The 125,084-nt window shown below is 41.7% G+C and overlaps 3 protein-coding genes across 8 annotated transcripts; all 3 read right to left on the bottom strand.

Annotated features, from left to right (window-relative positions):
- Nucleotides 1-4,795: 4,795 nt before the first annotated feature.
- Nucleotides 4,796-25,693, bottom strand: LOC112264763 (zinc fingers and homeoboxes protein 2). 2 transcript variants are annotated; one of them, XM_024441569.2, is made up of 4 exons: nucleotides 25,552-25,688; nucleotides 18,671-18,806; nucleotides 6,251-9,235; nucleotides 4,796-5,840 (listed from the first exon to the last, which is right to left on the bottom strand). In XM_024441569.2, exons 3-4 carry the CDS (start codon nucleotides 9,061-9,063, stop codon nucleotides 5,837-5,839), a joined length of 2,817 nt encoding a protein of 938 aa, XP_024297337.1. In that variant the 5' UTR covers nucleotides 9,064-9,235; nucleotides 18,671-18,806; nucleotides 25,552-25,688; the 3' UTR covers nucleotides 4,796-5,836. The 2 variants fall into 2 exon arrangements, with proteins under 2 accessions (XP_024297337.1, XP_024297338.1); XM_024441570.2 differs by lacking the exon at nucleotides 18,671-18,806 and having other exon boundaries at nucleotides 25,552-25,693.
- A 6,974-nt stretch (nucleotides 25,694-32,667) lies between these two features.
- On the bottom strand, nucleotides 32,668-116,552 carry LOC112264764 (collagen alpha-1(XIV) chain). Of its 5 annotated transcripts, XM_042295554.1 has the most exons (48): nucleotides 116,231-116,552; nucleotides 115,934-115,983; nucleotides 114,109-114,240; nucleotides 111,521-111,637; nucleotides 102,763-102,903; nucleotides 102,498-102,602; nucleotides 89,324-89,476; nucleotides 88,917-89,036; nucleotides 88,460-88,624; nucleotides 87,991-88,152; nucleotides 87,033-87,320; nucleotides 85,456-85,601; nucleotides 84,451-84,580; nucleotides 81,678-81,817; nucleotides 81,254-81,380; nucleotides 80,733-80,872; nucleotides 79,959-80,091; nucleotides 78,732-78,800; nucleotides 77,377-77,519; nucleotides 75,115-75,244; nucleotides 73,972-74,094; nucleotides 72,752-72,901; nucleotides 70,008-70,124; nucleotides 67,863-68,009; nucleotides 66,787-66,861; nucleotides 63,282-63,421; nucleotides 62,957-63,080; nucleotides 62,092-62,235; nucleotides 61,786-61,950; nucleotides 61,652-61,690; nucleotides 61,118-61,256; nucleotides 60,321-60,463; nucleotides 59,972-60,081; nucleotides 55,905-56,063; nucleotides 54,121-54,198; nucleotides 53,781-53,867; nucleotides 53,461-53,514; nucleotides 52,430-52,525; nucleotides 48,700-48,753; nucleotides 47,842-47,895; nucleotides 47,660-47,713; nucleotides 47,253-47,324; nucleotides 42,471-42,506; nucleotides 40,166-40,232; nucleotides 39,760-39,948; nucleotides 39,392-39,469; nucleotides 37,875-38,030; nucleotides 32,668-34,315 (listed from the first exon to the last, which is right to left on the bottom strand). In XM_042295554.1, exons 3-48 carry the CDS (start codon nucleotides 114,203-114,205, stop codon nucleotides 33,942-33,944), a joined length of 5,730 nt encoding a protein of 1,909 aa, XP_042151488.1. In that variant the 5' UTR covers nucleotides 114,206-114,240; nucleotides 115,934-115,983; nucleotides 116,231-116,552; the 3' UTR covers nucleotides 32,668-33,941. The 5 variants fall into 5 exon arrangements, with proteins under 5 accessions (XP_042151488.1, XP_024297340.1, XP_042151489.1 ...); XM_024441572.2 differs by lacking the exon at nucleotides 115,934-115,983; XM_042295555.1 differs by lacking the exon at nucleotides 115,934-115,983 and having other exon boundaries at nucleotides 32,668-34,267; nucleotides 116,231-116,551.
- Nucleotides 116,553-119,132: 2,580 nt separating this feature from the next.
- On the bottom strand, nucleotides 119,133-123,613 carry LOC112264762 (DEP domain-containing mTOR-interacting protein). The gene is made up of 5 exons (XM_024441568.2): nucleotides 123,326-123,613; nucleotides 122,355-122,486; nucleotides 122,158-122,228; nucleotides 121,926-122,030; nucleotides 119,133-121,741 (listed from the first exon to the last, which is right to left on the bottom strand). Exons 1-5 carry the CDS (start codon nucleotides 123,342-123,344, stop codon nucleotides 121,613-121,615), a joined length of 456 nt encoding a protein of 151 aa, XP_024297336.1. The 5' UTR covers nucleotides 123,345-123,613; the 3' UTR covers nucleotides 119,133-121,612.
- Nucleotides 123,614-125,084: the final 1,471 nt, after the last annotated feature.

The following is a 125,084-nucleotide window of genomic DNA, read 5'->3' as shown; positions in this document are numbered from 1 at the left end:
AGTATCAAGCCATCCAGTTGTTTGGGACACAATGAGGGAGCACCTGCTCAGCTTCCTAATGGTTTGAGTTGACATGGGCGGCAGCGCCTTTCTCTTGACGCCGGAGTTCCTGTGAGCTTGTAATCACTTCCTCCTATTAAGCACCCTGCATTGTTGGCCGACCTTGACTCAGAGGCCCAACAGTGAGGGGCATCTGATTTCTCTTCCACCTGGCACATTATTCCTGTGCCTGAGTCCCTTAAAATGTGACCATCTCTTTATCAAAAGCTGAAACATAGGCCTGCAGGTATTGCAGCAGGTTGTGCAGGGCAGGCCATCTTCTTGTTGATATTGTGGCAAAATACCAAGTGAAGCACAAGCAAAGCCATTTAAATTTCTGGTTGTTCTCAACAATGTTGGCTGCTTCTGTTAAGACCCACACTTCATCTCCATTGTGCATCTTGCCTGTGTTGCTCTGACCACTAATATCCCAGCAGGCAGAGCCTCAGGACCTTTAACCAATATTAGATGTACCCCAGCGGGGCTAAGTGGGAAGTAACAGAACTCCAGCTCTGTTGTCTGATGGTCTCGAGTCAACAGTGGTGGAATTGAACAAGGTGAACAAATCCCTCCAGTGATGCTTGTCATCTCTTTTGCAGGATGGTAAGCTGAAGGGTCATCTTTTTCTCCTGCTTTTGCTGATGACATGCAGAAACAACCCCAATGGCTGATGCTGTATTTGTGCTTTAACACTTTAAACTAAGGCTTTGCCAACTTCATGTTAATTCATGACGCTTGAATTCCGCTTAAGAACTGAGGGATGGACAGTGTCCTCAAGGTGTACAGCCTGCTGCATTGGTACTCAGACAATTTGTGGTGTCAACATTTGAATACTATAAAACAGGAGGCTTGCACTTTGCCTAAATGAATTTACTGGCGTATCGGGTTCTGAATGCCAGGCCAGTGCCCTCTGTGTCCTATTACAGCGGTTACTCTACTCTCTAAGCCCATACTAGACTTTAAAATAAGGTTGGTACAGTAGATGGTGAACTGACATCCTAAAATGAATTGTTAAAATTGGCCTTAGCCATCAGGAAGTGGAGGATTTCCAGGAGGTGAGACACCATTATACTGGATGCCCAAAAAATGTTTTCCTCAGAAGTGGATGGCAAAGGCCAGAAATCACATTACTGCCCGATAGTGGCACAGGATTGAAAGCTGTGCTGAGTTAAACGCATCATTGTAGAGTAAAGGCTGAATAGTTCCCTCTCGTGCCATGACATTGGTGAAGTGGTCCATTTAGAGAAGCAATCTGTGTTTCGTAAATCAAATAAGTAGGCTGCAGATTAGTGCATTAGCACTGAAATAGTGCAAGTTTCCTGCAATAACAGAAAAGTCCCATATGGTCTGAAGTGGTAAAATATGGGTTATGAGTAAAGGCCCAAAAAAAAAAAAATCCTAATTGATATACCCTATACAAGCTTCTTCTATCCAAAAAAAGAGAGTGCACACTTCCAATACGCATGAATTACTTAATCCACACAGTATGTTAAGGTAACATTACATGGTGGAGCTTGTAACATTACACAGTTCAATGATTGTTTGGAAATGACCACATTAAATCTGAATGAAAAATCCAAACAAATGCAATAAAACAATTACACATGATAATTGCATACAAATTAGACTGTTGGCTGTCTCACAAACTGTTGTATGCTATATTGAAAGATGGCCACATTCAAATGGTTCTCCCAATTATAACCACACAAATAAGATGGTTACATAATGGTTTTCAGACCGGACTAATACTGAAAGGCTAAGGTAATTTGATTGGTAGTCCAGCAGAAAGTATTCACAGGATTTGGCTCAAGATCCGAGTTTACCTGAGCTCAGAAAGGTTTCTTCACAATACGTTGCATCCAAGTTACCTCATGACACGCTGCATACATGGGACAAAGAGTAAACACAGCGAGTTACCTTTAAAAAGGCTCTGTTTTATTGGATTACAGCAGACAACTGGTTTTTGAAAAGAGTAAGCAGGATCTTGGTATAAGTGGAGTATTTGTTATACAGTGCCTTCGGAAAGTAATCAGACCCCTTGACTTTACACATTTTGTAAAGTTACAGCCTTAATCTAAATTGGATTAGTCCAATATACCTCCAATCTACACACAATACCCCAGAATGAGAATGTAAAAACAGGTACATTTTTGCTAATTAAAAAACCTGAAATATCATATTTACATAAGTATTCAGACACTTTACTCAGTACTTTGTTGAAAACCTTTGGCAGGGATTACAGCCTCGAGTCTTCTTGGGTATGACACTACAGGCTAGGCACACCTGTATTTGGGGAGTTTCTCTCATTCTTCTCTGCAGATCCTCTCAAGTTCTGCCAGGTTGAATGGAGAGTGTTGCTGCGCAGCTATTTTCAGGTCTCTGCAGAGATGTTCGATCAGGTTCAAGTCCGGGCTCTGGCGGGACCACTCAAGGACATTCAGTGACTTGTCCCGAAGACACTCTTGCATTGTCTTGGCTGTGTGCTTAGGGGCGTTGTCATGTTGGAAGTTGAACCTACACCCTAGTCGGAGGTCCTGAGCATGTTTTCATCAAGGATCTCTCGAATCTTTGCTCTTTTCATCTTTGCCTTGATCCTGACTACTCTCCCAGTATTTGCTACTGAAAAACATCCAAAGCATTATGCTGCCAACACCATGCATCACCGTATGGATGGTGCCAAGTTTCCGACAGACGTGACACTTGGCATTCAGGCCAAAGTGTTGAATCTTGGTTTCATCAGTCCAGAGAATCTTGATTCTCATGGTATGAGAGTCTTTAGGTGCCTTTTGGCAAACTCCAAGCAGGCGGTCATGTGCCTTTTACTGAGGAGTGGCTTCCGTCTGGCCCCTCTACCATATAGGCCTGATTGGTGGAGTGCTGCAGAGATGAGAGAACCTTCCAGAAGGACAACCATCTCCACAGAGGAACTCTGGAGCTCTTTCAGAGTGACCATCGGGTTCTTGGTCACCTCCCTGACCAAGGCACTTCCCCGATTGATCAGTTTGGCCGGGCAGCCAGCTCTAGGAAGAGTCTTGGTGATTCAAAACGTCTTCCATTTAAGAATGATGTAGGCCACTGTGTTCTTGGAGATCTTCAATGCTGAAGAAATGTTTAATACATTTGCAAACATTTCTAAAAACCTGTTTTCACTTTGCCATTATGGGGTACTGTGTGCAGATTACAGGTCGACCAATTAATTGGAATGGCCGATTAATTAGGGCCGATTTCAAGTTTTCATAATCGGAAAGCGGTATTTAATTTTTTAAAAATTTTATTTTATTTTAAACCTTTGAATTATTTTACCTAGGTAAATTGTGTCACTTCTCTTGCAACAGAGTCAGGGTATATGCAGCAGTTTGGGCCGCCTGGCTCGTTTGCGAATTGTGTGAAGACTATTTCTTCCTAACAAAGACAGCCAACTTCGCCAAACGGGGGATGATTTAACAAAAGCACATTTGCAAAAAAAAGCACAATTGTTGCACGACTGTACCTAACCATAAACACCAATGCCTTTCTTAAAATCAATACACAGAAGCATATATTTTTAAACCTGCATATTTAGCAAAAAGAAATCCAGGTTAACAGGCAATATTAACTAGGTGAAATTGTGTCACTTCTCTTGCGTTCATTGCACGCAGAGTCAGGGTATATGCAACAATTTGGACCGCCTGGCTCGTTGCGAACTAATATGCCAGAATTTTACGTAATTATGACATAACATTGAAGGTTGTACAATGTAACAGCAATATTTAGACTTAGGGATGCCACCCGTTAGATAAAATATGGAACGGTTCCGTATTTCACTGAAATAAACGTTTTGTTTTCGAAATGATAGTTTCCTGATTCGACCATATTAATGACCAAAGGTTCGTCTTTCTGTGTGTTATCTTATAATTAAGTCTATGATTTGATAGAGCAGTCTGACTGAGCGGTGGTAGGCAGCAGCAGACTCGTAAGCATTCATTCAAACAGCACTTTCGTGCGTTTTGCCAGCAGCTCTTCGCTGTGCTTCAAGCATTGAGCTGTTTATGACTTCAAGCCTATCAACTCCCGAGATTAGGCTGGTGTAACCGATGTGAAATGGCTAGCTAGTTAGCGGGGTGCGCGCTAATAGTGTTTCAAACGTCACTCGCTCTGAGACTTGGAGTAGTTGTTCCCTTTGCTCTGCAAGGGCCATGGATTTTGTAGAGCGATGGGTAACGATGCTTCGAGGGTGGCTGTTGTCGATGTGTTCCTGGTTCAAGCCCAGGCAGGGGCGAGGAGAGGGACGGAAGCTATACTGTTACACTGGCAATACTAAAGTGCCTATAAGAACATGCAATAGTTAAAGGTATATGAAATACAAATGGTATAGAGAGAAATAGTCCTATAAATACTATATTAACTACAACCTAAAACCTCTTACCTTGGAATATTTAAGTCTCATTTTAAAAAGGAACCACCAGCTTTCATATGTTCTCATGTTCTGAGCAAAGAACTTAAACGTTAGTTGTTTTTTTTTACATGGCACATATTGCACTTTTACTTTCTTCCCCAACACTTTGTTTTTGCATTATTTAAACCAAATTGAACATGTTTCATTATTTATTTGAGGCTAAATTGATTTTTATTGGTGTATTATATTAAGTTAAAATAAGTGTTCATTCAGTATTGTTGCAATTGTCATTAATGTAATACATAAAATAAAATAAATCATCGACCGATTAATCGGTATCGGCTTTTTTGGTCCTCCAATAATCGGTATCGGCGTTGAAAAATCATAATCGGTCGACCTCTAGTGCAGATTACTGAAATGTTTTATTTATTTAATCAATTTTAGAATAAGGCTGTAACGTAACAAAATGTGGAAAAAGTCAAGGGGTCTGAATACTTTCTCGAAGGCACTATGTCCTGACCATGACACTAAAGCGGTACATAAAGAGCTTGTATTGGTTTGTTTCTAATGTCGGAATGGAACTAGCACTACTTCTATTAAGTCAACATGTACGTAGGTATAAAGGCTATTACAGATGTGTATGTTCATTTGCAGGACAACAAATAAATCAAAAGAGAACGATTAGACTATGATGCAGGCAGGCAGCATGATTCTGGATTTGTTTCAATGTGATTATTTCTTTCTGGTTTTGCCACTGACCGTTTCTTTTCTCTAACAATGATCCACAACATCACTTGGTCAAACAAGCATGTTCCTTACCAAAGTGCAGGTTGGCTTAGAGTCCAGGGAGTACAATAGCACTTCAGAACCGTAAATAGTTTGATTTGATATAAGTCCACCTGACAGGAGGGAACTGCAACGGAAGTTCAGCATTGGAAAATGAACTGAAGTATTGCCAACGGTTGTAGTGGTTCATGGTGTTTCATTACAAAATGTAGGACAGACCACTAAGATCCGCTGGAGCGGAAAAAAAGGGGCAAGTTGCTCCCATTATAAAATGTAACAAAATTCCCCCAAAATTGTACAAATCTGTAGCAACACAGAAAAAATATATTTACAAGAACCCTTTTTTTAAAAGTGTAATAACACAGCAAATCCAGCTTTGGCACTCAACGATCACCACCTGGTCAGTGCTTCAGGCACACATTCAGTGCACTGTGCCTTCTACCTCATCCTAAATCACACACAACATTACCACCATGTTTTTGAAAACGTTCTACAAAGTTAACTCAACCTTGAGGAAATGTTGGGCACAAACTGGGATGGAACAAGCAAGAAATAATTTGTTCAGAAAATACAATATTCAATAATTAAACTCTTTCCTTTTCAGCTCCTGTGTGCAACTGACAGTGGCAACGGTTCTCACCTGCAAGGAAGAAAAATGGTCCCGTTATTACATTTTATACAATTGGCATAACACTTTCACAAGAGCCCTGATAATTCCCAAAAGGGATTAAAATGCTATTCTACTGCCAACAGTCAGGGCTCTCAGTGCCTTGGTCCCATTAGTAACTAGGACACGTTGTGAAATGCAGCTACTACAGTAAGAAAAACATGCCCTATTCTAGTGGCAGCAGGTAGCCTAGCGGTTAAGAGGTTGGGCCAGTAACCAAAAGGTTGCTGGTTCAAATCCCCAAGCTGACTAGGTGATAAGTCTGTCAATGTGCCCTTGAGCAAGGCACTTAGCCTTAATTGCTCCTGTTAGTTGCTCTGGATAAATGAGTAAAATGTAAATGTCTACAAAACTAATAAATTAAGTTTGATACACTTTCTTACCCAGTCACCCTTCCAGAAGCATCCTCCATCATCCTGTCTTTGTCCGAGACCAGCTCCTTAGCACCCATGCGTGCATCCATCCCCTTGGTTTCCTCCATCCAGCTCCCGAACCCCTCTCGAGAGCCTCCATTTTGGCCACAATTCTGGCTGATATCAGATGTGTTTTGTCTCAATTTGCTGGCAAACCATTCCTTGATCTCCTGGCTGCTAAGACTGGCATGCTCCGTTAGCCTCCCAATATCCTCCACCTTGGGTGCCTTTACTTCCTGGTAGCGCTGGATTATGCTGAAAGCATTCTCTGTGCTCAGTAGCGCCCCCTCGCCATTTTGCCCACTGCTGTTCAGTTTATGGAAAAACTCCATCCACTCCAAGGTCCCACTCTTCAGTGCTGACCTACTGTCCTTGAACCAGCGGACGATTTCTGTGCGAGCCAGGCTTGTCTGGGCCTCAAGCTGATTGTATTCTTCAGGGGAAGGCCACCGAGTTTGTGCAAAAACATCCTTCAGAAGAGCCAAGGATTTGCTGTCTAGAGGCACTGAGCAAGTGGTGGTGGGGGCAATGATGGCAAAGGGAGAGCTTCTTGGATGGCCAACTTGCTTGTGCACACCATTCAGCGGTCCGTGTTGTTGCTGACGCTTATCAACGTTGAGTCTCTTTGAGCCCATGGAGTTTAGAAGAGCTTGTTCAAGGTTGTCACGCAGCGCCCGGCGCTCTAAAAACCAGCTGTCAATTTCCTCCCGCGACAGTTGGGTTGCAGTCACTAGATTGTCAACGTCATTGTATGTTGGAGAGCTGTTTCTCTGGAAGTTCTCTTCTAGAATCTTCAACTGCTCAGAAGTCTTCCCTTTCATTCTCTCTAAGAGTGGAAATTGAGTCTGAACTGATTGTTGCTGTTCTGGTTTTGATGCTAGCTCGTTGTACAACTGTAGAATGCCGTTCTGTGCATGAGGCCCTTGGTCATGAACCCACTTTGCATCCCCATGAGAGACACCATTGGCTTCCCCAAGAGGGGTGAGCACTTTGTCCTCTGAGAGACGTCCTCTGACATATCTGGCCTTCATCTCTGTTATTTGCGTTTTTGTTTTCTTGCTGTCTTGGTAAAAGCTAGGGAGTTGGAACGGGCCCTTGAGGGGAGTCCACACGGACTGGATTATTGTTGGCCTCCTCACTTGAGGGGCAATGAGAGGGGGTGAGATTGGTAACTTTAAGTCTGAAGCCAATAGAGAGTGGGTGATTGGAAGTTTGTCTTTGGAAACTAATGAAGGAGGAGGCAGCATGTACCTCTTGAATTGAGGGGTGACAATAGGTCTCTTCATCTTAGGGAAGACTGGAGAAGGTGCCATTGGCAGCTTGTTTTTGGGGTTCACAAGTGGAGTGGCCAAGGGCAGTTTTCCTTTAGAAACCATGAGAGGTGCTGCCAAGGACCTTTTCATCTCCGAGGCGATAATAGGAAATGCTACAGATCTCTTTAATTCTGGGGGCACTGGGGGTGGGGCCATGGGAAGTCTCTCTTTTTGTGGAACTGGAGGAGGGGCCATTAGTATCATCTCCTTTGGGTCTTCTGCAGGGGCCGCCATGGGGCGCTTTAATTCTGGGGCGAATGAAGGAGTTGTCAGGGGTCGCTTGAGAGGTTGCACAAAACTGGCTACAGTCACTGCAACAGGAGCACAGGTCATGGTTGATCCATTAGCAATACTTGTCAGTACTAGATTAGACTGCCCAAAGCTAGTCTGAATAAGGGGCTGGGTGGCTTTGGCAGACTGAGAAATTGGGGTAGGCAGAACGGTGAAGGTCTGATGTATGGGTGGGATGGAGCCATTAAACATTTTCTTCCTGGCTTCCTCGACTTCCTCTGGTGACCAGGTGATGCCATGCTTTAGCCGTTGGGTAGTGAACCACACCTTTATTTGCTCCTCTGGGTGCTTGGACGCAGCAGTTAGCCAGGACAGCTCAGCATGGGTTGGGTAAGGGAATTTGTTAAAAGATGTCATTAGGGTTGTGTTATTGTCCAGTGAAGGATTATATTTGGTAGAGTTCAGAGGAACAGCAATTGTTGGTACAGAACAGAAGTTGGGTGGTCTTTGAAGCAATGGCATTACATACGAAAGCCCTTGAATGATTGTTGGTTCAGGGATGATCATTGTGCCGTTTATGTTCACAGCTGTGATTTGATCTTTTGGAATAAAGTTTTCCAACCTCTTTTCCAAATCATTCCCTTGGTAGAGGGACTGTATGTTGTCCATGTGTGGCTTTCCGATATTCTGATATTCCCCGTAATTGGTTTGCTCGCCTTGTCCGTCTACAGTATTGCAGAGAACTGAATTGGTCTTGCCTTCGATTGTCTGCTCCAAGATAGTCTGGTTATTTATTTTTACCCTCTTGAACTTGAAGTTGGTCTCTCCAGGGTGTTGGGTCTCATTGTGGTCTGTAAGAGAGTCAAACTTTTTGGTGCTGAAGTTGCACACGGCACACAGATAGAGGGGGTTGAGTATGACATTGGGGTGACTGGAGTCTACGTGCTCTTTGAAGTCGTTGAGTTTCTGGGTAGAGAAAGGACAGTATTTGCACTCATAACTTCCATGCTGCCTCAGTTGGGGCATAGGATCAGCTTCCGCCACAACTTTTGTTTCAATCTCACTTCCTAGATCTTCTATAGTGTCTTGTACTGTATGGTCTTGATTTTCCACAGACTCTGAAGACCCATTGTTGGTCACATTGGCAGTGGACACTTCCATTTCTTCAGAGTCATCCTGCTCTGTTATGTCACTAACCCGGATCATGCAGGGGGTGGAGGATTTCCTGCGACTGGACATTGCTGGTGACTGATGTGGGATGTTATTTTGGGTCAGGGGGAGGGTAAGTCTCCAGTGTTTGAAGAAGACCCTGCTCCTCTACTGTCCTGGGTCTGCAGTGGTGTCTCCTGCGGACTGTGGACGTCAGCTCCCGTGTGCGGCTTCATGAGAGTTCATCACAGATGGCATTCACCTGGAATAAAAAGGGGAAAATAGGAAATGTTAAAAGGGGCAGTTGAAAAAAAGCTGAGGGATGGGGCTGGAGAAATGTAACCACTCAAACTCAGACAGAGCTATGGATGCAAGGTTTGACCATCCATTTAAACATATTTCGAGGCTATAGTGTTTGTTTACAAACAATGGAGTAAAACAAGCTTATATTTTGGGTTCTCATGGAGTGTGACAGTTAAACTAAGTTCAAGAGGCATTTCTAAATTATGTACCCATTGATTCTTGAAGAATATATCATTAAAGTCCAAAAATGTATGGAGCAACTACAGACTGGCCCTTTAACTGACATCACCTTTTATTTTCACTCTTGTAAAACTATAGCTGTACCACCTAATCTGGAAAAACAGTAGGTCTATAAACTCAACATATAATTCAATATCTACAGAGAGTGGGCCTAAAATGCAGTACTGAGGTGTGACTTTCAGTACAAAGTTTAACTTCAAAGAAGCCAGACTGACATTCACACAAACTCAAAAGTGGAGAAGTTTTTGAGTGCCGAAAGAGTCTCACATTCAGGCATTCTGAAGTGTAACATGTACGCCAATGTGAGCACAAAGCAGAAGATAAACTAGGCCATGGCCTGAGTGAGACCGTTGTGACGGGGGGAGGAAGGGAGAGAAAATCTAAGACACATGATAACCTATTTATCTAATAATGACAGTATTACAAATCTTAGTGTATTAGCCATTTTAAGTCTTTAAACAAAACTATCACTTTTAGCTTTGTTGTTTTAATAATTAAACTTCTAGGCTACATGCAATGGTCCTACCCAAGCTAGCCTACACTTACTACATTATTACAATAATTAGGCCTACAGTACAATTACATTTTATTACCAACAAGCTGAACTAACTGCCTCTAGTTTTTTTTGTTCAGGTTAATAAACAAGTTTAATTATGATGCCGTGTCACTATGCTTTTATCAATTGCACACCTAAGGTCAGTCTGACAAACTTTACATCTAGAATGAAATAATCTGAACTTAAATTCAAGATCCCTAGAACTTTCAACCAGTCTAAAAGTAGCATGACTATTGTCTGTAGGAAAACTACCATATAAACTCCGCAAAAGAAACATCCCTTTTCCAGGACCCTGTCTTTCAAAGATAATTAGAAAAATCCAAATAACTTCAGATCTTCATTGAAAAGGGTTTAAACACTGTTTCCCATGCTTGTTCAATGAACCAAACAATTAATGAACATGCACCTGTGGAATGATCGTTAAGACACTAACAGCTTACAGATGGTAGGCAATTAAGGTCACGGTTATGAAAACTTAGGACACTAAAGAGGACTTTCTACTGACTCTGAAAAACACCAAAAGAAAGATGCCCAGGGTCCCTGCTCATCAGCGTGAACGTGCCTTAGGCATGCTGCAAAGAGGCATGAGGACTGCAGATGTGGCCAGGGCAATAAATTGCAATGTCCATACTGTGAGACACCTAAGACCGCGCTACAGGGAGACAGGATGGACAGCTGATCGTCCTTGCAGTGGCAGACCATGTGTAGCATCCCCTGCACAGGATCGGTACATCCGAACATCACACCTGCGGGACAGTTATAGGATGGCAACAACAACTGCCCAAGTTACACCAGGAATGCACAATCCCTCCATCAGTGCTCAGACTGTCCGCAATAGGCTGAGAGAGGCTGGACTGAGGGCTTGTAGGCCTGTTGTAAGGAAGGTCCTCACCAGACATCACTGGCAACAACGTCGTCTACGGGCACAAACCAACCGTCGCTGGACCAGACAGGACTGGCAAAAAGTGCTCTTCACTGGCGAGTCGCGGTTGTGTCTCACCAGGGGTGATGGTCGCATTCGCGTTTATCGTTGAAGGAATGAGCATTACACCGAGGCCTGTACTCTGGAGCGGGATCGATTTGGAGGTGGAGGGTCCGTCATGGCCTGGGTCGGTGTGTCACAGCATCATCAGACTGAGCTTGTTGTCATTGCAGGCAATCTCAACGCTGTGCGTTACATGGAAGACATCCTCCTCCCTCATGTGGTACCCTTCCTGCAGGCTCATCCTGACATGACCCTCCAGCATGACAATGCCACCAGCCATACTGCTTGTTCTGTGCGGTATTTACTGCAAGACAGGAATGTCAGTGTTCTGCCATGGCCAGCGAAGAGCCTGGATCTCAATCGAATTGAGCACGTCTGGGATCTGTTGGAACGGAGGGTGAGGGCTAGGGCCATTCCCCCAAGAAATGTCCGGGAACTTTCAGGTGCCTTGGTGGAAGACTGGGGTAACATCTCACAGCAAGTACTGGCAAATCTGGTGCAGTCCATGAAGAGGAGATGCACTGTAGTACTTAATGCAGCCAGATACTGTTACTTTTGATTTTGACCCCCCCTTTGTTCAGGGACACATTATTCCATTTCTGTTAGTCACAAGTCTGTGAAACTTGTTCAGTTTATATATCCCAGTTGTTGAATCTTATGTTCATACAAATATTTACACATGTTAATAAGTTGCTGAAAATTAATAAGTTGCTGAGTTTGTATTCAGTAGCACCATGAGACGCATGACAAAAAGCATTGATCAATCATTCATTATCCACACAGGGCCTGAAACAGTAATTAGGCTATATAGTGTTAATGTGCCTCAAGGTGCACGGAACACCAAGACAAGACCATATGACTGCCTTCAAGTTTGCATACAGTATTTACAATTCATGTGACGCAGAAAAAAACACACCATGTTTTTCAAACGGAACTGACAGATCTAGGCCGATATTCAGTAATCAAAAGGAATATTGTTAATTGTAAAAAAGCACAGCAACAGTGTCCTCAGCTCTAGGTCTGTCAATATGCTGGGCAGCAGGGATTATGTTGTCTTGCACCTTAAGAATGCAACATGCCAGGCATCTCGTCACCTCTACCTAAACAACAATCTATGGCATGGCCACAAATTATTTTTTATATTTTTATAAAAATGGAAGATTGTTCGATCACACACTTGCCTCACAAATATTATCCAGCCTCATCAAGGGTACACTCTATTCTACATAAACTTGAATTGTCATGCCCATATTGCCCAGAACTGAATGATGAACTAAAACATGAATAAATAATTATATCAGTCCTCCCTCATAAATGAAATAGATTCAGTGGCTCCTTATTAAAAATGAAAAAAAAAAAATTCTAAAATAATTAGACTGCCTTCATTGCCATGGTGTCACTATGGCAACAGCCAAGGCAGCGAGGTGCCTTTCTGCTACCTCACCACTGCATATTAACGATTTCTTCTCACAGGTGCTAATTAGGCAAGGAGGGCTGTGGTCGAGCAGAGCTGGGGCCAGCCACAGTGAACAGCGTGTGGCAAGGGTCCTCCGCGAACCCCGTCGGGACGATCCATTCTGGCTGATCCGTGACGCTCGCCTGGGTAGGCCTTCTCCATGGAGGCGGCAGGGCTGGGCTGATCAAACATGCATGAGCCATTCTGTCTCGTGTCCTTTGGCAACTCTCAAAGCGCCAGTCAGCCACGGGGGACATAAGCCGGCCTCCAGACTGCCTGGGATATGACTTAAACCTCATCTGTGCATACTGGCCGATTAACACACTTCATAAATGGTGGCAACACTGACTGCCTAAAATCAGGGCAAGAAAATTCCCCCTAAAATCTGGGCAAGACAATTCCCTCTAAAGAAGGCTGACAGTGACATATGCCAGGGATGTTCAGGGATCTATACCGTGGAAAAGACTAGCGCTGAAGATTTCTAAAATGGTGCGTTGAACTCTTCCGGTACCAGTTCAGAGAACAAACGCAATGCATCATCGTGGATGATCAATGTCCTGTACAGCCAGAGCAGACTGTGTAAAACCCCAGAGGCAGCCTCTTCTAAGTCACATACACGCAGCCCTGCCTTGCGGTCAGCTCTCTCAATCACAAGAGAAAACGACAGACAACAAGAAAGTAAGAGGGGAGAGAGAAAAACAAGAAAAAAGACAGACCGAGTCAATCTGAGCATGTCATGTAGGGCTCAAACAAATTTGACAAGTGGATAATGGCATTTGTGATCGACTGTAGGCTAATTAGTAACACAAAAGGAACTTCCTAGTTACTATAAAACTATGATTATCAACACCAGTAAGGATAAAGATTCATAAAAACGATTTAGGCTGCACTTCCTAAAAGACAAGGCATAATTTGTCCTCAAATGAACGCAGGTTCATTCAGAGACATCGATCTTAGTTAGAAGTTGTCCTCAAAGCTCAGAGAGCATCATGCAATCCAAACAAGCAGTTCTAGAAAGGATCATGTTTTATTTTCCCGTGTAGTCATTTCCATATCAAAAGGTGGTGACTGACTGACATGCAATATCAAAGTCCTCAAATAGTGCACTGCACTGAGGAAACGTTGCATGTGTCTGATTTCAAAAGCATGTTAAGTACAAGCTCATCGTCTAAATCTTGCTCTATTTGGTTAAACATTTTAAGAACTGCTTCGCCAGTGAGAGGAGACTAAACCCAAATAACAGAGCAGCTCATTCTCAATGAGACAGAAGAATTTGAATGAGCACAGAATTAATTTAAATCTCATCAGGCCACCCTTTAATACCTTATCAGTTCTGCATGGAGACAGAGGTAATTGCATTAGTCCCCCTTTGGTGTTTCGTAAGTCAGTGTAGCCTATTTGAAGTGGTTAGACAGTTACCTTCTAGGGGAAGAGCTCATGGAGAAGTTATGCACTGTGCTGTTGTCTCTGGCAACATAGGTCGGGTTTAATATCTTCACACAGTGTAGAACTGTACATTATATACAGACTCCCACAAATCCAAAGCACGACGAGTCAAAAACAACAAAAAACGAATTATACAAAACAAATGCAGTCACAAAATGTAGACCACACAAATATAGGCTTTTCCATACTATTATGTAAGGATGTAATAAAAAATAAAAAAAGTATTTCCCCATAGCTATATAAATGTTAGGGGAAAGTCTGTGGGAGCATTAGTGTGTAAGGGCTATTCCAAACAACTCTTACAACGTTTAATCATTACGCTCAGATTGATGCCCCTGAAACTTTGATGGCAGATTTGGGTCCAGGCTACTGGGGTTTAATTCTCCTCAGACGGCCATGGGACTGGCAGGTTGCTATGGAAACTGCCAAACCGGAGATAAGAGTGATTCAATCTCCTCCAAGACCTTTTGATGGCAATTGTTTCGCTCCGTTTGAATTTAGAGATGTGAGGGTCTTGTTCATACTTTTGAAGGACATTCATATAGATTTTGGTTCGGAGTATAATGGTCAAATTTTTGGCCAATGATAATTTGGTGACTAATATTCCTATTCCTTGTCCTTCGTCTTGATTGTTCACGTTTATTCTCCTGCGAACATGTCTCAAACTAATGTCTGACTGTCTCATAGTTCATGAAAACATCTCTAAACTTGGTCTTTGAAATAAACTACAAACTAAACCACGGAGACAAACACAAGATCAGACAAAGGATTAGAAGTATGTTTAGGCAGGATCCCGTCCCGCCCACCTGTGAATAAAAGGGACGAAACCACATGACATCCACAGGGACTGCTGTTCTCCGAGAACAGAGGACTCCATCTTGTCTGCAAACTCCACACATTAAAGACATTTATTTCAAAAACGCCAGCCAAGCAGGGAAATAGTTTGGCTGCACATCCTGTGCTGCTTGTTTAAGCTCCGATCTGGAAAACGTTTTTTTTTTCTCCCCCCATGCTTTCCTCCTTACACCCCTGCAGACAAAGAAACCATTGATCCTTACATTGTGGTAAAGCAGGGTTTGTGGTCACTCTAAACAATGGCAAAAACGCAGGAAATGGTTTTCTGCTGACCACTGAACTGCGGATGAAAGGCTAAAACGTCCAAACGTCCAGCGACTCAAAATAAAACGTTGGAGCTCGCTTATGAAAAGTTATGAAACAATACATTAGCCCATTAAAGTGTGATGCTGTAAACTGTGGTGGTGAAACCATTCATTTGTATATGTGTAAACAGACTGAGAAAAGGGCTACGTAAAGGACAGGAGCACGAGTGTGTGAGAGAGAGAGCTGGAAGGGGTATGTGCCGAATAACTGTGTGGTGGCCAGCTGCTTCTCTACATGTGGGGATGTCCAGCAGGAACTGGATCCAGTAGAGCGGCAGACTCCCATGGCTTCTTTCCCAGAGAGTTTAGAGGCAAAGCAACGTTGACGAATCCGAGGGGGTGTCTGGGGGGGAGAGGGGGAGCCGAGAAGGGGGTCTGATGAAGACAAGGGGGAAGGAGTGGGCTGAGTTTTCGGCTGTTGTTCGACAGCAAATACGTATCTTTTGCCAGACACATGGTCTAAGGAACAAAACGGTATCAGAACTCGTAGTAGTTCAAATGGGGACAACAGAATCTTCAGGCAGGCCTAAATGTTTATCTTTTTAGACAAATTAAAAGAGACTAGTCTGTTTAAAATATAATGTCCACCCAACAGCGTATGCATGTAGGATACATGTGAGATCAAGTCACAAACACTGTCCATGCACAAATGAGACAGGAGACGTAAGTAAATTATGAGAGCAGTTAAAAAATATAGCTAAACATTGGCAAACAAAGTATGGAGAGCGGAATTAAGCCTCCCATGTACCCAGGACAAGCACACAGGTGAGACTCAAGGAGAAGCACAACATAGATCACTTGATGCCACAGAACCAATTGGGGAAAGCATTTGGTATTCACAAGGTGTGCTTGTCATCTTGTTAAAGTGATAAGGAAAAATTCTTCACTGCAGGTATGTTTATATACACTGTGTACAAAACATTAGGAACACCTGCTCTTTCCATGACAGACTGACCAGGTGAAAGCTATGATCCCTTATGGATGTCACTTCAAATAAATCAGTGTAAATGAAGGGGAGGAGACATGTTGAAGAAGGATTTTTAAGTCTTGATACAACTGAGACATGGATTGTGTGTGTGTGTGCGCCATTCAGAGGGTGAATGGGCAAGAGAAAAGATTTGTGCCTTTGAATGGGTTATGGTAGGTGCCAGGCGCACAGGTTTGTGTCAAGAAATACAACGCAGCAGGGTTTTTCAAGCTGAACAATTTCCCGTGTATCAAGAATGATCCACCACCCAAAGGACATCTAGACAACTTGACACAACTGTGGGAAGCATTGGAGTCAACATGGATCAGCATCCCTGTGGAACGCTTGACAGAGTCCATGCCCCGACGAATTGAGTCTGTTCTGAGGGCAAAAGGGGGAGGGTGCAACTCAATATTAAAAGTGGTACAAGTATGAAGAAATATATATTTATTTAACAGTTCCCTACGTGGCTTTTAAAGTTGGTATTCTTCATGTTTGTATGCGTAGCCATCTATTATGGCACTTTGAGTGGGAAGGCATAAAAATGCCCACCCCCTTGATGAATTATTAAATGTGGCCTTGATCAAGGGTACACACAGTAACTCCAGTTGCAGTAGGCAGCAGTGGCTGCTTGTCAGTGAATCGAGAGTCAACTTACCTGGTGACTCAGGACTTGGATTGATTGAAAGGGAAAACGTGCTGGCACGTCAGCTGTTGAAAGACCGGAGATATGGTTCCCAAGTCTAACTATGCACCAAAAATCACTGTTTTCCTGCCAAATATGAATTATTCTATTAGCCCTGGCCGGGTAGGAGACATTACTTGGGTGAACCGCTTTAACGGTGGAGGTCAAGGAGAACTAATATTGCGAAGTGTGAGACGGATCAAAGACTTTCACTGCGGCATGATGACCCATGGTGACGTATCGTTGCACAAATAAACATACCCCAGATGGGTCTCGCTCCAACATTCAAATAAATACTGTAAAGTGTCACTTGTTATGCGGCCCATTAATTACAGTGGAATTTCAAGTGAGCGCCAAACATAATATTCACTTATCTGTACCAAAAACCATTACTTCTATTAGATGGAAAAACAGACTAGATACTATATTTTGTATACTTGTTCTTCTGAAAAAGTCTGACACATCTACAATGAATTGTGTGGTAATTACTATACACAGTATTATATTGGTAACACTGAAGTTCCCTTTGCTGCATGTTGAACCATCTGACTAACCATCACAGGGATTTTTCTGCCATCAAAATCCTTGGGTGGGTTGCCTAGGCGTTTTTTCGGGCCACCAAACAGTGTAAAAATAATAATAATAATTTTCAGGATGGAAAAGCGCCTTCAGTCTAAATGACTAAAACCAGATATAAAGTATGTAAAAAAGATTATGGGACTACATATATTGTAATAATATAATCTTTGAGAACCAACAAATTCACAAAAAAAATCTAGACAGCCAGGTAGAATCAAAAATTCCAAAAACAATGAATTTGGTAGTTTTGATTTGTTATTAAGTTTGAACAAAATTACACAGCATTAGCCAAGGTAAAATGCATAGAATTGAAGGAAATGAGCTTAAAAACTGCTAACATTTTTCTCAGCTCTATGGATAAACGTTTAGAATTTCAGGAAATTGCCTTAAATTCAAGAATGTCTACACCGCCAAGATGGGGGCCTCTAAAATGTACTCAAATTCAGCTGGGCCAACCACGCCCACCACCTTAGCCCCTTTTGATCCAGATATCCAGTGGAATCCAGTCGAACGAGAGGGGGTTATTGGGTCTGTAGGTCGGTTAGGACACTTATGCACCACAAATCCCCCACAGTGTGTTTGTGGTGTGCAAAGAGAATGTCTCTTGAAGCAGACAAGTAAAACAGCTCATATCTAAAACAGAAATAACATACATTTGGAGACTTGTTTATCGAGCTTTTAGGCCTAGTTTTAATTGCAGTAACAGCCTGTTACTTTCTCATTGACAAAAAAAGGAAAACAGTACATAGTTAGCTAGCTAGGCAAATAGATGTTTTGAAGTGTTTAAAAAGTAAATGCAGAGAAATGTTTACCATGGGAACTACCTGTGTTAAAATGCAGATTGATAGTTTTCTATTTGAAATAATAGCCTGCCCTACTCGATGCATGACTGAGAAGATTAAAATCAGCCAACTAATGTTAACTATGCTAGCTAGGAATAGTAGCTCGTATGCAGCTTTGTGCTGTGCATTCTGTTGAGTTTGCTGAATGGAAATTTGACTTCTAATTGTTGCATATATTATGTTCAATATGTTTTAGATGAGCAGCTGTTTGCTTTGTTTGTATTTATAGCTATCTATTGTGATATTTACTGTATGCTGAGTGGGCTTAAAGCTGCGTAGTGTGAACGTGGCTTTGCCCATACCACATCCAAGGATAATATAAATAGAAAATTTGCAAATCTGATGTCAACGAAAGGCAGCGCCGTCTAAAGGGCCTATTTCAACAAGCATAGCAATTACAACAGTAGAGTAGTACTGGTTTCCCCCCTGAGCATCCCGCCCCCACCAGAGTGTTGCCCCGTTGTGAAAGGGCACTCACTGCACTTCCGCAGTAGGGTGGGGCTTCCCTTGGGGGGGCGGGGGGTTTGCCTATCTTGCTCCAGTTCCGCCTCCACTCTCTCCAGCTCCTTTTTGGTCTCCGGTCCAGCGGCACTCTGGGTAGTCTCCTCTGGAATCTGAGACGAGACAAGAATGTCAGTGGCGGGGGGGTAGCTCGGAGGCAGAGCCCTGCCAAGGCCCTGAAAACTGCATCGCTTTGTGTTTGCCGAAAAATTGAAGGTTGTTACCTTGGAAACGTGCCGAAAGAAAGAGCCGGACAGCTTTGGAAGGTTATTTGAATGACAAACACCACCTGGGATGTATCGTTTCATTGCGCTTGACTTATCAGAATTAATCACATTACAACTTGTCAATGAACGCCGTTAGGAATTAAGCTCATCGCCGAAACAGTTAGGCTACTTTAAAAAGTGTGTGCAAGACTGGGGTAAAACCAGGACCAGTTTATAACAATCAGCCCAAAGCGAGATGGAAGCTGTGTAAAATGGAGCTAGGCAGCAAGCTGCTTATTCGAAGATGTAACAAACTAACCCGAAATTACAATACACAGTGCATGTTATAGAAAATATACCGAAAATGTGTTACAGGATATCTATGGCACACAAAAACATAACGTCTTAACACGAACACGCTTAGCCTATGCCGCTCAAATTGCTCATCCATATATTTATATATTCTTATTCTATTCCTTTACTTAGATGTGTGTATTAGGTATTTGTTGTGAAATTGTTAGATATTACTTGTTAGATATTGCTGCACTGTCGGGAACTAGAAGCACAAGCATTTCACTACACTCGCAATAACATCTGCTAAACACATGTATGTGAACAATAAAATTTGATTTGACATTTACAAAATGGAGTCATCCACCTAGGGCTGGGATGATACCAGTATTGCAATATATATAAAAAACACGAAACAGACCAAATTCTTTAGTCCTTTAAAAACCTGTGAATGTAAAATATTGTGCGCTATAGCTTGGAAAATAAATGTGTAACTCTGGATGACAACATAATGATGGTTTCCAACGGTTTTCCTAAAGAAGTTAAATACGCTTCTTGTTTTGTTTCCTTGCCATGATAATAACTAGTCTCGCGATACTGGGATCTTCCCAGCCTATGATCCACCCCACATACAGCACTTATGACAAGAGGGGCTGTGGACCATACAGTACAACCAGAGAGCCACTGAGATGCTCCCCCTCAGGATGAGGTCATTGCTACAGACAGAGCACAACGCAGCTTTCAAGGGAGCTTAAGCCCAAAGAAGTGACATCATCCGTCCACCTGAAACGACTGCTTAGTCACCAACAGCATAGCATCCACATGTGAACCGCAGCAAGTGGTTGCCACATAGAACTACCTCCTACTCACCACTCAATGTATTGATAAACAAGTAGGCCTATTCAAGGTAATGTAGCTGCAATGAAATTCATTTTCTTTTGGAGAATCAAAATGTACCATTATTGAATGAAAACCACTGCGCTCTCTCCACAAGGCTAGGCCTGTGATAACTACCAATAAATATGATGGTCCTGACAGCCCCTCCTGTTTGCCAGAATCGACAACCCTGAAGTGAAGGTTCAGCCAAGGAGTACTTTACGCCTACGCCATGTGTTTACTTTTGAGGACACTGTTGGAGGCAGAGTTGAAGAGGAGAACAGTGTAAGGCTGTGTCCAAGCTTATGTCATTTCTGACCCTCAAATGAAGTCTTAAAGCAATAGAGCTGCTTTTGGAGGCAAATGTAGTTGATTATGGTTCTCTTCTCTTACACTGAATCATAATGTGAAATACAAAATGCTTTAGATAGCCAACTGCTGTTGATAGATGTGGCCTACATTTAAGTGTTCGGAATTTCACCATTTAACTAACATTGAGTCACTGAAATAAAAATATTTAGCATATCTTAATTGGTGCTGGCAATTAATCGACTATGGTATTCAAAGCGAGCAGACAGATCATTTTTGTATAAACAGAGGTAACTATGCAATGAATGATGTTGGGGAAGCTGCAGTAGATGGCTCTACACTACAGCCTCCATGGCTACAGTAGTTAGGTCCCACATGCAGCTCTCTGGGAAGAAACAGACCCACTTGATTCAGTGAGACAACTGAATGCAAATGCATTTACTGGAGCACTAAATATATTAATCTAATGCAGCATGCAGAACATTCTACTAGCCTTAGTCATAAAGTATTTACAGGATAGGTCTACCACACCTTGCTTGTTAGTCTGCAGGGCTGCATATTGCAAAATGGAGTAGGCTATGCGTGTTAACATCCAATTAGGCAAGCCCGGCATAGTGGAGGAGAGCAAAAACAAAGCTGCAGAATTTGAGCACTGGGCTTGTGATTTCCAGCTTTGCACATGCTCAGTTGGGGGGGGGGGGCTCATCAGAGCACATTGTATTTGCACCACATGACTTGCACAAGTAGCTCTCTGGAGCTCACATTAACCAATAGTTGTGCAAGCAGGAAATTCAAATAAGATGCAAATTAATGAATTCCTTGAGCTTGAACCAAAAATCGAGTAGTACCAGATTGAGCAGAAAAATGTTCGCTAAGGGCTAGTCTGAAGACAAAATGGCAATATATGTTTTTCTGATAAGACTATTAGACAATACTTAAATAATTCAAAACCAACAAGTAACTAATTGATCAACATAATATACATTTTAAAACTATTAACTATTATTAACCCCATCTATCATTGGGCTTACATAATTAAGGATACAAAAAATAACTACAAGAACAATAGTATAGGATTACTACTAGCCACTAATCTCACCATATCTGGCCCAGGCTATAGGAGTTTTGAGTCTATTTTTAGTGAGTGCAAACTGAGAAGTCATACAAGGGACAGGGCTTACAGAGATACAACATAGAAGTGTCCTGAGCCTGACATTGTAGTGCAGGGATCCCTAATTTGGCCCGCAAGTGGTTTTACTTAGCCTTCTGATTTCATTGTTGGACATAAAAATAAATGTAAAAACACCAGGAAATTAATTTTAATTTGTAAAATATGTTAAAGTATTTCCACTCATATTAGATGTGATCATAAACAACTGTAAGCAAGGTTTGAAATGATTATGTTTCAGTGAAATATGATATCTGTTTGGGCTTCCTGCGGTCAATTTTCAGTCAACAAATGACTTGTAATTATGCTCCGGCCCGCCGACCATCCACTCAAGGGTAGGGGGAAAAAATAAGAAAAGTGTCCCGCGGCTGAATCTATACTGAACCAAAATATAAACATGCAGCAATGAATGATTTTACTGACTTACAGTTCACATAAAGGAAATCAGTCAACTGAAATAAATTTATTAGGACCTAATCTATGGATTTCACATGACTAGGCAGTGGTGCAGCTATGGGTAGGCCTATGAGGGCATAAGCAATCCACTGGGGAGCCAGGCCCAGCCAATCAGAATGAGTTTTTCCCCACAAAAGGGCTTTGTTACAGAAATACACAGTTTCATCAGCTGTCCGGGTGACTGGTCTCAGACAACCCAACAGGTAAAGAAGCAGGATGTGGAGGTCCTAGGCTGGCGTGGTTACATGTGGTATGCGGTTGTGAGGCTGGTTGGACGTACTGACAAATTTTCAAAAACAACGTTGGTTTATGGTAGAGAAATTAACATTAAATTATCTGGCAACAGCTTTTGTGGACATTCCTGCAGTCAGCATGCCAATTGCACGCTCCCTCAATTTGAGACATCTGTGGATTTGTATGAAAAAACTGCACATTTTAGAGTGGCCTTTTATTGTCCCCCAGCATAAGGTGCACCTGTTTAATGATTGTGCTGTTTATCAGCTTCTTGATATACTACAGTCAGGTGGATGGATTATCTTGGCAAAGGAGAAATGTTCACTAACAGAGATGTAAACACATTTGTGCACAAAACCTTAGAGAAATATGCTTTGTGTGTGCATCGAACATTTCTGGGATTTTTTATTTCAGCTCATGAAACATGGGACCAACACTTTACATGTGTTTATATTTTTGTTCAGTATAGTTGATCAATGTCATAGTGCTTTGTTTACTTGCAAATAAGAAACCATGTAAACCATTTCCAGCTAAACTTTCCCATACCTAATAAGTAAAGTGCAATGAGCTGTGGGCATTGAACTCCATGGTCCATTGTGAACAGAGTGCCCCATGGTGGTGGTGGGGTTATTGTATAGGCAGGCATAAGCTACAGACAACAAACAAAACTGCATTTTATCGATGGTAATTTGAATGCACAGAGATGATGAGATCCTGTGGTTCATTCATCTGCCGCCATCACCTCATGTTTCAGCATGATAATGCACAGACCCATGTTGCAAGGATCTGTACACAATTTCTGGAAGCTGAAAATGTCCTTGTTCTTCCATGGCCTGCATACTCACCAGACATATCACCCATTGAGCATGTTTGGGATGCTCTGGGAAGACGTGTACAACATCGTGTTCCAGTTTCCGCCACTATCCAGCAACTTTGCACAGCCATTGAAGATGAGTGGGACAACATTCCACAGGCCACAATCAACAGCCTGATCAACTCTATGCAAAGGAAACATGTCGCGCTGCATGTGGAAAATTGTGGTCACACCAGATACTGTCGGGTTCTGAGCCACGCCCCTACTTGTTTTTTTGCATCTTTTTTATTTTTTTATTTTTAAAGGTATGTGTGACCAACAGATACATATCTGTAGTCCCAGTCATGTAAAAGCCATAGATTAGGACCTAATGAATGCATTTCAATTGACTGATTTCCTTATAAGAACTGTAACTCAGTAAAATCTTTGAAATTCTTCCATGATGCATTTATAATTTTTATTCAGTAAAATGTATAAAATTAACAAAATCCACTGAGCACATAGGGCACTTTCTCATAGGAAAGCAAACAGGCAGGTGCTTGAGCACTGGTTGAGCCATATCTGTGCACATGCCTGCTCCAGTGGTATTTTTGCATTTTGTATTTGTTTTAAACATGAGCTGGTAAAAATATTTAATTAAAAGAAGAGGACCATGTCTTGCCAGTCACTGGTATAGCAGCGGTTGCAAAAAGCTGTACTGTCAATGTTATGTCAGCACTACTGCCCGTGTCTAAAGGCAGATGCACACTACAAGATTTTGGCCACGATCTAGCTTCCCAGACAAGTTTTTGAGATCGGAGATAAAATACCCATGTCGTTGCCTACTTGGGGCTGTCACCGACGCTCGCTTAATGTGAGTGGGTCAAAGATGCGATCTGAGGGCTACCAAACTCATCTTTGAGAAGTTCCGAACATCAATATATTTTCAAACATGTTTGATTTTATCAGCACAAAGTCTGCAATGCTCTTGTAGAGTGAGATGTTTCGCATCACCCAGAATGTGTAGACTCTCGAGCAGGAGCGATGACTACTACTAGTATGCGTTTGTACTTGCATTTATTAACCAAAGCGTCAAATTGTTACAGCTCTGATGATCACAAGCTATGTTATTCAATTCAAAATGTTGGCTAGATATTTGAACTCTGTATGGCAAGCATGAATGTCTGACAAAGTTCACGAGGCTGCTTTGAGCCACATTAAATCTTATCACATTGTTTTCCCGAGAAAGCATGGTATCGAGAATCCTCATGACCAAGTGAAGAATCTTGTAATGTGTGACCATCTCTGTGCCACATCGTTTAGTGTGTGCACCACTACGTTGGCAACACACACAAAACTACTGGAAAGACAGTCATTTAATGTCTGATGCTGAGCAATAGGAGGATTTAGAAAGTTGTGTAGTGTTTCCCCGGTTGAAGCTGTACGCAGTGATATAGGCTGGTGTGGATAAAATGCCAGGGCCGAATTCTTGTCCCAGTCCGCCACTGCTGGTGCAATTTACCACACTGCTGTCACCAGGCAGCATAGCCCGCGCTGCCAGTGTGCCACCAATCCATACCGCGGAAGGCGTCACCACATTTAACCCATCTGCCTGCCTGGCTGGCTAACTGCTGTAGCCAGGCTGCTAGCAAGCTAGTTTCAACCAGCTACGAGACAAATAAAACCAGAGCTATATAACAGCAGCAAGTAAAATGTACAATAACTAATTAGCGATAAGTAACGTAAGCTAGTTACCTAATCCAAATTGTGCCTCTTGTTACACAATACATATAACTAACGAATGCACGGTGACAATTAAGGAATAAAAAAAATATTCACATAGTTAGGTACTGTACGTTTCGCTTGTGACAATAGGAAGGCTGTCTAATATGTAGGATGATTCACATTACTGTCCTATAGCTAGCTACTATAGTATAAACCCAGAACTTGTCAACAAGCTTGACAAACGGAGGCCGAATCTTAAAATAATGATGGCACTATTTAACGAGTTAGCTAACTATGTAAACATAGACATTATAAAGCTGACCAGTTCAGAAGTAGTGTTGAAGCACGAATCTTTGTTTAGCACGTTTTCAAACTTCAGAAGTGAGCTGCTGGGTCGCTAGCTAGCTAGGTGACAAGGCAAGCTAAATGTCTAGCGCCAATACATTAAAGGTGCCCACTTCAAATGGGCACAAAAAAGTTAAAAACGTCAAAGTAAAAACATTTACTTCATTCTAAATTGTTAAATATTTACCTAAACGAAAAGTTAATGTATGTAATTAAAAGGGTAAACTATACTTTTAAGGTTTTATTGGCATGATTTGATGGCAAGGTGATTCTAATTCAAGTGTGACAGCGCGCGAGTAGTGATGAAAGGGATGTCGCTAGCATAACCACACGAGCCGGGCAAACCAGGCGGCTAGTCTCGCTTGCTACCAAACCGTTCATAACTTCATTTGAGGAATTTATTTGGCCAATATTCTTCACCATTGTTGAAAAACTGTTTAATATAGTATTCTTACCTGCCTAGAGCCTTTTGTTGCTGGGACGATAAGATAGCAGTAAAATTCCCAATTGTAAGTAGTCGGTGGTAACGCGCATATTCCGCTGGTAATTCTAAAGATTCTGGCATAACCTAAAGACAACAGTAAAAAAAAAAAGTAGTCGTTCATGGTCTACGACAAAAACCACATGATGTTTTACGTCAGCATATATTTGCATACGACGCCAAAAATATGTTTCAGTCAAGTGCCATGAAAATGTATTTAAAAGTTAGATATGGCAATATACATTTGGAAATTGAAGACAATTGAACAAAATGTCTGAATTCCTCTGGTGAGTGGATTATATTCGAACGCATGTTCAAACATTGCCCATACTACATATCAAATAACTTCGTGTGTATACCATAACCTACATAAGAAATAAAGTGTCACATCTACGCTGAAATACACAATATAAATTCAAGTAATTTTCACATTTTCTCCATTGATTGGTTATATCCAATAAATCTTCATGAATCATGTTTTACTCAGTGGATTCTATGGGTATAGACTGCCAAAACTGTTAATTCATAATGTAGACTACCATGCATTGAAATAAGTATAATAATAAATATAAGGCAGACGAGACTATTTAGGCATAATATGAATACTATAAACCTAGCATTAACAATATTATGGGACATGAATCACATTAGAGATATGCTATATAAAATATATAGACCTAATATGGAAAATTGATTGTCAGGTATGGTAATCAGTGCAATTTACTTTGATGGGAGAAAGGCATCAGCCTAAAGCTCAGTGTTTTAACAATATCATTTTGCAATTTATATTGTCTGTGAACTTAATGTACATGACCAAATTCAACATAATAATGCAACATCAATGTGTCCACTGTCAAGCTCTAGTGAAAACGTGACTGATAGCGACATCTTCTGTCCATACGGAGAATAGCAAGCAAGATGTATATACATTTATACAGTACACACAGCCAAGTCTAGGGATACCACCGTATCATACAATTTTAACCCTTAAAATGTCTATTTTGATATAAACAAATTGAAGAGGAGTATGTAGCTGACTGTCCTTGATGATTAGGCATTGATACTACAATAGGAATGTGACAAAAACCCCTACAGTCAGTCTTAGGCTACTCCTCTGGATTCAGTGACCTTAAGACCAGGGGTGACATTGAATAAGCAGAGAGGTGGATGGCTACACTTTTGATGAAGCACAGGGAGTTGGCCTCTAACTCTTTCTGTTATGATCTGATGAATTACAGAGGGGGGAAATAGGTGTGATAAATTGGGAGAAGAAGTTCTTTGCACTCCACTGCAGCACGGGTTGGCTCTCCTCATGCATAATTCATGAGGCCAAACTGGATCGCCATGGTGTCTGGGCACATTTACATACAAATGAGCTTTGAATTCATTATTTATACACCCCTCTGCTGCTGTCTTCGGCCGGCGTCTTCTTCCTCAGCTCCACTGATGTAGTGGATGCCAATTATAAATGTCACTACACAATACAGTATCAGTGTTATTGTAAGGCGAAGGAGTATGTTCTCTGCTAGTGTGTTTGAGCACTTAATCAAGTTTGTTGAAGTGATCATTTGCCTTCTTGTTTACAGTAACATTGTCAATTTATTGGTGCGTGGAGCAGGTTGACTGCACTGTGTATTTTCTGCACGGTTGCGTCATCAGTCTTTTGATATTGTGTATATTCACATTCATGCAAGGATCCACATGGTCTGCATAATAAGGCCTCTCTCACCGGGCATACCCGCCAAAGCACATGCACGCACACACACGCTGTTTAATGTTTATTTGGATTTCATGCATTGGACATACACAAAATAGTCAAAATTGGTGAAATTAAATGAAAAAAATAACTTGTTTCAAAAAAAATTAAACCAGAAAAGTGGTGGGTGCCAATGTATTCACCTCCTTTGCTATGAAGCCCCTAAATAAGATCTGGTGCAACCCATTACCTTCAGAAGTCACATAATTGCTAAATAAAGTCCACCTGTGTGCAATCTAAGTGTCACATGATCTGTCACATGATCTCAGTATATATACACCTGTTCTGAAAGGCCCCAGAATCTGCAACACCACTAAGCAAGGTGTCCCACCAAGCAAGTGCCACCATGAAGACCAAGGAGCTCTCCAAACAGGTCAGGGACAAAGTTGTGGAGAAGTACAGATCAGGTTTGGGTTATAAAAAAATATCAGAAACTTTGAACATCCCATGGAGCACCATTGGATCCATTATTCAAAAATGAAAAGAATATGGCACCACAACAAACCTGCCAAGAGGGGGCTGCCCACCAAACCTCACGGACCAGACAAGGAGGGCATTAATCAGAGACACAACAAAGAGACCAAAGATAACCCTGAAGGAGCTGCAAAGCTCCACAGCGGAGATTGGAGTATCTGTCCACTTTAATCCGTACACTCCACAGAGCTGGGCTTTACGGAAGAGTGGCCAGAAAAAAAATCCATTGCTTTTGGTGTTAGCCAAAAGGCATGTGGGAGACTCCCCAAACATATGGGAAAAGGTACTCTGGTCAGATGAGACTAAAATTGATCTTTTTGGCCATCAAGGAAAATGCTATGTCTGGCGCAAACCCAACACTTCTCATAACCCCGAGAACACCATTCCCACAATGAAGCATAGTGGTGGCAGCATCATGCTATGGGGATGTTTTTCATCGGCAGGGACTGGGGAAATTGGTCAGAATTTAAGGAATGATGGATGGAGCTAAATGCAGGGAATATCTTGAGGGAAATCTGTTTCAGTCTTCCAGAGATTTGAGACTGGGACAGAGGTTCACCTTCCAGCAGGACATTGACCCTAAGCATACTGCTAAAGCAACACTCAAGTGGTTTAAGGGGAAACATTTCCAATTGAGAATCAATCCAATTGAGAATCTGTGATATGACTTAAAGATTGCAGAACCCGTCCAACTTGAAGGAGCTGGAGCAGTTTTGACTTGAAGAATGGGCAAAAATCTCAGTGGCTAGATGTGCCAAGCTTATAGAGACATACCCCAAGAGACTTGCAGCTGTAATTGCTGCAAAAGGTGGCTCTACAAAGTATTGACTTTGGGGGTGTAAATAGTTATGCACGCTCAAGTGTTCTGTTTTTTTTTTGTCTTATTACTTGTTTGTGTCACTATAAAAAATATTGTGCATCTTCAAAGTGACACCAGGCCAAAGAAAAAGTTTTGCAATTTTTTTTGTATGTCCATTGTTACATCAAGATTTTCTCTCCTTTTTGGAATATCTGAGAATATATTATTTATCTTGCTGTCTCCATCACAACCTTTCTCAACTAACCTGTACCCCTGCACATTGACTCGGTACCGGTACCCCCGTATATATAGCCTCGTTATTGTTATTTTGTGTTACTTTAGTAAATCTTTTCTTAACTATTATTTTTATTGTAACTCTATTGTTGGTTAATGTAAGTAAAGCATTTCACAGTTAGGTCTACATCTATTGTATTCGGCACGTGACATTATGTCACATATTTTTTATTTCATGTATGCTTTAAAGTCCGACATCTAAACGAAAATGATTGAAATCTCACTTTTTCTTCAGACAATCCACATCTATTTGTATTATCTATGGTAAACAGTAAGGGACTTCAGTAACATCCTTTGTTGGACCCAGTAATACCGTAAACAGGCACAACATCAGATTACCCCAAATCACGTGCCTTTTTATAAATTGTCTAAAGGGAGGCTAATTTAATTGAATGTGATTATGAAAATGTACTCTAATTACCCATGCTCTGATATATTAGAATCCAAATGACTACCCTATTGAAAATATTCGATTGTTTTCCAGGTTCAGTTTGGCCCTTCTAATGTCTTGTTCAAAACTGAAGAATGACTGTGGTAATCACATTCACCAGACCTATAGTCATGTAATCATCTGAGATAATGAAGTCCTTCAAATGTATGTATCCCATATATATATGAATATAATATATGCAGTATGTACGTATAGTACAGACATTTCTTTCCCGATCATGAATTATCTGAAAATCCACACTAGGTGGGGCACTAGGTCCAAACTTTACAATCTCAAGCTTATTTTCAGACCTGCCGATGTAAGTTTCTCACATTCTCAGACAGTTAAAGTAGAAGTAACAATAACATGTACATTTACAAAATGCTTCTGTACAACCGGACAACCCAAGCATTTGAGCAAATACTGTTCACTGGGAAAAACAGGTCTAAAACATGGTGATTGTGGCATCTTTATGTAGCGCCGTGCCTCAATATGTCCTCGGAATGTACCTGTAAATTGCCTGGTTGTTAGCGTTGACAGCTCACACAGTAGAGAGCGAAACATCTGCCACTGTATCCTTCCCCAGGATGAGACTTCTCTTTCTTCACTTGACCTAAATACTTGGTAACCTAGTAGTGATCGTGACATGACTTGTCTGAAATCAGATAAAGAAAATCCTTATAGGGTGTATGTTTTTTGTGTGCTTGGGTTTGTGATAAGAGGGAGAGAGGGAGGGAGGGAGAGAGAGCAGGATACATTTATTTAAAAAACCTTTGACCGTAGTGTATATATACAGTACCAGTCAAAAGTTTGGACACACCTACTCATTCCAGGGTTTTCTTTATTTTTACTATTTTCTACATTGTAGAATAATAGTGAAGAAACCAAAACTATGAAATAACACATATGGAATCATGTAGTAACCAAAAAAGTGTTAAACAAATCAAAATATATGTTATATTTGAGATTCTTCAAAGTAGCCACCCTTTGCCTTGATGACAGCTTTGCACACCCTTGGCCTTCATGGTCAGCTTGTCATTCATTCGCCCCCACTTGGAGCGAAAAGGCAGACTTATGTACAGGGGCACCTGTCTGTCTGGTCTGGTCTGTCTGTCTGTCTGTGTCTGTCACCAGGGCCCACTTAGCAGCGTGACCCCAGGGGATCTAACACCTGGCCTGGAGACTTCCTGGGTGCAGATCATGTAATTATACCTCCCCTCAGGATGCGGCAGAAATAATAGCGAGGCAGACACTACTCTCACTCAGCAATTAGACAGAGGAAGAAAGTTTCTGGCTTCACAACGTTTCGGTGTGTGTCAGTTCCATTTGGTTGTAAGCAGGGCTGTGGCAGTCACTACATTTCTTCAGCCTGTGATTGTCAAGCAAATAACTGTCAGTCTCACGGTAATTGACAGTTAATTAACATAAACACATTTAGCATCTCCTGGCTTCCACAAGCCACTGATGCAGACCTTTGGAACATCTACATTCTAAAAAGTCTAATAAATCCATGTAATATAGCCTACACATTCACAATAAATCCATTATTTATTTTAGACAGGTCTAAAGAAGCATGATATGAAGAAAAAGTAGTCTATTTCAGAAGAACAGAATAGCATACTCTGAGTTGTCCTTATGTCAGGTCCTGATCTGGCTATGCCAAATGGCTGTGGGCTACACTAGTTCATTTAGCAGACAAGATTTGCTTGGAATTCCGTGGCATTATTTTATATTAATGAAGAACACAACTGAACAAAGCTGAATAAAATAGAAATTATATTTTCTCCAAACGATTTGAGGGAGTGCGCACATTCGGCTATTCTGTGTTGAGTGGTTGAGTGGTTAACAAAAAATAATTATTCCTATATGCTTAATTTAGAGTTATTAATGTAACTTACGTTGGGCTATATGTTTTCATTTTTAATACATTGTAAGGCTGCATGATGCGACTCTAATGATGATTTGAAGAAAGTCGCTTGAAAGGAACGAGCTCTGCTTTGTTTTTTGCACAGGCTGTACACACTACATCTGTCACTCAACAAGCAGGCGGTATCCCTTTTGTGTGGCCGTAATGCACCCTCATAAGCGCAAATGTTCCATTAGAACAGCATTCTCAAAAGTGACCGCAAATGCAATTATGCATGTAATTCTGCATTTTTATAGTGAAAATGATCTTCCCCAAACTTGAAACTCACCCGCTGCTTATGTATGCCAATTAGGCTCTACACCCCTTGTAAAGTGGATTAATGAGCTACATTTTAAGAAGTTATTTGGCCACTTTAGTTGTGATACAAACCATATCAAAACATTTAGGCCTATGGTCTAGGCTACATGAGGTGTGCAGACTATGATTAGAAAAAGTTGCCAAAAAAAGCATTTTTTCTTATGCTGGACATAACTCACAAGTGATAATATATAATTCACAAGTGATAGGCTAATATTGTTACCCATCAGACTATTCTTGATTTAAGCTTGTCTTTACCTATACTAAATAGTTTGTGTGTGAAATTTGTTTTGATTTAGAATGGACCATTATCATGTAAACTTTTTTTGAGTGGTTAATTTTCCTGCCAGCCAGTTTGGTTATATTTACAACAGGAGTATAGCCTATGTGCTTAATTTTAGGAAAGTTGAGAAATAAATATACTAGGCCTAGCTGATGGGATCCTCCTCTTTTTAATAGAGGCCATCACTCTGTTTTCTGGCGCAATTGCGTTGCCTATAGAAATGTTGCGCAACATGAGCTCATGGGCTCTCATGAAGTGTTTGATTAGATTTTCAATTACATTTGCATTGATATCAGAGTGATTAGAGGGACAATAGTGTGCTGAGTACCAGGCAGTTAGCATGTTTTGTAGGCTACTAATGACCAGCAGCATCAGAGCTTGGAGAAGCCTAACTACTGTGACAGTCACATGGAATTTGATTGCCTTCATGACTCGTGACCGCAGGTGTTGCAGTAATACGGTCACAGCAAAAGCCCTAGTTGTAAGTCCTATGCGGTTCACGGATTCAAAAATAATTAAGTATTGCACACCGCTTGCTTACAAAGTTTCAGTGTGTGTGAGTGCACCCCTTTTCAAGTCCCGATAGCTGAGAGAACCACAACAAGGATTAAGGATGTCATCTAGAAGACTCTCAGCTATAGCAAGTACACATTGCTTTGGGGTTGCCATCTGTGTGTGTACACATTGCTTTGGGGTTGCCATCTGTGTGGGTCCTTTAGTAATGAAACATCTTATAACTGATCATGTAATTGAAGTTCTGCCATTGGTCCAATTGAAGTGCATTGTATTACTTGTAGGAGAAAACAAACACATCCATATGAACAAAGAAGCAGTGTTGAGAGTACCCACCGCAAATAATGGTTGTACTTCAATTTTATTGTTTGAAAAACCAATACCAAGTAAAAAATAAATTACTTCCTTGATTGAAACGTGTTCTGATGAGAGACACTACAGTGGCCTGTTCCACATAGTTAGTCTCTGGAGCTCTGCAAGGTGAATAGACCACAGGCCTAACAACTCATCACAATACTGTAGGCTGAACGTTCCTGTTCTGGAGACCATATTCCGAGACACTTGCAATAACAATAAACATACATTAAAAAAAGAAATATATTTTTCACATATTTAACTCATAATCTTGTTATATTACATGTTTAGCACCTTCTCAAACACCCTTTAAAGACATACATGTATCGTAAAAATACAAAGAGCAAAATGTTTGTACTGTAACACTGCAATGGGGGTATTAGTTGGGCTATATGGCTGGTAGCTTGAATGACCCTGTCAAGATATGAAAGCATATATTTATGTTGATATGTTGTTTCCCATGGGTGGGTAAAAATAGCATTATAAATTGATATGGAATAATTATATGTGAAACAAACACACATGCAAATATTACATTATGGGACATTTCATCAAAATAAATAATAATAGTCAAGTTTTGAACAGCTGGAGAATAACTGGTCATATTGAGTCTATTTATAATGTTAGTTGGATAGTTATCAATATAGGTAGTTGTATTCACTACAAATATCACCAAGTAGTATATCGTTAATATTATATTATCAAAATGTTCAAATAGTACTTGCTATCCACTCTTGCGTAATATCCTAGCAATAAAAGCTACAATTGAACAAAAATATTACTACTAAACTATACTATATTATACTATAATATACACTAGATTATAATATACTACACTACACTATAGGCCTATGTTCTTCCAGTATTTACTAAGCTCATAAACAAGCACTTGAAGTAAACCGTGACCAGGAAATTGATCATTTGCATGAAATTAGATGAATGAAGCACAGAGGTGGTAGGCTGAAAACGAAAAGAAAATAACAATACAATTGTATCTCTTGAAGTAACCGATTAACACACACAAAAATCTGACCACGCTACAACCAACAGTACAGATACCATATCTACACCACCAACCACAACACTTCCAGAATGAAGAGGAGAAGATGGTCCCTCACACTCTCTCCTCCACCCTTCCTCTCCCTTATGTCCCTTTGACATTGACATCAGGCACTTAATGATAGTCCTTAGAACCCCCTTTGGATATTTATCCCTTTAACTGAACAGTCCCAACTCCTCAGTCGTGTGTCCCCGACCTCCTCAAGGCTCTCCTTAGCCTGCTCTCTCTCATGGGACCAACCATTTTCCTCTCCTCCCGCCCCTCTTCCTCTTTCTTCTTCTCCTCCTCCTCCTCTTCAGCCAGGCTCCTGGAGGAGCGGTGGATCCCGGGGGACCTCAGCACCTCGTCGCCCTGAGTCAGGGCTGGGTCCTCGGGCTCGACTGGTCGGGGCGCTGGGTAGTTGGGCTGATAGTACTCGGAGGGGTAGCCCCCTGCGTCGTACCTATAGGGGTCCTCCTCCCCCGCCTCGTCATAGTTCTGGTAGACGTTGGGGGGCAATTGGACTAAGGGAAGATTGTGGTGGTCAGATGGGTCACCACCGTTGCCACCCTCTTTAGCCACCGCGGCCACCCCCAAAGCGTGCATTTGTTTGTTTGTTTTTGATTGGGTTAGCGGGTCAGGAAGGAGGAAGAGACACACACAAGGAACAGTGTTAGCGACGACATCAAAGCGGCCAGAAGAGCTAAAGAGGGGTATGGATGAGCTACACTGACAGAGAAAGGAGGTCTAAAGTGAATCTCTAATTAAATGTATGTGACAGCTCAACTGAGTAATGCATCAAATGACAATCAGTATTCAACAATTTATAGAATATAAAAACTGTACACATTCGCTGCAGAAGCATAGAGAAGCCTTGGATAAAATACAGTTGAAGTCGGAAGTTTATATACACTTAGGTTGGTGTCATTAACACTCGTTTTTCAACCTCTCCACAAATTTCTTGTTAACAAACTATAGTTTTGGCAAGTCGGTTTACTTTGTGCATGACACAAGTCATTTTTCCAACAATTGTTTACAGACAGATTATTTCACTGTATCACAATTCCAGTAGGTCAGAAGTTTACATACACTAAGTTGAATGTTCCTTTAAACAGCTTGGAAAATTCCAGAAAATTATTTAATGGCTTTAGAAGCTTCTGATAGGCTAATTGACATAATTTGAGTCAATTGGAGGTGTACCTGTGGATGTATTTCAAGGCCTACCTTCAAACTCAGTGCAATTTTCAAAAGCCTGAAGGTACCATGTTCATCTATACAAACAATAGTACGCAAGTATAAACACCATGGGACCACGCAGCTGTCATACCACTCCGGAAGGAGACGCGTTCTGTCTCCTAGAGATGAACGTACATTGGGGCGAAAAGTGCAAATCAATCCCAGAACAATAGCAAAGGATCCTGTGAAGATGCTGGAGGAAACAGGTACAAAAGTATCTATATCCACAGTAAAATGAGTCTTATATAAAATAGATGGCATCATGAGGAAGGAAAATTATGTGGATATATTGAAGCAACATCTCAAGTGTAACGATCGTCGTATGAAGGAGTGGACCAAAACGCAGCGTGATAAGTATTCATGATAAATGTAATACTCAAAACACTCGAACAAAATAACAAAGAAGGAAAACGGAAACAGTCCTGTCAGGTGCAGACACTAAACAGAAAACAACTACTCACAAAACCCAAACGAAAAAGGACAACTTATATACAGTATCATCCCCAATCAGATACAACGATAGACAGCTACCTCTGATTGGGAACCACACCAACATAGAAATAAAGAAACTATAATGCCCACCCTAATCACACCCTGGCCTAACCAAAATAGAGAATAAAAACCTATCTATGCCCAGGGCGTGACATCAAGACATCAGTCAGGAAGTTAAAGCTTGGTCGCAAATGAGTCTTCCAAATGGACAATGACCCCAAGCATACTTCCAAAGTTGTGGCAAAATGGCTTAAGGACAATAAAGTCAAGGTATTGGAGTGGCCATCACAAAGCCCTGACCTCAATCCTATAGAAAATTTGTGGGCAGAACTGAAAAAGCGAGTGCGAGCAAGGAGGCCTACAAACCTGACTCAATTACACCAGCTCTGTCAGGAGGAATGGGCCAAAATTCACCCAACTTATTGTGGGAAGCTTGTCTACCCAAAATGTTTGACCCAAGTTAAACAATTTAAAAGGCAATCCTACCAAATACTAATTGAGTGTATGTAAACTTCTGTCCCACTGGAAGGTGATGAAAAAAATAAAAACTGAAATAAATAATTCTCTATAGTATTATTCGGACATTTCACATTCTTAAAATAAAGTGGTGGTCTTAACTGACCTAAGACAGGGAATTTTTACTAGGATTAAATGTCAGGAATTGTGAAAAACTGAGTTTAAATTTATTTGGCTAAGGTGTATATAAACTTCCAACTTCAACTGTATATATTAGTTTATATGGGGTGAGCTAAAAAAAAAATGCATTTATGGCTAAATTAGTTTTTGTGTCAGGCAGAATGTGTTTCTACAAATAGAGGGACAGCCTTATAGGAAACAAGGCAGCAGTCATTGCTGACAGTGATATAGCGAGGGAGTAGGGCCAAGGGACAAGCCTATCTACCCTAACACCTCCACTACAACCCTTTTGAACGCTGCTCACTACCCATACTGTTGGACTTCGAGTAGGAGAAAGTAGCGAGAGAGAGAGGGATGACAGAAGCAGAGAGAGAGGGAGACACACACACACATACCACAGGTCAGACAGATGAGACAAAATCATAAAGTCACCATGCTGGTATTACTCACACTGTGGAGTGCATGGAGAACACCGCAGGCCTTTTAAGCCATACAGTGTGCTCACCGTAATGCCTTTTCCTCAGAGAAAATGGCCCGATAGAGAAAGACATCATTGATGGGTGTCCATGCACACATGCATTTACAGTTCGGGCGCTATAGATTGTATCCACACTCACAATAACCATGTGTATTAGATGACAAACTATTGTTGAATAAATCATGATCACATGACTGTAAAGATGCAGAATTTTCTTTTTGAAACAATGTAGCCAAACTTGATGCAATAGTGTGGTCTGTTCATGCAAATACTGAAACATGACTTATCGTGATAAGACTTTGAGAGTTGATAGATACTTTGTTGGAATAACTATATCGCACATGTCACAAGCATTCACAGATATCTGTAGGGTCTATAGACGTTTAAACAAGCAGGCTTGTTTAAATTCAATTCCACAAGCTAAGATACTGGGATACTGAGATGGCAACATTTAAAAAACATATTCTCAGGTACCATTATATGAATTCAGCACATTGTAAGTCATTGTTTCCAAGTTGAATTCTGCATCTTGGTTACATTTTGTATTTCAAGGCTTAAATGGCAACAGGAACTAATGGATTCATAAATAAGCCATATGCTCACGGCCATCTTACTGTAAACCATCAGATAATAGAATGGGCTCATTATTTTCCTGAGCTGTCGTAAACAGAGAATAAAGAGCTCCCACTCGTTTATTTTAATGAGTTTTGGTCCTGAGGTTAATCAAGTGGGTCTCAATACATTAGAATTCAAAGTCTATTATGCATAAAGTAAATCAGAAAACAAATGCCAATTGCTTAAATATATCTCAGTATGGGCAACCAAACTAAACTTGGTTAACTAGTAAGTTAGTCATACTATAGTGTAGGCAATTCTGAGAACTTCCTTTTCAAGATAAGTCAGATAGGTCATGTTGTCTTAGCTTCACCTTGAAATACAGTGTGGATAAGGGTGTGATTCGGGTCAACCCCCTGGCGGATTTAACCCAATGAGACCTCTTTGCTCAGGTCTCCCTTTCAAAGAGCTTTAATTGGATTAAATGAGTTGATGATTCATTGACAGAGTATGATACAATAGGTCAGATACACAGACATGGAAACCCATTCTCAGAGAGTGCATTCTCAGGTAAAGGTTATCTACACAACAAGCTGATGGCAACGCCAATGGAGTTCACTATGGCTAAACAATTAGATCTAATGTATTGGACTTTGATATTATAAAAATCTCATGCTGCCTTGTGGTGTTTTGGTGTGTTTACAGTGGTAGGGGAGGATGAGGGTCATAATTACCTCCTACGTTGTAGCCCACGCAAGAGTTCTGGTCACAGTATCCAGGAGGTCCAGCCGACCCCACTGGTCCAGGGATACCCGGCCGCCCAGGAGTTCCAGGGTTCCCCGGCCGACCAGACGGACCCTGGCTACCTGTCCGCCCCTGACCCGTTGGTCCTGGAGGAGAACGGAAAAGGAGTGATGAGAGGGCGGAGAAATGTAATTTAACATTGAGCTAAATTCCGAAGTTAAATCATTATATGAAACGTTATGGCAAACCAATAAAACATGATGGCAATATTATTGTCTTCATTGTGACTAAGAACACTGCATATTGAGGTAGAATTCATGAAGTTAAAGGGATTGTTCACCCAAATTACAAAATTACGCATTGGTTTCCTTACCCTGTAAGCAGTCTATGAAGAAGTTATGACAGCAATCCATGCTTTGGTTTAGTTTCCCTGGCACTGTTTCCACATGCTAACGTTTTAGCAAAATCCCATTATTGTAAAGCTCAACAGTCACTTATAGATGTTTTGAACATAATGTGTGAAAAATGCTACTATTCAATTCATGGGACCAAATCCCATTATTGTAAAGCTCAACAGGCACTTATAGATGTTTTGAACATAATTGTGAAAAATGCTACTATTCAATTCATGGGACCAATGTCCCATGAATTGAATTCAATTTATGCCCAAAAACGATAAAACATTACCATGTGGAAACAGTGCCAAGGAAACTAAATCAAAGCATGAATTGCTGTCATACCTTATCCATAGACTTCTTACAGGGTAAGGAAACGAATACGTCAACTTGTAATTTGGGTGAACTATCTCTTCAAATCTAGTAGTGTGCTTTGAAATAGAAAACTAGCTAGAGTCCATAATTAGGCCACTGATTGGCCAAACATCTCTCCACAAAAGGAAGAGAATCAGCATATTTATCATTACCCAGCAGTCAGTATAAGCTTTTGTGCCTTTTCATTAGACCCAAAATGCTATTATCACTGAGCTGTCTCCATCAGGAAATGCAAAGGCTATGAATGTCCTTTTTCAAATATCCTTGGAGGCACTGATCTCACGCATGCCAGACACCTACATGTTCTCCCAGTAGCGCTACAAGTTCTCTCATGTAGACCAACCTGGCAACCACTCCAGGAGTTCAATCAACACACTGCGTCAGCTAGACTACAATCAATAGTCTAGCTGAAGAGTCAAAAGCTATGCCCCCTAATCATGTTTAATTAAACCAGCATGGGCAGCTTAATGAAAAACAACAAAACAACAAACAAAAGTAAATTAAATCCAACTTGGGCTATCCTCTTCGTGTCATATTCTCCCCTTGAATCAAGAGGGAGACGCTTAATCAAAAAAACAGATCGGATGACTTCCCATTTTCTAATCCACCCCCTTAACAGATGTTGATTTCCTCTGCAGATGTTTGGTGGCAAAGGAAGTCCCTGGAGAAAAATTGAAGTTGGAAATGTGCATTTTTTCGTTTTTGGGGTGTTTTTCACCAGGCATTGTTTTGGTTACCTGGGGGTCCTACGGGGCCTCTGGGACCCTGGACTCCTACACCTGGGCTTCCCTTGTCACCCTTCTCTCCTGACAAACCTGGACAAACAGAGACAGAGGGGACACACACTTTGACAGAATTCAGAGAAGTGGGCATGCTTGTCTCCTTTCCATATTATATCACCTTCAGCACTACACGTGTCATGTCCAATAATGTAGATCTAGCCTAATATGTAATCATCTTTCTGATTCTATTAGTGATGTTTTCTTACATTACCTGCCGGTATCATTTACTGTAATATCTTCTCTCACAAGCTTATGGCACAGGCTACATGACTATATCTTTGCTCGATAGCTTGAGTTAAATCTGAGTCTCCTCTATTCAGTACCTCTGGCTCCTGGTTGTCCATTCTCTCCGTTGGACCCGGGGAACCCTGGTCTGCCCGCGGGCCCCTGCTCTCCCTGTGGTCCTTGGCCGCCCTGCCGCCCGGGCTCTCCTGGGGGTCCAGGAATGGTGCGGACCGAAACGGGTGCACTGGGGATGTGGTTGAGGATGGAGCTGTAGCGAGCCATGTGACCTGTGGGACAGACGTCAGACTGAGGTCAGTGGCGCATGAATGGATGCCAATGGCAAAATACATTTACACCATCACAGACAACACTCCTTTTTTCAAACCGTACACCCCTTCTATAGAATACAATTACACTCAAAGACACAAGACCTGTGCAAACTCACATCAATACACACAAACCCGCACAGGAAGAGGGTCAACTGAAGGATAAAAAAATACTCACTCTGTATCAGCTGCTCACAGACCTGCCGGGCAATTGCTTGGACCGATGCCTGGGATTGCAGGTCACCCTGGAGGCAAAAACACATGGTGACACCAAGACCATGGCTACAGATAACACTGTGTGTTTGATGTGTCCAACCTGTTTCATCGATCCCACAGGTGACATTTCCTCCACCATTACTTAGGTAGAAAGCCTGCCAGTCGTGATTTTGGCATCAACTATTTCGATTGGAAAACATGGCTGTTGTTGACAGGCATAGATGTTGCTTTTTGAGCCTTGTATAAAAACCTTATTACCAATTCGCTGTTCGCTGTTATGGGCGAAACCAATCCATAAAGTACTTAACACTAGAACGATAGCTCTTTAAAAATATAACTGCTGTAAAGTAGAAAATCATTTCTACAGCTGAGTAACACAGCTCTAAAGCTTTAGCTTATAAAGTATGCATGAATAGGTCTTCTACAAAATGTGTTCTGGGTGCAGTACACCGTGTGATATTGCTCTTCAGAAAACTTGTTGTAATGGTAATTGTATACTGTCAGGCTGTCAGAGAACACCTACTGTATACCGCCTAGCTGAGGAGCAGCAATTACTTGAAAGGAGGCCATTATTTATCTTGAACATTGATGTTAAGCATCGAACACATACTTCACAGAATTACACTACATGACCAAAAGTATGTGGACACCTGCTTGTTGTACATCGCATTCCAAAATCTTGGGTATTAATATGGAGTTGGTCCCCCCTTTGCTGCTATAACAGCCTCTACTCTTCTGGGAAGGCTTTCCACTAGATGTTGGAACATTGTTGCGGGGACTTGCTTCCATTCAGCCACAAGAGCATTAGTGAGGTCAGGCACTGATGTTGTGCGTTTTGGCCTGGCTCGCAGTCGGAATTCCATTTCAATCAAATGTATTTATAAAGCCCTTTTTACATCAGACGATGTCACAAAGTGCTATACAGAAACCCAGCCTAAAACACAAACAGCAAGCAATGCAGATGTAGAAGCACGGTGACCAGGAAAAACTCCCTAGAAAGGAAGGAACCTAGGAAGAAACCTAGAGAGGAACTCGGCTCTGAGGAGTGGCCAGTCCTCTTCTAGCTGTGCCGGGTTGAGATTAAAACAGTACATGGCCAAGATGTTCAAACATTCATATATAATAATCACAGTGGTTGTAGAGGTGCAACAGGTCAGAACCTCAGGAGTAAATGTCAGTTCATAGCCGAGCATTCAGTTTCATCCCAAAGGTGTTCGATGGGGTAGAGGTCAGGGCTCTGTGCAAGCCAGACAAGTTCTTCCACACCGATCTCGACAAACCATTTCAATATGGAGCTCACTTTTTGCACAGGGGCATTGTCATGCTGAAACAGGAACTGTTGCCACAAAGTTGGAAGCACAGAATGTTGTCTAGAATGCTGTAGCGTTAAGATTTCCCTTCACTGGAACAAGGCCTAGCCTGAACCATTAAAAACAGTCCCAGACCATTATTCCTCCACCAAACTTTACAGTTGACACTATGCATTCGGGCAGGTACCAGATTTGACTGTTGGACTGCCAGATGGTGAAGCGTGATTCATCACTCCAGAGAACGCATTTCCACTGCTCCAAAGTCCAATGGCCACGGGCTTTACACCACTCCAGTCAACGCTTGGCATTGCACATGGTGACCTTAGGCTTGTGTGTGGCTGCTCGGCCATGGAAACCCATTTCATGAAGCTCCCAATGAACAGTTATTGTGCTGACGTTGCTTCCAGAGGCAGTTTGGAGCACAGTAGTGAGTGTTGCAACCGAGGACAGACGATTTTTAAGCACTATGCGCTTCAGTACTCGGCGGTCCCATTCTGTGAGCCTGTGTGGCCTACCACTTCGTGGCTGAGCTGTTGTTGCTGCTAGACGTTTGCACTTCACAGTTGACTGGGGCAGCTTTAGCAGGGCAGAAATTTGACGAACTGACTTGTTGGAAAGGTGCCACATTGAAAGTCACTGAGTTCTTCAGTGAGGTCATTCTACTGACAATGTTTTCCTAAGGAGATTGCATGGCTGTGTGCTCAATTTTATACACCTATCAGCAATGGGTGTGGCTGAAATAGCTGAATCCACTAATTTGAAGGGGTGTCCACATACATTTGTATATATAGTACACTGTATATTATATAGAACAAGATAAGTATCATAAGATATCTCAATTCAATTGAATTTAATAAATGCTCTACTGGCATGAATGGGTGGTTGCCACTGTTGCCAAAGCAATGTATATGAAGTATTACATCAATTACCAATATGTTTGTTATCTCTATGACTTACTCTTTCTCCCTTCTCTCCTTTGTTTCCGGCGGAACCCTGCAACAGAACAAGAGGCAGAATGACAATGGACAGAAAACAATGAAGTACATTTACTGTACACATTTTTTGAGTTGTCCATTTTCTTTGCCATCTTTTTCTTTTCAAGAACTTGCATCAAGAAGTAGACATTTACTCCAGAGAAGTAAAAGCAATTTGGAAAGGTTAACAGAATTACAACAGACATTGAAAGCAGGTATGACAGGTATGAAAAACTCTTCTTAGGAAAAAGCACTGCACAATGAACAGACGCTACCTTCAGTAAGCTAGAAGCTACCTTAAGCAAGCTAGCGTCATTATTTGAACCCTGCCGTAACCATTTATCTGCAAAGGTCATATAATGACAAATAATAACTATGCAGTACCAGTAATTACATCGTAATTACATAGTAGGCAAGAGTATGTAATTACTGCTAACCTTGTCTGGCTCTCAGCCAGAGAATGTTAGCATTTTGATGTCTGGGGGCACACCAATTAAAAAGGTGTCATCCTACAAATACCTTGATCTTTGGTTGGACGATAAGCTGTCCTACAAAGTTCATGTGAGGATTGTGATTGAGAGGATGTTTAAACTCAAATTGGGTTCTTATTCTTGTAACAAGGCTTTGCTTCCCATTTGAGGCCAGAAAGAAGCTTGTTCAAGCCACTTTTCTTTCTGTAATTGATTATGGTGACATATTGTATATGCATGCAGCCTGTTCTGTGTTAAAGAGACTGGACTCTGTTTATCATGCATCTTCGCGTTATGTTACAAATGCCAAGTCACTCACCCACCAGTGCACCTTATATCAAATGGAGGGCTAGACCTCGCTTTACATACGCAGACAGCTACATTTGTATTTCTTCATCTACAAAGCCCTTCTGGGTAGCCTGCTCTCCTTCCCCATCACCACCAGCAGTTCCCAGATGCGGTCTACTAGATGGTTGCTGCTAAAAGTCCCCAGGGCCATTGCCGAATTAAGCAAAACTGCCATTTCGATTGTGCACCTGAGGCATGGAAGTCTGCAAAATATGCTTCACCTAGATATACTAATGCCCCTTAGTGGGTTTAAAACTCTGGCCCAAAACTCTGTTGAGGAGTGTAAATGTTTCCTCCAGGCCGGGTGAGCACCTAATGACGTGTTGTTGTGCTGTTTGTATTGGTATGTTTAAATGTTGAATTGACTGCTGCTGCTTTCTTGGCCAGGTATCCTCTTGCAAAAGAGACAATGTGTCTCAATGGGTTTCTTCCTGGTTAAATAAAGGTGAAAATATATATATATATATATATATATATTATATATATATATAAATACGTTAGTGCCTTGCAAGCCACCAATGTAGCTTAAAATGCATATTGCATATTGTCATGACATTGTAAGGCAATTTGTTAAAGGTTAACTTAAACCGCCACAAACATATTCTGTTCCATAGTCATGATAGTGTTATTTTAACCTCCGATTTTCTAACGAAAAGAGAGGCCATTGAGTGACACAAAAGTCTGTTTTTCTGGCAACAATGTTGAAATAGACGACAACAATATAGAGTTAACAGCCGAAATAAAGGAAACACCAACATAAACCGTTGGGAAACCACGAGCCGGCAGAATAAACAGGATGCATAGATTGTACAGGCATAGATTCTACATATGTCTGGAATAGGGGTGCGGGTCAGCTGTTTGTTCACCCGCACCCCCCCAAATTGCTAATAACCCATCTGCAAACCGCACATTGGGGCGGCGAGTAACCTAGTAGTTAGAGCGGTTGGGCCAGTAACCGAAAGGTTGCTAGATCGAATCACCGAGCTGACAAGGTAAAAATCTGTCGTTCTGCCCCTGAACAAGGCAGTTATCCCACTGTTCCTAGACCGTCATAGTTAAGAACAAATTCTTATTTACAGACTTGCCTAGTTAAATAAAGGTAAAAAAAAAAAAAAAAAAAAAAGTGTGACCCACTCAACCGTAACCAAATATAGAATATGCGCTAGTCAATGATGACATAATGATTTATTTTTTATTTTTACAGTGGGTGCATTTTTTGTTGTTGTTGCCTGATTTAGATACAGTTGATGTCGGAAGTTTACATACACCTTAGCCAAATACATTTAAACTCAATTCCTGACATTTAATGCTAGTAAAAATTCCCTGTCTTAGGTCAGTTAGAATAAAGTGGTGATCCTAAGAATGCGAAATGTCAGAATAATAGTAGAGAGAATGATTTATTTCAGCTTTTATTTCTTTCATCACATTCCCAGTGGGTTAGAGGTTAACATACACTCAATTAGTATTTGGTAGCATTGGGGTCATTGTCCATTTGGAACACCCATTTGCGACCAAGCTTTAACTTCCTGACTGATGTCTTGAGATGTTGCTTCAATATATTCACATAATTTTCCTTCCTCATGTTGCCATCTATTTTGTGAGGTGCACCAGTCCGTCCTGCAGTAAAGCAACCCCACAACATGATGCTGCCACCCCCGTGCTTCATGTTTGGGATGGTGTTCTTCGGCTTGCAAGCCTCCCCTTTTTCCTCCAAACATAACGATGGTTATTATGGCCAAACAGTTCTATTTTTGTTTCATCAGACCAGAGGACATTTCTCCAAAAAGTAAGATCTTTGTCCCCATGTGCAGTTGCAAACTATAGTCTGGCTTTTTTATGGCAGTTTTGGAGCAGTGGCTTCTTCCTTGCTGAGCGGCCTTTCAGGTTATGTCGATATAGGACTCATTTTTACTGTGGAAATAGATACTTTTGTACCTGTTTCCTCCAGCATCTTCACACGTTCCTTTGCTGTTCTGGGATTGATTGGCACTTTTCGCACCAAAGTAAGTTCATCTCTAGGAAACAGAACGCGTCTCCTTCCTGAGCGGTATGACGGCTGCGTGGTCCCATGGTGTTTATACTTGCGTACTATTTTTTGTACAGATGAACGTGGTACCTTCAGGTGTTTGGAAATTGCTCCCAAGGATGAACCAGACTTGTGGAGGTCTACAATTTTTTTTCTGAGGTCTTGGCTGATTTATTTAGATTTTCCCATGATGTCAAGCAAAGAGGCACCGAGTTTGAAGGTATGCCTTGAAATAAATCTTCAGGTACACCTCCAATTGACTCAAATTATGTCAATTAGCCTATCAGAAGCTTTTAAAGCCATGACATCATTTTCTGGAATTTCCCAAGCTGTTTAAAGGCTTGGGAAATTTCCCAAGCTGTTTCCCTAGAAGACTAATTAAACCCATGCTCAACAGAATAATATAGTAGATTGATAGAATGAATGCTTCAATCTAGTTGACATCGTTAAAGTTTTCTCTGTCATCTTTCGTGGAAATACAATGACGCAAAAATAAAAAACAGGAAAGATTTTCTGTGCCGGCTATTTGACACATGTGCAGTTAAACCCTAAAGCTTAGGCTTGTGCACTAATACCAGATAGTATAAATTAATGAAAGAAAAACCTCAATGTAGCCTGTATAAATTGCTCAATAATTCTACATTTATGGATTTGTTAAGGTATTGTTTCTCTTTATTCAACCTGCCCGCCACCCACCCACCCTTCAGCCACATAATATTTAATGACCCTAAACATGTCCGCCCCGTCGATATAACTGCGGGGACTGCGGGTTATGAGTCAACATGTGCATTACTAGTCTGGAACTCTTTTGGAGATCTGGGGACTGACTCACACATACACACCCACACACCAAATACATGACCCTCAGTTGAGGCTGCTGAGGGGAGAATGGCTCATAATAATGTCTGGAACGGAGCAAATGGCATCAAACACAAGGAAATCCTGTGTGGAAGCACCTGCTATCAATATACTTTGTATCCCTCATTAACTCAAGTGTTTCCTTGATTTTGGCAGTTACCTGAATATACAACGTCACATCAATGTTAAAGTAACATTTAGAAAACATTAACTAGCTTCAATTACAGGTAGAAAATGGTGTGGACAATGTTCTCAAAGACGTTCAGGGACAATGCTCCTGTTGTGTCCTGACACGTCAAGACATCCACTATTTGAATCCCCTACATTTAAAACAATCTCCTGAAGACTCCTTGGCTTCCGGCATCTCTGTCTATCACACCTCTGTCCACCAGACCAGACAGACAACAGGCGTGTCGATCCCAAATAGCAAGCAGGCAAACACAATCCTGTTTGCATTTCAGCATCACACACAGACAGCTTTAGAATGAAGTTGGTGGACTTTGAGTGTCTATTAGTTTAGCAAAGTCATTTTTCAAGCCTGGCGAACATAAAATACAGTACATCTTTGACATACCTTCTCCTTACAACGTTAGATTTTCTAGATGTAGAACTATATGTATATATAGTTCCTTAAATTATTTCTCTGTCTCCGAATATCCCCTTTGAACTGTTATCCTTTCTCCCAGGTCTTTATACATACATAGAAATACGACATATTCCTGACCATGTGACCTGCCCTAGAATAATGCCTGGCGCTTGTTATAGTTTGTAACTTTTATTGGTCAAGTCAGGCAGTCAGGAACAACTCTAGGTCCTAATTATGATATATATACCGTACTGTAGGACTATGGACAATATATTCATATATGACTTTGCTCTCTCCCAAAACCTACCTCCCGAATACTACACACAACGGGCAAAACCGTTTGAAATGACATCATGCTGACGTATGTGGTTGTAATGATGTAATTTCATCATTTCTGCTTGCTGGGTATTTCCTTAGCTAGAGGGTCAGCTCCTTAAGTAGTAACATGCATGGACATAGAGAGGTCAGATGACTCACAGGAGGTCCTTGGTCTCCCAGTGACCCTTGAGGTCCACTTGACCCTGGTGAGCCGGGAGCTCCTGGAGTGCCCTGTGGGTGAAGGAGGAGAAAAACACAAACAAACAAATTGTTACCTCACTGATTAAGCAATCACTCAAAGTTCCAATTTGTAACTTTCGTTTTCCCAGTGGTAACTTGAGGTACGACAAAAACATTTGGCCAAGAAACAAAACAAAAAACTGTTACATTCGCCAAGAAGCACAAACAAGTAACCTACAGGGACAGTACTGTTGACCAGAAAGTATTGTAAGTTGCAGATCACATTGAAACAATTCAAAGCTACAGGATGAATGTATTTTATAATTCAATTCAATCAAGTTCATTCATCAGTCCCTGATGCTCCATCCACACACAATCTGACTTACCATAGTCCCTGGAGGACCTGTTCGCCCCTGGGGTCCATCTTTACCAGGCAGTCCCTGTGGAAAGGGGTTACATGTACAAATACATACCTATGAGACTGTGCGGTTATGCCAGCTCCTATACCATGACTTTATATTCACATAAAATCTATTCCTTTGGATTAAACAGACAAACAAGACCTTACCCTTGTTCCTGTTTGTCCCTCTCGACCTGGTGACCCAGGAGACCCAGGAATGCCCTGCAACCGTAAAGAGAGAGCGCATGTGAAAACAGAAAGGCCTGTTAAGGGTGTCAGCATGAATACATTTGTATTGACGGACTCAGTTGGTTGGACCATTATCCTAACTCATTACACATAATTAATGTTGTGAGGCCTGAGCTGTTTGTAATACACAGTCTCTTGCATGACCTTCACAGCTGTCAAAGCCAAATTCCCTCACTCAGACACAACGGGTACTGAATGCCAATGGCATGACTCAAAGCCTATTACAAACAAAAACACACATCTCCCAACCTCTACAGTTATTGACAGGATCCAACTTAATTGGCTGAGCTCAGAGATTGATTATAATGAAAGTTCATGGCATCTTAGACATGAATCATTACAACAGAGGGGAAATAGCTATTGTTATTCTGTAAAAATGTCTTGTTACTGTCCAGGCAGGCGCTGCCCATAACCACAGATCTAGGATCAGATTGCCCTATCCGCTAATGCTCAGATTTACCATCAATTGGATGGGAAGACAGCTGACCCGTTATTATTGGTTAAGACCAACTTCTACCTTCTCCTTTTGCTACCTGTGCAAATCCGACATAACATAAACCAAAGGGGAGCAGTAGCCCTTCACACAAAACTCTCACCAGACCTAAGAATGACTTGTTCCTATTAACAGCTACATTACAGAGATAGAAATTAAATATGACATTCAAAGATCTCCCTTTGGTGCAATGGTGTCATTTGAATGTCATTTGAAGACTGAATGCCATTTTGTGATGAGGGAAAGTGTGTCTGAAAGGGCAGGAAGTGAATGGTGGTCTTTACCTGTATTCCTGGAGCGCCAGCTGCACCCTTCTCACCTCTCTCTCCTGGACCACCCTGAAGTGTGAAAAAACAACAATAGATATCAACAGCAAATATCAAGCTTATTTGGAGGCTATTTCATAAGTTGGGGTCGTCACTATCTGGTCACCATCTGCGTTCGAATTACAAATGCCATTTGTTTCACAAGCTCTTACAGTAGCTGTACCTTAATAACCCTTAACTTGTTATGGCTGCAGGGGCAGTATTGAGTAGCTTGGATGAAAGGTGCCCAGAGCAAACAGCCTGCTCCTCAGACTCAGTTGCTAATATATGCATATTATTATTAGTATTGGATAGAAAACACTCTGAAGTTTCTAAAACTGTTTGAATGATGTCTGTGAGTATAACAGAACTCATATGGCAGGCAAAAACCTGCGAAGAAATCCAAACAGGAAGTGAGAAATCTGAGGTTGGTATATTTTCAACCCAGGCCCTATTGAATTCACATTGGGATATGAATGAAGTTGCACTTCCTAGGGCTTCCACTAGATGTCAACCGTCTTTAGAAACTTGAATGAGGCTTCTGCTGTATTGTGGGACTGAATAAGAGCTGAATGAGTCAGCTTATTGGCAGAGAGCCATTTCCTGGTCACGCGCATTCCACATGATATCGACTTGCGTTCCGTTGCTTCTGTAGACACAAAGGAATTCTCCGGTTGGAACTTTATTGAAGATTTATGATAAAAACATCCTAATGATAGATTCTACACTTAGTTTGAAATGTTTCTTCGACCTGTAATATAACTTTTTGAAGTTTTTGTCTGAAGTTTTTGTCCAAACACACAAGCGTTTGGATATGTGTACCAACGCTAACAAAAGTAGATACTTGGACATAAATAACGAACATTATTGAACAAATCAAGCATTTATTGTTGAACTGCGATTCCTGGGAGTGCATTCTGATGAAGATCAAAGGTAAGGGAATATTTAACATGTAATTTCTGGTTTCTGTTGACTCCAACATGGCGGCTAATTTGATAAATTTTCTGAGCGCCATCTCAGATTATTGCATGGTTTGCTTTTTCCGTAAAGTCTTTTTGAAATCTGACACAGTGGTTGCATTAACCTCTCTAGGGTCCCACCTGGCCAACATCCAGTGAGATTGCAGAGCGCCAAATTCAAATTCAGAAAACAAAACATATTTTACATAGGTTTAAAGATGAACTTCTTGTGAATCCAACCACGGTGTCAGATTTTAAAAATGCTTTACGGCGAAAGCATACCTTACGATTATTTGAGAACATAGCCCAGTAGACAAATCATTACAAACAGTAACCAGCCAAGCAGAAGAGTTACAAAACTCAGAAATAGAGATACAATTAATCCCTTACCTTTGATGATCTTCATATGGTTGCACTCAGAAGACATTCATTTACTCAATAAATGTTCCTTTTGTTCGATAGTCTCTTTATATCCAAAAACCTCAGTTTTGTTTGCATGTTTTCTTCAGTAATCCACAGGCTCAAACGCAGTCAAAACAGGCAAAAAAAAAAATCTAAATTGTATCCGTAAAGTTCATAGAAACATATCAAACGATGTTGATATTCAATCCTCAGGTTGTTTTTAGCCTAAATGATCTATAATATTTCAACCGGACAATAACGTCGTCAATATAAAAGGTAAACAAGAAATGCACTCTCTCGGGATTGCGCATGAAAAAGCTCTGTGACACGTCAGGGTCCACTCATTCAGACTGGTCTTACTCCCTCATTTATCAGAATACAAGCCTGAAACAATTTCTAAAGACTGTTGACATCTAGTACAAGGAAAATGAACTGCAATTTGAGTCCTAAGTCAATGGATACTGTAATGGCATTGAATAAAAAACTACAAAACCAACAACAACAAAAAACTTCCTGAATGGATTTCTCTCAGGTTTTTGCTTGCCAAATCAGTTTTTTTAAACCTCTATTTTACTAGGCAAGTCAGTTAAGAACAAATTCTTATTTTCAATGACGGCCTAGGAACAGTGGGTTAACTGCCTGTTCAGGGGCAGAACGACAAATTTGTACCTTGTCAGCTCGGGGATTCAAACTTGCAACCTTTCGGTTACTAGTCCAACGCTCTAACCACTAGGCTACCCTGCCGCCCAAAGTTCTGTTATACTCACAGACATTATTTTAACAGTTTTGGAAACTTTAGAGTATTTTCTATCCAAATCTACCAGTTATATGAATATTATATCTTCTGGGCCCGAGTAGCAGGCCGTTTAATTTGGGCATGAATTTCATCCAAAATTCCGAATGCTTCCCCCTACCCATATCTATAATTCCATGTGTATAACTTGTATTATCATCTACATTTATGATGAGTATTTCTGTTGAATCGATGTGGCTATGCAAAATCACTGGATGTTTTTGGAACTAGTGAACGTAACGTGCCAATGTAAACTCAGATTTTTTTTATATAAATATGAACTTTACCAAACAAAAGATACATGTATTGTGTAACATGAAGTCCTATGAGTGTCATCTGATGAAGATCATCAAAGGTTAGTGATTCATTTTATCTCTATTTGTGCTTTTTGTGACTCCTCTCTTTGGCTGGAAAAATGGCTGGGTTTTTCTGTGGCTTGGTGGTGACCTAACATAATCGTTTGTGGTGCTTTCGCCGTAAAGCCTATTTGAAATCGGACACTGTGGTGGGATTAACAACAAGATAACCTTTAAAACGGTATAAGTTACATGTATGTTTCAGGAATTTTAATTATGAGATTTCTGTTGTTTTGAATTTGGCGCCCTGCACTTTCACTTGGCTGTTGTCATATCCTCCTGTTAACTGGATTTCAGCCCTAAGATTAATAACCCTTAAGGACCCTTACTGTCACCATAATCCTGAATTAACAACAAACAGATCATGTCATCGATATAGAATGTGTGTTTGTTATACCATAGAGAAAAATTTACCATGTGTTGAAGCAAAATTAATTTATTACATTCTAATGCTTTTGTGGGTGAAAAATGGTTTTGTTACAGTCACTGGTAATCTTCCGCAGCTGACCAGTAACCTCTTCATACACCCTACAAAGGAGTGATTTGTTACTCGTTCCTTATCTCTAAAAGCCATCCAGGTTGAATTATTTGCCTGTCTGTTTAGGCTCTAAAGATCGGATCATTCCCCTATCTTAGACACATCGGCTGTGAGAACCGGTTAGAACCTGGTTTTGTTTGTTTGAACGTTTAAAGGGAGTAGAGATAATGACCCTTAGCTCTTTTGTAAGCTTGCCTCTTTTTGAGGGTTAAGCAGCTCTTTGTGTAGGTGGAGTATATAAAGACTGAGTGACTTGTAAATAATCAAGATCCTCTCCGGGTTCATCCTGAGAGTGCGATCTTCCTTGCAATTACTTGAATAAACTTCTTATTGCTGATAAAGGAGTTCTCCTGATTCCTTGAACAAGTTTTTCTCAACACATAGGTTGGCTTAAACATTGCCTTAGTAAAGTTAAGTCCATTAGATTATGATACATCCTTCCTCCTTTATGGCTTATGTTCAACATCAGTCCTTGAGAGAGAGAAAGAATCGACCTCTGAGTATTACAACAGCTTTTACAAGGTGGACTTTATAGCAGGCCTAGGTGAACCTGGTACTGTTGCTGAGTTATGCATGTCGGGAAACTAGACTCCTCTAATATGTGCAGTATTAGATGGTGTGTGTGAGCGTGTGTATGCGCATGTGTGTGTGTGTGTCTTACCGGGGGGCCCATGATGGTGCGGCCGCTGGGGCCCTGGGGGCCAGGAGGCCCCTGCAGCCCAGGAGTGCCAGCGTCCCCAACTGGACCTATCGGCCCCTGTCATAGAGACAGAAGAACACATTGATCAAATAGATTAGAATATAGTTAACAAAGAGATAAAGTGATCTTTTTTTACTACAGATATAGTTCAATACTCTATTTTCTACAGCCATTACCTCTATGTAGTATGAAAGTACAATTTTAAACAACAACAAAATACCAATTTGTGAATGTTGAACTGCTAGCTGGTAATATAGTACTATAAACATGTTTTAATGACATATAAGACCATAACACCGGAACTGCAATCTAAGGCTTTCAAAAGTTGACGACATGAATATCAATAGTGTGCTGTACGAGGTTTCATGGAGGGCGAGCAATATGTTCATAAATCTTTTATTCCATACAACTGTCTTCATCCTTTATACATTATCTGACCCAGCTCTTGGCGGCTGAGGGGGCTTTAGGCTAACTCTGTGATTTAACTGCAAATCAGAGCGCCGTGAGGCTACTCTCTGTCAGTCTTGTCGTGAGCCAACCAGTCGCAGGCCATTGACTTTCATGGGGGCACGCTGCGTCTCCGACGAATATAAAATTCATGAGAGTAGGAAGACAGCATGGGCGCACTGCGAGGACGCCTGCATTACAAAGACCTTCCCATGCTGTAATAACACACCATTCAACCACCAGTGCAATTTTCTGGGACTTTCAAGACCCATGCAATCCCGAGTCGAATAGCGTGTGAGAGAATGAGATATGAATAAAAGATTAGAACTTTGCAGGGGGCATTTTCAGAGAGAGTGGGTTTTCAGCCAAGCATCGTATAAGGGATCTTTTATGGAAGAGAGGTATCCATCAATGTGGGTATGCGTCTGTCCACCCACTCAGTGCTTGTGGAATTCTAACATATCGTGGTTTCAGTTTTACAAGCTGCATTGACTTTCATTGGGTTTTTATTTACATGAGTGTGTGTGTGTGTGTGTGTACTGTACCACAGCTCCTGGTTCTCCACGGTCCCCTCTCCCTCCTCTGATCCCAGGACCTCCCTGTTGATAACACACAGACACACACCCTATGTCACACACCATCAACATACTGTACGTATCACAGACATTAAAGACCCACTCTTTCAACACATCCTAAGCACGCTATCACACGCCGGGCCGGGTGTATGTACTGTAGCTATGTATATATCCCTCTCCATCTCCAAATGTCTGTTCATCTGGCACTGAATGCAATGAATGAGTTCCTAGCTCAACAACAGCTTTAAGTAACAAATGATGGTGATGAAGGAGAGACGAAGGGTCCTCACAGGGGGTCCAGTGGGGCCGGGGGGGCCTTTGCTGTCCTGTGTGCAGGTGCAGGCCCGGGGCATGGCAGGACAGTCCTCCTCCTTCCTCTGAGAGATGAGAGAAACACCACAATAACATGACTATGCTACTGTGTGACCAAATGACAATACATGGAACACAAGAGGACAACGAGCTAATGATTACGATAATGACCCAAGCATAATGATGGAAAAAAAGAGGATAACGACCACAAGACACAAAATGACATGATCCTACAACATGCAACTACACATTACAACAAAGGTTAGGGTCATTCCATGTCAGTCAGTAGATGAGATCAGTAGTGAGGCTTGAACTCACCAGACCAGGAAGCTCACAGCACTTGTCTCGGCTGGCCCAGGATGTGCTGCAGACGATGTCAAACGACTGCAGTTGAAACTGAGGACAAAAAGAACAACAAACACAGACATCTTTTTTATAGTGAACAAAAATTTAAACGCAACATGTAAAGTGTTGTAAAGCTTTGTGCACAAATTTGTTTTACATCCCTGTTAGTGAGCATTTCTCCTGTGCCAAAAAAATCCATCCACCTGACAGGTGTGGCATATCAAGAAGCTGATTAAATTATCATGATCATTACACAGGTGCACCTTGTGCTGGGGACAATAAAAGGCCAATTGTCATACAACACAATGCCACAGATGTCTTGTGTTTTGAGGGAGCGTGCAATTGGCATGCTGACTGCAGGAATGTTCACCAGAGCTGTTTCCAGAGAATTTAATGTTAATTTCTCTACCATAAGCCACCTCCAACATCATTTTAGAGAACACAATTCCATTTTATCAATGGCAATTTGAATGCACAGAGATACTGTGACGAGATCCTGAGTCCCATTGTCGTGCCATTCATCTGCCTCCATCACCTCATGTTTCACAATGATAATACATGGCCCCATGTCACAAGGATCTGTACACAACTCATGGAAGCTTAAAATGTCCCAGTTCTTCCATGGCCTGCATACTTACCAGAAATGTCACCCATTGAGCGCATTTGGGATGCTCTGGATAGATGTGTACGACAGTGCTTTCCAGTTCCCGGCAATCTCCAGCAACTTCACACAGCCATTGAAGATGAGTGGGACAACATTCCACTGGCCACAATCAACAGCCTGACCAACTCTATGCAAAGACACGTATGGAGCTGCATGAGGCAAATGGTGGTCACACCAGATACTGACTGGTTTCCTGATCCACACCCCTACCTTTATTTAAAGATATCTGTGAACAACAGACGCATATCTGTATTCCCAGTCATGTGAAATCCATAGATTAGGGCCTAATGAATTTATTTAAATTGACTGATTTCCTTATATGAACTGTAACCCAGTAAAATCTTAGAAATAGTTGGATGTTGCATTTAGATTATATACAGGTTGTGCTACTTTACTACTAGTCTCTTGATAAAACAAGCAGCAAGCTGCAGATCTCCTAGATAAGGCCTGAGGGAAAGTATGATAACTCTTCAGTGTTACACATAGCTAATAGACTCGTTGCACAGCTCTTATTGAGGAGGAAGAATCAATAATTGGTCTCTCCAAACAGATTGCTCTGTTTTCTCCTCCTCTGCAGAAAGGGGTCCATTTGAAAAAAAGGTGTGAAAAGTTTTTGTCAAAGGAAGAAAATTATCAAGCCTATCAGAGAGTACATCTCACTGCTTTTCCTGTATGAGGATATCTGGGCTATTTATGGAACTGGGCGATTGGATATGAAAGTTCAGCTGGTAGTGTCTCTGTTGTTTCTATGACTTGTTTATATTTAGTGGCAAATGGACCTTGAAGTGCTGATGTGATTATACTTCACTCAAACCCTCTGTCTTAATGCTGTTATAGGAATTCATAACCTAGGCCGTAGATAGTTTATCCAGTGTATTGGTTACTGTATGACACTAAACATCTTACTGTACTGTAAAGGCACGTTAGAATTCAGCCCGGCTACACATGTAAAATAAGGTGAATCAAGAGGTTAAAAATGCATAGAAATCCAATTATGGAATGTTGACATGGATATTGAACGGGATGTCCTTAGAACTACAGTATATTCTAGTAATTCTATGTCAAAACAGCTGTGTCTGACTATAGGGCTTACCGGTGCAGAGTTGTCCTTCTTCCCCCGGGAGCGCACCATTCGTCCCAGCACCTCCAGGCCATCTGTGGTGATGTTGCCCGCCGCGTTGATGGCCTTCTCCCCAACCAGCTTACAGTCGATGACAGCCTTGGCGTTGGTCTTGCTAATAGCCAGGTGCAGCTACAGGGAAGTTAAAGAACCAGACCTAGGTTAAAATCCTATTTGAAATCTTTCAAATACGTTGAGCGTTTGCCAAAGCCTGCCTGGAGTGCCAGTTTGGCAGGGTTTACACTTTTGTGGCTATTTTATTGGTTCCATTGCGCCAGGCAAGGTCAATCCTAAACACAGCTAAATTATCCTAAATTATTTTAAATAGTATTTGAACCCCGGTCTGTTTGGAACACAGACGCAGTGGGATTGAAACGTCTTATGTGTGAGTAATAAATCACTGGGCAGCATTACAGAGTTGCGGGCGGACATGCTTTTTTCCCCAATAGTCCAGAACGCAAAAAGCGGTTCAAAGAGACAGAGGCTGTAAAATAAGGTCTGTTCTGAGAATTGCACCAATCACTCGAAACGAGAGAGTCGGTTTTGAAGTCGGGGGATTTAAGACATTTTTGTGACAAATAAAATATTTGCTTCTTTTTTTTACCCTTGACACATCAAGCTTCTACTGTATGCTTCGTGGAAATGGGATGTCTCATGGGGAAATATATTAGGGAATTTCAAGACATTAGCAAAATCACATTTGGTGATTAGGCCTGGCTCGCAGTCGACATTCCAATTCATCCCAAATGTGTTCGATGAGGTTGAGGTCAGGGCTCTGTGCAGCAATATTCCCTAAAAACAATAGAGCAAATTTCAGGTCGGCTGAGCACGAACCTGAATGTTGTAAGAATTCTGTGCAATTTCCAGCGTGCATTTACTGTTTACACTGAGGCTGTACCCTCTTTAAGTTACAGTTTAAACAGTGGCCAAGTAGGCTACTGTGGCTATTGTATTATAGTGTAGGCCTACCAGATTGGCCTACTATCAAAAACAATGGAGAAAATGCATCCCATAACATTTTAACATGGAAATAGCTGTTTAATCATTCAGCCTACAGGAGCAGCTAATGTGTGGTGTTCAATGTAAGCCTACATTCCATGAGACTTTCGAAAAAAAACATGTAGGGCTTGACATTAACCTGTTTAGCCACCTGTCCTTCAGACAAGGAGGTGACTGAACATTTTGTTGTGTTGTTTGATGCAAGAAACCACTTTACAAAATAAAATCCATTATTATTCCCATACCATTACTACAGAGAATCAGACAAATTATGCTACCCTCTGCCTATTGGCTACTTAGCTTATTCAAGCCTGTCTCAAAATACAACACTGCCCCTTTAAGACAAAAAAAAAGCTCTTTACCTCACTTTTCAAAATGTACACCTTTTGTGCTCTTGTAGAAAGCAATCACTCCCCTATTGCTGACTACAAATGATCTGAAACTGGGCAATTAACTCACTAACTAGTAAAGGATATGAACAAAATGTGCACATGTGGCTTCATGCAGCTCTTGCTTTGATCTCAAAACAAGCGCATCTACTCACGGATCCATATATGGCAATGGTCTACTGCAGGTCTGATTGGCTATGCCGCACTGGTCTGTGTAGAGTATGGTCTGGGTCATGCACAATAGAATCCTACTCCGATGCCTACAACAACATCTCTTGTATAGTTTGTTTTGTTTCGGTGTGTTGCATTGCAAGTGGCTTATATTGCATTGATTTGATCACAATTGCCACAGTAAAGGGAAATGTTGATAGTGTTAACTAACAGGGAAAAGTCTAGAAAGTTGAGTGAAGTTACATTTTGTGCTTCTCTCCGTGGGCTGATATTTACTCTGCGCGGCCGTCTGCGGCAGTCTCGGGGGTACTGCACGCCTGCGCGCAGTTTAGAGGGAATATTGCTGTGCAGTCAAGTTCTTACACACCAACCTCGAAAAAACATTTCTGTATGGACTTCGCTTTGTGCATAGGGGGATTGTCATACTGAAACAGGAAAGGGCATTCCCCAAACTGTTGCCACAAAGTTGGAAGCACAGAATCAACTAGAATGTCATTGTATGCTGTAGCACTAACATTTCTCTTCACTGGAACTAAGGGGCCTAGCCTGAACCATGAACCATGAAAAACAGACCATCATTATTCCTCCTCCACCAAACTTTACAGTTGGCACTATGCATTCGGGCCGGTAGCATTCTCCTGGCATCCGCCAAACCTAGATTCGTCTGTCAGACTCCCAGATGGTGAAGTGTGATTCATCACTCCAGAGAACGCGTTTCCACTGCTCCAGAGTCTAATGGCCGCGAGCTTTACACCACTCCAGCCGATGTCTGGCATTGCGCATGGTGATCATCACAATAACAGCACTTACAGTTGACCGGGCAACTCTGGTAGGGCAGAAATTTGAAGAACTGATTTGTTGGAAAGGTGGCATCCTACAACGGTACCAGGTTGAAAGTCACTGAGCTCTTCAGTACGGGCCATTTTATTGTCAATGTTTGTCTATGGAGATTGCATGGCTGTGTGCTCAATTTGATACACCTGTCAGCAACAAGTGTGGATGAAATAGCCGAATCCACAAATTTGAAGGGGTGTCCACTTACTTTTGGCAATGTAGTGTATCTATTCTACCTGAATATCAAATGTAAATGTGTGTCTTTATGAAACAGCACTTTCAGCTTTGTTGAAATTGATGCATTACTATGCTAAAGCTCTGATAATGATGGAACTGTAGCATTCCCTTTGCATTTACACCTTTGTTCCTACAAAAACAGATTCCTGATTAATCATTTGAATTAGGCAACTTGAATCAGCAAAGTATCTGGCCATCAATCAGGTCTTCTTGAGAGGTAATCTACAATGTGGGGCGGCAGGGTAGCCTAGTGGTTAGAGCGTTGGACTAGTAACCGAAAGGTTGCAAGTTCGAATCCCCGAGCTGACAAGGTACAAATCTGTCGTTCTGCCCCTGAACAGGCAGTTAACCCACTGTTCCTAGGCCGTCATTGAAAATAAGAATTTGTTCTTAACTGACTTGCCTAGTAAAATAAAGGTAAAATAAAATAAAATAAAAAATGTTACCACATTATCACCAAAGTGCTGACAAGATGACACATTATAATACTTATGGATTGGCAGGGCAAAGAATTGCAGTAATCACTGGTGATAATTTGCTGAGGAAAAAGGCAACAGTGGTTAATTGAATACAGGCCATAGTCACTTTCAGTCATATCAAATCCCCCCTCCCTACATAGTTTAGTTTGTTTGGAAGAGGCTATGATTCAATTATGAGTATATTATTCTGGCAATATTGGAGTGCCTGCTTCATTCCACAAGGTTTGCATTTTAAAAGAACAAAATGAATTTCACCAGATAGCAGGTGAAATATGAAGGTGATTCCTTGTAAATATCATAATGGCACCGTATTACCCACAGTATATGTTACTGCTACAGCCACACACTGTGAACTGGTCCCGTGTGGCTCAGTTGGTAGAGCACGGCACTTGCAACGCCAAAGGTTGTGGGTTATAGTCCCACTGGGGCCACCCATACGTAAAATGTATACACGCATGGCTGTAAGTCGCATTGAATAAAAGCGTCTGCTAAATGACATATAGTACTATTATTGTGCAGCAAAAAAAGTTGAAACAATTTGAACAGTCATAACATAAGTGATTTACAAACTGCTCCAAAAAAGGTCTGTGTTTTTTTCAGGTGCTACATCTCACTCATGGATGATAAAGTTAGTTATCTGTAGACGGAGGATGATTATGACATTGGCAAGTGGGTGACCTGAATACACTATCAGATATCTGTGCCAGTGAAGAGATAAAGCACATCCTCATTCATTTTAGCAGCAGGCCATGGATGTGGGCAAAGGTATCGTAAGCTCCACTGACAGCCAGACAAGAGTGACTTAACATCACTCAACAAGCTGGCTTATAGCCAGGAAGCAGGACATTGTCTGAGGTGTTAGGGTGATGTTGTAGCATTTAGCGTTTGCACTGAGGAAGTGAGACAACAAGGAGTGCTTTTGAACTCTGACCTTGTGGAAACTGCCGTAGAAGAGCTTCTTGATTTCAGGTCCCTCGAAGGTCACAGTCTGAAACTGTCCTTTGTAGTCGTGGTTGAAGAAGGTGAGGGTCTTGCCACCGTCTAGAGTTGGAAAGAGAACCGTTTGACAGTACACAGTACAACTCGAATATAGTGAGGAATGTTCTCGTTTCAAATAGAGGAGGCACAGACGGTTTAGTAGACATTGTGCAATCTGAGCAACGGGATACCTTTTGAAAATGTAGCCTACATGAGCAGAGACACCTGGGGAAATGTCCATTGCTTTGTCTATCTTATGACAGCAACCAAGTCCCAGCCCCGTCCCCCGGTATTCTACTCACTGTCCAGGATGACGCCCACCAGGGGCTCATTGTCCTTGTTGAGGATCTCCCACAATGCAAAGGGCTCTTTGGGGGTTTCAGGCAGCAGGCGGAACAGCATGGTGATGGTGTAATCGGAGGGCAAGCCCTCAGGGTGGATAAACCTGGAGTGGAAAGTTCACAGAACAATAGGCTCTAGTCTGAACGTACTGCAGGTTTTGTTGTACTGTAGCACCTTCACCGAGTTCAACTGTTGTTAAACACATTTTCAAATGCTGTTTCAACTTGCCAGTTAAATTATTTCAATAGTGTCTTTCAATTCGAAAGAGAGGTTAGGAGCAGGAAGCTATTGTTTCTCCCTAATGTATTTGGACCACATTTGCTGCATTATAATTTGAGAATGGAACACAACTATGTGTTGACTATCACATGACTATGCTTTGTGTGATGTGGTGTGGGGATTGTTGCAGATAAAGGAGAGGAAATAGACCTGTCTGTCATTATCACCACCTCTTCATTGTAATAACAGCATTGTTAGGCCACATGACAGGAAAAGAGGATTCAATTCAGGGGAGTAGGGTTAGTTGTATGCTATAAGGTGATGTTTTTGTTATCATTGGGTAAGTGTTGCCAATACTTAAATACATTGTCATAAAGTTATAATATATATTAAGTGTAATTTACTTGTATTATGCAACCTGTATCATTGTAGTTCCTGACATTTTGTCACTTTGGACAAGAGCATCTACTAAATTCTACATGATTGATGAAAGATAATGCACTGTAATGCCTTTTAGTTAAGATGCTAGTTTCCATACTTGGTGGGCTGGGCGTGGAGGGAGTTGTTGTGCAGTCGAAAGCAGGGGAAGCTGTTGAAGGTGCCAGGCTCCATGGACACTCCTGATACACGTCCATACAGACCCTCCACCAGGCCAAACATCTCCATCATCCTGAAACCTGCAGCCACAACATAAACAACCGTGAGTCGGTGTAAAAGCAGATATATCCATACACAGTTGTCTACTGATAAGTAAAAATAATCTGTTTTATCATGACTTCTCAATACTGGGCTTCTACTTCTTATCATTAAAGATATTCTGACTTACTAGTACACACTCGGAAACAGGCCATTTTACGCAGTGTTAATGGTACGGGTTGACACTTCAGAGTCCAGTGTTTGAAATGATCTGTGTCAACTGTACTGTCCCTGTCCAGTTTACAGTGATGTTGTGCATAACAGTTATACTGGGGTCGGAACTAGTCAACAGGTCAGAGAGTAGAGGTCTTGACTGTGCCCTATATGCTAGGAGGCATGAAGAGGTTCTATAAGTAAGCATGCTCCAGTCTCTAACCTGGCAAGGTACTGCCACTCATCGCCACCGAAGGACAAGCTGAAAGACAAAACATTTATGTCACTCCATGGATAAAAATAGACACAATAATATGCCCCTTCCCTGTTTCCAAATAACATGGATGTAGGACTCACTGGCAGTGGCAGCCTCACAAACAAAGGTGACCAGCTTTTCCTCAATTTTCTGGAAGGCGTCTAAATCGTCCACAAAGAAAACGTGTCTCTCGCTGGGCTTGCTGGCGATGCTCACCAGCTCCCCGTAGTCCGCATCCGCAAAACCAATGGCAAAGACAATGTACCCTGTGAAGAAGGCAAGCATACATTATTGCCAATTGTGTGTAATGTGCATGTAAATCTAGAACATTTTGGTGGACTAACATATACAGATACTTTTTTTGTACCACCTTCTATTCAATTTAATTCTCGCATCATGTGCATTACCTTCCATCTGCATCTCTTTGGAGACCTTGTTGACATCGTCCTGAGAGCGCCCGTCAGTCAACACCACCACTACTTTGGGGATGCCCCTCCGGATCCCTCCCCCCACCGTGAAGATGGTGTCTTTCACATGCCGGATGGCTAGCCCTAGAGTAAGGGAATTAGCAGGAGGGATGAAGGGAGGGGTGGAGGGAGAGAGAGAGAGAGAGAGAGAGGAAGGAGGGGAAGATGAAGAGAGGAGTTGCACTCAAAGTGAGATTGACAGCAGGATTTAGCCAGGTTACTTGGTAGAGGATCTTGGGTTTGGGTTACCACTATCACTGCAAATGATTCAGCAAAAAATATACAATGTAGTTATTATTCCCACCCCACCTGCAATTATACACATTACACACAAATACAGCAGAATCAAAGGAGAACACAATGCAACAATTATCATTACCAAGCGGACTTCTTTGTTGCACCCGTTTGGAAAAAAGAAAACATTGCTGGATGACTTGGAGAATGCATTATCGCTCCCCTTGGGGTTCCTGGGTTTGGTACTTAGAAACACTGATTAGTGACAGTGTCTCACTGTTCTCCGGAAGCCATGCTTGACAACTCTGGCCTGTCTGATTACAATGACAGATTCTTTTTTGGCAGGTTACAAAAGGAAAGTCAATAAGGGGTACTTCTGTTCATCTGGCGGCTACAGCTGTCTCAATGGGATTCAGTTATCCTGTTAATTAACTGTTATGGGAGTCCCTTTAGAAATTCTAAGAAAAATAAATGGGGACTTAATGTATGCAGAGTAGTTATATGAAAACTCTTCATTGGTAGGGAGTGAATAAGTTTTGACAAAGGTTTGGCTTTAATAAAGTCTACTTGCCTGTCTTGGTGTTCCCTCCCTTGTAGGAGATGCGGTTAATGGCCTCTAGTAGCCTCTCCTTGTTGTCGTAGGAGTTGAGTTTGAACTCGGTTCTAGCATCGTCACTAAACTGGACAATGGCCACCTGGCAGGTGAAAGATACTATGAGTTTAATGAAAACTGGGGCATTGTTCATAAAAGCACAGGTGACACAAGAGTCAAACATAAATGTACCTTCATACATTTTAAGACCATTAATTACAATTGATTTGAGTATATCACTACAGTACTGTAAATGCTAGCTTCAGGACCTCACCCATTGGTTGATCTAGGTGTCAATATTTACCTGAGTGCCATCTGGTCCAATGGTGTCAAGGGCTCCTGTGGTGCTGTACAGGAAGCGGATGATTTTCAGGAAGCTTTCATCCCCGATGCTCCAGGAGCCATCCACTAGGAACGCCAGGTCTGCCTTGGCTGCCTTGCAAACTGACATGAGAGAAGGAATGAGAGAAAGGAGCGAGAGAGGAGAGAGTGATAGAAGTAGAGAAAAGTAGGTGGAGGGAGGAGGAAGAGGGATAGAGGGATGAGGAGAAATGAGGAAAGAGGGGAGAGGGATGAGGAGTGAGAAAAGGAGAGGAAAAGAGGGGAGAGAGTGGAAGAGTGAGAGAAAAGAATATACAAACAGAGAAAGAGACAGAGGGAGACTGAACAGGACATTTACATTTACAAGGCAATTAGAACATGCTCTTATCAAGAGCAATTTAAATTCAGTGCCCACAATAAGAGTTCCTACAATAGACAGCATATATAATACAAACTGACAAAGAAAGAGAACAACAATACACACACACACACACACACACACACACACACACACACACACACACACACACACACACACACACACACACACACACACACACACACACACACACACACACACACACACACACACACACACATACACATACACACTCTAGCCTCAAAAGGCAGCAGTGGAAGAATCACAATGGAGAATAGAGAGAGCTTTCTCATTCTCCACAGGTTACGAGAGAGGAGCTGCGATGATTGGCAATTATCTCAACAACTTCCCTCTCGCATATCAGCGCCAGCCAGGGACAGATTGACCAGTAGAATACCTCATTTCCTGTTGTTTACTGTTCTGCTCTGTCATTTTCAAAGGAACCAAAAATAATAACCAAGTTGCTAGTACGTGGGAAACAAAGTGAACTAAAAGTAGCGTTTGTTGATGTTTCCTAGGCATACAATGACAATAATAAAACAATAACAATTACAGGCTTGGAAGTTCCAACAGAGGGGACTGAGTTCTCAGTTAACTTTTACAAGACTCATCCCGGGAAAGCTGTGTAGGAAAAAAGAAAACTGCTAAGATTATCGTTCTCTAAAACAGCAAATAAAGTTAAACTTTTACACATTTTCTACAAGTTTTTCTACAAGTATAATAATACATACATGCATGTGTTTGTTGGAGAATTGTAAATATTCTGAGATATTCTGACTTGAAACTCAAGACACAAGGTCACACAAGTTCCAGCTTATGGTATTATCTCAGACTAAAAAGCTCATATGTGATCGTTTTTGAAAGTCTGAATAGATTTGTGATTATTCTAAAAGCACATTAAACAGCTTTACTATCATTTCAGATGTATGTAGTCATGACCGTGCAATAGACACTGCATTACATGAACTTGTATTAGATTCACATATTTGTGTCAGGAATCATTTGAGGTTTGAATGTCAGTCAGGGACCGGTTTAAAATTGACCAAGCAACCTGACAGGGTGATTTCCATGGTAACTGCCTGTTCTGAGGGCTCTTTAATTTACTCAAACCTTTCACCAAACAAAATTACAGTGCCTTCAGAAAGTATTCACGCCCCTTAAGTTTTTCTACATTTCCTTGTGTTACAGCGTGAATTTAAAATGGATTCAATTGAGATTGTTTTGTCACTGGCCTACACACAATCACACAATACCCCATAATGTCAAAGTGTCATTTCTTTGTTGTTGTTGACATTTTTTTTACAAATGAATTACACATGAATAGTGGAAAGGTCTTGAGTCAATAAATATTAAACCCCTTTGTTACGGCAAGCCTAAATATGTTCAAGAGTAAACATCTGCTTAACAAGTCACGTTACAAGTTCCATGGACTCACTCGGTGTGCAATATTAGTGTTCAACATGATTTTTGAATGACTACCTCATCTCTGTACCCCACATGCAATTATCTGTAAGGTTCCTCAGTCGAGCAGTGAATTTCAAACACAGATTCAACCACAAAGACCAGGGAGGTTTTCCAATGCATCTATTGGTAGATGGGTAAAAAAGAAAGAAAGAAGCAGACATGAAATATCCATTTGAGCATGTTGAAGTTATTAATTACACTTTGGATGGTGTATCAATACACCCAGTGAACGATACATGCGTCCTTCCTAACTCAGCTGCTAAGAGAGCAAGGAAATCGCTCAGGGATTTCACCATGAAGCCAATACTGACTTTAAAACAGTTACAGAGTTTAATGGCTGTGATAGGAGAAAACTGAGGATGAATCAACAACATTGTAGTTACTCCACAATGCTAACCTAATTGAGTGAAAAGAAGGAAGCCTGTACAGAATAAACATATTCCAAAACATGCATTCTGTTTGCAACAAGGCGTTAAAGTAATAATGCAAAAAATTTGTCAAAGCAGATTTGGAAAATCTGTCAAAGCAAACTTTTTGTCCTGAATACAAAGTGTTAGGTTTGTGGCAAATCCAATACAACACATTACTGAGAACCACTCTCCATATTTTCAAGCATAGTGGTGGCTGCGTCATGTTATGGGTATGCTTGTAATCATTAAGGACTGGGGAGTTTTCAGGATAAAAAAGAGACGGAATGGCGCTTAAGCACAGGCAAAATCCTAGAGGTTCAGTCTGCTTTCCACCAGACACTGGGAGATGAATTCACCTTTCAGCTGGACATTAACCTAAAACAAAAGGCCATATCTACACTGGAGCTACTTACCAAGAAGACAGTGAACGTTCCTGAGACCGCTGCGCCACTCGGGAGACCGATCAACAACCAATTTGACAGAGTTTGAAGTATTTTGAAAATAATAATGGGCAAATGTTGCACAATCCAGGTGTGGAAAGCTCTTAGAGACTTACCCAGAAAGACTCACAGCTGTAATCACTGCCAAAGATGATTATAACATGTCTTGACTCTGGGGGTTGAATAGTTATGTAATCAAGATATATTAGTGTTTATTTTTCAATAGTTTTTTTCAAGAACATTTTAGAAATGTTCTTCCACTTTGACATTACAGAGTATTCTGTGTAGATTGTTGACAAAACATTACAATTAATTCCATTTTAATCCCACTTCGTAACACAACAAAATGTGAAAAAAAGTCAAGGGATGTGAATACTTTCTGTAGACCCTGTATGTTAATTAAGGTTCATGCCACTCTAAGTGAGTTGAACAAAAATACATAGATAATCTACCATAGGGGATATCTCTACACTATCTATTTGCTGATGGGTGGGGACTTGTGAGCATTTGAGTGCAAAATTGCTGCGCTACATCACCCAGGTAGATGTTCACAATGGACAGTATTAGTTCCCCTTACCCCATAAAGGAACACGAAGGGCTTTGAGGCCAAGCCAAAAGCACTATAGCTTACTAAACGCAATACAGACCTAAAGTTTTTCTCTCCAGCAGCCCAACCAAGCATCAGTGTTAACTAGGGGAAACACTGATGACATCGGTACTGGTCTACCAGATAGGAATGGAATGGACCACACTCGAACCAACAGGTATGTGTTTACAACAGGCTTTTTGTCTTACCTTCCTTGGTTGAGGGTATGGTGGGAGGAGGGGTGGTAGTGGGCGGCCTGGTGGGTGCCGGGGTGGGAACAGGGACTGCATGAAAGCAATGACATAAGACACACACAAATCATTATGACATCCTCATTAGTTGTCTATGTCACCTCACCTAACCACATGCTTGGTGAGGCTTTCATTTACAGTCAAAATAAAAATGGCTACAGACAGAAGATACCACATTGATAATAGCATCAAACATAATATATATAATCAGTCAGATGATAGAAGAATCAGAAGGAATTCAGAGAATAAATCCGAGATGGTAGCTTATGCTTAGCAGCATGCCGAGTTGATGATTAAGTTACCCATATACAGTAATTTGCTAGCTTGATCACTACCAACAGCGGCAGTCAAATTGAAATGAATTTAAACATTTTTTTCTAGCTCTGGAACCCTGCTGAAACTCGCATATACTTTACCGCCGTAGTTATTCAGCTACATGAAACTGGGAATTACTTTTGATAGCAGCCTGCAAGGCCGCCTGGGGAAACGCAGGGTAATTTTAAAAAGGCCTTTAGCTCTAATCTGCATCAAAACAAAGCTATAAATCAGTGTCTACACTTAGAGTAAAGCAATTCAATGCAAACAAATGCCTGGTGGGTTAGAGAGAGTGCCTTGATTACTGTTGTGGTTGGCCACAGACCGAATCATGATTCATTCCTGGGAGAGGCATTCAAGTGCCTCCCAGGAGGCTAATAATGTCTTGAAAATATTGTATATGTTGTGATTGTCTGTAAGACATGTTGATGTACTGTATGTTTGGTGTGGATAATGTTGTAACGACGTTGCTACAGTCTAGAGGGAATACTTTTTTTGTTTATGTTTTAACTAAAAACTTTGGGGCGCCAAAATAAATCACTTCGGGGCTGGTTTTGGTCGGCGTGCTGCCGGTTGCCGACCCTTGAGCTAGACTGTTGAGGTGATGTTGGAACTTATGTCGTCACAACATTGTAAGAATCCTTCCTGAGAATAGTAGCAAGACGGTTGTAGGGCTGTTGTAGAGTGTATACTAAGCAGCAGTTGATGGGGACACCTACAGGTTCTCTCTGTGGTGGTGACTGCAGGCCCCTCTGTGTCCTGGAGTTGGGCGTACACACTGATTTTGTACTGCGTGTTAGCCGTCAGGTCATTGAAGCAGTGCCGGGTGGCTCCTCCTCCCAGCCTTGCCTCCTGTTTATGTCCATCTAAAATGATGACAGAATAACCATCACAATATGCACTGAGTGTACGAAACAGGAAACGGTTGAGCATGAAAAACCCAGCAGCATTGCAGTTCTTCACACAAACCATGTATTAAGACCGCTGCCTCTTACACAAACTGTTCGGGGTTATTCAAATATCTGGCAACCCGAGCAGTGGCCTTTCCATGAGTAGAATCTCATTATGAGGTCTCCTGTGGAAGTGGAGGGTTCATTTCTCACCCCAGAATTTTAATTTCGGAACCTTCCCCTTAAGGCCTCAATTTAAGCCAATTTCACTCATACACCGAGGTGGTATTTTCTTTGGGTAATTATATATTTATCTAGCCATCATAAATCCTAATTTGGGCTTAATACCAGCTGATAGATCTAATATTTCAGGAGCTCCCAACGGTAATGCTGCGAAATTGCAATGTGCGAAACGCTACACGATAATAATGATGTTTGGGTCTCAGTGTTAAACTTGATGAATTGCTCGCATTATTTTCCTATTTGGCAGATGATACTCATATTGGGATCAACACAGCATTGATAAGACATTGACATTTTAAATGTTTCATTGCTGAAATATTCCATGCCATCTGTTGCATAAATCCCACTATATGCTAACTGTATATTAGGATAAATTGATCATTGAATGTCATGAATTGTCTAGAATTAGATTAATGCCAGGTTCTTTCATTAATTCAGGATGTATTTTGTTGTATCATATGGACTGTAATACTAAACTCAGCAAAAAAAGAAACGTCCTCTCACTGTCAACTGCGTTTATTTTCAGCAAACTTAACATGTGTAAATATTTGTATGAACATAACAAGATTCCACAACTGAGACATAAACTGAACAAGTTCCACAGACATGTGACTAACAGAAATGGAATAATGTATCCCTGAACAAAGGGGGGGTCAAAATCAAAAGTAACAGTCAGTATCTGGTGTGGCCACCAGCTGCAATCAGTACTGCAGTGCATCTCCTCCTCATGGACTGCACCAGATTTGCCAGTTCAGTGCACCTGCACACTGACAGTTGGTTGGAAGTCTCACGTCTGTGAGGTGATAATTATGACTTAGAAGATAAAAGGCGCTTACAATATTTTCCTGAATATAATTTTTTGCCTCATAATGTTCTGCTTTGTGGCAAATACAGTATCTAGTTAACTACAAGCTGAAACAGAAGTATTTGGAACTTCACCTGTCAGAGCACATTGAACCAGAAACCCAATTGTTAAATTTTTTCAAAAAGTTGCAATGAGGTGCAATTACGGTCATCTGCATAACAAGTATATCTTGGCTAGCCAACGTTCACTTATTTAACCATAGGATATGTAAACGTCAACTAAGCTCGCCTTGTAGGCCTAATGTATATTATTCGAAACTGAAACCCAAAATATAGCCCCCAGAGTCTGTCCTATTGATATTATATCTTATGCTTTATACTGTATATAATATAGCATAATTTAACATGGTATATCATAGCATTTTAATATTGTTCAAATGCTATGATATACAAATGACAATCCCCTAGTTCCTTATACAGTTCTGCTGGGGAAGTGTGAAATCCCTGTCGGTATTACAAGTGAATCTTCCTCCCTGCAGGTTTCCGTGTCCCAACCGAGATTCCCTGCCAGGAGCATAATTCCTGACCGGGATCACATGTGGATTCTAGGGGGGAGCTGACAGCCTTATCCACATGGAGACGTGTGGCCGCATGGTAATCACCTCCTTCCACTAGAGTGGCTGTGTCAGTGTGTGGGGAATACCAATGTGGATTTGGTTGCATATAGTGTACTGTACAGTGTACGTCTACACACAGAAGTAAGGGCATACTGTCAAGGAGAGGGTGTGGATATTGTGCTGCCATGACAAATGACTTGCTTATAGTAAGCTCAATACTGTAAAAAAAAAAAAGGTTATTGGTTCAAATGGAACAGGGCAAATTGATGTGTGTATGTGTGTATGTGGTTGTGTGGTGCTGGGCACTCACTGAGCAACGACTCGATGACCACACGGTACAGAGTGGCGTGGCGGTGGGAACTCCACTGGGCACACATGCTGTTCATCCTCACCTGGTAGGTGTTCAGATTGGTCACTCCCAGGTATACTGTGACAGAGAGACAGACATAAAAAAATAAAAAAATTAAATAGTGTGAGCAGACCCATCATACTGGAAGCCATTTCACAACAGGCCTAAGACTGAAAAGAATGTCTATGGATCAGTATTCAGTAGATTGTTGTGCTATACTGCAACATAGTGGAATGTAATCTTGTCATCGTGACTTGACTTTAACCAGAGCAGTGATGGTAAATACACCAGTGATACCTGCAGAAGTGACTAAATGATAAAGCCCTGCAATATAAACATATCCTTAACGATAATGAGCAGACAACTATCGTCAGGCTGTGCATCTATCGCCACACAGCATATGTCTCCATTTGGGTTGGACTCTAAACATACAGCGCAAAAGTTATTTGGGGAGTTGAAATATGGTGCCGGTATCTTACTCCTAATGATCAGCAGTACAAATCCATTTATGCAAATGTTGCATGCATTTCTTAATCTCATTCTTGCATGCTGCTATCGATTTGAATATTTCAGTGGGACATACATTTGCAGTTTCATTCCAAAATGCAATATATACATTTTCAGAAATGTTGGTAAATTAATTTTTTAAAGAAATTATGAAACATATTGATGTGTTTTTTTCACTATCTAATCAAGGGTTTTTCAATGACAGACATGCATTTGTTTAACATCTGTCACTTGATGGTTTCATTTCAGAGAGACAAATAATCATGTTTTTTTGCTAAATATTTGCCTCACTCTCAGAGAAATAAGTAGTACTTGTCACGCCCTGACCATAGACAGCCATTGTTTCTTTATGGCGTAGTAGGTCAGGGTGTGACTAGGGGGTAGTCTAGTTTATTATTTCTATGTTGTGTTCTAGTTTATTTTTCTATGTTGGTGTTTTGTATGATTCCCAATTAGAGGCAGCTGGTAATCGTTGTCTCTAATTGGGGATCATATTTAAGTAGCTATTTTTCCCACCTGTGTTTGTGGGATACTGCTAAGTTTCAGTGAGTCAAATGTAACAAACAGCTAAATGTTTAACAGAGAAATGTACAAATTATACATTTGTGAACTTAATATGTATACCATATATTTTTTAAAATAAATTCAATAAAGTATTATGAGATCTGTATGTAAAACATTTACATTTGACATTTTAGTCATTTAGCAGATGCTCTTATCCAGACATACAGTAAGTGCATTCATCTTAAGATAGCTAGGTAAGACAACCACATACAGTATCACAGTCAAATATACATGATACGGATATTCCATTCCAGCTAAACAATGGCTATATAGCATTTTGCTAAATAAAACATTTTAACACATCTAAAATATATCAATAAAAAATCTGAGAACAGTAATATTTTACCCACGCATGAAAGTATCCATAAGCAATAATTTCTGATTAAAAAACACAAACGTGAAAAATTGGTGGATATAGCGTTTTGTAAATAAACTCCATTTAATTTGGGCAGCTTGGAGTAAATTATGTCCATATTTTCTATTCAGAGTCACAGAAACTAATTTACTCACAACTGTTCGGTAAATAATCTAATCGGCATATCTTGGAACATGCATATTTCCCAATGCATATGAATAAATTAATTAACGTTTACACAAGTAGACTGTTACATAATTCTTAACATACAATACAACAATTCATTGACTTTCACAAAGTAACTATACACATAAATGACTGTAAAACAAGGAGATCTTGAACATGACATTGAGCTATCCCCATTGTTTCTTACTGTAGTGCAGGGTTCATTAACATGCTCACTCTGTGTCAGTCAGGCATCAAACTCCACCCAAGAGACACCCCTATCCTGATTGCTATATCTCTATCTATGCCCTTCAAATCACGCACTACCCAAGCGTGCTTTACTTAATTATCATGCACAAGGTGATATCGTAGTTATGTGCAAACGAATGCGAGTCTCTAGTTTCCACTCCCCCTTCCAATCTGATTATCTGGGAGCTGCCAGCCCTAATAAGACAATGATCTCCGTTACAGTGCTGGGTTGCTGACACTGGTACTATATTAGGCACGCCTGCCTGGCCACTTGATATCATTGTGGCGGCTGCAGTCTCCGATGGAGTGAAGCTGTGATACTCAATAATTCGCACTGATTCAATCTCAGACAGCACCAGTTGACCTAGATGTGATCCAAAAGATGCTTGCTGGGAAAGTTGGGGATTCAAATTAGAGAGGGAGGCAGGTAGCCTAGTGGTTAACAGCGTTGGGCCAGCAACGCAAGGAAAGTTGTTAGTTTGAATCCCCGAGCCGACTAGATGAAAAATCTGTTGATGTTCCCTTGAGCAAGGCACTGAACTCTTGTAAGTCGCTATGGATAAGAGCGTCTGGAAAATGTAGAGGGGCCAACATGGAAAGAGGATGATGAATAACAGAAGTGTATTTGACAAACATTGTGCCCCAATCACCTTGACAGTGATCAATGTGACCAGAAAGTGTTTAATAAATTAATTAAGTTTGTTATGCACAAAGAGGATAAGTAAGTAATTATGCAGTCACAGTATACACAGTATCCATTCTGGAGTCCTGCTCTACATGGAGGTGTTGTGTTGAATAATCGATTAATTAACATATATCCATTCTCGAGTCCCATTCTACCTGGGGCTGCTGATAGTCTACTCACATGTCCTGGCCTTGCCAGTGAGGGCCTCGCTGGAGCCGGTGGTGTAGGAGGCGATGACCCTGACGCCGTACTCTGTACCGCTCATCAGGTTCAGGATCAGCATGGTGTTCACGTCCTCGCCCACAAAGGTCTCCAGAGCAGGCCCCAAAGCTGTGAAAAAGAGAGGGTTTGGTGTGTGTGTGTGTGAGAAAGAGCTCACATTCACCACCACACATACTACAGCACACTGCTTGCAGAATTCAAAGGCTACTCTCGCCTAAGGAGCATTTAAGACGTTATTGATTTTTTGCAGCTGACTGTGATTGCTAGAATTTCATGAATACCGCATTGTATTAAGTGTGAATTGGAGTTTGAGTAGTGGGTTGTCAGTCAGAAAACAGCTTTAGACATCATTGTGTGGAATGTTTTAAACATGTTTTGTGTCAAGGCGATTTTTCCCTCTAGCAGATATATAAATAGGGTGGTAGGAATTTCTCTTTTACTAAACATTTCGTGCTTAGAAGGTGATGAACAGACCAGATCACATATGAGTGGGATCACAAGCGTAGGAGGTATCATCCTTTGTAGTTAACACAATATATTGAATGAGGGTTCATGCACTTTCACAACATGTGTTTGTGTGTGTAGTAGTAGTATTAGTAGTATTGGCATTAGTAGTAGTAGTGGGAGTAGTAGTAGTATTAGTAGTATTAGTATCGGTATTAATATCAGCAATAGTAATGGTTGTATTAGTATTAGTAGCAGTACTAGTAGTAATTGTAATTAATTGTAATTTGTAGTAGTAGTAGCAGTAGTAGCTGTAAGAGTAGTAGTTGTAGTAGTAGTTGTAAGAGTAGTAGTTGTAAGAGTAGTAGTAGTAGTAGTAGCTGTACCTTTAGTTGTAAGAGTAGTAGTAGTAGTAGTAGTGGTAGTAGTAGTAGTAGTAGTAGTTGTAAGAGTAGTAGTTGTAAGAGTAGTAGTTGTAGTAGTAGTTGTAAGAGTAGTAGTAGTAGTAGTTGTAAGAGTAGTAGTTGTAAGAGTAGTAGTAGTAGTGGTAGTAGTAGTAAGAGTAGTAGTTGTAAGAGTAGTTGTAAGAGTTGTAAGAGTTGTAGTAGTAGTAGTAGTAGTATCATATATCTGTTTTATATGCAGCATTGATGTGTGTTGTAGGGTTTTTGTGGGTTAGATGGGCTATCTTTTGAAATAAGCAGTACTGTGTGTGTGTGTGTGTTTGTGTGTACCAGAGATGGGTTTGTATACGACCCTGTAGCCCATAGTTGGGGATGGGGGTGTGTCCCAGGTGATACGGAAGCGATTGTACCATTCCTCCGACACTCTCAGGTTCCTAGGAGCAGACAGTGGCACTGCAGGATGAATGAAAGAACAAGGGAAAGAGAGAATGAAATTAGAGATGGATAGAGGGGGGAAAAGTATGGAGACATGAGACAGATATAGAGAAGGAATTAGAGGAAAAAAGAAAGAGAGACAGACAGAGGGATAGAGAGAGATAAAGGCATAGTGCGAGTGAGCGATGGACAGAAAGAGAGAACAGAACACACTCAGAGAAAAGGTACATTTTCATCAAGTACAGTAATGAATTGTAGATGAGAAACTCTGTGTACATATGAGTCACTCAGTCTCCTGTCCTAAAAAGAGAAGCACGTTGGCAGTTCTAAACCCGATACACATCTGATGGGCTTTTAGATGACTAACTTTGAGTCACAGCCTCACAGCGTTGGACTGAATTACAACTGGATTCAGTAGTGTTAGCAGAACTTGTCCAGACCTGTTCCATACAATACAAATCATACACACACACACACACACAACCAATGTGACACGTCGTTTCAGGGATTAGCCTAATTTTTCATTCTTAAAGGGGACTGTCATTTTCAGAGCAGGGAAAATAAAAAGCAACTACTCATGTTTGCATTTGAGGAAGAATGTAAATGTGAAATCCATAAAAATTATTTTGCTAAGCTTCTGAAAACCTCCACAGGAGGAATAACCATCTCCTGTCAAATCAACAGTTTATTTAAGCCTACGAGAGCTCCCTGATGTAGAGGTGAAGAGCTTCCATTGGATTATTCAGTATGTGTCAATGATATACAGAGCATGGCTATCTCACCTACGGTGAGGGTTCATGAACTACCTAACTAACTCATTCCTCATGTGCAACACTGGTTGAAACAGTCATTACAACCATTCAACATGGTTTGAGCAGTTTTACCTGCTGGGTCTTTAAAGTTCCATATTCCACATGAAAGAAGCATACAGAAGCACAGAGGTTTCCATTGTGCCGAAGAGAACAGAACACATATCTCAGAGTCCGAGCCTGTCACTAAAATGTCACCACGGAGAGAAGGTCATGCAGACAGACTTACAGGTGCGTCCCATGCGGCTGACACCGGGGCCATCTCCGTCGGTGTAGACCGGGGTGACCGTCACCTTGTACTCCGTGTCAGACAGCAGTGGCTGCAGCAGCAGGCTGTTCTGACCACCGGGGACCATTTTCTAGAACACAGATACACACACAACTGCAAATCACGATACTAGGACGAGGTTCTGGTATTGTCTGGAGTGGAGGCCGGTTAAGGGACATGCTGGGTCGATGTGACTGGTGATTAAATGTACTGGAGTTGTATCAGAGGAACAGATGAAGCTAGTAGGTAGCCTTGCACCAGACATGTCTGTGCTGTCTTTCCAACTCCCAAACTATGGTCATTGTTTGGCATGACATGTAGAGGTGAAGTCTGGGACCAGGCGAGCTAATAGGAGCTCTGTGATGGCTTTGTTTTTAGTGATAACAGAAAGATCAACTGATCTGATTTCTGTTTTCGCATCTTTTGTATGTTAAAAGGCAATCTTCATGTCCTTACGTCATGTGCAATTACGTGTGATAGTGAGTGAATGAACATGCTGTATTGGAGAAAACCATTCAGCAAATGACTGATTGAATGATTAAGGCCATGAAACAAAATTGAGCAGACACGAGATTAAGTTAATACTGTATCTAGGAGAAACTCTAGTCTAGGACTTTTAGGCAATCAGTGAATGACAAGAAAGAATACCTCCCCCAAATAGTTAAGAACATGTCAGGTCTACACTTGAGCAGAAAACTAGAATTTGAATCATACTGGCTCTGATTGCGTATGAATCTTTGTATGTACATAATAAACATGAATTAAACTATTATTATTTCATATCCACATCTAATAGCTGATAGGAATATAGATTTAAACAGCAATTCATTGCGAAGTCATATAGGAGGTACTAACAGACATAGAAATGTACATGAAGTTAGAAATCACAAATAATGCTAAGCTTGCCTTGCTACAAAAGAAAACAAGTAATTTTTTTGGGGTACTTTGCCCCCAATTTATGTACAATTTTAATTATAAATAGACATTGAATTTGAAATGAAGGTATAGACTACCTAGACACTGATATCAGTCAATTTAATTGGAAAATAGTTTTAAAAATATACTTTTAAACTTTCAGGAGTTAGGCTATAGAAGTTAATTGAGTAATGTATTGCACAGTGCATAACTCGACATGTGAACACTGAATTCGTAATGCAGGCTGTCTAATTTAAGAATCACCTAGAATGCTTGTCATTTCTGGACTAAAGCCACTCCTCCTCTTCCCTTTCTCTCTCTCTCTCTCTCCCAGGCATCTTCTTTTTCTCTGTCTCTCTCATCCACTCTCCATTCCTCCTCTCATTCCTGTTTCTCTTCATCTCTCTCTCTCTCATCCACTCTCCATTCCTCCTCTCATTCCTGTTTGCATTCTGAGCGTGTGCGGTCTAGCCTTGCCTCCGTCCCAAAAAGTTTCACAGCCATGACAAGCGGCGAGCTTGACAAATCAATTTCAGGCAAACGTGATGAAAATAGCAGTTAGCTTTTTCGAAGGGGGGGACCGCAGGACGGAGTGCGACCCGAATGGCCGAGTCCCAATGCCACCGCAGTTGCCAAATTAGATTATTTTTATTATGCGGCGCTCCCTCATAAACTATTTATAATTTGGGCGGTTCAATCTAGTTTGGAATGAAGTATCTGTGAAGAATGCAAACTATCAATCGCATCGACTTTGCTACAGAGTAGAGCTGTGGGTTCCACTCTACTGCTTCTATTGCTGGGCTAGCCTTTAGTGAACTGTGATTGGATAGGAGTTGTTCAGGCTATGTGGTGCTGGAAGTTGCCGGTGATTTGAGAAACCAAATGCAAGGCTTCAGCGACTTTTCCGAGTTTTCCTGTACTATAGCATTGGACTAGGAACGAATTGTTGTTTTGTCATTGAAATCCTATTTGAAGACACGATTTCATTGTATTGTTTTCCATTATTATCTTTCAATGAGGCTGTAACATTGGCTTGGGACACCGCATCACAAAATCAGCAAGGTTCATCCAACAGATAAGTAATACTTATCGACTACATTCTCACCGGACTACAACATTCTGATATCAATAGATAAGGAATCTGATTAAACACTATATCACTAGGCATCTGGCATAAACGCTTAAAGACTACCATACAACCCCAATCTCTAGGAAGTGTTTATGGAAGTGTTTGTGTGTGTGTGTGTGTGTGTGTGTGGGGTGGGAGGGTACTAACAGACAACAAAGTCTCCTCTGTCTGCATCTTACCGTCTCCTCGGCACGATCGCCCCTGGCGGTGACATAGGCGACGCGGTACTGACGCACATTGCGGTCCTGCAGCTCCCAGGACACCTCCATGCTGAAGGTGGTGTGATCACTAAGCAGGAGGTTCCTCGCACCCAGATGCACAACTGGGAGAGGGAGGGAGGGAGATGGGTAGAGGGAAGGCGGCATGGAGGAAAGGAGGGAGTGAGGGTACAGGAGGTTGGAGGAAGGTAGAAAAAGAGGGTAGTGAGGGTGGAGGGAGGGGGAAAAAGGGAAGCGAGGATGAGTTGAGAAAGGGAGGTGGAAAATGGAGATAGGATAGAGACACCAGGTGGCTTTACTATGCAGACTGTGTGGTTGCATGCATACATTTGAATAAACACAACATTAATAGACTAATGATGCAACAGTGCAGAAAGAGAGGGCACACAAACACAGGGATCCTGATGAGATCATAGCTACATACAGGATGAAGAGTTTCAATCCAAAACTCTACATATCCATTTTCACAAATGTTGGTAAAGTTGCTTTTATTGTTTAAATAAATTATTAAAGAGATTGGTGTATTTTTTCCCTATCTAATCATGGCATGGGGTTGTTCAATGACAGATGTGTTTAAAATCTATTACTTCATGGTTTAATTTCAGATACAAATAATCATGTTTTATTTTAAAAATGCTATATTTCCGCCTCACTCTCAGAGAAATAATTAGCACTGCGAGGTTTTACACAGTCAAATAACTACATTTGTCATAAAAAACTGTACAAATGATACATTCGTGACACCAACATATATATATATTTATTTAAATAAAATATATTCAGTAATATGAGATCTGTATGTAAAACATCTACATTTGACATTTTAGTCAGTTATCAGATGCTCTTATCCAGTGTGACTTACAGTAAGTGCATTTGTCTTAAGATAGCTAGGTGAGACAACCACATATCACAGTCAAATATACAGGATCCGTACGTTCCATACCAGCCTATCAATGTATGTACAGCGTCTTGCAAAACATCACATTTTCTCAAATCTATGAATAAAAAAAATCGGAGAAAATGTATATTTTACCTACACATGAAGGTACCCATAAGCAATAATTTCTGATGAAAAAACACAAATGAAGATTTTTGCGTTTTGGAAGTAAACTCTTTCCATTGATGATGGATGAGGTGAATTGCAATTTCAAACCAAGTGAAAAGCACTATATAAATGCAATCCATTATCACTATTATACATTACTATCACTATTATAAACAACAGGACAAGTTGAGGAAATTACTATTAAAAGCTCTCACAAAATTAACTTTATAAAAATCGATACAGTACATGACCGAAAAAAGATCTAGTTTACCTGCTGTGGTGGTAGCTCGTGTGGTAGTTGTGGTTGTAGTAGCTTTTGTGGTAGTTGTTGTTCTTGCCACTGAAAAACAGATACATTGGTTGGATCAATCAATAAATCAATCAATTAATGAATACATTTTGATTTGTATAGTGAGCATTTCAGAAGAAGAATTAGAGGAGATATACAATATATATACAAAAGTATGTGAACACCCCTTCAAATGAGTGGATTTGGCTATTTCATCCACATCTGTTGCTGACAGGTGTATAAAATTACACAGCCATACAATCTCCATAGACAAACATTGGCAGTAGAATAGCCTTACTAAAGAGCTCAGTGACTTTCAACGTGGCACCGTCATAGGATGCTACCTTTCCAACAAGTCAGTTCTTCAAATTGTTGCCCTGCTAGAGCTGCCCCAGTCAACTGTAAGTGCTGTTATTGTGAAGTGGAAACATCTAGAAGCAACAACTGTGAAGTGGTAGGCCACACAAGCTGACAGAAGTGCATTGCAAAAATGGTCTGTCCTCGGTTGCAACACTCACTACCGAGTTCCAAACTGCCTCTGGAAGCAACGTCAGCACAAGAAGTCTTCGTTGGGAGCTTCGTGAAATGGGTTTCAATGACCTTCTTGACAATTCTGTACCTAAAACTTTGTGGCAATAGTTTGGGGAAGGCCCTTTCCTGTTTCAGCATGACAATGCTCCCCGAACTTGACTGGCCTGCACAGAGCCCTGACCTCAACCCCATCAAACACCTTTGGGATGAATTGGAACACCGAGTGCGAGTCAGGCCTAATCGCCTAACATCAGTACCCGACCTCACAAATGCTCTTGTCGCTGAATGGAAGCAAGTCCCCGCAGCAATGTTCCAACATCTAGTGGAAAGCCTTCCCAGAAGAGTTGAGGCTGTTATAGCAGCAAAGGGGGGGGGGCTACTCCATATTAATGCCCATGATATTGGAATGAGAGCAGGTGTCCACATACTTTTGGTCATGTAGTGTAGTTTTGACTTTAATGTCAATGTTTCAGCACAAAGGTGTTTCTCAAGATCAGTCTCAATGAACAATGCCCTGTAGCAAACATACAACACATGGGTAAAAAGCTGTGCTGTGGACATGCACGATTTTAACAAAGAGCAAGCAGTAGCACAGTGGCAACATTAAATCAATACAATAATCAATACAATCCCCAATGTTCAATTAACTCTGATTGGAGTGGAGTTTCCCTTAATTACCTGTTGACTCTGTGAGGGTCACGGCGTCGCTTTCCTCCTCGTTTCTAAAGACAGCAATCAGAGAGACTTCGTACTCAGTGATGGGCCTCAGTCCAGTCAGCAGGTGGCTGTTCCTGTTACCATTCACTAGCATCTACAGAGGGGGAGGGATGGAGGGAAGGGGGGGATGTAGTGAGAAGTTGCGTCAAAAATGTCAGATATTTCTGCTGCTACCGAATGGACTGGAATTCTACAGTCATCAAAAGGGCTTGAAAATAGCACTGTAGCCCATTCCTGCGGTCAATGACCAAAAGCGCCATCTGTGGCCACATGGGTGGAATGTTATTAATCGTTTTCATAATTTCAAAGTTAATAAAGATTATTTTTTTATAATCTATATCTGACATGGTGCAGGTGTCTTCTTTTTGTAAGCCTGTAACCATGTGTGTGAGGTGTTTAAATGCTCAGGGGTGTGATAGAAAGTATGCTGAGCAGGTTCCCAATAAGAAGCAGCTGTCTATCGTTTTCTCTGATTTGGAACCATACTTAGTTAGCCTGTTCCCATCTGTGTTGTGGGTAGTTGTTTTCTGTTTAGTGTGTTTTGCACCTGACGGAGCTGTTTCGGTTGTTCTCGTTTGTTACTTTGTATTCAGTTCTATTTAATAAATATGAACACGTACCACACTGCATCTTGGTCCTCACCTTCTTCCACCAACGGCAGTTACACAGATAGACAGAAACACAGACAGAGAACTATCCATCCATTCAACTAACCAACAGCCATCAGACACAAACCTCTTTAGTGTCTCCTCCTCTGGTTGGGGTCCAGGTGAGTCTGTAGAGGACCACGTCTTGGGCTGAGTGTTCCCAGGTGACCCTGAAGCTCTCTGTGGAGACTTCACTGGTCTTTAGGTTCAGAGGCTCTGGGACTGTCTCTGGATTACACACAAAGGGTAAAGTTGCCTCAAAATAATGGAAGGAGAGCTCCACTTCACTTTGCATATGAGTGGTCATATTCACAGTCTGAACTCACTTTTAGATACACTTTATCACATGTAAGAAACTGTTCACTTACATCAGTGTTTCATTTTCAAATACAGCTGGATAATTTGTTAGCACTTTCCATAGAAATAGAATGCCCACCCATCACGGAACGTTGAATTGAATGGGAATGTCCGTTCCCAATAATTATATTTCTATGGCACTTTCTACAAGCCACAGCATTTAAAGCCTTTTTTTTTTGTGTATTATAAAGGCTGTTGTTGAAAGCCAAGAGCTGCCAATAGCATTGCTTATATGGGTAGAGACAGTCTTACTAGTGGTGAAGCTGTCAGTAAGGGGCTCCGCCTGGCCCTCGTCATAGATAGCAAAGATGGCCACCGTGTACTCTGTCAATGACGTCAGGTTCCTTAGCAACAGGGTGGTGATGCGGCCAACATCCATCTATAGCCACAGAAGAGAGAGGTCAGGGTTAACGGTCAGTGTGAGTCCCTCTATGTGATAATAAAACAGTATATATATTTTATTTAACTTATCTTATAAATTTGGTATCCATTCCAGTGATGCCTACTTTTCTATAAATCAGTCAGCACCAGATTATATATCACATTCTATCGGGTTTACATGTTTGCAAGAAAAGTTATTTCTTTAGGGGGAAAGTCCGCAACATTAACATTAACACGATCTATTCATGGGTTTAAAGTCCAGCTACGTTATTGGCCAAGTGCCGTGAGCTCTCACCTCATTGGTCTGCACTCCGTTTGTCTTGACATACATGATGCGATAGCCGTTGGCCTTCTTCGACGTCGCCTCCCAGGTGAGCCTGGCCGAGCTGTGGTCGACGTCGGAGAAGCGCAGGTTCCGCGCCGGGGTCAGGGGTACTGGGAGATGAGGGGGGGGGTGGAGAACAGGAACACGGGTCAACCCTAATATAGTTGTAATTAAACACAATAACCTGAGTCACCCTCCCGCAGGTGCATGGCGCGAGTGATTCTTTTTGATTGAGAGTTCCTCTCCGAGGAAAATAAAAGGGCAGGAGAATGGCCTTTTGCGGACAAAGTACATTCTCTGGCAGAGTTAGAATTTAACAAGGACCTTTAGGTAGGGCTAGAAGTCCTGCTTAAAATGACTCCTGTTCTTTCTTGCTGCGGATCATTCTCTTCAATTTAAATGAGGGTCAGCGTTTAGCTTTAGACGCAGGGAGCATGAAAAGGATGCAGTGAAGGTGGACTGGGTTCATGAGGGAATTGGACATTTTTTTAAAGTTGGAGAGGAGGGTATTAAAGTTTGGCAAGGATCTATTCCTACTATACTTCAATGCTGTAATTTATTAAATGTGACAGATCACTCCAAAACTTCTGTTTGTCTAATGTTTACAGATGTCCTAAGTGGTCTAATGTTGAGATGAGTTGAGAACACACAATCTGTTATTTAGATCATGTTACATACCTCCATTCCAAATGAACTGGACATACTAGCAGCATTTGTAGACAGTGTTTATCTTTCCCATTCTTTAGGGGTGGAGATAAATAGGCTGGATCTACACCACATCCAAAAAAGTTTAATTCAGGAGTGAACTGTTCCCTTTTAAGGCACTGTCCTGTTCCCTTAAAACAGACAGAACGTCTAAGGACAACTACATTCTGAACTGTTTTCAAGCCTCTGTATATCTACAACACATGTCGTGACACCGCCCTTAGAAGCGCTCAAAGAAGGACAATAACACATTAACTAGCAAGGTGGTGACTGACAGTTGGTCAACGTCAACACTAAATTGATGCAACCGTAATAGCTCTGAAACACAAAATTAGCACAAACACCATTTTGTCAGCCTGTTTGTTACTTCTTGCTCTAAAGCTTGCCAGGGCATGACATCAAGATGCAGGTAGAAGTATGCAAATTCACTAGGCCTGATGGCTAACAAAACATCTAAATACCTACAGTAAGTTAAAAAAATATATATACAATTTGTTTTTTAAAGTATGGACACACGTTCTCATTCCAGGGTTTTAAAGTATTAAAAAAATATATATACATTGTAGAATAGTGAAAACATCAAATCTATGAAATAACACTAATAATTGTGTAATAAACAAAAAAGTGTTATATTTGAGATTCTTCAAAGTAGCCACCCTTTGCCTTGATGACAGCTTTGCACACTCTTGGCATTCTCTCAACCAGCTTCATCTGGAATGCTTTTCCAACAGTCTTGAAGTAGTTGCCACATACGCCGAGCACTTTTTGGCTGCTTTTCCTTCACTCTGCGGTCCAACTCATCCCAAACCATCTCAATTGGGTTGAGGTTGTGTGATTGTGGAGGACAGGTCATCTCATGCAGCACTCCATCACTCTCCTTCTTGGTCAAATAGCCCTTACACAGCCTGGAGGTGTGTTGGGTCATTGTCCTGTTGAAAAACAAATGACAGTCCCACTAAAAGCAAACCAGATGGGATGGTGTATGGCTGCAGAAAGCTGTGGTAGACATGTTGGTTAAGTTTGCCTTGAATTCTAAATAAATCACCAACAGCGTCACCAGCAAAGCACCCCCACACCATCACACGTCCTCCTCCATGCTTCACGGTGGGAACTACACAAGCAGAAATCATCCGTTCACCTACTCTTAAATTTGGACTCATCAGACCAAAGGACATATTTCTACCAGTCTAATGTCCATTGCTCGTGTTTCTTGGCCCAAGCAAGTCTCTTCTTCTTATTGGTGTCCTTTAGTAATGTTTTTTTTGCAGAAATTTGACCTGAAGGCCTGATTCACACAGTCTACTCTGAACAATCGATGTTGAGATATGTCTGTTACTTGAACTCTGTGAAGCATTTATTTGGACTGCAATTTCTTATCCACTGCAGCAGAGGTAAGTCTGTGTCTTCCATTCCTGTGGTGGTCCTCATGAGAGCCAGTTTCATCATAGCGCTTGATGGTGTTTGCGACTGCAGTTGAAGAAACTTTCAAAATTCTTGAAATGTTCCGGATTGACTGACCTTCATGTCTTAAAGTAATGATGGACTGTCTTTTCTCTTTGCTTATTTGAGCTGTTCTTCCCATAATATGGACCACATAGGGCTATCTTCTGTATACCACCCCTACCTTGTCAAAACACAACTGATTGGCTTAAACACATTAAGGAAAGAAAGTTCACATATTCATTTTTAATACATTCCAGGTGACTACCTCATGAAGCTTGTTGAGAGAATGCCAAGTGTGCAAAGCTGTCATCAAGCCAAAGGGTGGCTATTTGAAGAATCTCAAATATAAAATATATTTTGATTTGTGTAACACTTTTTTGGTTACTATGTGATTCCATATGTGTTATTTCATAGTTGTGATGTCTTCACTACTAGCCTACAATGTAGAAAATAGTACAAATAAAGAAAACCCCTGGAATGAGTACGTGTGTCCAAACCTTTGACTGGTACTGTATATGTGTGTCTGCTTATTCCTAATGTATATGAATCTGTGTGTACATGTGCATGCGTACGAGTGTATGAGGTGGTTACTCACGCGTGGTCTCCTGACTGGTCATAGGGTCACTGGCCTCCTCTCCGTACATGGCGTACACTGTCACTGTGTACTCTGTGTCTGGAGTCAGGTTCTCCAGTTCCACTTCGTTCACAGTCTCAGCCACTTTCACCTGCACAAACAGTCATCAGAGACCTTAGACAGGGTGACAGACAGGTACGCAGAGAGGTTGGCAAGGAGCAAGATATATACAGGGGGTTGATAGAGACAGAATATCAACCATGAAACAGACAAGGGCAAGGCAGTCACACCGCCAGATAAAGTGGCAGCCAGCCAGCCAGACGTGATACACAAGGGTGTGAAAAAAAAGTGCATTTTCCTGCATTTTACAGAATGAACCATATTACCCCAAGATTGCATTTGTTTTAGGCTATTCTATATAGAGCCTGCAGATTGTAACTAAACAACCCAGATATGCACGTAAAACCTGTCTGGATCAATCGACAACAGTCGATGTAACATTTAGCACAAAAACTTCAATCATCACTTTGAGAAAAAGAGAAAAAAGCCCTGGAAGCCATGTTGTGCCCCAACAGGCTGAGCAAGTGAAACTGTGAACCTGAACTGATTACTGTGCCTGGAGGGAGTGTTCTTTTTTAATGAGCACTAACAGGATGGGTGGAATTTGAGCGGTAGAGGACTTTGCCCTCATTTTCTCTCTCCCTCTCCCCCTTTCACTGTACTAGTTACATTGTATTCTAAACATTTCCTTGCTTTGAGTCTAAATTCCCTCCCTTGCTCCCTTGCTTCTTTATTTTCCTCTGTATTTAAATTTAGCCACTCCGTTTCTTAAATCCTCTTCTCTCTATTTCCCTCTCCATCTGTGCTTTGGATTATACTTCTTCTTTCCTTTTCTTTCTGACAGTCTTTTCCCCTTCTCTATTTTCCCCTTCTTTATTTTACCATCTCATTCCTCTTCTCGCTCATTCCTCTCATCCTCCTTTCTCTATCCTCTCCGTCCTCCCTTTGCTCTCTTTTTTCTCTCACCTCCTTCTCGTCGGCGGCGTCTCCCTCGGTCAGTGGAGCATAGAGGATCATGTAGCCAGAAGCCCCCTCTGCGACCCTCCAGCGGGCTCTCATGCTATTGTGGGTGATGTCAAACAGCTCCAGGTTGTTCACCATGGGTAGGGCCACTGTAACACACAAGGGTTATACAGGGGTAACGCCATAGAATTACTACAACAGCCAACAACATTCAAGTCAACATTCAGGATTACAATTCTATATTAGTCATATTGAGTGTACCAATGAGGGTGCAGTCAAATTGGTCAGAGGGGCTTTGCCCGTTCTAGTCATTTTATTTATTTGGGTCACACACAGTTCACACAGGGTTGAGACAAGGTCCTGACTTAGACCAGTAGACCAGGTTTAGCAAAACCCTCCTTATGGAGAGCTAAAATCAAATCAAATGTTATTTGTCACATGCTTTGTAAAAAACAGGTGCAGACTAAGAGTGAAATGATTACCTACTGCATTGCAGGTTTTTGCTCCAGCCCTGCTCTGTCTAAGACAGCTGATTGTACTCTAATTAAGGTCCTGATGTGCAGCTGATCAGGGGTTAGCAGTAGGAAGTGGGTTAGGACACAGTTACACTATCAGTCCATTTCACTAGCAGTCCATTATTCATATCCCAGCAGCAGCAGGGCCAGGTGCTCAGAGTGCCAGTAGGGAGTGATTGCTCACAGGTGGGAGAGATTACCTAGCTGAGAAGCTGATTGGAAGTAGCCTCCTGACCCGGCAGGGTTTTCACATTTGTGTCTGAATCCTTTTTCCTTAGGTTGGCATGCCTTTTTGTTTTTTCTTTTGTAGACTATTATCTTTGTCCCCATTTGAACCTAATAACTTGCTTGGGCTGGCCGACTACGGAGTCCCAACTGAGCTCTCCCTGGACCTTGGTGAGTAGGCTATACTGTCTCCACTAGGGACAAAGACATACAACACAATGCTTGCTTACCTCAAGGTTACAGACTCGTTAGCATGTCCTAGCTTCCCTTGATTGAGTTTATATACATTCTTAGAAAAAAAGGTGCTATCTAGAACCTAAAATGGTTCATCAGCAGTCCCCATAGGAGAACCCTTTGAAAAATATTTTTTTGGTTCCAGGTATAACCCTTTTGGGTTCCACGAAGAACCCTTTTCAGTTTCGTAACATACTAAGAGGAAAAGCAAAGGTAAAATTGTAAACAATTTGGCATAATTCACAATTCACACAGCAAAGCAATCCCCATTCCTGTTAACCTGTTTGACCAAGAATGGCCATAGCCCCTCCCTTAACATGTCTATAGAAATACATAAATGGTGGGCCTAAACGCAATACGGGCTACTTAAGCGCCAAAAAGTGAGAGCCTTTACAGATTTACTGGATGTCGTAAATTGTCTTACTTCCTCCTCCATCTGTATGTCAGTCTTGACAGCGGTAGGTTACTCACCATCCCCATTAACTTTGAGACAAGGTCAATTGTGTACTTAGTATTCACAGATATCCATGGGGGGATTTCATTGCCATTCATCAACTTCTAGCCACCACTAAATTAGATGAGATTCAGTTTTGTAACTAGACTTACATGTGGTAGTGCTGCCTCGGAGGGCCTCGCTAGCTGAGCTGGCGTAGATGGCGAACACGGCCACCTGGTACTCAGTCAGGGAGAGGAGGTAGTTGAGCACCACTGTGTCCACTGTGCCCTGCACCACCTTCTCCTCGGGCTGGCCCCCGCTGGCAGGGTAGAACACCACCCGGTACTTCTCCACCGTGCCAGGGGCGTGGGTCCACGACACCCGGAAACTCCTGGCCGTCACTTCCGAGGTCACCAGGTCTCTGGGAGCGGCCATGGTGACTTCTGGGCCTGTGTCGCCTGAGAGATTGTAGAGTGGGAGAAGAATGAGAGAAAGGAAGGGAGGATGTAGAATGACAGAGGAAATAGAAAGGGTTAAAAGATTTAGGGTGGCAGAGGAAATAGAAAGGGTTAGAAGATGTAGGGCGGCAGAGGACATAGAAAGGGTTAGAAGATGTAGGGCGGCAGAGGAAATAGAAAGGGTTAGAAGATGTAGGGCGGCAGAGGAAATAGAAAGGGTTAGAAGATGTAGGGCGGCAGAGGAAATAGAAAGGGTTAGAAGATGTAGGGCGGCAGAGGAAATAGAAAGGGTTAGAAGATGTAGGGCGGCAGAGGACATAGAAAGGATGGGAGGATGAGGGGATGGATGTGTTTGCTTTCCGGTGGATCTGTCCAAAATCACTGAAGTGTCACTATTTAAACAATGTCTGCTTGTACAAAGGTATACAATGTGACTAAATGTCTATATAATCCCAGGTATTGGAAGCTATTTGGTTTTTACAAATAACCATTCAAATACTCAAATAAAGGACTGTACTTGTTTTGGGCTGTGTAGTTGAAAATACAAAAATACACAGAAAACAATTTTAAATACCAGATACTCAAATACACATGTATTTGAACCTAGGTCTGGATGTGACATTCTCAATTCTCTTTTCTGAATCTACTACTCTACTTGAATCTGGCTCACCTTTGATGGCCTTGTCAAGCTGTTCGACCCGGTCGCAGACGGTCCTGGTTAGACCCTCCACGATGGAGCTCATGACGCTGAAGTCAGCCACGTTGTAGACGTGCGTCTCCTCTGGAGGAGAGCCAATGGCCTTCAGCTCTTTCTCATCGGCGTTCTTCACACCTTTATAGAGGGGGAGAGAGAGTGAGAGAGGGAGAGAAAGAGAGATGTTTCCCATGCCAATAAAGCCCTTTGAATTGAGAGAGAGAGATGAGTAGATTGAGACATCTCTAGATTACATATCACTACACTGGGCAGGTGTCAGAACAGGTGGCTTCACATTCAAACCAGATTTCCCAAATACTGTATAAATGTAAAAGGTGAAAGAATGCCCTCCATCCGTCAAGAAAATTGCATCTGCATTCAATCTGTTTAACTACAGTAGTATATGAGCATGTAGAGAAAACTAAGATGAGGCTTTGTCTCATACCAATGGCAAACAGCTCTATTCCCGCCTCTCTCAGACTCCGCGCCGGGGGTTGGACATCGTCTTGAGACTTCCCATCTGTGATCAGGATTCCAATTTTGGGAACGCCGGCCCTGGATCCGGACTCGGGTTTGTAACTGTTCTCAAGGATGTACGTCAATGCAAGACCTACAGTAGAGAAGATCAGTATACTGTCTAACTCTTGCATACACAGGGGTTCTTGAGGACTGTCACATACAGTATTAGCGTCTTTGTTGGGTTAATGGGTTCCCTGGCTAAATCTCTAAGATATGGTCAAAATGTAATGGAAAACGGATTGTCAATCAGGTTATCTGGACATGTAATAAAATGTGGTAGAATAACATCATGAGCGTAATTTGCTGCCGGGTGGGTAATGTGTATTATGTGGAGTTCAGTAGTATTACAGAGTACAGAGGAAGAAAGGATTCCTTTCCAGTACCCGTCAGTGTGTTCCCTCCTTTGTAAGGAAGGTTCTTCACAGCGTCGATGACTGCTTCTTTGGTGGTGAAAGTGTTCAGGTGCCACTCAATCCTGGGATCACCACTATACTGGGCCAGACCTGTGTAAAGGGAATCAACACTCAGGGTAGCTTCTCTCAACACACAAACCCATGCTGTACTGATGAGCATCTAATCATTTATTACCCAGATGAAACGCAGCAGCACAACGACACAGAAACTACAGTACCCGTGACTTGAGTGGGTGGGATAGAAAGGCTAATCATCTAATCATGAGCTCTTTAGCAACGCTGCTTTCTCATGCTTATAATTATTATAATGATGATGACAATGATAGGGAAACAACGTCACCAATGATGATGATAAAGAAACCAGTAAAATGACTCGCCTATCCGTGTCTTGTCAAACTCCACATGGAAGGCGCTAACCAGATTCTCCAGGAACATGCGGACCAGACGGAAGTTTATCCGTCCGATACTCCATGATCCGTCCACCAGGATCACAATATCCGCTATGGCCGGGGTCTTACACATGAACTGCTCTGTAAGGGAACGATACACAGACTAGATTATGTTTAAACCAACATACTAATGACAAAGCATTCAAACAATAGCCTAGATAAAACACAAGAATATACAACATACCACTACTGAGCGTAAAGGGGAAAGTAAGGTCACTGAAGAGAGTAACTTATCAAATAATGGTAAACTGGATCAAACAATAAATAATAAATAACTGAATCAAACAACAAAAAAGCATTTGTAATTCTTTGAAGTGCAGCTTAGGTCCAAAGCATTTGTTTATTCAGTTTAATACATCCTCCCACGAAATTCCCTGAAGGGCAATTTAGTGTATAATTCATGCAAAAATAATGCTAGTGCTCATGAATACACCCAGTCAATGAAGAGAAATAGGCCTTGATTAGGTGACATTTTATTTAGACACTCTGTGCTACATAGCGTTTCACATAATAACATATCTCATTATGCCTCCTCTCACAATCTGTGCCGATCTATTAAAGTAGAGAGGCCTGTCATTAGACCATAAACAGACATGATGACAGCAATGTGCTGGATATTATCCTGATCCAACATACTCAGATAGCGTGAGTGAAAGCCATTGAGCCAGAACTCTCTCTCTGTGTGGATTCAGAAGGTTTCTGCAGGATATGCACAAATCTGCATTGAATACTGTATGTATCTTAAGTTCAGGAAAAAATTCAGGAAAGAAACTCTGACTTTCACAGTTCAGAAAACTGTCAGACTTTCAGAGTCTTATAGGAAATAATATACCCAGAATCAAGATTTTGTTTTGTTGACAGTATATTTCTCCTATGCCAATTGTTGTGTGTGAGAATTGTGAAATTGGGTGACCAGCAAAGACACAGACAACTAGAATAGGGCAGCAGTTTATTGTTTAAAAGCAAAATACTGTAAAAGTTATCCAGCATTCCATCAGCCTTTATGGTGGATTACAATGATTGATTTCAGATTGTAAATTAGCTGTAGGTGGTATGTGCCACTTTTCCCATCGAGCGTTCAATGCACACAGCTGCAGTGGCACACAAATTCCGTCTGAGCTGAGAGGACCGATGATGTCTTCTGGATGTTTTGCTCTACCTCTGGGGAGAGAGGATATACAGTATATAATATCAATGTAGAGATCATCACTTTAACAATATTTCAATCAAAAAGGTGTGGTTGAGTTCAAATCCATGCAAAAGATAAACATACTGTACATTACTCTGTTGGTTGGAAAAGATAGAATATATCATTCAATAACCATCTTATCCCCCAGATGTCGAACAAATACTTATCAGGCTGGAACATTTTATGCAATCTAGGGTAGAACTGCATTTTTTAAGAGTTGTTTAATTTGCCATTGACAGAAACAGAGTGGTCTATCACTTCCTACAAGTCTATACCTTCCTCAAATTTCTGTTTCCAAACCAATCAATATCTCAGCATAATAGACCTTAGTAAAGGAAGTCAAACAAAAAAAGTGTTTTATGTGTGTCAACCTCATAAAATAACCTCCTGTTTCCTGAACATTTAATTGAAGGGCAGGGCACCATTTTGGAGTGAATGAAAGAGCATTGTCTGAGTGCCTTTAATAGCAGGGCAGCAAACATAGCCAGGTGGATAGACGGTGGGAAGATGGGGAGTGAGAGTAGAACAAGACATCTCTAGATGACATATCACTACACTGAGTAGGTGTCACAACAGGTGGCTTCACATTCAAACCAGTTTTCCTGAATACACTATATATAAGAAAGTATTTGGACACCCTTTCAAATTAGCAGATTCGGCTATTTCAGCCACACCTGTTCCTGACATGTGTATAAAATCGAGCACTCAGCCATGCGATCTCCATAGACAGACAGTAGAATGGCCTTACTGAAGAGCTCAGTGACTTTCAACGTGGCACCATCATAGGATGCCACTTTTCCAAGAGAGGTATAGGAGGACAGAGGGTGGAGAGAGTGGTAGACACTATACAGACAGGCGGATAGGAGAAGGACACTGAAACAGAGGGGATAGTAAGAATGGAGAAAGGGAGAGGGTTGAAAGAGGGAGAGAGAGATTCTTTTAGAACATAGCTATTAGTGGAGGACCTCAGGCGCTTGTGGATCTGATGGGTCACAGGGTCAACAGTCAAGGCCAAGCCGGGGTCAGGGTTAAGGCGACTGCGGTAATGCCTAGAGGGAGAGGGAGCCAAGAGTTCCCATTCCTCCATGTCAAAGCAGATCCATGCACTGCTCTCTCATCCGCATCCAGATTTATAATGTGTGCAATTTACAAACACAGAGGAGAGAAGTCACCATCGCCTCAAGATAAGGGCCTAACATTCCTCTCCAAAAACATGAAAGGGCAAAGTAGTTGTGTGCATCGGCTAGTAGCAGATTCCAAACATGTATGTCCACTAGGCAGATAACCTCAAAGGTCAGCTCATTAATCTACAGTATGAACATGGCAGGGTTAAAGTGATCGATTAGTGAAAGCTACACATGACAAAAGTGACATGTATGCACAGTACCAGTCAAAAGTTTGGACACACTTACTCATTCCAGGAATTTTTGTATAATAATAGTGAAGACATCAAAACTATGAAATCACACATATGGAATCATGTAGTTAACAAAAAAGTAGCTACCCTTTGCCTAGATGACAGCAGTCACCTGGAATGCATTTCAAGTAACAGGTGTGACTTGTTAAAAGTGAATTTGGGGAATTTTTTTTCTTCTTAATGCGTTTGAGCCAATCAGTTGTGTTGTGACAAGATAGGGGTGGTATACAGAAGATAGCCCATATTATGGCAAGAACAGCTCAAATAAGCAAAGAGAAATTACAGTCCATCATTACTTTAAGACATGAAGGTCAGTCAATCTGGAAAATTTCAAGAACTTTGAAAGTTTCTTCTTCAAGTGCAGTCACAAAAACCATCAAGCGCTATGATGAAACTGGCTCTCATGTAGCCCAAATAAATGCTTCACAGATGCTTCACAAATAAATGCTTCACAAGTAACAGACACATCTCAACATCAACTGTTCAGAAGAGACTGCGTGAATCAGGGCTTCATGGTCGAATTGCTGCAAAGAAACCCCTACTAAAGGACACCAATAAGAAGAAGAGACTTGCTTGGGCCAAGAAACGTGAGCAATGGACATTAGACTGGTAGAAATATGTCCTTTTGTCTGATGAGTCTAAATTAGCTATTTTTGGTTCCAATCTCTGTGTCTTTGTGAGACGCAGAGTAGGTGAACGGATGATCTCCGCAAGTGTGGTTCCCACCGTGAAGCATGGAGGAGGAGGTGTGATGGTGTGGGGTGCTTTGCTGGTGACACTGTCTGTAATTTATTTAGAATTCAAGGCACACTTAACTAATATGGCTACCACAGCATTCTGAAGCGATACGCCATCACATCTGGTTTGCGCTTAGTGGGACTATCATTTGTTTTTCAACAGGACAATGACCCAACACACCTCCAGGCTGTGTAAGGGCTATTTGACCAAGAAGGAGAGTGATGGAGTGCCGCATCAGATGACCTGACCTCCACAATCAACAGACCTCCTCCCAATTGAGATGGGTTGGGATGAGTTGTTGCGCAGAGTGAAGAAAAAGCAGCCAACAAGTGCTCAGCATACGTGGGAACTCCTTCAAGACTGTTGAAAAAGCATCCCTGGTGAAGCTGCTTGAGAGAATGCCAAGAGTGTGCAAAGCTGTCATCAAGACAAAGGGTGGCAACTTTGAAGAATCTCAAATATAAAATATATTCTGGATTTGTTTAACACTTTTTATGGTTACGATTCCACTATACGATTCCATATGTGCTATTTCATAGTTTTGATGTCTTCACTATTTTTCTACAATGTTGAAAATAGGGAGTCCCATAGGGCAGCGCACAATTGGCCCAGCTTCGTCCGCGTTTGGCTGGGGTAGGCCGTCACTGTAAATAAGAATTTGTTCTTAACTGACTTGCCTAGTTAAATAAAGGTTCAATAAAAAAATGAGTAGGTGTGTCCAAACTTTTGACTGGTACTGTATATACACACACATACTCACTTATTCCTATACACTCAGTGTACAAACCATTAGGAACACCTGACCTTTCCATGACATAGCTTTCAACTGGATTCAAATGGTCAATCTATGACACCTTGTTAATTCCACTTAAATCAGAGTAGATGATGGGGAGGAGACAGGTTAAGCCTTAAGACAATTGAATGGGTGAATGCAAGACAAAAGATTGAAGTGCCTTTGAACGGGGTATGGTAGTAGGTGCCAGACACACCTATTTGATTGTGCCAAGAACTGCAACGCTGCTGTCGACAGTTTCCCGTGTGTATAAAGGATGGTCCACCACCCAAAGGACATCCAGCCAACTTGACACAACTGTGGGAAGCATTGAAGTCAACATGGGCCAGCTGTCACGATGTTGAAGGTAAGTCAGGTGCAGGAGAGCAGAGATGGGTGATAACAGGCGCACTTTATTCATGCCCAAGGAAAACAGCGATAACGCCCAAAGTACACAAACGGTACAATAAACAAAACACACGAGTCAAACACATACCCGGCGCAAACCAGCCTGATGCGAACCACATGTAACAAACAATTCCACACACAGACATGGGGGGAACAGAGGGTCAAATACATTTAGTCAGATGAGTGAATGTGAACCAGGTCTGTGGAAAACCAAGACAAAACAAATGGATGTGACACCAGCATCCCTGTGGAATGCTTTCGATATCTTGCAGAGTCCATGCCCCAACGAATTGAGGCTGTTCTAAGGGCAAAAGTGGGTGCAACTAGATATTAGGAAGGTATTCTTAATGTTCTGGACACTCAGTGTAAATAAGCAGGTAAGAAGAATATCAAATCTGGTGACATATACCATGAATTCATGCAACTACTCCAAACAAACTAGCTCCCTCTGACAATAATAAATGTGATCAGCCAGTGGTCCCTCTGACAATAATACATGTGATTAGCCAGTGGTCCCTCTGACAATAATACATGTGATTAGCCAGTGGAGCTCCACACCAGCCCTCCTACCCCAGTGGCAAATCTAAGCCTAATAATCTCATAGGGTTGACATTATTCACAGGAGCTGTCTCCGAGGAGCTCTACCATACAGTAGAATAATGAAATAATGCAGAATAAACTACACTAAACAAAAATATAAATGCAACGTTTAAAATGTAGGTCCCATGTTTCATGAGCTGAAGCAAAAGATCCCAGACATTTTCCAAAACGCACAAGAAGCTTATTTCTCTCAAATTGTGTGCACAAATTTGCTTACATTCCTGTTAGTGAGCATTTCTCCATTGCCAAGACAATCTATCAACGTGACAGGTGTGGAATAGCAAGAAGCTGATTAAACAGCATGATCATTACACATGTGCACCTTGTGCTGGGGACAATAAAAGGCCACTCTAAAGCGTGCAGTCTCAAATTTTGAGGGAGCGTTCAATTGGCATGCTGACTGCAGGAATGTCCACCAAAGCTGTTGCCAGAGAATCAAATGTTTATTTCTCTACCATAAGCTGCGTCCAATGTCTTTTAGAGAATTTGGCAGTATGTCCAACCGGCCTGGGTTATGGTATGGGCAGGCATAAGCTATGGACATCGACCACGAATTGCATTTTATTGATGGCAATTTCAATGCACAGAGATACCATGACAAGATCCTGAGTCCCATTGTCGTGCCATTCATCCGCCGCCATCACCTCATGTTTCAGCAGGATAATGCACGGCCCCATGTCGCAAGGATTTGTACACAATTCCTGGAAGCTGAAAATGTCCCAGTTCTTTCAGTTCTTGCCCTGCATATTCACCAGACACGTCACCCATTGAGCATGTGTGGGATGCTCTGGAGCGACGTGTACAACAGCGTGTTCCAGTTCCCGCCAATATCCACCAACTTCGCACAGTCATTGAAGAGGAGAAAGACAACATTCTACAAGCCACAATCAACAGGCTGATCAACTCTATGTGAAGGAGATGTGTTGCGCTGCATGAGGCAAATGGTGGTCACACTAGATACTGACTGGTTTTCTGATCCACGTCCCTACCTTTCTTTTAAAGGTATCTGTGACCAACAGATGCATATCTCTATTCCCAGTCATGTGAAATCCATAGATTAGGGCCTAATTAATTGATTTCAATTGACTGATTTCCTTATATGAACTGTAACTCTGTACAATCTTTGAAATTGTTGCATGTTGCATTTATATTTTTGTTCAGTACATAAGGAGGAATCTCCATGCTTTCCTCCCACAGGCATCTCACAGACTACAGTAGAACCAATAATACAAGCCTCAATATAGCAATGCTAGTTTTATCTTAATGTTATTGTAGTATATGGAATATGTGGCTGAAATATGTAAGGGATTAGATATGAGCAGTACCTTATTAATAGTGATTGAATGGTGTATGGTTAATCTGTACAGTTCTTACTGGTCCATTGATCAGATTATGATTGGTCTCTGGCATTCATAATTCTCTAGGGGATCCAGGTGGATTTTTCCTCATGCATTTATCTGAAAACAACGCAGGTATAGGCTAATGTTTTTCGATGGGTAACTTGAAAAGAATCGACTTAAAATCCTAGGCCTTATGAAGGATGTTATGACAGAAGAATCTCCCTATTCTCCAATAAAATCCTAAATGTGTCTACAGAATGTATGGCCCTCTGTCTGCATGTTTTCCACCGTACTTTCTCATACCATAAGCTTATGAAGCTTATGAAGATGTTTAAGCTAAGAGGCCACACGGCCCCACTCCCAGTGAGTGATGGGACTACAGCGACTGGGGCAGAGTGGAACAGGTAAAGCCTCACCTCTGGGCATTGGCTTTGTGACTGTGAGGCGATGCAGCATATGAAGAAAGGGCCGCGCTGTCAACCAAGCGAGGATGCTACTCGTTTATCTGTCAGCCCCATACGGTAGAGAACCGAACAATGAGCAGACAATGTGACAACGTTCAGACGTTGTCGTGGGAACCCGGGGGAAATTACTGTAAGTCAAACTTGTCCTGCGAATATTCAAATGCACTTCTGTCGCTAGAAACAATTAACCACAGACTGGAGGAGTTGGGTGATGTGACAGCCACACTGACTCACACAACATCCTGGCAGGTGTTTGTGTGACATCTCAGAAAGTGTACACTCCCTCACTCACCCAAAACCAATAACAACAAAGGAAACATCAACATTTTCATAAGAAAACTGTCATCAAAAGTTCAAGCCTCAGAGGCTAAACACGTCCACCTAATGAATGATGCTGGTCAACAGAGGCCCATTCCCTCGGGCAATATGGACGTGATCACGTGGCATCTTTTCTCTGGATGGGGTTGACTAGGTGACTTTAAAACGTGTGCCCGCCTAACTGCCTGAGAGCATCCGTCACCTGTCACATTCCTAACCCTTCTATTTCTACTTGGGACTCCAAATGACTCTGTCTGAATGTCAAGTTCCATTAATGAAGCTTTTTCTCCAAGCATCATAACTTCATAACTCAGTAAAGCCTGCACTTGCATTAATGGAATGCCAGACTCTCTCTCAGTCTAGGCCACAGCACTATTTTGCTCACTTTCAATTTGGCTTTATCAACAGTGGATCCGTCTGCGATGAGGCATGCTCTGTTGATTCATCGTTCATCGTGATTTGTAGCATGGGGAAATGACATTGCGTTGAGTTGTTTGTTGATTGCTAATTTTGTACATAATGTATCCGGTAAGTTCGCTGTGGTCTGTATATGCATCAGCTAAAGCAAGGATGAGCAACTGATGGACCGCGGACCACTTTTTTGTAGGCCTGCAGATCAATGGTAGAATACACAAGGTGCAATTTGGAAATTTGGTTGTGCATCAGCAGTTTCTCTTGTTATGTCAGTCAATGACAGTCACTCAATTAGCCCATGTCAGCTAACATTATTTTTATTGGAATGTTAGTCTAGCGACCAGCTATGTAAGTCATGGTCGAATTATCGACCTGGGGGCCACCATTGATCATCAGATATCATGTTAAAAAAGGGAAACATTTGTCTCTACCCTTTGGCAAAAAGTGAAGAATTGCAGGAAATTAGCTGTAAAATTACGAATGTATCTCTCCACCTCATGGCAAAATGAGTTGAATTGCATGAAATTAGTTAACACGGGCCCCCAAAAGGCTAGGGCCGACTCTGACTGCATGTGTGGGTATGGATGTGGGTATGCAGCCCCTCATGATGAGTCCGATTTGCTGTGGCCTCCACCCTCATCAAAGTTGTCCATCCCTGAGCTAGAGCCATGTACAGTAAATGGGTTCCTTTCACCACAAGCTGACAGACAGAGCCAGCCAGGTGAATTTCTTTTGCAATGAAACTGTTATAAAACTTGTTATAATACCAACAAATGAATGACATAATACCTGTCACTCAATAGGAAGCAGTATCCCAAGAGTCCAGCATAAAAGTTGCAATGCTCCATTTGTCCATCAAATGATTTCCATTTCATAACAGTGTTTCCTGCGTGTCTTACATGAACAGCACTACAGCTGAAGATCAAAAGTACTATACAGTCTGTTACCAAACTAATTAATTACAGGGAATTGTGTGTCTTTGACACTGAACAGAGAATTCCAACAGTTACATGACTTCAGCCTTTAAAAAAACATGCCTGTGTCCATGGTTACAGAAATACAGTGAGGGAAAAAAGTATTTGATTCCCTGCTGATTTTGTACATTTGCCCACTGACAACGAAATGATCAGTCTATAATTTTAATGGTAGGTTTATTTCAACAGTGAGAGACAGAATAACAACAAAAAAATCCAGAAAAACTTTGCAAAACATGACTTAGTACTTGGTGAAAACCCTTGTTGGCAATCACAGAGGTCAGACGTTTCTTGTAGTTGGCCACCAGGTTTGCACACATCTCAGGAGGGATTTTGTCCCACTCCTCTTTACAGATCTTCTCCAAGTCATTAAGGTTTCGAGGCTGACGTTTGGCAACTCAAACCTTCAGCTCCCTCCACAGATTTTCTATGGGATTAAGGTCTGGAGACTGGCTAGGCCACTCAAGGACCTTAATGTGCTTCTTCTTGAGCAACTCCTTTGTTGCCTTGGTTGTGTGTTTTGGGTCATTTTCAATGCCCTGGCTGATGGAAGGAGGTTCTCACCCAAGATTTGACGGTACATGGCCCCGTCCATCGTCCCTTTGATGTGGTGAAGATGTCCTGTCCCCTTAGCAGAAAAACAGCCCCAAAGCATAATGTTTGAAGGTGGGGATGGTGTTCTTGGGGTCATAGGCAGCATTCCTCCTCCTCCAAACACGGCGAGTTGAGTTGATGCCAAAGACCTCCATTTTGGTCTCATCTGACCACAACACTTTCACCCAGTTGTCCTCTGAATCATTCAGATGTTCATTGGCAAACTTCAGACGGGCATGTATATGTGCTTTCTTGAGCAGGGGGACCTTGCGGGTGCTGCAGGATTCCAGTCCTTCACGGCGTAGTGTGTTACCAATTGTTTTCTTGGTGACTATGGTCCCAGCTGCCTTGAGATCATTGACAAGATCCTCCCGTGTAGTTCTGGGCTGATTCCTCACCGTTCTCATGATCATTGCAACTCCACGAGGAACCCCAGGCAGGGGGAGATTGACAGTTCTTTTGTGTTTCTTCCATTTGCGAATAATCGCACCAACTGTTGTCATCTTCTCACCAAGCTGCTTGGCGATGGTCTTGTAGCACATTCTAGGCTTGTGTGGGTCTTCAATCTTGTCCCTGACATCCTTGGAGAGTTCTTTGGCCTTGGCCATGCTGGAGAGTTTGGAGTCTTCTGTGGACAGGTGGCTTTTATACAGGTAACAAACTGAGATTAGGAGCACTCCCTTTAAGACTGTGCTCCTAATCTCAGCTCGTTACCTGTATAAAAGACACCTGGGAGCCAGAAATCTTTCTGATTGAGAGGGGGTCAAATACTTATTTCCCTCATTAAAATGCAAATCAATTTATAACATTATAGCATTTGACATGCGTTTTTCTGGATTTTTTTGTTGTTATTCTGTCTCTCACTGTTCAAATAAACCTACCATTAAAATTATAGATGGATAATTTCTTTGTCAGTGGGCAAAATCAGCAGGGGATCAAATACTCTTTTCCCTCACTGTACCTCAGGTTGCTCTTATGTCTTGTGAAAATACTGTGTTTTCCAGACATCCAAGAGGATTAGGAAAGTTAGCCATGCTTCAAAACACTAGTTTGCACCTGTTATTGCTGAATTTGTGCTGTTTTACAAGGCAAATTGTCACATTTTCATTCACTACTGCACAGATATTTAATCGCATCTTAATCAACAAAAAAGCTAAATAACAACCTCCTCCTTCACTAAACAGCCTCAAAAGACACCACTACCATAACATCTTCTGTCCCCATCTCTTAGCTGTTATTCATGAGCCTAGAGAGAACTTCTCTGTCCTCTAAGCAGCCCTGCCCGTAGGCTACTACAGACCACTAAATGTCTTCTATGCTTAAAATATAACCTGTGGTTCCTGGGGGCGACACTACAGCGCGTTAGGGTCCTCTGAAGAGTGGGGGGAATCAGGAGCAAGCTGTGATTTCATTATCTCGCCGGCCTCTCCGGATACAGTCCAATTACCTCCATGTGAACAAATGACCGTGTAATTAAAGTTAAACAAATGGGTCATGTCATCGCAGCGTAATACTGTCTGGCAGCACCACCTCCCCAACCACCTGCTAGTTAAGGGACATTGAGGAAGCGTAATCTCCTCCTTGACCCCCAAGCGACAGTGGATGATAAGCTAATGCTATCTGCGCTAACTTGAGCAGGTAGCAGTGTAGCCAGCGGGAACTGAAAGCAGTCTAGCTGAAAGGTAAAGGATATGGTCTGGTACTGGTTGTGGTTATTGGTTCAGATGTACTGGTAACTGCTTATGCCGCTGCATATAGAATATACCTAAAAGCTGGAAGGGCAAACATAAACTGGAAAGAAATGAAAAGACGTTAAGTAATGCCTATGATAATGTTATGGCAGTGTAATATACCACATGGCACATACCCATATACTCATCTAGAGCCAAAAGGGACTAAAAATCAACGTGTCATACATAAACTATGCCATTTTATCCCTTCACCGACTGACACCAATTACTTTTCGCTCAAAAATGTGTCAATCAACCCTAAGCCTCGGATCCCAAACCCCGGCCACTGCACAACATAAGCGCTGCCATGGCGATGCATGAGTCATCCGGCCTTAATTACCTATATGTGTCCCTTATGACACCACCACCACCTCCGGAAGCGCCGACTCTGCCGAGCACGTCCCCAGCAACTTCAATTAGGGCATAAATATAGGGGCCTAATATCCTTCCTGGGCCCAGTTCAGAGAGGGTAGGCGTGGAGGTAAGTGCTAGGTTGTGTGGGACTGAGGCATCTGCCAGGCCTTGGGCACACCTTTATGCCCTCTGGTATATCTGCACACCCAGGCAGGCAGGGAGCTACAGGGGGTTTACTTAGCAAGCCTGGAGCCGTCCAAGAATGGGCCCCGTGATAACATAGCAAAGGTATTCTGCAAGTGTGGGCAAGGAGATAGCTGTCTGTGTCAACTGTCTACATGCAATGGAGAGAGAGAGGGAGAGTGGAGAGCGAGAGGGTGAGAGAGAAGGAGGAAGGGGAAAAGGAGAGAAACAGTGAGGGGGAAGAAATTAGAGCTTGACAGGGAAAGAAAGAGTTTGGAGAAAGAAAGAAGATAGAGAGTGAAGGAGAAAGAAAAGCCGCATCATTATATCCAAGTTATTTTCCCCTTCTGTCTTTTACTCATAGGCAATTTGAGCATTTTAAGAGACGGCAGGTGATCCATCGCAGACCTCAAAGCACCACAGGGATCCTTACACCACACTCCATAACTGCAAAACACTTTTTGACACCTCAGCCAAATCATAGCTCTTTATGCCAGAAGCAGACGATCCAAGTCACCATGAAACACAGACTCCACAGGAGTTTCATAAACACTGTTACTATCTTTGTCTGAAAACAAACTCCTAAATCTACCACTAATAGCCTGTTTCAGCCCACCAACAGCTTTTACTATCACAGTTTTTTTTTGTTTTTTTAATTTAAAAAATATTGACACTGGTTACAGACAGGGAGCAATACTGTGGCAGACACTTTGAGATCAATCCTTTATAAATAATCAATATTTAGTCCCCAGGTCTCTTTTATCTGTTTGAACTCAACTGGAAGGGTGTGTTAAAATACCTCTGCAACTATTGCATACATAACCTTTACCCTGACAGATGTTATTTCAGTTGGGGCTGAATCCTCCTATACAGTATTAGCCCTGAGACATAACTGTAGACTCCTATAATATTACAGCTTTGTATCAGTGTCATGATGACTGGTTTTAAACTTTGTCATTCCAGTTTTTAGATCCTGGCCGATCGTTTACCATAACAGATTTATAACAACTTCATGCTCATTTTAAAAGGAAAACAGTTTCAGGCTTACCTTGGTTTTACGGAACACAGCAATCACAAGTAGATCATTGCTCCAAAATGCTTCAATATCCAGTGCTTTTGGTTTAATCAGATCCTCTCCGGCTCTGTCTGTTTCAGGACCACAAGACAGTGTCTGTGGTACCTCTGGTGTCTTGGAGTCCGATTACAAGTTTTGTTTACTGGGATCCAATGTAGACTTACTTTGTGGCAATTTCCAGCCCTGGAATTTCCTTCAAAGTCCACTTGAAATGAAGCACATTGCAGTTGTTGCTCCAATGAGTGAGTGGGAATGAGGATCCAATTCAAGGCCTTTCTTCTTCAGAAAAGTTCAAACAAAAACATCACACGGGCAATGTTTTCTAATTGTCTCATCTACTCCCAATGAAAAATGTACAGCTGTCCACTCCACCACCAGGTATAGCCTCAGCACCAACCAAGAGCCCTTTGGAGCTTCAACTTACCTGTGTCTTCAAGCTAATCTTCTCCATGTTGATTTCTTGGTTGATTTGAAGACTGAGCCATGGCAATTTCCAGATTTCAGGTTGGTCACTCATACATCCCATACTTACCTTCAGATATCTCATTGTTCTCCTCTGTGACACTGGTGTCTTTCTGGTTTTTGGGGCGTACATTCTGGGGCTGTACGTTCTTAACGTCAGGCTCTGAAAGTTGGGCTGAAACAAACCAAACACAGTTCCATTGACACATACCGTAGAATACATTTTGTCAAATGTGTTGGAACAATGGCAATCACACAGACCAGCTATTACCTTTTGATTGAACAAGTTCATGAAATCATAGAATAGGTTGTAAAAGGTCTAAGGCTCTTCTCACCCTCAAATGTTCCTAGAAGTGGCTTGCTCTCCTGAGCACCTTTCACAGCAGTGACCTTGACTGTGTATAACTGTCTGGGGTCAAAGTCTATGATCACTTTGGCTTCCTTCTTTGTCACCTCTAGTTCAGTCTCCTCTGCATCTGGAATTGGGAGAAAGTAACAAACAAGACCAATCTTTGTAAATATTCATGAAATTGTTTTCACTTGTGTTCTGATTGTTTATTAAATACATAATAAAAATATACTTTTTGGGATATTTGGACTATTTTGAAATCTCCTTTTCAGGTGGAATGTCAGGAATGACATTTGATGTTGCAATGAAGGATACCACTGGATACGGCAGTAAATGAACTAGGCAGCGGCTCAGCGGCTGCTGCAGGAGAAGTAAAGTGAGGCCTGTTCCAACACACCTGAATTACTTCAAGAAGCAGTATGCACAGTACATGGAGACACTCAGTTAGACTTACTCCACTGTCTCTCTCTTCAAAAACACCTTAACAGGGCTGTGTGAAAACAGGAGAGAACGCACTCCCCGTGTAGCCTACTGATTCTAAATCAATTCATATAAATCGAGCCTGGCAGACCATTGAAGCACTTAAGGGAATGTGGCTAAAATTTATTTTATCTATTTATGCATTGACCTTAGGTTTCATCCTTCATGTTTTGCACATCAGAACAGAACTACGGAATTACAATTATCCTGACATTTAACACTCGTCTTTAACTGTGTTCACTGTCACGTACAGTTCCTCCTTTGTTACTATTTTGATATAGCTGCTAAGCATGGCCCGAAGGCAACATGTTGCAAATGGAGGTGTGTAGGCATGTTGGGGGTGTCAAGTCCTGTCAGGTCTTGCTTAAAGATGATGCGCCCATCATAGGTCATTCACAGGTATTATGGAGGCCTCATCTGACACAACTGGACCTTTTAGGACGCACCCCTATGAATGACTCAAACAATCTTGACCAATACTTCCGAATGTACCGCAGAAGACTTGAAAAGCACTGATATTGTATTTTTCAGCAAAATGTCTGTGTTGATACAGCACACTCTGTATTTATTTATATTTGAGTCATTTTGCAGATGCTCTTATCCAGAGCGACTTACAGTTAGTGCATTTATCTTAAGATTGCTAGGTGGGACAACCACATATCACAGGCATAAAAATGTACATTTTCCTCAATAACGTAGCTATCAGTAGAGTCAGAGCTAGTGGGGGGGGTGAAGGCTGTTTTTATGTCCTGCCCAATGCATTCTCCAAATAGTCAAATAGAAGACGAGGAGGATTATTTAAGATACTGTTTGAAGAGGTAGGGTTTCAGATGTTTTCGGAAGATGGGAAGGGAATCTGCTGTCCTAACTTCAGGGGGAAGCTGGTTCTACCATTGGGGTGCCAGGACAGAGAAGAGCTTGGACTGTGCTGAGCGGGAGCTGCCCTCCCGTATGGGTGGGAGGGCCAAGAGACCTGATGTGGCAGAACGGAATGCTCGGGTTGGGGTGTTGGGTTTGAGCATAGCCTGAAGGTAGGGAGGGGCAGTTCCTTTTGCTGTGCCGTAGGTAAACACCATGGTCTTGTGGTGGATGCGAGCTTCAACTGGAAGCCAGTGGAGTGTGCGGAGGAGCGGGGTGACATGAGAGAACTTGGGAAGGTTGAAAACCAGGCGGGCTGCTGCGTTCTGGATAAGTTGCAGGGGTTTTATGGCACAGCAGGGCGCCCAGCCAACAGCGAGTTGCAGGAGCCCAGATGGGAGAGGACACGCTTCCTGTGTGAGGTAGGGTCGTACTCTACGGATGTTGTAGAACATGAACCTGCAGGACCGGGTCACTGCTTTGGTGTTTGCAGAGAATGATAGGGTGTTGTCCAGGGTCACACCAAGGTTCTTTGCACATTGAGAGGGGGGAAACGGTGGAGTGGTCAACCGTGATGGAGAGGAAGAGCAGTTCCGTCTTGTTGAGTTTGAGCTTGAGGTGGTGGACCGACATCCAAGTTGAGATATCTGCCAGGCACACAGAGATGCGTGTCGCCACCTTGGTGTCAGAAGGGGGGAAGGAGAAAAGTAGTTGAGTGTCATACGGCATAGCAATGATAGGAGAGACCATGTGAGGATATGACGGAGCCGAGTGACTTGGTGTATAAAGAGAAGAGGAGAGGGCTTAGAACCGAGCCCTGGGGGACACCAGTATTGAGAGTATGTGGTGCAGACACCGATCCTCTCCACATCACCTGGCAGGAGTGGCTGCCAGGTAGAATGCAATCCAAGAGTGTGCATTGCCTGAAACGCCCAGTCCTGAGAGGGTGGAGATGGGGATCTGATGGTTCACGGTGACAAAGGCAGCGGATAGATCTAGGAGGATGAGAACAGAGGAGAGACAGTTAGCTTTGGCAGTGCGGAGAGCCTTCGTGACACAGAGAAGAACAGTCTCATTTGAATGACACGTCTTGAGGCCTGACTGGCTGGGGTCAAGAAGATAATTCTGAGAGAGATAACGAGAAAGTTGATCAGAGACAGCACGATCAAGTGTTTTGGAAAGAAAATAAAGAAGGGATACAGGTCTATAGTTTTTGATGTCAGATGAGTCGAGTGTTGGTTTCATGAGGAGGGGAACAACTCGAGCCATTTTGAAGTCAGAGGGAACGAATCTAAGAAGATCTCCAGAGATGGTCCTGGAGAAGGGGGGAAGGGATGGGGTTGAGTGGGCAGGTTGTCGGGCGGCCAGACCTCACTACTTGTAGGATTTAATCTGGAGAAAGAGGTCAAGGCGTAGGGTAGTTCTGTGTGAGTGAGACCAGTGGACTCAATAGGCTGAGTGAATGAGTAGTCGATGTCGTCAAACCTTTTTTCAAAGTGGATGACAAAGTTGTCCGCAGAGAGGGGGTGGGGGGTGTAGGATTAAGGGGAAGGTGGAAGAGTTTCCTAGGGTTATAGGCAGAAGCTATAGGCAGAGATTTAGAGTGGTAGAAGGTGGCTTTAGCAGCAGATACAGATGAAGAGAAGGTAGAGAGGAGGAAGTGAAAGGATGATAGGTCCTCCGAAGTTTAGTTTTCCTCCATTTTTGCTTAGCTGCCCGTAGCCCTGTTCTGTAAGCTCGCAATGAGTCACTCAGCCGCGGAGCAGGAGGGGAGGGCCGAGCCGGCCAGGAGAAATGGGGACAGTGTGAGTCATAGGATGTGGAAAGGGAGGAGAGTTGGGTTGAAGAGGCAGAATCCGGAGACAGGAGGGAGAAGGATTTAGCAGAAGGGAGAGATGATAGGATAGAAGATGAGAGAGTAGTTGGAGAGAGAGTGAAAAATTGCATGACCACCTGGGTAGGGGCTGAGTGGTTAGGGTTGGAGGAAAGGGAGACAGAAAAGGAAAATCAGAGACCTGGAGGGGGGGGGGTCGCAGTGAGATTAGTAGGCGAACAGCCTCTAGTAAAGATGAGGTTAAGCGTATTGCCTGCCTGGTGATTTGGAGGGGATTGGGAAAGGGTGAGGTCAAAAGAGGCAAGGAGGAGAAAGAGAGAGTTGGAAAGAAATGAATTGAAGGCAGATGTCGGGAGGTTGAAGTTGCCAAGTACGAAGAGCAGTGAGCCATCGTCAGGAAATGAGCTTATCAAGGTGTCAAGCTTATTGAGGAATTCTCCAAGGGCACCTGGTGGGTGATAGATTACAATAATGTTAAGCTTGAGTGGACAAGTGACAGTGACAGCATGGAATTCAAATGAGATGGACAGGTGAGAGAGTGAGAAAAGAGAAAATCTCCACATGAGTAGACCTGTGCCACCACCGCGACAACCAGATGCTCTTGGACTATGAGAGAAAACATAGTCAGATGAAGAAAGAGCAGTTGAAGTAGCAGTGTTCTCTGAGGTAATCCATGTCCCCGTCAGGGCCAAAAAGTCAAAGGACTGAAGTGCAGCATAGGCTGAGATGAACTCTGGTTCTTGACCGCAGATCGGCAGTTTTTTTTACAGATTAATTCTGCATCGTTACAGGGTTAAAACAACAACAATGTAAAGGGTTATTAAGTTTAGGTATTCATTTAAAGTGGTTAAGGTTATGGTTTGGGGAAGGCTTAAAACAAAATAATCAAAAACAATGCACTGTTTCCATTAAGTATCATCAAGTACTCTCCCTGCTTGCTAGAGAATTGTGAACTGCCGAGGGGCAGTGATATAAGCAGCATGCTCTGGCTCTGAGCCTTGTGAGTTTGAGCCCAGTGCTATGCTATGTTTTTTTTGTTTTGCCCCTAAACAAGCCGTCAGTAGGCTACCCTTACCCTATTCCAACTGTAACGAAAGCTGTTTCAACAGCAATGCTTTGGGTGTATTTCATGCATTAGCCAAGGAGCCTATCCATAAAGATTTATAAAATAATTGTCTACTACTGAGGCTTTTGCATTATTCACAACTCACATAGGCCTACCTGCAGTGCAAACTCCATTCGGCTTGTATCCGTCCCCATTTCCAAAATGCGCCTCTTGTCTGGTTACCAAAGACTCACTCCACCAAACATATTCAAATGATTCAGTCCTATAACGTGCTTATTGAGAACGTGCCTCACACATACAATACAATTTATGGTAGTCTAGTATTACTTTTTTTGGAGGAGAAGTGCGACGCTTAAATACAAATCAAATCAAATGTATTGGTTACACACATGGTTAGCAGATGTTAATGCGAGTGTAGCGAAATGCTTGTGCTTCTAGTTCTGACAATGCAGTAATAACCAACGAGTAATCTAACCTAACAATTCCAAAACTACTACCTTATACACACAAGTGTAAAGGGATAAAGAATATGTACATAAAGATATATGAATGTGATGGTACAGAACGGCATAGGCAAGACGCAGTAGATGGTATCGAGTACAGTATATACATATCAGATGAGTAATGTAGGGTATGTAAACAAGGTGGCATAGTTTAAAGTGGCTAGTGATACATGTATTACATAAATATGCAGTAGATGATATAGAGTACAGTATATACATATACATATGAGATGAATAATGTAGGGTATGTAAACATTATATTAGGTAGCATTGTTTAAAGTGGCTAGTGATATATTTTACATCAATTCCCATTATTAAAGTGGCTGGAGTTGAGTCAGTGTGTTGGCAGCAGCCACTCAATGTTAGTGGTGGCTGTTTAACAGTCTGATGGCCTTGAGATAGAAGCTGTTTTTCAGTCTCTCAGTCCCTGCTTTGATGCACCTGCACTGACCTCGCCTTCTGGATGATATCGGGGTGAACAGGCAGTGGCCGGGTGGTTGTTGTCCTTGATGATCTTTATGGCCTTCCTGTGACATCGGGTGGTGTAGGTGTCCTGGAAGGCTCGTAGTTTGCCCCCGGTGATGCGTTGTGCAGACCTCACTACCATCTGGAGAGCCTTACGGTTGTGGGCGGAGCAGTTGCCGTACCAGGCGGTGATACAGCCCGACAGGATGCTCTCGATTGTGCATCTGTAGAAGTTTGTGAGTGCTTTTGGTGACAAGCCGAATTTCTTCAGCCTCCTGAGGTTGAAGAGGCGCTGCTGCGCCTTCTTCACAACGCTGTCTGTGTGGGTGGACCAATTCAGTTTGTCTGTGATGTGTACGCCGAGGAACTTAAAACTTACTACCCTCTCCACTACTGTCCCATCGATGTGGATAGGAGGGTGCTCCCTCTGCTGTTTCCTGAAGTTCACAATCATCTCCTTTTGTTGACGTTGAGTGTGAGGTTATTTTCATGACACCACACTCTGAGGGTCCTCACCTCCTCCCTGTAGGCCGTCTCGTCATTGTTGGTAATCAAGCCTACCACTGTAGTGTTGTCCGCAAACTTGATGATTGAGTTGGAGGCGTACATGGCCACGCAGTCGTGGGTGAACAGGGAGTACAGGAGAGGGCTCAGAATGCACCCTTGTGGGGCCCCAGTGTTGAGGATCTGCGGGGTGGAGATGTTGTTACCTACCCTCACCACCTGGGGGCGGCCCGTCAGGAAGTCCAGTACCCAGTTGCACAGGGCGGGGTCGAGACCCAGGGTCTCGAGCTTGATGACGAGTTTGGAGGGTAGCATGGTGTTAAATGCTGAGCTGTAGTCGATGAACAGCATTCTCACATATGTCTTCCTCTTGTCCAGATGGGTTAGGGCAGTGTGCAGTGTGGTTGAGATTGCATCGTCTGTGGACCTATTTGGGCGGTAAGCAAATTGGAGTGGGTCTAGGGTGTCAGGTATGGTGGAGGTGATATGGTCCTTGACTAGTCTCTCAAAGCACTTCATGATGACGGAAGTGAGTGCTACGGGGCGGTAGTCGTTTAACTCAGTTACCTTAGCTTTCTTGGGAACAGGGACAATGGTGGCCCTCTTGAAGCATGTGGGAACAGCAGACTGGGATAAGGATTGATTGAATATGTCCGTAAACACACCAGCCAGCTAGTCTACGCATGCTCTGAGGACGCGGCTGGGGATGCCGTCTGGGCCTGCAGCCTTGCGAGGGTTAACACGTTTAAATGTTTTACTCACGTCGGCTGCAGTGAAGGAGAGTCGGCATGTTTTGGTTGCGGGCCGTGTCAGTGGCACTGTATTGTCCTCAAAGCGGACAAAAAAGTTATTTAGTCTGCCTGGGACCAAGACATCCTGGTCCGTGACGGGGCTGGTTTTCTTTTTGTAATCCGTGATTGACTGTAGACCCTGCCACATACCTCTTGTGTCTGAGCCGTTGAATTGCGACTCTACTTTGTCTCTATACTGACGCTTAGCTTGTTTGATTGCCTTGCGGAGGGAATAGCTACACTGTTTGTATTCGGTCATGTTTCCGGTCACCTTGCCCTGGTTAAAAGCAGTGGTTCGCGCTTTCAGTTTCACGCGAATGCTGCCATCAATCCAAGGTTTCTGGTTTGGGAATGTTTTAATCGTTGCTATGGGAACGACATCTTCAATGCACTTTCTAATGAACTCGCTCACCGAATCAGCGTATTCGTCAATGTTGTTGTTGGACGCAGTGCGGAACATATCCCAGTCCACGTGATGGAAGCAGTCTTGGAGCGTGGAATAAGATTGGTCGGACCAGCGTTGAACAGACCTGAGCGCGAGAGGTTCTTGTTTTAGCTTCTGTCTGTAGGCAGGGAGCAACAAAATGGAGTCGTGGTCAGCTTTTCCGAAAGGAAAAGGAGGCCTGTACTCATTGAAGCCAATTTGAACAATGTTGACTGTCAACACTGTTACTATAGCCTATCCTATTTAATAAACTGTCGTATCAATCCACAATGGACTACGATGAGAATATTCCGTGCCCCCAGCCGCATTGGCGTTGACGGCAATGCGAAGACTGTCAATAACCTACAGAACTTGGCACAATGGCATGCAATATTAATCCATGAAACGCTTTGATTGGCCAGCGAATGGCTAAGCCCTCGTCACACTTCAAATGTATTAATTTGTCAAATCCCAGCCCTTTATTGCCACCGCCAGCTACTGCGCCTATAATTCTGGTTGTGAATATTTCTGACACACCCCTCAACCTATAATCCTACTGCCAGTGTTACTACCCACAATCTAGCGCGGCATTCAATTCCACCCCAATCATAATGGTTTGTGTATGTCTGCGGGTGTTGCCCTCTGTCAAAGCAACTCTTCTTCAATGAACAAAGGCTCACTGACTAGCTTCTCTCAGAAGCTCCCATTTCAACCCACACAGAATGACAATTCTTACTGAGAAAGCGAGAGGAGTGAAATAGCATTATTTATTTGTTTTAATACTTTTTAAATACTTTTTAATGCGCTCGATTGAGCTTGCCTGGTGCAAAGAAACCAATGTAATAGTCTCAAACCTTACCAATATGGTACTACAGGCAGACTCGATCAAAAGCGCATAGCATTTAAAAAGACAAAACGAATACTATTTGAACACAGGTCTGGAAGAAACGGTTGAAATATCCTCTATTTTGCAGCTGGCATAAGGAGAAGTTCACCAGAGGAAGCTGGCTTGGTGGGGAGATGTGCTCCTTTAGCAGGGTGCCAGAGCTGGGATAAGATTGTGCCCCCCGCCCTGGCCTGCCTCAGGCAGTTTAGATACAGCTGCTTGTGCTCTGCTCACTGGCGCTTACTCCGTCATCTTTATCAACACCAGATCAAGGCCAGGCAAGCCACTGGAGCTGCAGCTTTCCCCCTAGCTGCGGGTAAGGTACTGTATGGACTCAAAGTAAAAGCCATGGTGGAATGTCATGGAGTCGATCTATACATTGGCAATTTATAAATATCTTACCTTAAGAACAACAACTTGAGAAGTGAAATGGTAGGCTGGTACTACACAGAGTCAAATTCGCCGAATACAGTCTCAAGTTGATACACATCGTTGGCTTACTACGGGTATCAATCACAGTAATTAACATAGATTACAAAATGGATGTTTGGAGTTCATTTCCAAACGTGATTATAAAATGGAGGGAAATCACATACTCTGAAGTACTCCTATTTCTTTACTGCAAGTGTGTGCCAAAGACATTGGCTATCTCACTCTCCTCATTTCTTCATGATCATTACCAATCAGTCTGTGTCTTCTTCAACTCCTACTCCAATTACCATTAATGAACTATAGTCAAACCTCCAGAAGCCATTCACGTCATAGGAGACGGGCTATAACCAGATGACATCATCATCTGACATGTAATTGATATGTAATTCCGTTTTTCTACACTGCAAGTATGAAGCCGTTTGTGAAACATGGAATATAAGTTAGAAAGCGTAGTCCTTCAGGGCCGAATCGTAACTTGATTGTAACATTGCTGGACCTTACCTGATTGTGTGCTATAAATAAATCTGTAGCTTTCAAAGTCTCCTTTCGGCTCTTTCCATGACACATGCAGCTGGGTTGCGCTCAGGACCTTGAAACGAAGTCTTCGTGGAGTGGCAACTAGACAAAAAAAGACACAAAACACAATTTTTAACAATAATTGACTAACTCAAGAAACGTTTGTATATAATATTCAATAGTAATATTGAACGCATGGTTAATATGACACCAAGACAGTGGTTGGGGTTCAATCAAGTGTAAAAAACAATGTTCTTTGAAGAAACTGTCCGAATTCAGTAACTAGTAGAGTGCGACAGGTTTGGTGATTTATTTTTTGCCAATGAAAATGCATGAAACTTGAGATTCCTGAGTTAAAAGTGATTATGAAACAGTTAGCAGCTAGATTGAACTCCAGCCAGAGTTTGGCGAGGTAACAGGCACTCCCATCTGTGTTTCAAGTCCTAAAAGATTGTATCTTGGCCAAATAACAAAGATACAGATTCAAAGAGTACCACAGATGTCACAAAAAAGCAGTCACATTCTCTCACTTTGCCATTGATAGCTCTCATGTCTCTTTTGGAGGGGGGTCTTTTGTGCAGCACTTATCTCAGCATCAAAGAACCATCCCTGATCTCATCATGATTGCATTTGGCCGGAGCAGTCGAATTGAGGGTGTATTACAAAGCGTGTGCTCTTTACTTTGAGGCCTTTTCAGAGGAGAATGTGACTTTTTTTCAATTGTAGCAGCGACAAAGGGAAAGGCACTGGAATAGCATCTATTCCTGTCTTCAAGAAGATATCTATCTGCAAGTAGAGCAATATACCACTTCACCACTTCCTCTTGGGTCAACATCCCACAGCTCCGCACAGTAGTTAATACTAGGCATGACCAAATCCCAGAGTAAAATAAAATACAAATAAACATTCCCATCTAATTTGGTAATAATGGAAAGTTCTGCAAACAGTCCCACAAACTTGTCTTGTTTGTGTCCTCATTAGGAGCAGGCAAGCTATCTGGTGCCAATGTATTCTTTAAATACCTTCACTATGACTGACATAAATGAGAGCGAAGCTCTACAGTTGAAACATACAGGATAATGATGTGTGTATGAGATTATATTTGGAGGCATTGATGTGGGTATGGAAAGAATACATCCAAGCACATAGAATGGAGTAACTCATTGGAAGGTAAAGAGCCCGGAGATGGTACATGGTGCAAACAGGCGAATAATAATACTGTACTGAGCTCACCAACCTGAAAATGGGGGGTGGGTATTCAGCAGGGCTTAACTCTCTCTGAAAAAAAGATCTTCTCTGAAGAATGTTGTTTCCCCGAGTGAGAGAATTAGCATGTGTGTTGTTTGTGTTTTTTTTTTTAAACCTTCAGAGACTTTATGCATCACCATGTACAGTGAGCCAGGAAATTTCCAGAACAGACGTCTCAGACTAGTTGTACGCTCGGTAAACAACATCTCCGAGACAAAGGACTTGCCTGTGTGGAGATGGGCTTAAGTTCTCATATATTTTTCATAGCCATCTTGTGCAAGCAGCCAGCAGGCTGCAGAGGGTTTAAGAGGCCTCAAGTACCCATGGGGAGTTTGGAAGTCAGATACAGTACAGAAAGTTTAATGCATTTTAATTCATATGTAAGAATTAGTTATAAGAAGGGCCATTTTGGGTGAGATGCTGACACTGTAGGGATGGGCACGTGGCCACATGCCATTGGGTGACAGTGGCCTGTGTTCCCAGACATCCCTCCCTTGTCTATCGACCTCAAGGGCCAGATGCTTTCAGTTAAACCTCTTTAGTCCACTTTGAAGGAAACATCTATTGAAGCCCACTGACCGTACACTTTGAACTCTGACCTGTAAAAAGGACAGGTTGTTTACTTTAAACAAGAGGTCAGCCCTTTTGAGTAGAAGGCTTCTGCCGACACCCAATGGATACTGTCCAAGGTGTAATGCTACAATACAACACAAAGCGGCACTATGCTGTAGCCCAGGTTAGCACAGTACAGAGTGCACTCTTAGCACAGGAATGCTGTGGTTCGTTTCACTTGAGGACTGGGCAACGGTGTCAAGACAAGCCCAGGTAAACAAACTGCAGCTGTTTGAGGGTGCAGTTCTGGTTTGTCTTCACATCAACAAGGATAAGGCCAAAGTCAGATATTGTTTGCAACATTGTATATATAGGCAAAGACCATAAAGGTAGGTAGTTCATGTAAAAGCATAATCTTAAAACACTTTAGTTGACTGCAAATGGAAAGTTAATGATGTGATTTTACACACAGAAATTTACTTATATTACCAGAAAATAGTGACTTTTCCCTTTGAAGTAAAATAATCACAAAGTGAAAGTGACACAAAGACAAATGCTTTCGACAAAAGCGGCACATCAAATGGAATGTTAATGATGTGATTTTACACGCAAATATTTACTTATATTACCAGGAAATAGTGACTTTTCCCTTTTGAAGTAAAATAATCACAGTGACAGTGACACAGAGACAAACACTTTGACAAAAGCGGCACATCAAAAAGACACACACGGGGCGACAGAGGATAAGAAGCAGCCTATATGATCGTGTTTACCTTGACCCTGAGCTGGAGCTGGTGCAGGTGAGAGAGAGATAAGAGCCAGACAGAGTAGAGGATTCCATACCCACGTCTTCAGTCCTGTAGCCGGCATCCTTCACACTGGTATAGGAGAGGAGCTCAGAAAACCTGACGAGACATCAAACGGAATGACAATGCCTGATGCCATTGAAAATAAATAGATAAGCTCCATTATTAAAGGAAGTCTAGAGGAACAGCTTGACTGGAAGTCGTGTAGTCTTCCAGTCATTGCGCTAACGCTAGTTATTGTTATCTATGCACTGTTGAAAATGGTGTTTTACCGGAATTTCAACCACCAAAAATCTATGTAATGACGTATCAACGTGAAAAACTGATTTGGATTTGCCGAAAGTAATCAACGTAATGGCATTTTGTCTTTCTTTCACCCAACTTTTAACCGTAATCCAATGACATGGTGATTCTTTTTTTTCTCTTTAAAAAAACAAACATTTTATGTTGAATTCATGTTAGTTGAAAACTTAACCAAATATAAATCAAAACTAGACATTGAACTGAGGTATGTGCCCAGGTCATACCTGCTGAACGGGGCTTACTACAATCTATTTTATTGTGATTGTTCAGGTTCACCATCAGCAATAGTTCTGGTAATTTTGCTTTAAACAGTATGTGTATATAGTCATTTTTAGATATACAGGGTAAAGTTGATGATTTCATTATGAGGACAGAAAGGAGCACTGCATGGCCAAAGCAAGAGGAAAAGAGAAGATCCCACCATAAAAACATCCAAATGGTCAAAATCATTCAATTTTGAGATGGGGGTGAAATCCAAAATTGTGCTATATATTCATTGGCTATGTCATAGCTCATTTGTAAACAATAAATATTGATATATTACTAGCTCAAACACTTAATCTGGTGGGGGGCTAGGCTACATTGTCGCCCTAATCTGATAGTGGTAGTGGGATGATAGATACCTAGTCTCACTTATAACTCAGCTCAGGTGCCTACATAGTACATACAGTACACCATAGATATACATAATTTACACACACCACACCACACACACACACACACACACACACACACACACACACACCCACACACACACACACACACACAGAGAGAGAGTGAAGTCAGCTCAGACTGATCCAGCTCTGAGAGGCCCAGCTCATGAGCTCAATCAACAGCAGATTTTAGTTTATAATGGAAAATGAATGTCTTTATGCAACAAATGTTAGTGCATCGAATCGTATCACATCGAACTGAATCGCATCGATTTGTTCTCTAATCAAACTGAATTGCATGAATCGTTTCAAACTAAAACGTGTAGTTCCTGTATCATATCGGAGCCCATGTATCTAGATAAGTATCGAATTATCTTGAAAGGGAAATATGCACATCCCTAGAAGTTATAGAGCCATTTTATGAATATCATTGATAAACTTCAACTCTAGGTTGATAAAACAGTCCCATTTACATTTCAAATAGTTTGGAAAATAAACTCAACAAAGCATCTAAACTTTGGCATAACCACAATGACACCCATAAATCATTCATAATGATATTTGAAACGTGGCATGCTCCTGCAGAGTACTGTGGCAGTAGTATCTTCTCAAACAAATGGAGGATGTAAAAAATAGATGAGCATGATGTCACACCTTTCTCTCAAACTCATGCAAACACTTCAATAAGAATACCTCGTCATTAGGCTAGCTGGTATTTCAAAGCAGCACTTCAATTCGCCGTGCCTAATCTTTCTCCTCATCTACCCAATGTACCTCAATAGCCTTCTAATCTTGCCATTATGACAAATTGCAGGTGTACAAGTAGGCTAACCTACAGGTAAACCGCAGTAGTAGTCCACAGTCCTCGGTGATGGTTCGTGTAGGCCTATAGATTTAGGGGAAAATGGAAAACGACTGTACATTATATTTTAATAATAAATGTGATAAACAAACAGTATCGACGAAGTACAAAAACAGATATAATAAATTGACTAAACCAAATGGGCATATATTGCCAAATGCGCCCCCACGACCACCACTGACAGGTGAGGTTCCGTGTTCCCGACCACTTCTACTTTAAACGTGTTATTAAAAACGGACTTTATCCCAAAACTAAAGAAAATATCTCATACCTTTTCAAAACATATGTTTACAGGTAATATTGCTCCCAAAGGACCCTTCCTGTGTGTCTTGCTTCGCGGGCTGTTGGCAAACTATCTTCAGCTCCTTCAGTTTCAGACTTGCTATGGTGGGTGTATCCCGTGCTGGTATTCATTCACCCATCCCTTGAGCGATTCATTCCTTCACCTCGTTTAATCTTGACTGAGGCAGAAAAATGTGTTTCGGCGGGAGCCAATATAAAAGAGGTGATAAGCTATGAAATGTGAATTCTGTTCTGACCGCCCCCAGGGTAGGCTACATGCGTTCACTCCTCGTCCGTGAGCTTTTTTTCAGGTATGTCTTTTTTTCCCCTAGCGCTTTCTGGTCCGCACGAGCGCTACCTGCGTGCAAATGTTCATTCCTCCTTTCAGGGGAGAATTTACTGATGTGGCTGAAATATTTGAGATAGCTTAATCAGCCAGCCATTTGGTAACTTGGCATATATTATTATTTCATGTTATTATTATTATATTACGCACACACAGACATAGATGGGTGTTGTTATGTAGGCCTATAACAACAACATTTAACTGTTAACCTTGGTTCATGATTATCTTAGTATTCTCAAGACCTGAAAATGCAACAATTTCAGGTTTCAAGGTTTTAATTGATAATACATTCTCATCTCTGCTCTGTTATATGTTTGCATTCCATCTATCTGGCCATCACCATCATCAGGGTGCAGCAAGTTGTTCTTGTCTCAACATGCAATGGGACATGTATGAAAGTGTTGTATCAATACAGTACCAGCCAAAAGTTTGGACACACCTACTCATTCAAAGGGTTTTTCTTTATTTTGACTATTTTCTACATTGTAGAATAATAGTGAAGAAATCAAAACTACGAAATAACACATATGGAATCATGTAGTAACCAAAAAAGTGTTTAAACAAATCAAAATATATGTTATATTTGAGATTCTTCAAAGTAGCCACCCTTTGCCTTGATGACAGCTTTGCACACTCTTGGCATTCTCTCAACCAATTAGGTTGAGGTCAGGTGACTGTGGAGGACAGGTCATCTGATGCAGCACTCCATCATTCGGCAGCAGGGTAGCCTAGTGGTTAGAGTGTTGGACTAGTAACCGAAAGGTTGCAAGTTCGAATCCCTGAGCTGACAAGGTACAAATCTGTCGTTCTGCCCCTGAACAAGCAGTTAACCCACTGTTCCTAGGCCGTCATTGAAAATAAGAATTTGTTCTTAACTGAATTGCCTAGTAAAATAAAGGTAAAATAAAAAAATTAATTATCTTTGTCAAATAGCCCTTACACAGCCTGGAGGTGTGTTGAGTCATTGTCCTGTCGAAAAACAAATGGTAGTCCAACTAAGCACAAACCAGATGTGATGGCGGAATGCTGTGCAGAAAAAGCACCCCCACTCCATCACACCTCCTCCTCCATGCTTCACAGTGGGAACCACACATGAGATCATCCGTTCACCTACTCTGGGTCTCACAAAGACACGGCGGTTGGAACCAAAAATGCATAATTTGTACTCATCAGACCAAAGGACAGATTTCCACCGGTCTAATGTCTTTTGCTCATTGCTCATTTTTCTTGGCTCAAGCAAGTCTCTTCTTATTATTGGTGTCCTTTAGTAGTGGTTTCTTTGCAGCAATTCGACCATGAAGGCCTGATTCACATAGTCTCCTCTGAACAGTTGATGTTGAGATGTGTCTGTTACTTGAACTCTGAAGCATTTATTTGGGCTGCAATCTGAGGTGCAGATAATTCTAATAAACTTGTCCTCTGCAGCAGAGGTAACTCTGGGTCTTCCTTTCCTGTGGCGGTCCTCATGAGAGACAGTTTCATCATAGCGCTTGATGGTTTTTGCGACTGCACTTGAAGAAACTGTCAAAGTTCTTAATTTTGACTGACCTTTATGTCTTTAAGAAATTATGGACTGTCGTTTCTCTTTGCTTATTTGAGATGTTCTTGCCGTAATAATGGAATTTGTCTTTTACCAAATAGGGCTATCTTCTGTATACCCACCTTGTTACAACACAACTGATTGGCTCAAAAGCATTAAGGAAAGAAATTCTACAAATTAACTTTTAACAAGGCACACCTGTTAATTGAAATGCAGTGACTACCTCATGAAGCTGCTTGAGAGAATGCAGAGACTGTGCAAAGCTGTCATCAAGGTAAAGGGTGGCTACTTTGAAGAATCTCAAACTTAAAATATATTTTGATTTGTTTAACCATTGTTTAGTTACTACATGATTCCATGTGTTATTTCATAGTTTTGATGTCTTCACTATTATTCTACAATGTAGAAAATAGTAAAAATAAAGAAAAACCCTTGAATAAATAGGTGTGTCCAAACTTTTGTATGTACCATCAGTCTATAATGTATTTGATTGGTTGGGTAAGAAATAAAATAATTTCTGGAAAGTGACTTTGTTAAAATGAACTAACTACCTATCTTGACCACATTAAATGTGTTAATGCCTTTCATAATAGGCCCCTATCTGTGTCAAGTTAAGAGGTCAGTGCAATCTGGTATCTTTGGGACGTCCCTACCCTAAACCCTAACCTTAACCCCTACCCTAACCTTAACCATAACCCTTACCTAGCCCTAACCTTAACCCTTAGCGTAACCATTTAAAATGTCAACTTCAATGGGGTAGTGACGTCCCAAGGATCCCGGATAGCACAGACACAAGTTAAGATTACAGTAAGTACCACTCACTTTGATCATGTTGCAGCAACCTTAATATAACCTAGGTTCTACTTCAACGGGCCCGTCAGGTTACCCCCGAATTTGCCACTTTGGTGTTATGAGTGGAATGGCACTCCGGTGCAGCCTACATTTTTTTTTGAATGAATATCCGATGAAGTTTAATGTTTCACTCAATAAATATAGTATTTTTTTTATTGAAATGGTTCCAAACACACAGGCTCTACTCTTGCTGTTGAAAAAGATAGCAGTTTTGACTTATCTGAGTAACTTCTAGATACTGTAGCTGTTTTTATTAGACCATCTCACAGCAAACTAGTGCCCACTCATCAATGGGCAGTTAACACATCATTGACTAAAGGCAGACTGTGACTGAATACAGTATGTTAGCATGGTTAGCCCCATGAAGTCATAGGGCTTCCCACAGCCCCTTGGGCTACACACCTTTCCCAGTTGACCCAATGTCGAATGTGTTTCTACAAGCACAGAGGGGTAGTTAGGTACGCTGTGTTTTATGCATCGCTATGACAGCAAGGTCATGGTCATGACAGAAGTGATAAAGAATCGTCTTTTTTAAAATCAATTACCTGTGGAATCCCTCTTCAACTCTTTTTATTGGAGGCCCCTTATGGGGTTAACATTCCTGCAGTTATAGAATTCACAGTAGGATATGGTTACACAATATCACTTCCTCTTTTTGCTTTTGAATATCTTTGTGCGTTCATAATGCTGAGCTCATCACTAGATGGAGTTTGAAGTAGCTCACAATGTCTGCCCTTGACACAAGCCCTGACCCATCTTAAGAGCATTCCATGCTACTGCACTTAAACCCTTGGCCCCTGAACTCTGATGAGGGCAGCAGAGGGGTTATCTTAACATAAGTTTCCTACACTAACAGGCACCAATCTGGATATTTTAGTCATCTGTAGTGATAGCGACCCTACTAATATTGCAGGAAAAATATAATGCAGCTTGTGGTTTGTTATTGTAATATTATTGTGGCAAAAGTGACATCAAACAAACATGACAAACAAAACAACTTCTCAAAGTACTGGAAAGGTATTTACAGTAAAAAGCCTGTAAAAGAGATTTGGATATTCAGTCAATGAGATCCAGTTGGGAAATATCATTTGTATATATGGTACATACTGCCACCTGGTGGTCAGAACCATATAGTCTCTTTACGTGATTGAATGTTGTTATAATTCACATGCCATCTACAGATTTTATTGCACAGTGCACACTCCTTGACCAGATATTATAACCACTTAATCTAGGAATGCCAATATGATCCTGTTGATCTTGATCTTCAAGGTTATTTAAACTTTTATTGCAGTTTAACGTTCCCGTCAGGGTTCCATAAATGCTCTTACTTTATTGCTATTTGATTGAAGCGGTTACATTTCTATCCATAATATTGATTTTCTGGTGATTTTGCTAAAATAATTTGCTTCCGTTGACGTGAGCCCTGATTTTTAACAATAATAAGATTGATTATTTGCAAGTGATGAATCATATTATTGCTTTAATATCATAAACATTGATTCAAATACACATTTGCTAACATTTTCCATTAAATTACTTTATTTTTATTAATTCATTGGCTAATTGAAATATTTCCACACTGATCAGACACTAACACAAATTCAGGTACTCTTTGCTGGGCCTGGTCTGCACTAATATCCTTTAAAGATCAGTTGACCATAACAAATGTATAGGGTCGGGCTATATGGCTATATGAAAGTACAACTCCTTTAGTGCTTTGGGTCCTTTATACCTTGTGTTAGACTATGTGATCATGCATTACCCTTGACATATTTGACAAAATGCACAATATCACTGCTATAACCTATCTATGTGCATTAACATAACACACGGATTTGTTGTTTGAAAATACATTTAAAACAAGGATTAACATGTTGATAGGCTACTACTGTTTGATTATTTGAACTTTTATCAGTATTGTGGGTTTCCAAAAAATATTGCAGTGGAATCAGAAACCAAGATGACATCCAAGCCTTTTTATGCTGCCAGAAAGTATGTGATCTGCAGTTTGACAGTATTGTGCTATTTTCAGTCCAATATGAATACAAAGTTTAAGTTACTCCCGCTACCAAACGTTAGCATTCAATGCCAAACATATTCCAAGCAAAATGCAAAGCTAAATCATCTAAAGAAATTCTACTGCTCTCGAAAACACCTCTGCCACGTCACAAAGTGCGGTGTTGTTGACAATATGTGCCACCTCACTTAATCAACAACACCCTAAGTACTTGTCTTTCTAGGAAGGTACCCTCCATTGGAGCAAACGAGGGAGTGGGTGGAAAAGCAAACAGCAGGCGCACAGGTCAAAAGTCTAAACTGCTGTGGGAGAGCAAAAAAAACACAAGCAGTATCCATGTTAACCACAGAACACTGGCCAGAGTCTCAGACTGATGATGTAAGCACACACGGCTTCACAGTGGGGCTCGTCAGTTTTCTGTTGCTGTGACCCCGCGTCTCAAGTCCATCATGTAGCTAAGTCCATTTGGCTCCATATCAAGGTCATAAGGTATCTATGGATTTATTTCGGCCAATACAGTCCACATTCTTACTCTTAAGCTTTCGACCACCAAGAGCCAATGGGTTACTGAGGCCTTAAGTTGACTGTAACCGAATACAATACAACCTCATCCTCAGCAATCAGACTCCTCCATAACCTCCATGACCACGGTCCGCGATCCAGTGAGGATGAGGTTGCTGACCGTCTTGTAGTCCAGAGACAGGACGTCCAGACCATTGACAGAGACCACAAACTGGCACACCTGGAAAACAGACTTTGGTCAAATACTGTACGTAATGAAGAGAATTTATGAGAGCTGCACATAGCAGAGGAAGACTTATTATTGTCTACCAGTATAACAAATATATTGATTTGACAAAGCTATCAACCTGTAAGCCCTGGAGATGCTCTTTGCACTAAATGTCCCACAATGCCATGGTACTCACTTTCACTCCTACTGCTGCTGCAGGGCCGCTGGGGTCCACTGCCTGGATATGACATGGTCTACTCCCCCTGACCACAAAGCCCCAGCCCACTGCATCACCCACAATCTGGAGATAGATTGATCACATGACTTACAAAGGAATAGAATCGTGAAAAAAGGTTATGGATATCATTGATATTTGGTTGTGTTTAATTGTTTTTGCATGAATAAGAGGGAACACTGTGGTAACGTACTGTAAACGTCCTCTTTATGTATGAACCTCCTGGTCTCCGAAGCTCCTCTGGACTTACATGTCTCTTTAGCACTGTCAATGGAACAAAGACGCTGTTAGCAGATTCTCAGTGTCATCACGAACAGTGGTGTTTAAATTGAATCTGTACAGCAGAGAGGACATGATACAGCTTTAGGTGAAGACCAGAGAGATTCTAACCTGATTTGGGGTTTGACAGCACAGGTAAGGTAGGGCTAAGCATGGGACCTCTGTTACAATACCTGCTGTTGCCACTACTAAAACTGTTATCTTGCCCCCCGGACACCATCTTTCTTTCCTTAGATGGAGTGACTGAGAGAAAGAGAAGAAGAACATACAGAGATGTCACACAGAGAGCATAGACATGTTTTATGATTGAGAGTGATTGACAAAGTATACTGAGAGGAAAAAGCACGAATAACAAAAGGAGGCCACCATGTTATTCCTTCTGAAATGTCTCACACACACACAGTCACACACTCCAGTTTCAGAACTGTTAGCTGTGCTGTAGTTCATAGTAGAACACATCAAATCAAACACACACCACATACCCCACTGCCTCCCATTTCATATCTGAGTGTTATGAAAGAACAAAGTGTCTGCTGCTAATCAAATATAGCCACATAATGTGTTGTATGAACACTCCCTGAGTTGATTGATATCACGGTAACACTTCCTGACAAGCTTATATTTATACCAGCCTATCGTGGAAGCTATGGTTACTGTACTTAGTTACATAACAATCACCAGCATACTATTATGATGACATATAGAATAAAAGGTCAAATTCACCCCCAGTCAAACTCAATGTAATAATCCTTTCATCTGTGCTGGGTATCTCTTCTAGTTGCATATAATTGGACTAATCTATCATTTTTCATCAATAAAATGGTTCTGTCTCACAAAAAAAGGAATAAACATGATCATTTAAAAATACTTAAGAGCACAAGTAGGAGTAAAAAGAGATCCTCAGCCACTTGTGATACCATTGTATTCGTAGCACTCATATAGGTGAACTCAACACCAATGCTTATGACTTAACAAGAGACACAATATTACATTAGCCATAGCAAGTAAACCCAAACAAGTTCAGTAAACCTACAATCTCCACCTTTCACGTATTTGCCTCGCGCAATAAAAGTTGCCCTTACCAGCTGTCCGAGGTCCCATCGTACAATTCACTTCAAAGGTTTGCCAGCCAAAGTGCCAAGTAACTTGGGAAGGTTGCTGTCCACAATCTCTGATGATGTAGTCAGCTGTGGTGCTCCGGTATAAATGTTAAATGTTAACCCCCAGAGAGAGTAAACAGTCTAGGCTGGCTGGGAGGGAGTGGGAGGGGTTGAGGGATGACTTGTTGCCAGGCTATCCCAGGGTAGGCGATAAGAGCTGAGAAAGGCATCTTGGGATCACTAATGCTCTAATGGAGGTAGGGAAAGAAACAGTGGAGTTTTCCACTGGTCACTGTGGTCAGGCAAGGTGGAGTGGAAGGACAGGACATTCTCTATTACACACACACGCACACAAACTGTAACGATTTTCATTGGTGGAAGGAGAGGAGGACCAAAGTGCAGCATGGTACGCATCCATAATACCTTTTAATCAAGAATGAACACACAAACAAAACCAATACACAAACAGTTCTGACCGGTGCAACAAACACTAACCAGAAAATAACTAGCCCCAAATCATAGTGGGAAAACAGGCTACCTAAGTATGGTTCTCAATATGAGACAACGATCGACAGCTGCCTCTGATTGGGAACCATACCAGGCCAAACACAGAAATACAAAACCTAGAACAAAAACATAGAATGCCCACCCCAACTCACGCCCTGACCAAACTAAAACAGAGACATAAAAAAGGAACTAAGGTCAGGTCAGGACGTGACACAAACACACACACACACATTCTCTGTCATGCTACATGGATGAGAGACATGGTCAGTGGGAAGGTTCAACAACATCCATATCAACAATGACTACATCCACAATGACATATCGACAAACAAACTGATGATAATGGCCTTCTGTGAGATAAATCAAGAACATTCCTAGCTGTTGACAGCATGAGGTATTTGCCTCTACAAATATATTATTCAATGTATTTACCCAATTACAGTTGAAGTCAGAAGTTTACATACACTTAGGTTGGAGTCATTAAAACTTGTTTTTCAATCACTCCACAAATATCTCTGTCTCCTAGAGATGAACGTACCTTGGTGCTAAAAGTACAAATCAATCCCAGAACAACAGCAAAGGAACTTGTGAAGATGCTGGAGGAAACAGGTACAAAATTATCTATATCCACAGTAAAACGAGTTCTATATCGACATAACCTGAAAGGCCGCTCAGCAAGGAAGAAGCCACTGCTCCAAAACCACCATAAAAAAGACAGAATACAGTTTGCAACTGCACATGGGGACAAAGATTGTACTTTTTGGAGTAATGTCCTCTGGTCTGATGAAACAAAAATATAACTATTTGGCCATAATGACCATCATTATGTTTGGAGGAAAAAGGGGAGGCTTGCAAGCCGAAGAACACCATCCCAACTGTGAAGCATGTTGTGGGGGTGCTTTGGTGCAGGAGAGACTGGTGCACTTCACAAAATAGATGGCTTCATGAGATAGGAAAATTATGTGAATATATTGAAGCAACATCTCAAGACATCAGTCAGGAAGTTAAAGATTGGTCGCAAATGGGTCTTCCAAATGGACAATGACTCCAAGCATACTTCCAAAGTTGTGGCAAAATGGCTTAAGGAGAGCAAAGTCAAGGTATTGGAGTGGCCATCACAAAGCCCTGACCTCAATCCTATAGAACATTTGTGGGCAGAACTGAAAAGGCATGTGCCAGCGAGGAGGCCTACCAACCTGACTCAGTTACAACAGCTCTGTCAGGAGGAATGGGC

Source organism: Oncorhynchus tshawytscha, linkage group LG13 (assembly GCF_018296145.1).
Source record: "Oncorhynchus tshawytscha isolate Ot180627B linkage group LG13, Otsh_v2.0, whole genome shotgun sequence".
Classification (NCBI taxonomy): domain Eukaryota; kingdom Metazoa; phylum Chordata; class Actinopteri; order Salmoniformes; family Salmonidae; genus Oncorhynchus; species Oncorhynchus tshawytscha.
Note: the sequence above shows the minus strand (reverse complement) of the source record. Positions and strands in the feature narration are given on the sequence as shown.

Excerpts from the sequence above, each read along its gene's own strand:
- LOC112264763 (XM_024441570.2), bottom strand. The coding sequence starts at position 9,063 with ATGTCCAGTCGCAGGAAATCCTCCACCCCCTGCATGATCCGGGTTAGT.
- LOC112264764 (XM_042295554.1), bottom strand. The coding sequence starts at position 114,205 with ATGCCGGCTACAGGACTGAAGACGTGGGTATGGAATCCTCTACTCTGT. Across the intron at positions 74,095-75,114 it reads CAGCCGCATGGGACGCACCT|TGCCACTGTCTGCTCCTAGG; the intron begins GTAAGTCTGTCT and ends TTCATCCTGCAG. Across the intron at positions 38,031-39,391 it reads AGGCCCCGTAGGACCCCCAG|GACCAACGGGTCAGGGGCGG; the intron begins GTAACCAAAACA and ends GTTCTCCTCCAG.
- LOC112264762 (XM_024441568.2), bottom strand. Across the intron at positions 122,229-122,354 it reads GCTGTCAAACCCCAAATCAG|TGCTAAAGAGACATGTAAGT; the intron begins GTTAGAATCTCT and ends TTCCATTGACAG. Across the intron at positions 122,031-122,157 it reads ACATAAAGAGGACGTTTACA|ATTGTGGGTGATGCAGTGGG; the intron begins GTACGTTACCAC and ends ATCTATCTCCAG.